We start from the raw sequence: 110,675 nt of genomic DNA, 5'->3' as shown, positions 1-110,675 counted from the left end.
CCCACCCCCGAAGCTTAGATATATTTTTCCCCTGAAAGTTCAGAAATGTGATAAAAATAACTGACATAATAATTTCAATTCAGAAAGCTGTGAAGGGCCAAGGAAAGTCTTTTATTCTTTCACTGAAACACAGAGTTCATCCTTCTACCCTGCTAGGTTAGCAGTATACAACAGCACAGCTGGGCACTACATACAGACAACTTTTGGTTCAATAATTTATTTTTAGCCACACAAGAGTAAACCAGAAATACACATTGTATACAATTACAAAACACTGAAAGAGGGTGGAAGGAAGACAACCCCACAGCATAAATGTATCTCCATGGCACAACCTTTAAGGTGCTGGGAGCTGAAATGACATCAGTCCCAACACACCAGTAATGGGCAGAAGGGGAAAATATTAAAAAACATAAAGTAGCACACGTTTCAGGTCCAGAGTAGCAAACTGAGTAGCACTGTACCCTGAACCATAGCTAGAGTTTCCAGGTAGGCAATACTGGCCCTCGAAGTTGCTGAACTGTAACTCCCAGCATTCCTCATAAATGCTTATATAGGGCTGGAGTTATTGGGAATTATAGTTCAGACAGCTGGAGTGTGACAGCTTCCCCATGCTGCTAGGACAGCTACTAGAGAAAGCAAGATCTCTTAACCAAGCCAACAATAAATGAATAATGATCATTTAATTTATCCAGTTCCATGTCTGCATTCCTCACTTTGCTAAATGAAGTATCTCCAAGAATTCCCATTCTGGTGAATGAGAAAGGATATTGTTTTTAATGCATCTGCTAATTTATAGCAGTTTCCTCCTTCACTTAAGCGGTATTTTAATGAACCACTGAGATAGGCCATTTTCCCAAAATACATTGGTTTGCCAATTTGATATATGTAAAATAAACATATAGAGCCATTATGCACAGGCAGACAGATGCTGCTTCTCATAGCATCCTGAAGTTGGGCATAATACTCTCCCTACCCTATAACACTAAACAAAATAAATGAGGCTTGGTCTGATTCCCACTTCAACACGGAAGTGTTTATGATTGGATAGGGAGCCAGGGCTCTCTATGGGTTTGCTAAACTCTCAACAGTCCCTGCTCCTCTTGGTCATGGTAGTGATGCTGTTGCCAGTTCACCAACATCTGAGGCTTGCTTTAATTTTAATGTTAAAGCTTTACAACTTTCATCCTTAGCATTTCTCAGTAGCTTTCAAATTTAATATTATATGGTGGTAAATCACAGGTAGTCTAGGCATGCCTTATAGACCCTTTTGTAGGTTTCGCCTATTCAATCTGGGTTGTGTGCCCAACAGACACCCCTGTATAAATTACCCCAAAGATTAGAGTTACCCTGAAGATTAGAGTTATTGTGTCCTTCTCCCAATCTCCCTCTGACAAGTGATACTCAAAAAAGCTCTGCAGTATGTAGAACCGGATTTCAGACAATAGTACTATTTACTCAGGAGTTTACTCCAAATTCATTTAGCAGGTACAAAGAGCCTCCCAAACCCTGCTTCAGCTCTTATTCTTAACTAGAAAACAGAAGGAAAAAGGATGCATGAGAGCAATGAGCCTGAAATAATTGTTCTCATTAATAGCAACCTGTGGGGCACAAAGTTCAAAGAACCTGCAATTTTACATGGAGAAGAGCTTAAGGGGTACTGGATTCAGTGCTGGGCTCTTTTCTTTAGCATGAGAGATTTCCATTATTGACAACAGGAGTAGAAGCAGAGCAAAACTATTCACAAGGATGGAGCACAGTGCAGTCTTCTGTTAAATATTTGTGTACACAGGGATGGTAGAAAAGGTATGCAACTGGCGCATGGCTTTGAAACAGGCAGTACAATGGGATATCATAGGATACAAGATTTGATTGTGTAAATGGGGAAGATTCTCTTCAACCCCCTTCTTCCAAGGCACAACTAACTTCGTATTGCATATTATTCTATTTCAACATTATCCTGCTCTAAATGACGGAACACTGGTACTATTTAACGGAAAGGAAGAAATCAGTGTTTAGATAAAAACCAGCCACTCCTCTTCCTCCTGCATGGAAGGAGAAGCAGCTCTCCGAAGCATTCGGAACCAGTTTCTTTGGTACTCTGGATCATTTCGCACCTCAGCAGAAGATCAGAGTTAAGGCACTTGGTTCGGCAGCCGTCCCTCAGTTGCAAGACTGGGAGTCATCTGAAGTCAGCCCATTTCCCCTGCTGACCCCAGAACAGCAGGATGAAAACTATCCTACTTACGGAGAATCAGGGAGCAGGGTGAGTGACAACTACAAAGGTGCTGAAAAGGTTTTGATTTGGGTCAACGACGTACTGAAAAAACTGCTAAGCAAATATATTGGTGACAAAGTCCAGAAAGCGCTTGGCATATTGTTCTGGATGCACTGTAGAGATCTCTGCACCAGCCTGTAGGGGAAGACAAAGTGTCAACAACTACCACAAAGCAGCCCCCTTAATTCTTAATCACTATAGTGAAAGCAATATGGCATGAGCTGGGAATATTGGAAACACTGGGGATATAGCACCTGAGTCCTAACTTCCATAGAGCCAATCAGGAGTAGTGGTTAAGGTGCTGGTCTAGAATCTTGGAGGTCATGCTCTGTAACTCTTCCTTAGGTATGAAAACCAGCTGGATAACTGGGCTAGACACTTTCTCTCAAACATAGAGTTCTTATTGTGGGGAAAATAGGAGGAAGGAGCATTAGGTATGAACACTGCCTTGAGTTGTACAAAATAAAGGTCAGAGATATCTCTAAAACTAAACTGTACTGCTCAGATGCAATTAACATGCACATTCTCCACTGCAAATATTTCTGACCCAGTGGAACATCCCTCTTGCTGCTTCTCTTGAATACATTATATCTGCTCCTTGCCATCTTCTCCTCAAGGAAATGTCCTTGTACTTAAAAAACATAAAAGCCATTGCCCCAATGGTACAATAAAAATAACTCTTCTATGAATCGCCCACAGCGAATAGCATTTTTTAAAAAATCTATTGGGGATGGTGCATTTCTTCCTGCCACTGACATAGTTTCTCCACCTCACTTCCTTGCTTCTAGTCTGTAGCTACAAAACTCACATCGGTTGTATTTTTCAGGACACAACCACTCTTTTTTTAAAAGAAGTTAGATAAAAAGTATCATCTCAGATAACTAACCTAAAACAACAAATCCTCAATTTCAGGCTGTCTCCACTCCATGGGGTAGTCATCATGCACTGCCAATGACTGTGCTGTTTGGAATCATAGTTTCTTCTCTGCTACTATCTCATAATTAGAAAATATTCTAAATTCCTGCTGCTCCCAAGCATAGAGTAAGACACTGGAATAGTTCCTATCTATAGGAAAGGTCATAATTATGCCTTCTATATCACATAGTGATGATACAATATAACCAGCTTGAGAGAGACAGCCTTTGGCCATTCAGTTACTCAGAAGGAGAAAGAGTAACTATTTGGGGCAGAAATAATGGTCATAGGAAGGGAAGATAGAGGCTAGGTGCTGGCCGGTTCCACCACAAAACCGCGGACGACAAAATCGCGCTCGACGAAAGCGCGTACGTGACGTCATCACAGCGCGACGAAAACATCGCGCTGTGATCGATAAATGTAAAAATAAAGCGAAAACCTTACCCTAACCCCCCCAAACCTAACCCTAAACCTAACCCTTAACCTAACCCTAAATCTAACCCTAAACCTAACCCTTAACCTAACGCTAAACGTAACCCTAACGCTCTAAACCTAACCCTAACCCTTAACCTAACCCTAACCCTAACCCTTACCTTTATGTGAATCGGCTTGCTTTAATTTTATTTTTATTTCAATTTTTAATTTTTTCCGTCGCGCTGTGATGACGTCAAATGCGCGCTTTTGTCGAGCGCGCTTTTGTGGACTGCGGTTTTGACGGGTCACGGGTGCTGGCCAGCTAATCAAAATCATGGCTCCCTTCTTAGCATTGTTTGATTACCATAACAGACAAGGTGGCAAGCCAAACTCACCCCATGCTTGACTGTCTTAGCTGCATGGGCAGCCTTCTTCTTGGCATCATACTGGGTGAGGATGTCTATGAGGCCCATGAAGTAAATCTCTTTTTGGGGACTATCTGGAAAAGTAAGAGAAAACAGTGAGGGATATATATGATGCCATATTTTACCTGTAGTCCCCTTCCATACAAATATCCATAGGCAAACAAAAAGATGAACAACAATGACAAAAAAAACCCCACAGAAAATACATAAGCAAAATACCATATTTTTTGGCGTATAAGACACAGCAGAGTATAAGACGCACCAAGGTTTTCAAGAGGCAATTTTTTTAAAAAAGTAGGTAGGTAGAGGGAGAGAGAGGGAGAGAGAGAAATACAGTAGGTAGGTAGAGAGAGAGAGTGTGTGTACATAGGTAGGTAGAGGGATATATATAGAGAGAAATAGAAAGAGATAGAGAGAAATACAGTAGGTAGGTAGGGAGAGAGAGAGTGTGTGTAGGTAGGTAGGAAGGTAGAGGGGTATATAGAGAGAAAAATGATCAATGTAATTCTCATCAATCAGTTAAAGAGTTTCCAAAAGGAAAAAAAAAAGTTTTTGCACTCTGCAAACCTCCCCAAAAGGCATGAATAGCCTTGGAGGGGGAGGGGGGCTTGCAAAGTGCTGGGGGGGGGGGCAAAAATGAGCAAAAAAGTGGCCCTTTTTTTGCAAAAAGGGGCCCGTTTTTGGTCAAAAAAATTGGATGCATAGCCTTATGGAGGCTTATAGATTGCTGCTGGGGGCTGGGGGGGGGCAAAAATGGCCCGATTTTTGCTCATTTCTGCCCTCCCCAGCCCCCAGGAGCTCTCTGAAAGCCTCCATAAGGGTATGCATGGCCATTTTGGTGAAAGAGGCGGGGTTTCAGGAGGCAAAAAACGCTGCATTTGGTGTATAAGACGCACCCAGATTTTCAGGTTCTCTTTTGAGGAAAAAAAAGTGTGTTTTATACTCTGAAAAATACGGTACAGAATACAAAAGAGTGGTCAAACAGGGTTAAAGCAGGAAGAAGAGATTCCTTTCCTGAATCAAAATATAGCAAACCAATCCTAAGTAATTCATTTGAGCAATCACATTCTTTAGGTTCATAGGCTGGTCTAAAACCTTAATAAAGTTTATGTATACTTCTCTTTATCTTCACTTCCGTGTAATCTGCACTGCAAATTCAAGCCCATAGCCAGATGCAAAAAAATCTGGCTATTAAACTTAATCTCTTTCTCTGAAGCTGATATCCAGATCTGATAAACATGGACTCAGCACCACTCTCTCCCTTCCATAAATAAAGAGGTTACCAAAGTTGATGCACTGAAGAAAGACCATCCTGATACAAACAGTTAAATACAGGTAGCAATTGACTTATGATTACAGTTGAATCCGAAATGTATGTTGTTAAGCAAGACAGTTGTTAAGTGAGTTTTGCCCTATGTTACAACTTTTCTTGTCAGTTGCTATGTGAATCACTACAGTTGTTAAGTTAGTAACTTAGTTGTTAAATGAATCTGGCTTCCCCATTAACTTTGCTTGTCAGGAGGTCACAAAAGTGCAACCATCATAAATACGAGCCACTTGTCAAGCGGGTGAATTTTGATCACGTGACCAGAGGGATGCTACAACAGTCATGTGAAAAACTGTCAAAAGTCACTTTTTTCAATGAATGGTTGTAAGTTGAGGACATGTAAGACTAGCCACAGGCACAGAAAAAAATGAGAAGACCTGAAGTTGCAGCTGGAATCTACCACAAGGCGCACATACATCTTTGATATCATAGTTAACAGAATCCTTTTATGAGTTTGGTGAAGCCTTTCCCAAACTAGTACAGCCTGGAAACTCTGGAGTACAACTCCCCAAAATGCCCATTCAGCAACATCTTTGACTGAGCAGCTGAAAACTACAGGACAGAAAAAAACTTACTTGGAAGGTGCCAGCTTGAGAAAGTGTAGTCTAGTATTTTGGAATAACAAAGGGAACTCCTTCACAAAACCATGCTTAAACTAGACTGGGATTTCAGTTTTAATCAGATGTTACTCAGTTATCTTTTGTGTACCCCGTTTCCCTGGAAATAAGACCTCCCTAGATAATAAACCCAATTGGGTTTTTGAGTGCATGTATTCAAATAAGCAATCCTCTGAAAATAAGCCCTCCCCAAAAATATTGCAACACAGCAGCAGCCATGAGGTGACCACACTCTCCACCTCCTGCACCTCAAAAATAATAAGACTTCCCCCAAAATAAGGCAAAGTGCTTATTTTGGGAGTCAAAAGAAAATAAGACCCTGTCTTATTTTTGGGGAAACACAGTACACCTTTCAAGATTGTAAGCTAGAAGGAGATTGTGTTGCTTGATATTTATTGTATGTATTGATTATATTAGATATTTAAGTAAGGCTTAAATTTTTTTTAGCTAACCCCAGACCTTGGAATCCTTGCTAGTTAATCACTCCTAGGGAGGATGGATTAATTATTTGACTCAACAAAAGGCTGTTTCTGATATTTCTGGGCTGACTGCAATCACCTATCACAGATAAAAAATAAAGTAAAAGAACTGACCTCTGTACTCTGGAGTGTTCTCTGGAATCAACTAACGGAAAAAAATTCTTGATAAACTAAGAAAGTCGCAAATGATAGTAAACATCATGATACAGATTCTGGTGTACAAAATGCTGCAATAAACAAAATAAAAGGCCCGAAGGCATTTTCTATCCATTTAAACACCTATTTAATAAAATGTTCGTCCTATTCCAACTTACTTTCAGCACTCTTAGTGGCATAGACATCAATATAAGGGTCAAAGTCCCCAGGCTCCAGCGGTTTGTGGGAGTTCAGATAACTGCCAATGCCCTCAGGGTATGTTCCATATGAGCCCACAGGTGCCCCAGGTTCACCCTCTCCATCTTCCTCTTCCTCTTTTACGTCTTCCTCCTCTTCTTGTTCAGCTCGCTGTACATCATGGATACCCAACAGAAGACTGTAGTCCATAATCTTTAGCTGCACTAGGAACTGAAAAAAACAAACACAATAGTGAAATGGCCAGGAGATGTACGTATTTATCTCATTATTCATTCCAAGTGAAAATCTCACAACACAAACTCATGAAACAATTTATTCCATATATTATAAAATTGCAAAGATTTGCTCTTTTGCATTTGCGCAAGCTTCTGCCTGTGTCCTTTCCATTATATTTTACTTGAAGACAGTCACAATGTTTAAGATCCGATGATCCCTTAATGGGGAGAATGGAGAGGTCATTTCAATAAACTCTTGACTGCTGCTCTTCTGTAGTATCACAACAGTTCCCTCAGTGACTAAAAAGCAGTTTCCCTCACCAAAACATATATAGCCAACCTAGCAGGAAATATTGCTTTACATATAGCAAGCTGCAGTTTCAGAAGGAAACATATTTAATTCAATAAGGTACTGTTTACCCTGGAGGGGACTGTATTCTAAAGAATTAGCTATGTAGCCTATGGGGAATTGTAGAGCTGAATGTCCTCACTGAGACTCCCTTTTATTAGCTTAGACTGAGATACTGTCTCTGGTTTTTCTTCTTTGACTTAACAGCCTTGCTAACAGTCATTCAATAGTTATTCATAATTTTCTATTCAAGGACTAAAGTCATTATCAGATATGCTTTCCTCGACTTTTCAGGACAATAGGCAAAAGGACAGAAAAGATATACATTTTTTAAAATAAACAAATCCTCTGTTTAAATGCAACAGCTGATTTTAGTGAGAGCTTATAGGTTTTTATAACATAATTGTTATTACTGTTGTTCTTAATATGTATATACAAGCACTTAGGGGGCTTTACTGATGGTAGATTCAAAAGAACACATATATTATACTTTAATAATTCTTTCTTAATTGCATGACCCTTCTGGATCTATATGATCAAAAAAGAGTGATTAAAATACCACAGAGAATTCCCCAGGTTCAAAAAGGTATCTATAACCTTCAGCTGTATAATAAATTGTGTACTTTCCAACAAGCCCACATTAAAACCATGCTTCTGTTGAGAGGCATCAGTCACAACAGTCATTCCATTACTGTTTTAAAGATACATTGCAGCTAGTTTAGTTCAAAAGAAGTCTGAAATAGCATGGTTTCAACATAGCTTTAAAATAAACATGAACTTTAAAGGTAGGCTTTCTCCAAACTAAGGTCATCCAAATAAAGCTGGTTACTCACGCTGGCTGGGAGTAACAAGATTTCATTCATTCTGAGAAGATGTTTTGGGAGCTCTATGAAAATCACCATTCAATTGCTCATTTACCAAATGGCTAGAGGGGGGAGGCAATGTATGGTCACAAATCCCCAATTTGCAAATTTGGTGACCCTCTTCTGTATTCACTATCAACCTGTAGTTGTTGTTTTTTTTCCTACACAGGTGGGCAAATTTACAAATAGGTACTTGTGCTACACAAGCATCCCATATTTATTCTCCAACAATACCGGAGGAATCTATGAGGAACCCAAGATTATTTGGGGGAAATAAAAAATATGTTCAGCATTGGTTGTTTGCACATTAGTTTCCTTTAAAAATGCTTAGACTTAAAATAAGGTTTTTTTTTAAATAGCATGATCTACAAGGGAGATACCCATGGGCACACTAACATCAAGGACACGCAGTGGTTAGAGTGCAATACTGCAGCCACTTCAGCTGACTGCTAAGCTGCAGTTCGGCGGTTCAAATCTCACCAGCTCAAGGCTGACTCAGCCTTCCATCCTTCCGAGGTGGGTAAAATGAGGACCCAGACTGGGGGGGGGGGCGATATGCTGACTCTGTAAACCGCTTAGAGAGGGCTGAAAGCCCTATGAAGCGGTATATAAGTCTAACTGCTATTGCTATCATACAAAATTAAGAATCTAAGATGGATCCACTATATCTGGGCAGATGGTATTGGCTTGCCTGAGACTTCCCTGTAAACTTTGTAGGCAAGTAGGGAACTGAATTTCATCCAAACCCAGCTTGCTATTTCAGCATCTCAAAGATTAGACCTAAGATCTTAACTCTCAAGTGTTGTGAAACCCCATTCTTTAATCAAAGGTAACTCAAATTAGTTTCCTATTCTGGATTGTGATGATCCTCAGCAACACTAGGCCATAATGTGGATGGGTGCATTGTACCTTTGCATACCTAACACTCTTATAATTTGTATACCAAGATTTATGACTCAACATGTAATTCATATAGTGAACTTGCACTTAAAACATAGACTCTTTTGCGAACAGAAAACAGTTCAAGAATATATCATGGTTATTTTCCTTGTTCTGGCCTTAGTTTGCTTAGAGTCAAAAACTCCAAAATCTGGAGGTAAACTGATTATTAACCTGGTATCTTAACTGATAAATACACTGTAAACCACTATGTTGCATCATGTTAAAAGTTAAAACATTCAAGCTATCATGCAGGTATAGATTCATCCAGCAGCTGTGACAGCAAAATCAGAATTTGCCCTGCATTCACCCTGAATTCAAACAAGCATTAAAATCAGTTTTTCTTGCCTTTAAATGGAGTCCAGGTTTAATCCGGATGGCATGTGCTGGGGTAGGGGGGGAGGCTCCTCTTTGGCAACCTGTCCCCATGATTAATTGCTTTGGCTGTTCAAACCAGTGGGCCTACTTTCCAAATGGAATGGATCCAGCTTTAATTCTCAGACTTGAGCCCTTTTCTATAACTGGAATGATTAATCTTTTTAAACAAGCCTTTTCTTTCCCATCCTGTGGAATCAGAAGGAAAAAAAAACCGAGCCCAACCCATCTCAAGAGTATTGGCACAATGGCAGTTACAAGGGTCATGCGAAGGCAACACAATTGCAATGAAAAGAAGTTAAAGAACTATCTAAAACTCAGAAATTGGATATATATTAGGTCAGCCTGGCTTCAGGAACCAGAAGCTGGTGGTTTTTTTTTTTTTGGGGGGGGGGGGGGTAACATTTGCTTCCATTGCTCAAAAGACATCAAACAGTCTTCTACGACCGTGGCCCGCAACCTTTTGGGCACCAGGGACCAGTTCATGAAGAGAAGTTTTTCCATGGACCAGAGGGGGTGGGTTTTTGTGTGCGGCTTGTATTCCGCAGATGGGGCTTTGCTTGTTTGCACGGCCCAGTTTCTGGCATGCCATGAACTGGTGCCGGTCCACAGACCAAGGCTTGGGGACCCCTGTTCTAAGAGAAATGAAAGAACAGAATATTCCTCCACAAGCAAACATTTGACATTTATCGAGTGTTTTCACTTGGTCAAAGCATCTGTGTGATTCCATATAATTACTATTGAATTATAATTCAATAACGCTAGAATGAATTAATTTACTCCAGTGGTGGGTTACGACCGGTATGCCCTGGTACGAGCATACTGGTGCCTGCCGGGAGCACCAGGTATCGTTCCAGTACGGTGCTCCGGAGGGCCCACCCACCTGCCCGCGCTCCTTACTGGTACCGTATATACTCGAGTATAGGCCGACCCGAATATAAGCCGAGGCACCTAATTTTAACACAAAAAACTGGAAAAGTTATTGACTCGAGTATAAGCCTAGGGTGGGAAATGCAGCAGCTACCGGTAAATTTCAAAAATAAAAATAGATACCAATAATGTTTTTGAATATTTATTTCAAAGAAAAACAGTAAACTAGCGGTGTATTCAATGAAATACTTCACTCACCTCATGATGCTGATGTCCCACTGTGATGATGATGTCCCGTGCAGCCGCGGGAGCAATGTCCCGCCTCCTATGACACACGGCACAGTGATTCCTATCATTGGATCACTGTACCAGAGGAGGTGGGACATCGCTATGTGGCTGCTTGCCATAACAAGGAGGAGGTGGGACATCGTTGCAGAGCGGCAGGAGGGGGAGGAAGGGGAATCGTAAGACAGCCCTGCATTACATTAGAACGTGAGGAGGGGGGATGGTGCGGTGCGCGCTGCGCGGCAAACTGACACAGAGGGAGGGGAAACTCACAGGGGCACTGGGCCATTCACGAGTGTCACCCAGCGGCATGGCCCCGCCCCTTTTTCTCCTCCATTTCGGGCAAATTTTTCACTGACTCAAGTATAAGCCGAGGCGGCTTTTTTCAGCCCAAAAAGTGGGCTGAAAAACTAGGCTTATACTCGAGTATATACAGTATTTGAGCTCTTCGGGGCTTCTGTACACGGAGCGTACAGCGCCTTGGTACACTCTACCAAGCAGTTGGAATGTCGCAGGCGGTAAGTATGCATGCGCGCGCTGCATGCGTTCATGTGGTGGATGTCAGGCCCCATTGCACCATACTGGTTGTACCGGGATCTGGAACCCACCACTGGTTTACTCTTATAGCATATGACAGATCTAAGACTAAGACTAAAAGGTCTAGAATAATCTCAGGAAAGGTGCCACTTCAAAACCTGGGATTTTTTTAAAGTAGACACTTCTCAGATCACAGTTCATGTTTTTAACCAGGATATTAAGCCGTGGAAAAGAATGATAGAGTGGGGAGGGCTTTTAAACCCACTGAATCCAAACTTGTGCTAAGGGCAAGAATTTAAATTAAAGCAACCCCAACAAATGAGAGCCAGTATGGTCTAGTGGTTAAGGTTGCAGGCTAGAAAGCAAGAGATCGTGAGCTCAAGTCCTGCCTTAGCCATGAAAGCCAGCTTGGGAGACCTTGGGCCAGTTACTCTCGCTCTCTCTCTCAGCCCAACTCACCTTACATGGTTTTTGTCGTGGGAAAAACAGGAGAAGGAAGGTGTATTGGACATATTGGCTGCCTTGAGTTATTTTAAAAAATAATAAAGGTGGGAGATGGATGGATAGACTAGATTGAGTGACAGACAAATGCTGTCTTGTGTCTATTTGACCAAGTCCATTAAAATGGGGGCTAAACCGCTCCTTGGGTAATTCTCATGTACTATGGAACTGTATCTTAAGCTTTATTGTTATTTGCCAGTGAAATCCATCACTTTGTGTCCTGCACTCTTGAACAATGGAGATCAATCTTGGCCTCCTCCTGTGTGGCATCCATTCAGGTATTTGAAGATTACTGTCATATCTCCCCCTCAATTCTTTCAATCTATCTTCATGGGACTTAAATTCCCTCCCTCCTGTAGGTCATTAAACTCATTTAGATCAATCACATCACATCTCAGTCTAACTATCTCATAGAACTGTAAGCATAAGTTATAGCCTTTTCCTACTGCAGGATAAAAACATTAGGCAACCTAATTAATGAACAGAACAGAGATTTTACTCCATTCCGCCTCTTCTTTCTTTACAGTCATCAGGGGAGGAAAAAAAAGCTTATCGCTAAAAGCATATTTTCAACTCTCCCAAGAATTCCATGTTACATCAGTCATTTTTATAACAAGGCTGCCACATTGAAAGCAAGTGTGGAGTTGTGCTTAAGAGTATGGAACTAAGACCAGAAGAGACACAGGTTCAAATCCCCACGTAGCCATAAAGCTCACTAGGGTTTGTGAACCAGTCACTAATATCTCAGAGAAGCATTTGAGTAGGCAGCAAAGGGAGAGAAAAGTCCCAAATGTATTACTGGAGGTTTCAGGGAGTGAAAGCCAAGCTATTAAATAAACAAGACACAGTACAATAAAATTGCTCCTAATATGATATGGTAGAGGGGAAAGCAAGAGATCATTATGTACAGCTTTCTCAATCTGGTTTTCTCCTGGTGTGTTGTGACTAGAACACCCACAGGATCCAGCTAATGGCCACGCTAGCTGAGCTTCCTGAGTGCCATAGTCTTGATCTATCTGGAGCTGGAACCATCAAGTTCAGGAGATTGATGAGTATTGGTGGTTAAAGTACAATGTAGTGGTTAGGGTACTGGTCTGGAAACCAGGAGATGGTGAATTCTAGTCCCATTTTAGCCGTGAAAGTCAACTGGGTGACTTTGGGCTAGTCAATCTCTCTCAGCCGAATCCACCTCACAGGGTGGTTGTCATGGGGGAAATAGGATGAGGGAGTTTTATGTATGTTTGCCACCTTGAGTTATTTGTAAAGTAATAAAGGTGGAATAAAAAAATATAATAAATAAATAAATCTGAAACTACCTATCAAGAAAGCAGTGAAAAATCCTAAATCTAACCTCAATTTTTGTGAAGAACCAGTCTGCAAGCATTAACAGAAACATAATACAGAAACAAGACCTGTCCTTGTTTGGCCAACTCCTACCAAGCGCACGGGAATCAGGAGTCCAGGTAGTTCAAATGAATATTTATTCATCATTAGTAGGTCATTATTAGGTCAGATTCTTGTACAGAGCTTTAGCATACAATAAACATTGTACGCTAAAGCTCTGTACAAGAATCTGACTTACTAATGGTGAAAGCTAGGAATGATGATACGTTTGAACCTTCCCTCCAGCTCCAGCCTGGTCATCTCCTACAATTCCACTGGAAACATGCAAAATATTGTTCATGAGTCTGAGACTTTCATTTAGAAGATCAGCAGAAGATTTCAGCCTGCTTGTTCCTAGGGGCTGACACCAAGTGATCTCCATTGTCATATCCCAAGCATCAGGTTTTTTAAAACTCCAAGAAGCCCATTGCCTACCAGTCCCCTGATTTGGGTCAGCAGTAAAACTGAACTTGGAGCAAGAAGAATTGGAACATTTGAGAGAAACGGAGCTGATGCAGGAGAAAGGCTGCATGGTATATGAGGTTAATTGTTAGACATTGAGCATCTGCAGCCCCTTCCCCCCCACCCATCACATGCTATTAACAGTCATTAAGGCCAATAGGGAAAATCTCACACTGCAGAAGTAGTTTAAATTCTGCAGATTCAATCCCTAAGGAAATATAATAGCTGATGAAATGCTAGCTGTGAGCAAATTTTTCCAGAGCTGGAAGTTAACCTCAATTCTCACCTCATTATGGCAAATGGGGTGCAAATGTTGACCAGCAATTCAGAAAATCAGGGTCTGAGACCTCCACCAGAGAGCTGAACCACAATTCTTTCAAAACAGAATTTGTCCCTCCAATTTATAAATACAGTAAAATATTTGCAATTGCCATAACAGAAGTCCAAAAAGAATAAAAAGCAAAACAAGGAATTAGAAATAAGAAAACAATGACTAAATACCTCAGTACATAACAGATGCTATGAACTTTAATTCTCATGGGAAACTTTCTTTTTTCATGGCAGAAGGATTTCTTTTCCTTCTACCATGGAAACAACCCTTCCTGCCATTAATCTAGGGTCAGTTAAATGCTTGGAACTGCCTTTCTCCGTTTCGGTATTACATTTTGTTTAAAGTGCTTTCTATACATTTCTGACATTGCAAGTTCACGTTAAGTTGAAAAATGTTTTCAGTGAAAAGAGTGTGCCTTTATGATGACACAAATGCCAGCCAATAAACATTATGCACACTGACTTCCCTGATTCTCAATACGATTATATCCCATCATTCAAATCAACAAATCAAGCACCCTTCTCTAACATGTCCTCTTTGACAGGGCTGATGTAATCTCCATCCGACCTTAGATGACTAGGAAATTCAGAAGCTAGGAGGCAGCTTCAAAAATTCCCCAATTAGCTTATGAAAAAATGGAGGGAAAGCGATTTGCTGCTATGTAATCTTCCTGAGATAAGAACACTGTACAACTCTAGAAATACCCTGGGAACCAAGGCCTTTTGCCATATACAAATAATATAGGGGAAAATGCCCAGAGGAAGAAAGATCTGTCATATATACTAGTCAAGGCAAACCTTTTAGATGCTGGGTGCCCAAACTGTGTGGGTGCGCATGCCCAAAAAGAACATGCGCATGCACAGACATGTATGTGCATGCGCAGACATGCACGCATGTGCAGCAGAGACCCAAAGACCAGCTGGCTGGCGGGAGATCTCAACACTGGCAGCGTGGCAAGATCTTTTTCTTTTGTGAGTTTCTATTTTGTCATTTGAAGGGAAACAGAAGCTCATGAAAGAAACGCCATGGAAATCTGACTTGGGTCAATGGCGAGCATGGCAGCACAGAGGGCTCTGCGTGCCACCACTGGCACGCGGGCCATAGGTTCGCCATCACGGGTATATACTTTATCAGTGACTTTCAGGGTTGCCTGGAGCAAACTGAATATAGTTACTGAAAGCCCTTCGCTCTTTGTGTCAAAAAGTCCTACCCCATTGCCTTCCAAAGCCAACCTGGAACCTTAGGACACAAAGCTGTTCAAATGATTGAAGTTTAGGGATAATCAAGCCTGCTTGGGAACAGTTTTTGGTTTTTCAGAAGCAAGAGCTGATTACTCTCAAACTATACAATTTTTCATGACATCCTCAGATTGAGCATGGCCTTACCGCCCTTGTAATTTTCCCAAGCCTAAAACGATGACTTGTCAGAAAAGGATCTGCTTACAAATAATTGTACTGAGAATATTTTCCCCTTTTAAGGATATTTCCTGTTTATATTGTTGGGCGGCCTGTTAGTTTAAAGAACCAATTATCAGTTATGAGGAACTGTACAAAAAATTTCAGTCAAATCCCTCCAAGGACACTTGCAGTAGTAAGATGGCAATGTCAGTGGCTCAAGCGTGGGAAACAGGGAAGGAAGCAGTAATCAGAAATATAGGGTAGAATGGTGTAAATAGCAAAGGTCATATTCAGTCTGTGATGTAGGAACCATTGTGGCATCATTCCTTGTGCCCTACAGATGGCATGCCAGCACTATGGCTTTTTCAGTCTGAAATCCAGAGGAGGGACGGAGGCCAGGGAAGAAACCCTGGTGCTTCTGGTCCTGAATGCTGCAGATGCTCCCGTACAACCAGCACAACATTAGATGTTATTTAGATATAGGGAGTAAGGTGGAAGGAGTTGACTTGCTGGCAGATACTAAAGAGTAAGTGGTAACTTTTTATCTTAAAAAGTATTAAGATGGGAATCAGAACAGTAGGCTGGATTGCCATTAGTAACACCTTCTCAGACTCAACTGAACCATGAAAATTTGCCTATTTTAACCTTTAAAAATCTCTCTTTAGCATCCACAGCTTGCCTGGTTAGATTACTGACCCAGAACCACCCCTCTTGTTATACTATATTAGGCTGAGAAAGCTACAATACCTCTACATCTCGCTTCAGCTTTTCCATGAAGTCTTTTTTGGCCTCTTCACTGATGTACACTTTCTGGTTCATGTTTAGGAAATCAATGTCTTTCAGAGTTGGTAGTTCCTTGCCCTGGAAAAAAGGACAGTGCATGAAAAAGAGGCAGAGGAAGCAAGTCAAACTTCAACTTTGCTGAACCCAAATTTGGATGATGGAACTAGAAGCAATAAATGTGGCAATTAAAAAAAAACAACAAAGGTTTTTTTGTGTACATGTACTATAGAATAAAAGATTTTCATTTTGTGGATTGCGTCTTCCCCACGTATAGGCCATGGTTTTCTATTGTGGTTTCAATGTAATTTTTAAACTGATGATCTGATTTTAGGTCATTCCTTGGTGAAAAGATGGGACAAAAAAATGGCAATTACAAATCATAATATAGTTTTAAATTAGGTAGTTTCAATCCTCCTCTCTCACGTACATCTTGCATTATTTTCATCTTTACCCTCGGTTTCTTTCCTGCCCATACAAATTTGTTGATACCCTTCTGCCATTCTAAAAGGTTCGCATCTTTTTTAAGTATAGGTAACATTTGGAAAAGAAATAAAAATTTTGGTAAAATGTTCATTTTCACTGCCGCTATCCTACCCAGCAAAGATGGCAATTACAAATCAATGCAAGTAACCCCAACCATGTAATTGTAAGGTAAGATAAAGATATTTTAAACACCCCTCAGAAAAGAGAAGAAAATATCTGCTCTGTTCTCACCAATAGCAGAGTTAAATTAGTTAGGGAGTATATACCTTTCAATTGTCAGTTTAAGAAACATAAATAGTCATTCTCAACCAATTTTGAAAATGCTCTTAAAATAATTCCCAGTAAGTAGCACTTCTGCCCAATATCACGTTTTTCTATGTGTTCATTAATATAAGGGTTTTGCATTTAAGTTCTTCATCTTGTGTTTATATTTAAAAAGAGAAAGCTCATTTTAAGCTTAGAGTGATATCTCAAGAGCTACAAAAGAGGAAACGAAAATACCAGGGGTCAGGGTAGCAATGCAGACAGTTTTATTATTTTTTTCTTTTATTATAAAGGGGCTAAATCTATTTTAGATTTTGTAGGTCTCTGACTTTAAAATTGTAGGAAATTACATCAACTTCAATTACATTAACTTCAAGTGAAGCATAACATAAGACGCATAATAGGGTACTCCAGCAGTTCCAGAAAAAGTTTGGGGATGTAGGTTATCCATCTTTGCTTTAAGAAAAAGCAAAGGCTTCCTTGATTAAGTTCAACTTTTGATGATTTTATAGGTTAAACATTATCCTGTAGTGAGGTATACACATTATTCTGTACTTTGTCCAACTGGTAGTGTACTAGATTGTGCAAATCCTATAAATTTAGGTGAATCCTTTTGGATTAGGTACCTACTACTCAGTTTCTTGACCTGGAACGTCTAGTAGCCTTCTAGTGATGATACCATTTAGAAGCAACAAGGGCAGAAAAGTCCATTTACTCAAATGTAGGAGATTGAGGATGGATATGACAACTTTTTGATTTGTTTTCAGTCTTCTGCACACCATTACTATTTTTAAATCAACCCTCACCGCTCCAAAACTGAAAATTAAGGAAAAACCATGCCAGTGAAATGGATAATTTTTCTGCTTAGTGTTGATTCCATGTTTTCAGCAGCTTTCCAGGAGTCAAGCAAAAGAGAGTGAGAGACCACCTACTCCTGGCTTAGCTTTGGGTATGAATTCAGCTAATTGTGGTTTATGAAATAAAAAAACAGTAATGTTTAGACATAATCTGCATTACCTTTGTACAGACAAAGCTATAATACCATGTTGAGTTGTGTCAACAAACTGTAAACAACCCATATCAGGTTAACATGAAAATGCACCTATAATCACCAATTACCTTCTCTTTGTCACTGGCTTCACGGGATATGAGTGAACCCTAAAAAAAGGCAAGAACATAAAGATTACAGTCTAGAAAACATGAGATAAGGTGTGCATTCTTGGAGCATCTTTCAAATTAAAGTTAACATAACTCAAAATTATTTAAAAATGGAAGGGAAATGGGTTCATAACATCAGAAACCTTAAAATCTCAATGGACAGTGAAAAGCAGTGGTGGGATGCAAAAATTTTTACTACTGGTTCTCTGGGTATGGCTTGGTGAGCGTGGCAAGGGAAGGATACTGTAAAATTTCCATTCCCTCCCCACTCCAAGGGAAGCTTACTGCAAAATCCCCATTTCCTCCTGATCAGCTGGGACTCGGGAGGCAGAGAATATATGGGAGCGGTGCCAGTCAGAGGTGGTATTTAGCAGTTCTCCGAACTAGTCAAAATCTGCTGAATACCACCTCTGGTGAAGAGTACGTTAAACCTTCCAAAGGACTGCCATAGCAGATCATATATTTATTAAATAAAATCATCATAACCACAGTCAATTTAAAAAATAAAGATAAACGTTTCCCCTATCCAGTGATTGACTCTAGGGGTCGGTACTTATTTAGGTTTCCTGGCAGAGGGCGAAAGCATTGTCCAAAAACATTTTCATGGTCATATGGCTAGCATGACTATAGGCCAAGGTGCACAAATTAAAAAATATAAATTACAAATCGTTTCATGATTAATGCTATCATTTTAGGTGGCAAGGAAATTAGTAAGGAAATTTCTCATTTTTCTATAACCTCTTTTACCTGTATCTTCCATTTATTTCATCCGAATGCTTCAATGCTATTGGCTGTTATTTCCTGACTGGATGGTTTGAAGGAGGAGGGGAAGAACCTTTATGGTGCTTTGCATAGTGGTTTTATATTCTGCCTGCAGGGTATATGTGTGTGTGTGTGTGTGTGTGTGTTCTCCCTTCCCCCTCCAATATTTGAAGCAAGTATGTCCTAGTATTTAATGAGATGGTTACAGAGGCTCCACGGTTGACCAGTCATTTCTTGGCACCCAGAAAAATATGCGCACATATAGAGACTTTAATGCCATTTTTGACAATAGGCCTACCACGAATTCATAGCAAAACTGTCTTTAGCAGGACAAACAATGTAAGAGTAATACTGAATGGGCAAAAGTTTTCAACCATTTCCTGAACACATTGGTTTACATTTATTTTTGGCATATCAGCAGATCTGAAATGGAAGGTTTGCAGCCTAAAAAACAACGGTACACTGTGTAACACTTTCACGATACAGATTAATCACATCCTTTATTCAATCGGAACATATGTGGCAGGCATTTTTTTTTACTTAATAGAAGGAAGAGAAGAAACTGGGAAAACATGACTTAATTAAAGCTACCCAGAGGCTCTTAATGAAGCCAGCATATAAACCTACACCTCACCCCACTGAGTTCTAAAACCTTGGTGGATGGATTGGTTTTGTTTTTAACTATTTTTTTTTAAAAAAAGACTTCAGCAGTCAAAAAGGAAGCTTGCCTTGTCAGAAATTCAACATGCTATTGTTGTACCACCATGAAACTGGATCTACACCAAACTTGATGCCTTCTCTCTAAAAAAAAAAAAAACACCGTCTCGATAGAACATACTTGAGATGTCTCAGAACGTGGAATAATCTTATCAACACCAACTGAGAATCCCCCAGACCATCTGCTCTTGCTTGCTTTTCCCCCCTCCCTAACCTTCTGTCAAGATACACCCCCTTGGTGTCCTTGTCACTAATGCCTTTGTTAATTTCTACACCTTCGGGCCTTTGCTATACCCACCCACAGTCTCTCCTTTTTACAATGCTAATTTGCCTTGCCTTTCTATTTTCCTTATTACTTTTTTATGTAACCTTCTGAGCAGGGACTAGACTATATTGCTTCTATACTCTGCAAAGTAATTGCAATACCCCTTGGCATCAGATAGAGAAACGACCCAACAAATTAAATCTAGCTCCCTGCTCCAAAGCTTCCCGGAGAGATAGGCTAACCTTCTGAAGAGTTATAAACAAATTGGCAGCATGAGCATCCAAAGCGAGGAAAGGTATCACTTGAGATAGCTAGGCTTTTATTAGAGACCCAAATTTCATTCAAAAGAAAAAGAAAAAAACACTCTATCCCTTGTAGACTCCAGAGATAATTTTGATGAAGGAATAGGTCAAGCATTAAAAAAACGCATACATGGAAAGCAGCCCAAATCTCTCACATTCAATTCACTCACACTGCCATATCATTTCTGCCCATTCATCCTTCTCAGACTGATTCGACTTTTGGGACTTGCATTAATTTCAGGATAAGTAGCGTGTTAAGCATAATCGCGGCAATATTTTGCCATCAAATATATTAAGAGCCTCTGCCAATTACTTAATCTGCATCTCTGTATAATATGTGTACTAACAAGCAATTCTCGGCTGCATTTTGAGCTATAGCCCTCTGTGGCAATGCAGTTTCTAGCCCGTCCCCTCCAGAGAGAGAGAGAGAGAGAGAAAGTGGCCCCCTAAAACACTTGTGAATGCAAACACTGGTTGTAAATTATCCACATAACCTTGGTATGAGAGAACTTCCTTTAGGTCAGCATTTAATGATGTGTAGCCGGGCGTGGACACGACCCGTCTCATTTTCCCAGCTTAGTTTTTCAGCACAAAGTAGCGACCTTGCATTTGAAACCATTCCTCTCACGAGTGAATTCCCCAAGGAAAGAAGGGGGCCCTTGCGTGGCAGTCCTGAGGCAGGAGATGGGGAGGGAGAACTTGGCAGCCAGAGCCATCTAGGCTGCCTTAGCAGAGGCTTTGGGACAAGGAACCGGAAATGAAGCACAGGCTTCTGAGAGAATGTCCTTATCGCTTTGGTTACTCACCAGCCAAAATCCCACTCCAGCTGGGGCTCTGCAGGACTAGCCCCACAGGAAAGCTGATGCAGATAGATGGGAAATGGGAATATAAGTAGTCCTCGACTTATGACAATTCATTTACTGGCACTTCAAAGTTACAATGACCCTGAAAAATGTGACTTACGACAGTTTTTTACAGTTATGACCTTGGCAGCATCCCCATGATCACGAGATCAGAATTCAGATGTGTGACAACCGGTTCATATTTATGACCGTTGCTGTGTCCCAAGGTCATGTAAACCACCTTTTGCGACCTTCTGACCAGCAAAGTCAATGGGGAAGCCAGATTCATTTAACAACCGAAATGTTGGGTTCCACTGCGGTTGTAAGTCGACTACCTGTATACTACTTGTATAGCAACAACCGATGTTTAACAGACTATCAGGAAAACAAAATGGATCTTCTCCAATGGGCAACTATCAGATCAGAACTAGACCCCTCCTCGGATAGAACCTAACTCAGCTCTGACAGAAAGGACTAGAGGAAGCTCAGGGAGAATGCTTTGCTTGCTTTAAGACTGAGGACTCATTTCTGACCTTAACAATAGCTAATTGGGTACAGTAGTGGGGCGGTGTGTGTGTGTGACTCCCAAAGGATTTTGTCTTTGAAACAGATCTACCTATTGTGATCTCCTCTTTGAACAGGCCACTGGAGTCCATGATGCATGAAGAGAGCTACATAAGCAAAAGGCAGTCCTGGCCCTAAAGAGCTTATTATCTAAATTTAGACACTGTGGCTTGATGATGAGGGAGTCAGGCAGGCAGTGGCAGAAGATTCATGGAATGAATTAAGCGCATCCCAGTCTGCAATCCCACATCACTCACTCAGGAATAAAACCTCACTGAACTTGGGAATGGTGCTTCCTCCCAAGTAGACACACTATCCTTTCTGTTATGGATAAGGTGGTTAGAAAGGTGGTGTCAGCTGCTAGCTCTGTGAAGCCTTTGACTAAAACCAGCTGTTTGGGGCTGAGCAGATTTAAGTGGGCAGAAGCTTGATCAGATCCATGTACCCAAGCATATATAGCATGAGTCTTTACTGTTAAATAACGACCCCATGAGCGCCCTTGTCTCACACCAGATAGAAATCATGCTTGCTTGTCAATTTGTGGCACAAAACCATTTTAAGACACTGCCAGTTGAGGCAGCATTTTTAATAAATGCTATTTGCATGACCTTTTATCTTAATTACTCCTGTATGATGATTATACTTTTTATAAAATAATCAAAAGAGAATGCCTTATTGAGAAATTTGATTATTACAAGGTAAGGAGATTAGATCCCAAAACTCTACTTAGGGCTGTGCAGTTTCCCAAATCAATTATGCGCTGCTCCCTTGTCTCAACACTTTCTGTTCCCAAGGGAGAGAAGGGGATGTTACGGAGACAATGGCATCCACACACCAAACCCACTAATGCTAAAGCAACATAAGGACAAGGATGTCACTATGCAAATACCACGACATATTTATATTAGTCTATTACAGGTACATAAGTTTCTGTAATTGCCCGATGATGTCAACACACATGTATCATCTTCCCCCCTCCCCTTCCCCAGGAGAGAAAGATCTGGAAATCAACATCTCTCTAAAGCTACATGTGGCATTGTGCTAAACAGCTATGACTGGGAATTTTGGAACATAGCAGTGAATATGGGCTGAGTCAGAGAAATGAGCCAAAACTCCTGACAGCCCACCTCCTCCTTGTAACAAGTCAATCCATTTGTCTGAATGTTTTGTTTCAAAACAGTGTATCAGGGGGTAATTGAGCTAAACCACCAGTAACACAACGAGAGCCAATTTGGTCTAATAGTTAAGGTGCTGGCCTAGGAACTAGGAGACCTAGTTCTTGTCCCACTTTAGGCATGAAAGCCAGCTTGGTGATTTTGGGCCAGTCACTCTCTGTCAGCCCAAACCATTTCACAGGGTTTCTTGTTATAAAGGAAACAAGAGGAGGAAGGAGCATTAGATATATTTGCTGCCTTTGAGTTACTTGTAAATAATAATAAAGGCAGGATAAAAATCAAATAACAGATAAATAATACTATTTCCACATATACCAGCATGTATACAGTCATGTGGAAAAAAAACAACAACTTTGAGTTCTATGGTTTTACATATCAGGACATAGTAAAAATCACCTGGTCCTTAGCCCATTATACCATGTTCATTAAGATGAACATGGTATAATATGTCATGTGTTGTTGTTCATCTGAGGTTGTATTTGCCTTCTTTTAAGAACGGCTAAGGACTGGATGGTTTTTACTATGTCTTTATATGTAAAACCTTAAGGGAATGTACTTTCATTTTCACATGACTTAGGTAAGCACCATGCAAGAGATGAATAAACAGAGACAGAGACTTCATTCACCCAGTGCTTTTTCTCCTTCGTCCATTACCTTCAGATCATACTTTCGGTGTATAGTGAGTCTGTGACTAAACATGTTCCTCATGACTAGCATGTAGCTCTCCTCGTTGTCAACACTGAGCCGGTACATGCCCAAGAATTGGGGCAAGAGGGTACTCCCATGACAATTCACAATGTACTGAAAGAAAACAGTGACAAAAACATTGTAAAATGTTGTACCAACTCTCAAGGAGCCTAATACTGGTGGAGGCAGTCAAAGGTTCAGGCATATTCTGTGTGGTATCAGATCCTGTCAGAAAGCAAATGGTTGCTGATCTCAGAATAAAGCCCATGCCTGACAGAAATCCAGTTTCCAAACACTCGTGCCCCTTGGTACATACAATAAGTGCTAAAAAGGCAATAATACACATTATTATTAATAAAGAATGAACTAATGGAGATTCCCGGCAAATTTCAGATTCTAATTTTGAACACAAGTTATGAAAGATGGAAATGCATAATTCGCATCTTTGAGGATAATCAGACATTACTGAACGAAGCAGCTCTCTGGCTACAATCTCCAAAGAACAAATGCACCACCTAGTGGGGGATCGTACATTTTTAATCACTGTTTCTCCGGAGAGTAGACTAAATATCATTAATCTTTTTGTTTTTCTAAATGTCAAGCTTCAGAGCTTTCTGTTGAAAAATACATTTCTTGCTCCCAAGGCGTGAAGCAAAGCTAGAACACAAGTGTCTGTTCCTAATCAAATCTCAGGAATAAACAAGGAATTCTTTAGACTGTGACTGGGCTTCAGTCTTTGCTGTTCCATGAACAGCAGAAAAAATGTATGCACAGATCTGCAGTTGCCTACATTTACATTTGAGTCTGATGAGCTCAAAAACTAAGCTTCTTTTTAAAACACGTTTTTGCTGTTCTAGGGCGCATCCATAAAGAAATTCAGACAAAAAAGTGCCCCTTTTCTCTTCTACTCCTGAAACTAGGAGGGTTTTATATTTAGTTAATACCAGAGACCACCTGGAAATCTCAATCTCAGACTAAGAAGTCAGGAATAAAAACCCTGGAATAACAAATAATATTATAATCATCCAGGGTTTTTATTCTTGATGTTTGCCCTGTAAAGCCAGACTGGACTTAAAAGAGAGGTTTTACCCTTTTTACCAAGACCCCATTGCCCCTACAGCTACCTCACCCTTGTTAGCAAAAAATTTTTTGGAGGGTGAGGCTTTTTTTTTTTAACCAATGTATATTGCGGGAAAAGAGGAGATCAGAAGGGAAATTTCCCTTCTGTAACCATCTTCCAGTTAGCCAATCTTTGGATTCAAATCAAATAAACTTTCATCTAGCTATAATCCACCCTGAAGCCATTATGTCTGCAATTTGTCTTACCTGATGATAATGTGATAGAAGGCTATGCACATCAGCTACGTCTTCACTGGTTATCTCTTTTATGACCACCGTCCTGTCATAGGACAAGAGAAAGCGACCCCCACCCTCAGTCTCATAGGTTGGTGGGCTACGCGTTAGGGAGACCTGTAAAAAAGAATAAACAAAGCAAAGAAATTTTCAAGAGAATTATGAAAACTGCTGAAGGAATCTTCCACATGCAGATCAGGTAGAAGAGGGTTCACCTAAGCAAGGTCTCAGAATCCTCCTAAAGTGTTCCATTCCTTCTGACAATGCTCCTTCAATCAGCCACCTTCAAGTGGTTTCCTGCCTAGGCAAGGGGTTGGACTAGAAGACCTCCAAGGTCCCTTCCAACTCTGTTATTCTGTTCTATTTTAGATCCCAGTGGAGCACCATATGAGGGATCTTTCACCACTCTCATCCAGCTTGATTCACTGTATGATGTGAGAAGCTTGACTAAGAACTATGGAACAAGGTAGGCACACTGAAAACAACACATCAGTTTCCATGTTAGAATTCCAATTACTCAGGTGTTCAGGCAGCTTCCAAAACAAAAGATCACAAAGGGGGAAGGGGGGAAGAAACAGAAAGAGAAACAGAAACAGAAAGAACTACAAGTCACACTTATAAAATTACAGTATGAGGAGTGGCTTATTGTGCTTTTCTACCAGAAGGCACAAAGAGACATAGCTGTGCCTGCTCCAGCTTCAAAGAATACCTCCAAAATACTCCTGACAGCTCTCTCTCTCCTCCCTCTCTCCCCCTCCCTCTCTCCCCCTCCCCCCCCCGGTGTGTGTGTGTGTGTAAGAACATAGTTATAAGCAAGCCTGGCCTCGGGCTTCCTTTTCCACATTTCTCTTTAGCCCATTATCTGATCTGTAGCTGTTATATAAGTACTAGACACATACAACCTCTCGTGTGGCAACATACCATTTCTAAGCTACTGCACTTCTGGCCTTTTTTCAACATCAATATTTTGATACTTTGTAAGGAGTTCAAGGAGTTTCAGATATAATCATTTTCCCTACCTTTCCCTTAACCTTATATGATGGGTCACCATCACTGTTTTTACAGAGCAGGTGGGGGAATAAGACTAAGCGTATGTCATGAGTAAAGCGGGTCTTGCCAGTAATTCAGGACAAAGGCAACATTTCATCTGGAGCTCCTAGCCCCTCTGCTACCCTGAACCCACTTCTACTAAATGGAAGAAACATCTGCAAGAGTAATATGGATTATGTATGTAGACAAGCATATCTAGAAACACAGACACTAATACAGTTACTGAATAAAAAAATCCACTGGTTTAACATTAAAGTAATCCGACTTTAATATTAGTTTTGCTCAGGAGAACAGATTTGAACTAGTCTCTTCTGGGTTCCCAAACTGAAGCAAAAGTAACCTTATAAAAGAATTGTAACTGTATGTTCTAGTAACATAGCCTATAATTTCTCAATGTAATTATTAGAGGAATATGTAGTACAGTTAGTTCTCGACTTAGGATCACAATTGAGCCCAAAATTTCTGTTGTTAAGTTAGACATTTATTGAGTTTTGTACCATTTTACGACCTCTCTTGCAACAGATGTTAAGTGAATCATTGCAGGTGTTAAATTAGTAACACAACTCTTAAGTGAATCTAGCTTCCCCATTGACTTTGCTTGACAGAAGATTGCAAAATGTGATCACATGACCCTGGAACACTGCAGATGTCATAAATATGAGTCAGCTGCCAAGCATCTGAATTTTGATTCCATGACCGTGGGGATGCTGTAACAGTCATAAGTGTGAAAAATGGTCATAAGTCACTTTTTTCAGTGATGTTGTAACTTTGAATGGTCACTACATGAACTGTTGTAAATTGAGGACTATCTGTAATAGACTACACAATTTGTTTAATTTCAAACATGATTTATTAACACTGGGCTTGTTTCTGTAAAGTCAGTAAATGCATTAAAGAGCTAAATCAACCAATCTACATAAAATCAAACTAGTTCTACTAGATTAACAAAACATCTGGCTATAGCTGGAAAAACTCGGCACCCTCAGGTCTTTTAGGTATTCGAACTTGTTTGTTTTGTTTGTTTTGTTTTATTAACATTTGTAGGCCGCCCTTTTCCCTGAGGGGACTCAGGGCGGCTCACATAAAATCAGGGAGGGGAAGTACAAACAGTGACATAGACACATATAATAAAAGTAATAAGCAACATACATTCATCATTCGGGAGGGGCAACTATCCTTGTCCCCAGGCCTGACGGGCTAGCCAGTTCTTAAGGGCTGTGCGGAAGGCCTGGACGGTGGTGAGGGTACGAATCTCCACGGGGAGTTCGTTCCAAAGGGTCGGGGCTACTACTGAGAAGGCCCTCCTCCTTGTAGTTGCCAGCCGGCACTGACTGGCCGATGGAATACGGAGGAGGCCCAATCTGTGAGATCTAATTGGTCGCAGGGAGGTAATTGGCAGGAGGCGGTCTCTCAAGTATCCAGATCCACTACCATGCAGGGCTTTATGAGTGACTAATAGCACCTTGAAGCGCATCCGGAGATCGACAGGTAGCCAGCGCAGCTCGCGGAGGATAGGTGTTATGTGGGTGAACCGAGGTGCACCCACAATCACTCGCGCGGCCGCGTTCTGTACTAGCTGAAGTCGCCGGATGCTCTTCAAGGGCAGCCCCATGTAGAGCACATTGCAGTATTCCAGCCTAGAGGTCACAAGGGCCCGAGTGACTGTTGTGAGTGCCTCCCGATTCAGGTAGGGTCGCAACTGGCGCACCAGGCGAACCTGGGCGAATGCCCCCCTGGTCACAGCCGTCAGGTGGTGGTCAAACGATAGCTGTGGATCCAGGAGGACTCCCAAGTTGCGAACCCTCTCTGAGGGGTATAAAATTTGACCCCCCAGCCTGAGTGATGGAATATTGGTCGAATCTTTGGGAGGGAAACACAACAGCCACACGGTCTTTTCTGGGTTGAGCACAAGCTTGTTAACCCTCATCCAGTCCATAACGGCCTCAAGGCCTCGGTTCATCACGTCTGCCGCTTCATTGAGTTGGCACGGGGCGGACAGATACAGCTGGGTATCGTCCGCATATTGATGGTATCTGATCCCGTGCCTGCGGATGATCTCTCCCAGCGGTTTCATGTAGATGTTGAATAGTAGGGGGGATAAGACCGAGCCCTGAGGCACCCCATATGTTAGGGGCCTAGGGGACGATCTCTGCCCCCCCACTAACACCGACTGCGACCTGTCCGAGAGGTAGGAGGAGAACCACCGCAACACGGTGCCTCCCACTCCCACCTCCCGCAGTCGTCGCAGAAGGATACCATGGTCGATGGTATCGAAAGCCGCTGAGAGGTCAAGGAGGACCAGGATGGAGGAATATCCTCCATCTCTGGCTCTCCAGAGATCATCGGTCAATGCGACCAAAGCGGTTTCTGTGCTGTAACCGGGTCTGAAGCCTGACTGGAAGGGGTCGAGATAGTTTGCTTCCTCCAAGGACCGTTGGAGCTGAAAGGCCACCACCTTCTCAACAACCTTCCCAAGGAAGGGAAGGTTGGAGACCGGGCGATAGTTATTAAGAACAGCTGGATCCAAAGATGGCTTCTTTAGGAGGGGTCTCACCACCGCCGCTTTCAGTGCGGCGGGGAAGTTCCCCTCCCGAAGAGAGGCGGTCACAACCGCCTGGATCCAGCCTCGTGTCACCTCACTGCTGTTAGTAACCAGCCATGAGGGACACGGGTCCAGTACGCAGGTGGAGGCACTTACAGCCCTCATGGCCTTGTCCACATCCCCGGGGGTAACATCCTGAAACTCAACCCAGAGATGTTCTACCCAATCCTCTTGTGCCTCGGCTGGAGCTGCGGGGATGGAGTCCAAGTCCGACCGAAACCGAGCAATTTCTTTGGGATAAGGTGGTATTTACTTACTTGATAATCCTGATCATCAATGTTGAAGCGTTCACGGAGGTTGCGGAAAACCTGTGGACAGTACTCCTTAAATTTGAAGTGACCAGGCAAGTTTTCCCTGCAGGAATATAAGTAAGTAACATGGTTAGCTGCCAAGCCAAAGTTTAGTCTGCAAATAGAGCATAACAAGGCAGACAAGAGGCCTGATATACTTTAGAGGAGCAGAAAAAGAATGGAATGTTTTTATTTCACTCCTTAAATAAAAACACAGCTCATCTGGCCCAACCTGCTCTCCATTGTAGTGATTCATATATGGAGAAAAAAAATATGTTTGTTTTCCCCATCCTGCATCCTGAAATGCTACAGGCCATTTCATCACCTCCACGTCTGGCATTCAGGCGTACCCATTTCTGCTACGGAACGAACAAGCTCACTTTTGGAAGAACACTGCATTATATCTCATTTGTGTGAATACAAAGGCCCTACTGTTTCTTTTATCAGAAGAGGAGCCTTTTTGACAAGTGAACAAGGCTTTAACAGGAATAGCTGCCAATTACAGTTTAGAAATCTCAGTAATCTATGGCTTGTGCTCCATAATCCTCTCACCAACAGCCTCTTCTAGCACACAGTGTAATCCTCCATTATGAGGGTTGGTTACACTACTGTTCAGGCAGAAGAATCTTCTTTTAATGTAAAGCATTAGGTATCTGACAGAAAAAGGCAAGCTCTCAGCTTGTACTACCAAATAATAACATACTTTTACATAAAGACAGATTCAAGCAATGTAATATTAGGATTTTCTAAAATGGTATTTTAAAAGATAAACTAAATCATATGTATATATGTGTGTATACACACACACATACACACACAGAGTAAAAACTATGTCCCAATCAAATTATGTGAGAGCCAGTTTGACGTAAAACAGGAGGCTAAAAACTGGGAGACAATGAGTTCTTGTCTCGCCTTAAGCATGAAGCCAGTTGGGTAACTTTAGGTAGGTAATTCTCTCTCAGGTCTAGGAAAGAGGCAAACCGTTTCCAAAAATCTTGTCAAGAAAATTGAAAAGAATTGTCAAGGCAGTCACTAGGAATCACTCAAAGGGGAAGAACAAGAAAAAAGTAATTATGCAAATAGTTCACAATTCAAACATTTTGCAGTTAAGTTACTTAAAAACAAATCATGCAAAGATATAGTAAGTTAAACTTATGTATTATTATGCAATAATAATAGTATTATTATTATTATGTAATATTATGCATTATTGGAATGCATAGCCCAACCTTTCTAGCAAATTTTAATAAAGTATACCCATCCATCCATCTGGATGACCTTGGCCCAGTCACTCTCTCTCAACCCAATTCATCTCAGAGGATTGTTGTAGGGAAAATAGGAGGAGGAGGAGAGGTATATTCCCTACCTTGAGTTAAAAAACTAATAAAGGAGGGATATAAATAAATAAAGTACAATATTCAAACACTATCTCATAATCCCAAGCAGCAAAATATTTTACTTTGTTTTATTTTTTTTAAAACAGAAACTGGCCCCTAAAGAGGAGAAAATAATGGACTATTAACATTTCCTGGAATTCAGTCATTTTAATTCCCTTTTCTCTCAGCAAATCCCTTTTCAGTCGAGTCACAAGTAAAACTATATTAAAGGGCAGTAGAGGTTTGAGAAAATATAAAGGAAAGAAGCTCCATTGCAGCACAAAGAAATGGAAATGAGCAGAAGGAGATTTCAGTGAAGAAGGATCATAATCACTGTAGAAAAGCTAATATCATAATCTGGCTGGGAAAAAGAAAACGCTTAAGATTAGAAGCAGGAGTTATCTGAGCGAGGCTTTCTGCTAGACTGTAGGTGGTTTATATATTTAGTTATTGTAAATAAGGTAATCTATATAAATAGATTTATAAGGCTTAATCAATTTTAATCAATTGTAAGCCACCTGAAGTCACCTATGAGTTATATAAAGCTATATAAAGTTGTTTAATAATAATGTAATTTCTTTATAAAGGATAAAGAGATATACACACTCAGACCAATCAGAAAAGCATATCATATCTGCCAACTTTGTCAGATTACAACTTCCAGGCTCTTCAACTAGCACAGCACTGGTCAGCACTAGAGAAAAATGGCTGCATTAGGAGAATCTTTCATCTTTTGAGGGAAGTTTGTACCTGAAGGTATATTATTTGGGAGTAATTGGGGATATTAATCCTTCCCATCACGGTGATGTAGATGGACAATATTAGGCCGCATGACTTAGAACATTCCATGTAGGAAGCATGTGCATGTACTGTGCAAAACTCGCAATGCCAAGCTTAATCCCCTGGTTCTAATTATTAGACCTCATTTGAAAGAACTGGAATGAGCTTTGCCCAAAAAAACTGCAGTGGACCTGCATTAGGCTGAAATTTGGATTAGGAAGGTCATGCATCTGTATCTCCAGCACTTTCCTCACCTGTTGAAGAGATGATTGTTCACCTTTACTTTAGAATTGGCTTTGAAGTCATCAGGGAGCAGCATCACTGGCTGGGGAACTTGATTGAGTTCATTGATCTAACATAAGAAAATGAAGGTAAAACCAGACAAGGTCACACCCAACATCCCACTACCAGATTCAGTTTCACTGAGACAATTCTGCAGTGCTAGCTGTAGTTTGGTCAAGGGCTTGAGAGAAAAGTCCCTGTGTTTTCAGCTCAGTATTTCTGCCTGCCAAGAAACTGCAGAACCTCCAAGGCTCGATTGTTTTCATTCTAGACTTCAAATAGGCATCTGAAGCAGCCCGTGACCAAGATCATCAATGATCTTTTGACCTGCAGCTGAAAGCAGCCTGTCACATCATTTTCACCCAGACACAAGTTTTGAAACTTATGTAACAGCCATGTGTTAATCCCTATTGAAACATGACTGTGTGAAAAAAGGAGCGGGACCAATGAGGAATTTTTCTATGGCAGAGAAAATGTATTGCTCTTAGAGATTATGCCAGGAAAATATGGAAAATGCACCAAAAGTGTAATTGCTATCAGAGATGGGCATATAAACCTCAAATCAGCATGACCACATTGAGAGGCACAAAACATGCTTGGCTACCTTTCTCTATAATTTCTGGTAGGGAAAATATGAATCAGAGAAGAATGGGACACAGAGAATTATAGCGATGAGGCTCCACTCTTCATATGTTCCATTTCTATTGCCTCAAGCAGCAGAGCCAGAGCCAGTTTAAACCAGACTTACAATGATATTATAACAGCTATGGTGAGCTCATATTGAACTATCCAGCATTTCTGTTTGGGAGGGGGGGTGGAACCTGCTTAGAATCACATTTCTCTCATAAAATGTACAAGTAGGATCACTGGGCTGTAGTTGGCAAAGGGATATGTATATGTATATAGAGATGTGTCTGTGTGTGTGTATGTGTATGCATATATGTGTATGTGTATGCATATACATACATACATACATACATACATACATACATACATACATACATACATACATACACAGTTTTTTCTCATATAGTCCAGTACCCCAAATTTTGCATCCTACTCTCAGTTGATGTATATTTTAGAAAGTTTTATATTGTCTTCATCTGTTATTCTGCCTAATTGAAGGGTCTGCCATTAAAACAAAAGTTTTGCACAAAGACAATCCAAAGTGCAAAAACCAGATTATTCTTTTATTCTGCATACATTTAAGCAGCAAAATAGCAACACAATGGAATATTCTGATGGGCTGAAGGATATCTCTGAACAATCATATGTACTAGAAGAATAGCTTTAAAAAGTTGTTTAGGAAGTTGAACAAACAATGATATACATTTTGAGGATTTTCTCTCTGGCCCTGCAGAACTACAAGATGATGCAACTCTGCCTTTAAGCACAACTATAATGTAAACATTCATTAATAATTTCTCCACTGATGAAAAGCTTTCAAAATAGCATGCACTTATGAAAGATAATATTGCCATCACAAAAAAGACAAACTCGGAAATATTAAATAACACCCGAATTGTACTTATGTGAGATCCTGTTATGGCCACAGAAGTTGACTTATTTATGACTTTATAGTTCAAAATCATAGCAGGAATTGAACATTCAAAAACAAATTAGAAGCAATTAATTCAAGCTTGATATGTGCATCAGATCCATTTATGACTGCGTTATGTATTATTTTAATCAAACTACTTATTGCGCAATGTCTTGCAAATAGGACATTATTATGTATTAAATTACTGAACCTCTGCCTCCAAAAACATCACAGCAGCATATAGGTGGATGCTACCTAATGTTCTCGTACTAGACATTTACTGTAATAAAAGCTTTGTTTTCTTTTGTACTTCAGTCTTCCAAAACGAATGATATAAAGAGATGTCCCCATTTGACTTTAAATGAACCAGCTGTCCTCTTTGCAAATGTTTTGGAAAGATCAATATTGATGTCTATGTTGCAGGGATGGAGCATCTGCAGAAATTCCTTTTGGATAAAAATCTGCAAAATGTAATGTGCCTGAGATTCTGGTAAAATCTGGTAAATTTGAGTGAAGTAGTATTTTAATTTAGTTCACTGGTACTCCAAATGAAGCCTTTTGTATTAGGACAGTTACCAGCAAGCAACTCTTAATCTCTAACTTAGTTATCTGTCTGTGAGTTAAAGCTATCACCTCAAACCAAGCAGAAAACCTATTTGCTCTTATGTTTTATTTGTTTATTTAATTTATATCCCACCTTTATTATTTTTATAAACAACAAGGTGGCAAGCATATTCTTCCTCATATTTTCCCCACAACAACCACCCACTGAGATAAGAGCCGAGGTGGCACAGTGGTTAGGGTGCAGTACTGCAGGCCACTTTAGCTGACTGTGATCTGCAGTTCAGCGGTTCAAATCTCACCGGCTCAAGGTCGACTCAGCCTTCCATCCTTCCAAGGTAGGTGAAATGAGGACCCGGACTGTGGGGGCAAGTTGCTGACTCAATTTGCTAAAAAAATTGTAAACCGCTTAGAGAGGCCTGAAAGCCCTATGAAGTGGTATATAAGTCTAATAAATAAATAAATAAAAATAAATAAATAAGTTGGGCTGAGAGAGTGACTGGCCCAAGATCACCTAACTCATTTTAATGGCTAATGCTGGACTTGAACTCCTGATCTCCCAGTTTCTAGCCTGGTGCCTCAACAATTACACCAAACTGGCTCACCAAGAAGTTGTACTTCTCAAAATAATATTTCCAACAATTTCTATAGACCAAGCATGTCTGGTAAGATGTTGCTGTCATTACGGTAAGATATGATAATTTGGGGTTTTAAAAATATAAGGGACTGGGCCATTTTTAAAACTGCAAAATAATATATATTTTCGAGGCTTCCCACAGCTATTTTGCACTTTCAGCCAATATCTTTCCCAAGAACAAGACCGAACATTGCCTCACTGAGCATTATTTTTACTTTATTTCTATTCCACCTTTATTAGCATCTTCTCTCAAATTAGAACAGTGAAATGTGGGGGTGCTGTGAGGGCTTATACATACACAGGTTACTTCCCATTCCACAAATAAAATAAACAGGAGCAAAGGTCAAAAGTGTGTGTGGGGGGGGAAATGGTCACAAATCACTTTTTCAGTGGCATTGTAACTTTGAATGGCCACTAAATGAACTGTTGTTAAGTTGAGGACTGCAAAGGTTGTTAGTGAGAGGAACCATGATAAGTCACTTTTTTCAAGGCCATTGTAACTTTGAATGGTCACCAAACTTATAGTTGTAAGTCAAAGACTGCATGTAATTAGAAGCTAATATGGCCTATTTCTAGTTCTACCAGAGGCCTAGAAGGGCAAAGTACTATAGACTCATAGATTCCTGGTCTATAGGAATGAGACATTGCTGAAGGAATAAACTGTTTGGCAAAGCTGAAGTGCAAAGCTAATAAGAGCCAGGAATCTCTTACCTGTCAGCTCTTGGCTTCTACATCAAGTGAACTTTAATCTGTTTAATGCTATCTAATCTTGGTACTTGCCCGGTTATTCTAACAGACTTGATTGGTATCTGTAATGAAATGTTATTTGATGAGCTAAAGCTAGTTTTTATATGCTAATAATCAGTAACATTGGTATTACTCTCAACAGAATTCATGGTTTTAAGACAATTTCACATTTTCAAGTTGCATTTCTTAGATGGTTATGACATATACGCTGCTATTTTGCTCTTGTTAAAAAAGCATCCCCTAAAGAGAAAATGCCACACACTAGAGTCATGTATATTACAACTGCTTGCAAATAACTCATATGGAATCTGGATATATTGTTCGGTTTCCACCATATGACATTCAAGAATCTAAGCGAGCCAGCTAAGGAAGAAAGCAGAGAAGAACCTTTTGTGGACCAAAGCATCCCTATATTTCCCATCACAGCTTTCTTAATTAGGGGAAATATTTTCAGCTCTGAATGCTGCAAGAACCTCTCCCTTCTTAGAACTTTGAACTCACCTGTTGCAAAATATAGCTGTTGCATAGGGGCAGACATGAAGTCAAAAAGTAGTACTTTGCCACAGCTGGCAAACTCAGGTGATATGAGGATAAAGTCTGTCCTAGTTTCCTTTCCTTAATGGGAAAAAAATACCACCTCCTTTGTATAACTGCTATGAGTCAGAGAATGGATAAGGATTCTGTACCACTCTACATTTTGAAACATACACTGTTTATAGTGTTCTCAATGCAAAACAAGGTTCAGTTTTCTTATCTAAATGAGCCACCATTACTTCTGTTAAAGAAGCCGATCCCAAATGGAAACTATTTGGGCAGGGGTGTCAAACTCACATTGGCATGGCGGTGCTACGTGACATATCAGGACTCCCCCCCCCTTACCTAAACTGGGTGTGGGTGTGGTCAGCACATAACCGGAGTTTTGACAGCCCGGGTCTAAGGAAAAACAGCTGCCATTGAGTATAGAGGAAAACAGAGCACACAGGGTTAAAAAGTTATTCATACTGATCTAGAAACGTTCTAGCTAAGATGTACCAGAATATTTTCAGTCAGTGTAGGAAAAGATGCCAGGACAAAATCAGACTTTTTCAAATTCATTTTATTCAGCTTCTTTGGTAGTAAAATAAACCATGCATATTTTTAGGTAAAACTCAAACGCAGCAGTCAAACTCTGAAAGCACCAAAGAGCAAAATGGAAGGAAGCAAATGGCTTTTTGCCCATCAAGAAATTTAGCCTATAGCACCAAAAACAGCTTGCAACCCAGAAAAGCATGCAGTAAGGCTCACGTACCAGCTACCTCCTTAATTCTGGAATCTGAATTATGCTAGTGTTGCGTCATGAAGCTCATATGCTTTGGGTCATAAAACTGCTGGAATCAGAGGGGAAGGGATTAATGAAGCTTAGAAAGGGCAGACAATGGAATACAGCTTTGCCTCTCTGAGGCCTGCACAAACAAAAAGTGCAATCATTGGTAGGCAGAAATATATGTTCTGTTATCAGATGCCACAAGTTCCCTTCCCATTTCCAACCCATCACATGAAAAGCTGCCTTTTTTCAGAGTCTGAAGGTTATTAATACAACCTTGGAATTTCAATGTTAACATTTTCTGCTGCCTACTCAAACAACTCTAGGTATTCTAGAATATATTAAAACATTGATAAAATCCATAAATATTACTATTGATGTCTTTAAAAAATCTGGGGCAATGGTCTCATGGGGAAATTCCCTGGTGTCAAGATTCTGTCAGAGATGGAAGAAGTATTGAAAAACTGGCACAGCAATTCTGCATTCAGCAGCCCTATCTAAATATCCTGGGTGAACCAGAACATCACATGAGCCAGTAATTTTTGCTTGCTCAGAGCATAGTTATATGAACACACAATTGTGTATCCAAGTCTAGGGGTTAAAATATCATATGAATCCAGACATGTATGAAGAAATGAGAAGAGCCCATACTCAGAACCATTCAATGGTTCCTTTCAATAGATAGGAACAATCTCCTCCCATATGAGTCAGGACTATGATTAAGCACTATGGCATTAGTCAACTTACTAACAGGTAGAGAATTTTCCCCCCTCACCAGATTCTGAACCAAAGTAAATTAAAACATCTGTGCAAAATCTATTACATTTTTCAAACAATTTTATTATACAAATAGTTATACTTTTCCCACCATGCATATAAAAGTTTGCAGCAAGAACAGAGAAAATTATGCAAATATGTTGATGAGCATAAGACAGAACATAACCCTACTGAAGCCTTCACCAAGGCGATGCCAACAGGGATAACAACCCCATGTAATTTTTTAGTCCTGTCATAAAAACAATACAGTAAGAGGGCATCACAGTAGAATAAGCTATTCAAAGATCCTCATCATAGTAACAAGAGCTAACACCAGGTGTGGGGAGCAGAAGCAGAAGAAAGAAAAATAAGAAATCCCAAAGGTGCTTTTTCACCTTAGGATGACTCGACCATCTCCATATAAACACAAAAGAGAAAAGACAGTACACAAAATTACAAGTCAGGCAACACATGATGAAATTCATGGCATCCCATTTACTGAAGCAGTTTTGTGCCTTCTTCTGGGTGTTTTTAGACCCCCTCAGTCTAACTTTCAGCCCTGGAATTTCCTGGTGGTCTCCTCTCCCTATCTTGATTGAGATCTAGTCAAAAAATCTCTGGTGACCCACCCCAATTGATCTCACATCACTATCCCAAGGCATGTCTGTTTGCCTTCATCCTCCCTCTTATCTGCTCTTTCTGAAGCTTTCCAAAACCAACCACTGTCCCAATACATTAGGACAGAGGTCCCCAACTTGGCAACTTTAAGACGTGTGGACTTCAACTCCCAGAATTCTCCAGCCAGCATAGCAGCAGAGTTGAAGTCCACACGACTTAAAGTTGCCAGGTTTAGGGACCTCTGCATTAGGAATTCAAAGAATTAGGGGACGGGAGGATGACCCCAAAAAAACAAAACACCCCCCTCCCCAATACGTCCCGATGGGTACAGATCCGCCACTGGAAAGAGAAAGAGAAACCCAGCCGGTTGAAGAAGGTGCCAGGGAGAGGCTGGGTTTCTTTCACACGTGGGGGGGAACCAGCCTTCCTTCCATCGCAGCCACGGGATGCTGTGGAGGGAGGCGACCCAGCAAAAGAGGTGGGCTGCCCTATATTCTCCCACCACCACCACCGCCCAGCCCAGCCCAACAACAATCATCGGGCGAAGCCGATTTACCTGATGGTTGATCCCCCAAGCCAGCACGCCCAGAAGCGGGTCAGCCGAGCGGAGCACTTTCACCCGCTGCGGGACGAAGTGCTTCTTCTTGGTCTTCGTGCGCGTCCACGGACCCACCGAGGCGGCCATCCTCGCTGCTGCGAATCCCGCGCCGAGTGGCCGCCTGCCTGCTTGCCTACCCACGCGCCGGCCGCTCGGACTCAACGGCAGCCCGGAACGCCGGTAACGGAAGTAAAACGGTCAGCTGATTTCCCGCTGCACGTGACCACGAAGGGAGGCGGCAGTTAAGCTGCGTCACAAAGGAGCGGGGATGGAAATAGCTCCTTTGGATGTCCGTCTCGGGGCGTCCGTCTGTGGTGGCGGCGGCGGCGGCAAGCGTTAGGCCTTGCTAGTAAACGGTGTTTGCCTAGTGTGTGATGCTCGGTATGGCGTAAACGCTCCCTGTAGAGGATTGCGCCCCCCCCCCTTTTGGTACTTTAACTCTATGCGGGGTGGGAAGCTAACATGGCGCTTGCAGGTACATGGTGAATGGAACTATCTATAGAGCGGAGGTGGTGGGGAACTGTGGCTCTTTTGTGACCTGTGGACTTCAACTCCCAGAATTCCTGCGCCAGCATGGGATTTCTGCCTCAGGAATTCTGGGAGTTGAAGTCCACAGGTCACAAAAGGGCCATAGATTCCCCCCCCCCCCCCTCGAACTAGAGCACTGGTTCCCAACCTTTTTTTGGCCATTCTCCATCTAAGCATCTCCATCCCCCCCCTAACATATAATTCTTACTTTACTTAAAGAGCGAACCCTATTCACGCGGAGGAAGCCTAAAAGGCCATTAACCTGGTTTAAACAAGGTTCAAATTTCCCTCATTAAAAATCAGATTGCCCCCCTGTGGGAACGTTGGGAACCACTGATCTAGAGGAATGGGAAGGGTTGGAAAGGAAAAAAGGGTCGAGGGCAGCGTTTAAAAATTCAGCAGAACAGAGGAGGTGGTCATTACACTAGGCAGGAGTGTTACTTCATCAAGCCCTTAGTTAAGGAAATGTTTTTGGAGGGGAGGGGGAGAGACAGAGCCACAACACCATAAATTATAAGTAATAGAATATATATAAACATAGCCTTCGAGACAAGTTGACTTGACTAATCCTGCTGTTTTCTTGGCAAGTGTTTTTCGAAGTGGTTTGCCTTGCCAGTTTAGGTCTGAGAGAGAGGGACTGGGCCAAGGTGGCTTTGTTCCTCAAATGGGACTGGAACTCAATGGCCTTCCAGTTTCCACCGTGATGTCTTCACCATTACACCAAACTGGCCTATCCATAATCAGAATAATTATAGTTCATTAAATATACAGACATATAACTGGACTAATCACTAAATTTGTTCATGTGGCAAATAGTAGGTAGAACTAAATTGTCATCTCTTTACGTATTGATGTGTATCTGTTAGGGAATGTTCCAGCTGTAGCATCTGTCTGGGAAAGGTGATTGAGACACACCTGTCACAAACTAATTATCTGAACCCATTTCATTGGCATTTCGTTGACTTTATAAATAACCTAAGTATAGACCCATACAAACAAAAAGTTTTGGGGGGGGGCTCCTCAATTTTTAGAAGTGGAGTCCTGAGAGAAACAAGTTTTTAAAAAATTAAACGCTGGGTTACAAAGCAGCCCTGCTTGTTCTTCTCCCCACCTCAATAATTTTATTAATGATTATATTATACAAGTTAAATTTTACACAACAACTGAAAAAATACATTCAAGATTTGAAAATTAAAAAATGAAGAAAACGAAAAACAGAAACCTACCTCTTCATCCTTAGCATTATAGTCAACATTGAGAACTTAAATAAAATGAAACCTAGAGTCCCTAGGGAGTGGGCGGCATACAAATGTCAATAAACCTTAAACCAATTTTTTTCATTCCATATCTCACCCGAGTTTCTGTAAACCCATGTCTAAAACTTCAACTCTCCATATTAGAAGTCCAGTAAGGGTTATCAGAAAAAGTATTATAAATTGTATTTATTACATCCAATCTAAATCCTTTCTTTTTTCAAATAATCATCCTTGAGTCCCACTCAAGAAACAAACATGATCAGAAATAACTATTATCCTCCACTTCTAATCAAGAAACCATTAAACATCCTCCCTCCAATAAAACCCATTACTTTAACATTGGTCAAATCTTGTATTCTTTTTGCAAACAATATTTAAACACTTCAAAGAAAGTTCTAACTTCTGTCTTCTCATGCTGTATTCTTCAGTAAAAAAAATCTTTCCTTCGTGTTTATCAAGCCTTTTGATTTTCTTGAACTCTTCAAAGGTTTCAAAAAAATTCAAAACATTTTCAATTATTCTCATCTTTTTTGTTGAGCTGCAAGTGGAAGATAGGGCTAGAGCAGTGGTGGGTTTCAAAATTTTTTAGAACCTCTTCTGTAAGTGTGGCCTGCTTTGTGGGAGTGGCTTGCTGGCCATGTGACCAGGTGGGAGTGGTTTGCTGGCCATGTGACTGGGTGGGCATGGCCAACTTGTAAAATATGGTAAAACTCACTTAACAACGCTTTTGCTTAGCAACCAAAATGTTGGTTCCGAAACTCTGGCATTTGAAGCATGCAAGTCTTAAAGCTGTCAAGTTACAAGACCCTTGCACCCAACCCTTTAGAAAAAAAAACCCAGGGGTGTTCAAACTTGACAGCTTTAAGACTTGTGGACTTCAACTCCCAGAATTCCTCCTCTCATTCTTCATCTTGAAGATGTGCGGACAGGCGGGGGGAGGGAGTTGGAACCGGTTCTAAACGGCACTGTAGATTTGTGGAACCTCTTCTATAGAATAGGTTAGAACTGGCAGGAACCCACCCCTGGGCTAGAGGCACCAACACTTGGTAAATCCAGGGTTTTTTCAAAGACAGTAAATGTTGGCTCAATATGTGTGATAAAAAAATGATAGTATACTTTTCTGCATTGTGTAGGAAGTTAGCATCCACCCCTCTCCTAGAAAAATGAAATATCCTAGGAAATATTGAAAAGGCAGAATATTATATTTCCCTGGATAAGAAATGGAGAAACATGTTTTTAGGCAGGAAACAGACTCACTCTTAATAGCCCCCACTTTCCTTAATGGCCCAGTAAAATTCCCAAGCCAGTCTATTCTAATAATAAAGAGTTCTCCCCTTCAGCTCCAGGATGACGGGATTAACGTATGATAGTATTAGCCTTCCACAGAAACTCACCATATGGCATCTGGAAACTCAAACTTGGCCCAATGAGAGTCCTGACAACCAATCAGAATACATTTCTTACACAGGAACAGGAAACAGAGGTGGGGCTGAACAGAGGGTATAAAGCCAGGAACTTTCAGCCCTTCTTTCTCTTCTCTTCTTCACCCAACATTGAAGCATGTGATCACCTTTTCTGTTCAGGACTCAAGCCATGTGGTCCTGTCCACCATTAAACCATCTTTCCAAGCAGCCTCTATGTCTCCAGTGTCTTTTTCCCCACTTGGAGCTGAACCCAGAAGGACATTTCTTCCAACAGTTCTTTGTTTAACCAACATCTTTTATCTAGTAATGGGGTTTAATTGAAGCTCTGATTAACTAGCAGGTCACAATACTGCAGGATTATAGAGTGTTCTAAATATTTCATTGACATTCCCCACTGTAGTTTTCAGAGGCGTGTCCATCTGGCATACAGGAGAGACACTTCAGTGTTGCTCCTGGACACAATAATCAGCTTCTGATATTATGAGGCTAAACTGATGGCGACTCTGTTCTGATGTTGTGACACAAGATTATCTCTGTAGTGCCAATATGTGGGGGAGGGTTGTCATGACACCGGTACATATTGGATGATGTCATAATGCACATTTTATTATTTACCCACCAGCAGATGTCCATGCTCCCAGAAATTCTCCAGGTATTACATTTGGACTTTAACATATGAATTGTTTTTCATTTATGTTTTTGAATGTTTATTTTTGTACCCTTTTATGTCATTGATGGTTGGCAGCTTTCCATCCTTACATTGACTAGAAAGGTAGAATATAAATCTACTTCAACATGGCAAGAAAGCACAGCATTATTTTTTAGATATTTTGATCACAACAGGGTTCAGTAATGTTTAGATCTTTAACTTTAGACCCTTTGTTGCTGCCTTAATCAATAGTTTACAAATTATAGAGTCTGGGTTCCCATAAAACGTGTGAGTTCAATGAATGCTACCATTGTTCATTCTTAGAAAAGCTAGAAGTTTCCCTCCCCCCCACTCTCTCCCCAATTATATTAGATCTTGAGCTATGGGTCACTTTAAACCAGATTTTGTGATTCCTCTTATTTTCTGTAATAGTTTATAGTACTTATAAACATCATATGTTTCTGTGATAGTCTTTCTATATGATATTCAGATCTGCACTTTCCAGATTTCATTGCCAGCCTAACCAACAGAGAACTTAGTTATAGAAATCCCAGAATTGTTTCAATATATCTGGAGGGACTGGGTTGAAAGTTGTTGTAATAAGATGTTGGAAATGTACATTCCTCCATCTATTCATTACTTAAATATGTAAACAACCTACAACTAACAATGTTTTTTTCAAATTCTGGATGGCACAGGATTATTAATACTGATGCTTACCATGCCATTATCAAAGTACCCTTATTCTGAGCCCGAATAACTAAAGTTTTGTCCTTTAGTTACAAGAACATAAAAGTTGTGTGGAATCTATCCAATGATCTAACCCAGCTTTCTGTTCCTATGTAGGACAATCAGATACTTAACGAGAAGCCAAGCAGGACAGGAACATACAGTAGCAAATATTTCTGCCTATGTCCACTAACAACTGGTATGTTACCTTCAGAACTAGAGTCTATATGATTATTATGATTAGCAATCTTTGATGCTACCTAATTTGGATAATGAAAAATCTATAAGAAAACAACCAAGCCCAGAGAGCACCAAGGATCCCTCATTCAATAACCTTATTCCCCCATGAGACTTCTTTTAAAACCACCTGACTTAGAGATCAGAGATATTTCCTTTTATCTACCTCACATCTCTCAGAATTCAACTTAATTTAATGATTCTGAGTAGTAGTATTATGTAATAGTAGTATTATGTAATATTATAATGCTATATTAATAATATGAGAGAGAAAACAACCTATTTCACAGCATTATTTTTATGGATATAAAGTGAAAAGTGAGCTCCATGTAAGCCACTATGAGCTTTTACAAAAAGGATATATCTAAAATATATCGTATATTTTATGGTATATATATATAATATATATATATGTAATAAATATTTTTGTTCTGTTTAAAAAGTGCCAAATATCATAATGGTCAATTAATGGAAAGCCTTAAGGATTTGGATTGCCCCTCTAATGTACTTTTATTATGGTATATATTATATGAGCTGTATAATGTTGTATTTTGGGGTGGTAAGCAGAAATGCACAGCTTGAAAGCATTATTATGGTGATAAAGCATCCTGAGAATTAACTCATAATATTTCAGTTATTCACCTACTGGTCTTTTCCCTTACCACGCATTCTGGGTTTTTTCCCCCTGATATCGACTGCAGATACTTTCCCCCTCTCCCATTTTTTCCCAGTCTTAATGGATAGCTGACGACTTGAAAGCTAACCACATTCAGACCAGATTAGACTTGGATGTGAAATCATCAGGAAATTCCATAGACTAGACTGGATTTTTTAAAAAAAAAAAATTACATGTTAAAAAGCTCTTTTATATAATTGCCAAGAAATTGCATGGATATATCCATGTAGTCACACGAGGATTTGAGTTTCACCTAAAGGAATTTTTATTAAAGAGACAGTAACAGAGCACACAAACCTGTTTTTTTAACTCTTCATTTATTTTTTTTAAATAAACTTTTGAATAGCTTGACATGCAACATTTGATGTGATCTGAGTAGACAGAGATAAAATGACAGGATGTCAACAACCATCAAGAAGACAGTTAAACAGGGTTATTGCTGTTTTAAGAGTTTGACAGGAAAGAGGCTTGCAATACTTTGTAAAAGCCACTTTTCCCTGTCTCCCAACCCTGTTCGCCCTATTGACTCAGAAGTGGTGACATTAAGTTAAAGATGTGCAGTGGACTCACTGTTCCCTCAAAATATACACATGGGAGCACAAATGAAAGGCCCCTGAGCCAGCTATCAAGAGATAAAAGGGAACAACTGAAAAAATGTTGATAGCAGCCTAATTTTTTTTTTGTTTCACTTTACAGAATCATTAGGCCCCGGCCTGTGCCCCAGATATGCAGTGGTTATGGTTGGTTAGGACTTGCTAGAGAATTTACCCGTCAAATCCAACAGGTCTGTTCTACAAACTGTAACCCTGCCCCTGCAAAAGCAAAACTACTATCTAGTTTCTCCTTTACAGAATGAAATGGGGCCACTTATATTCCTGAGGCCATGTTGCTGGCTCAACATTAGTTGAGTTAGGGTCCCCACTGATAAAGTCCTCACCCATTGGAACCTTCTGTTCCCACTGAGGAAACAAAACTGCTCAGGATAGGCAGCGTTCCTAACATTGTATCAACTGAAGGAAATGACTAGCAGGATCTCCTTTCTGTAGAAGACTTTCCAAGGCCATTTCTGAAGTGCCATAGCGACCTATGAAAAATGGGAAATTTAAGTCCATAAGGGCTGAGGCTCAAGCATCATGGGAAACTCCTAAAGGTAAAGCTAGCTGCCAATATTTATATTATTTGGGGATTACCCCAAAGGATAAAAACTAGATTTTAAAGCTCTAGGCCTTATCTGAAAGTCAGCTAATACATACACTACAACAGTTCTAGCCTACCTACTTGGAGGTATTCAACTTCTATTCTTACAGTAAGACCTAAAGATATTGGGGTGGGTGGTGTTGTACTGCAGGTCAAGGCTCATTACGACATGTGGGAAACTCTTTATGCCCTTTCTCTTCGGCAAGAATTGTTTGCACATTAGGGGTGCTTCTACATCTAGGTTCTTTCCTGGCAGCCCATCCCTTAAGGCAACTGAGGCAGGAAAGGAGAGGCACAAGTCCTCCTGGAGTAAGGAGCAGGGATCCAAAGAGATAAGGGAATACATTATTCTCTAGTTAAGTAAGTAAGACAGAGAAACAGTGAGAGTGAAGCAGCAGCTGATAAATATACAGGACACGGAGAGAGCAGGACACAAGGACAGGGCCAATTGTAGCAGAAGTCAAGGAAAGCCGGCTGCAGCATGCAGGTGTGAGGCTTCCATCCCATTTAGAAACTACAAGATGAGGAAAAAAGGGAAGAGGGAAAAGTCAATAGAAATGAACTTAATATACAAGCTTCTCTCCAGCTAAATATTAAGGAGGAAGCTTTCTGCATTTAGTTCTGCAATTTGCCAGTAGTTCTTACAGAGATAAAATTGGTGGTGTTGAATCATTAAGTCCATGGATTTGGTGACAGCCAGCCAGAATACTTACTCCTGGAAGCTCGCAAACAGGATTTATGTCGTGAAGGATCAAGCGGGGGGGGGGGGGGAGGACCTACCCTATGCCCCTTGTGCAGGACAGAGCTTATTCTGTTTTAATTAAAAGGCGTCTAGCAAATCTTGTGAGAAAAATATTTACCCAGTTGGAAGAAGCTGAAGGGCAAATCTGATGGAGTCGTGGGAAGAGGAAATATTATGAAATGCAATAAAAAAAATGGTGAGATAGAGAGCATATGATGAACTTAACCTGATGGTGAGTTTAGATGCTCTGGGCAGGTGGTGATACTGGGTATTAGCTGGCTGCAGTCTCCTGATGAAAGGGAAAGAGCTTGGCTTGCTCATCAGCTTCAACACCACAGGGCAGGTCACTTCTACAGCAGAGGAAAAAAGAACACATAGTATCTCAAACCTTCCCTCCCTGCTAAATGCTTTCCCCATACTTTTGTATACAAATAAATAAATAATTTGTCCCTGGAACTAACCACTCTGAAGAAATAAGAAAACTGATTTGATCCAATGGCTAGGCAATCTTCCTCCATACAGTTTCTCACCTGTTATCATTGATGTCTGTGGCATTTCCTGTGTACCCGTCCAGTGGAAGAACAGGGAAAGAAAAAAAACAGCATTATAATTCAGAAAAGGGCACATGCTGAAGGGGCAACCAGTGCCGTGTGTGTGTGTGTGTGTGTGTGTGTGTGTGTGTGTGTATTTTTAGTTCTGCCAGGAAAGTGCTGCCTCACTGAAACTTAAACATGAACCTACCAGCACCTCATGCACAAGATAATGACAAAGGAGATCTAGTCTGAAGTATTTCCTATTGAAAATACATCTCTGAGTTTATTTTCTTTGCTTTCCAGCTTTCCTGTCCCATTTGTTTTCTGAGACAGAGGACCCATGCACGGCATCCCTGTCTGTAAACCAAGGAAGAGTGGGATGTGAGAATAAACTTTCATTATAAACACACTGCCTCCTCACCAAGTGGGTCCACAATGATCTCAAGCTACTGATAGACCCAGTCTAGGCAAACAGAAAGGCAACAGGCACCACCCTCCCTTCGCCTGAAGGGTGTACTTATTTTTTCTTCCCAATATCCTACCATTATCCATATTGAGCTTCTGATAGGAGGTCAGAGGGGCAGTGGAGGAGTTGTTTCCACTGCTGGAAGGTGCACTTGTAAAGCTGCATGAATGGAAAAAGAAAAGGGATATATAAGCAGTGAATGGATATTAATAGATTATGTATGGTAAAAGGACCGTAGATGCCTAGCTGTCTCAGTTCTATTCCACTTGTCTCAGTGCTGAAGCTTACAGCTGAGGGGAACGTCTAGGGATCGTTGTGCTGTAATAGAACAGAGAACCCTGAAGCCAAATGTGACGCTAAAAGCTGGGGAGAGAAGTTCTGTGTGTCAAAATGATTTTAAAAAGCCTTTGCAAGTAAGAATGTGTAGGAAATAGATGACTATTAAGATCTTGTATTCAAATTACTAAATGTACTAAATTCCAGGAAAGAGTATTTAATCTGAAGAGGGCAAGTTTGGGAAACAGTCATCCCACTAAATCCCCAATGTGGATGAACTTGTTCCTGATTCTCCAACTTAAATCTTGGACCTTTGAATGACAGCCAAACATAGCAGTCTTTTTTTTTTTTTGAAAAAAAGTTTTGTTATTAATTCCAGTTATTCCCCCCCCCCCCCCCCGTGTATTTGTGAAGATTGTAATGATCTGGTGAGTAATTTATATCTCCAGCTCAGACTTAGTGCATCTTAGATTATATTTTTAAAAGTAGGTTAGACCAGTCAGCACATAAGCAAATACAAATTCATTCTTCTGGCATGACTTCTTCTCCGCATGATAATATATAGTGGATCTTGCACTATATATTGGGTTTGGTCTTGAATTGGGTTTCAGGAATGGAGCTGGGATTTTAGAATTCCAGAGTCCAGGTCCAAAAAAAAATTGCAGTTGGCCTAGGCCTACTCTTTGCAACCAACCAATAACTAAGACTTAGATTTAGATCAGATTTTATGTAAGTCAAATGAAATTATGACATATTCAACTTTGATTTATGGAGCAAAATGTTCTTCAGATTGCTACCTGAAAAACTGATAGATTCATCTAGAAAGCTGTCTTAAGCCAACCACACCATAAGCCAATCATAGTTTGCACAATTTAACAGAAATAGAAGTCAAATATACTCACTAGCTGTCAGGCACAGTGCCACCAGAATTCAGGTAGGCATTTTGATAATTCTGGAAGAGGCTATTGGTGTAGCTGATGCAATCAGAATTACGGACACCATAAGGATTGGTCGGGGATGAAGCTGGATAGTGCCCTGGTCGCACTGGTTTTGCTGCAAGAGGAAACAAATGTTAGATTTGATTGGATAAACCATACAGTATTTCCTTGGAAGAGTAAAGGACAATCTGAACAAGGGAAAAATCTGAAAAATACTCATAAGGATTATAAAATTGTTTGTTTATGACATTTCTTCACAAAGGAAAGCTCAAGAGCAAAACCAATAAAATAAATAATTCAATAAATCTAAAGAAAAGCTTTCTGAAATAAAGGACTATCCGTTATATATAAGGATGTACAGTCACCGTGTGTGTGTGCGGGCATGCACACACACCATTAATTCATTAATTCATGGAGCTAGGATTTTCAGGGTCTGAGTTTTATTTCTCCATCCCACTGGAAGAGTTTAACTCCCTTCCATGCACAGAAGGGTACTACTGAATTGGGTTTCAGGAATGGAGCTGGGATTTTGGGGAATCTGAGCTCCATTTCTGCTGGAGAAGTTCCCCTCCCCTTGACAGGTAGGCCTTTTGCTCTCAAAGGTCTACCTGAAAGTTCAGTATATGGGGGGGGGGGGGAGGTGGAATCTCAGCTGTGTGCAGAGTTGAGATTCCCAACTGGATGGCAGTCCTTTTGCTCTCAAAGAGCTTTCTGCATGGAAGAAATCTCAACTCTATGGTAGGTGATAGCAGCCTCCAATCTTCCCTGCCAGCTTCCCCACTGATTCTCTGGGAAAGCTGGCAGAGGAGATTGCAAATTGTGATCACATGATCATGGGGCGCTTGGCAACTAGTTGTAAGTGAAAACAAGTTCCCAAGCACCCAGATTATGGTCACCTGTGGGGTGTGTATGTGTGTTGTTTCACAACATCCAGTTTATGAACTGTAAAGCATTCTTCCCAAGGTCATGGTATCTTCAAATGGTCATTAAATGGACGAGGACCACTTGTAAAAGTCGAGGACTATTTGTAAAATTTTAAGGATCATGTGACTATAGCAGAAACTTCTGCGGAAAATGATAGGTTGCTTTAACAAATTTCGGATGAAGCAGTGACACTCCCATCTTCCAAACTTATTGATTCCAAATTGAATCAAAAATACCATATTTTTCAGAGTATAAGACATACCTTTTTCCTTCAAAAAAGAGGGTGAAAATCTGGGTGCGTCTTACACATTGAATACAGAATTTTTGAAACCCCGCCCCGTTTGCAAAAATGGACATGCAGAGGGTTTGGGAGGCTTGCAAATTACTCCTGAGGGCCGGGAGGGCCCCTTTTTGCTCGTTTTTGACCACCCCATCCCCCATGAGCACTCTAAGAGCCTCTTAAAGCTCTGCATGCCCCCCCCTTTTTTGCGAAAAACGAGGTATGCAAAGGGTTTGGGAGGCCTGCAGAGTGCAAAAACTTTTTTAAAAAATCTGGTATGTCTTATAGTCTGAAAAATAAGGTGCTGCATAGCATTACATACATATTCAGTCAAGTAGAAAAGATATTTGCTCCTTCCTAAAACACATATCAATAATATACCTGCTACCACTGAGAATTGTCTCCATGCTCACCAGAATCAGACCCCACCCCCAAGCTAAAGAATTTGTTTGCTTACCAATCTGTGCAGTGTGATTGCGCTTCATGCTATTTTTGTAGCGCACTGCTTCCTTGATGCGGTCTACCTCCTGCTGGTAGCGGCGCTTGTCTTTCATTGCCCCTTCCTTGGCTTCCTTCAGTGCACCCTCCAGGGCCTTAACTCTCTCAGCCGTAGCCCGAAGACGTTTCTCCAGTTTAGGAAGCTCACAACGCAGATCTGCATTGTCACGAACCAGCTGGGCCCCAAGTTAACAAGAAAGGGAAAGAAGAGTAATGGAGGTGAAATGGACAAGGTAGCCACAACTCCATTCCCCAAGACCTGAAACATTTGCCTCCAATCCCAAGATAGTTTTGCTCTGCTTTCTCACATTCTGCCCTTTCCAGAAAAACACACAGTATGTGCTAATTCTACCCAATCTGATCTACCTGGAAATCTCACACCTCAGAAGCGTGATTCCCCCCCCCCCCCCCGCAGAAGGGAACTACTACATTGCTTCTTATTCCCTTGTATCATAGATTTTGTAGGAATGTCTGAAAATGCCCCTCAGGGCAAAATATGAAGGGCATATTCAAGGCCAACTTCTCAATTTGCAAGAACAAGCTTTACTTTCACTCTTGCCCTACTTCTGAATGCCATGATGAAAAAATCCCGTGGAGCTGGCCTTGAGGAATGCCTGAGTAAAAATTAGCAGAGTTTTTTTTTGGGGGGGGGGGCGCTTTCAAAAATTACACACACACACAAAAAAACATTTTAAACATAAATTGGCCACTGTTCCAGGTTATAATGAAATGGAGAAAAATAACCCAAATACCACGCCAACCAAAGTTGTCTCTGTTGCACATCTATTAAAAGCAACCTATAGTTGACACAGATGTTGGTGACAAGTCACTGCCCTTTATAGGTGACACCCATCCCTTGTTCCCATTAAGCAGGCCCCAAGTGCTACAGACCCAAGCCATGCACCATGCTGGGGTGGGAACATTTTATGAAATGCAAGGTCGGGAGATAAAGGCCGAGGACTCACAATGATCCATTTAACTCTCACCATATGTAAGCTTGAATTAAACACCAGGTGGGTAAGCAACATGAGGTGACAGCTTAATGGCGTGAGATGAACAATTACTCAAGGGGCAGCCAGCAGCACAATAGTAATTGACAGGAAAACTACTGGGCAGCCCAGCCTCCAAGGGAGGGAGAGAAAATGTTTGAGATAATAACATTTAGTTCCCATATCCAGAAATCGATATCAAGCCAGAATGAGGGTAAAGCATATAGTGAGAATTTATGAACCATGTTTTTTCCAGATAACTGTAGGGCAATCTTCTGTAATCTGATGTCTGCTAGATGTGTTGGACTACAATTTCCATCAATTTTTGTTGTTACTAAGGAGGCTATACAATCTCAAACTGGGAAATTATCTGGAATTTGTGTTAAGTATTTTGATGTTTATTTCTATCTACTTAATGTTGTAGTGGAAGAAAGTACATTGCTGTTGAGATTTTAGCATGGAACAGCTAAGCTTTTCCTTTTTTTTCCTTTTTGTGACAGATGCTGTGTAGGACAATTTGGTCAGGATTGCCATGGCAAGAGAATGGATAGTAGAAACCATATACATGAAGCTGCTGTAGAATGAGGCCTTTGTACAGACATGAAGGCCACAATGGTAGTGGTTGCCATGGCAGCAAATTATGACCTAATGCAAAATGGTCATTAGGGAGATGAAGTTGCCATGGCAGTGGAATGGTTAGTAGTACTTGACCTTCTACCCAATCAATGTCCTCCCCCACACCCCCCAAATAAATTTCTGTACTCCCAATTTGGTCACCAAGTGCAAACATTTCCTGCCCAGCCCAACAGGCAGAGGAAAATGTGAGAGTGGCTGTACGGTACCTTGGAGACCCAGCGATCCAGCTAGGGTACAGCAGCAATGGGAAAAGGGGGATACAGACATGACTCAGCACATCAGCAGAGTCCCCAATTAAATCCTGCTCTGGAAACCCAGAGAAAGAAGGTTCACCCCAACAATCTCTATTGCTTCTGGCTGCTGGTATCAGAGTAGTAGCTTCCTTTCCTGATCTGAAAATAGGGAAAATTCTCTCTCTTGAGCATGAGATATGGCAGAAGCATCTTTCTACCATCTTACTCAACTAAAGTAAGCAGAGACAATTGGAGGAGGAAGGAGAACAGAACAAGGTTAATGGAAATCATATGTGATGGGTATGAGAAGCAATGCAGGGAATGGAATAAGCAAATGCCTACCAACAGTCTAAGTATACATCGTCCCCTGCTGCTTTGCCATCTTTGTATAATTTACTCACTTCAATAAATATATGATTTTACGAGGGAATAAAAGGCCTTAGCCTGAAATGCAAATCCATCTCACTTCTTTCTACTTCCTGCTATTTTCATTCCATTCATTATTTGAAACTTTCCAAAACCTGCTGCAAAATCCCATCAAATTGCACTTGGAAACAAGTGTGAGGTTTTCAATTAAAGCTGCCACAGTTTCATAGCAAGTAATGTTGGGAAGGAAAAAGGAACCAGAAGGGAGAGGTACTGAAGTACAATATGACTGGAAGCAGAATTCGAAAGCCAGGATAAGAGAGCTGGGTAATTTCCTGCTGAGACAGATGGTAAGGAGTGTTTTCTGTATTGTACCAGAAGGCACAATTCCCGCGGGATAAAAATTTATCATGAATAAAGCTAAGCAAGGAAGAGTCGTTCTTTAATCTACTACTGGGGTGTACATATTATTTGTGGATGCACCTTTTACTTTGCATGCAAAAAATCCAAACGGAGTCCCTGTCATCTCAGTAAACAAGGTGGCAGATGATGATGAGAGCTCCAAGTGTGAAGCAGACAAAGAGGAAACAGTTATTAGGAGGCTATAGAATCTCCCTAGAGACTTGAGCTCTGCTAGGGCAGAATCTGAACTGGATTCCATTTCTCCAACTTCTTCAAATTCTAAAGAAGATTCATTGACTCCCTCAATACGTCCATGCTGCACTCTGTATGAAAGAACAGAGAACTAAGCCCAGCAAGTGTGTAAGGTCTTGAGGCCAGGCTTCATGCATTGATGAATCCAGTAGATCTAGAAAGATCCACTGAAACATCTTGAAATACCTGCCTAATGTTGCCTTATGCCACAAAATTCTCAGTGCTTTGATTACATGGGCCATGTATTACAACTGTCTCACTCTGATATGATCTGTATCTCTTGCTTTTGATTTATGATTGAATTTGAAATACTCTATTACCTGCTGCCAACTCCTTTTGTATGACAGCTGTATTTACCTTTGACCTCAGCTATCTCAATGGATCAATGATTGGACTTACTAAAAAGGCAAACTTCATGAGCTCATCCTCCAGCTGCATATTCCTCAGGTTTTCTGCCTCCATCTAAATAAATATTTCTCAAGTATTTCATCACTCACAAATCTTCATTAAAAAAAAGAACACATATTATTTGAGAATGGTTCTTCACTCTGTTTGGAATCATCTTGTTGCTACAACAAATTTCTGGGTAGCTTTTTAAGATCCTTTTTACTTTATTAATTTGAAACACTCATAGGATGCTAATTGAGCCACAAAAAACCCCACAATATTTTTCAAGGATTTATTTCTTAATAAATGTAGTTAAACTTACAAAACAGCTTCAAAATGTTCACTATTTGGAAAGGCAGTTAAGAAGGGGAGATAAATACTAATAGTTTTCGGAAGGGAAATAGTGGAGTGCCCTATGGATCTTACAGTTTTTGGCTGGATTCACACAATGCACTGATTCAAAACCACAAATCGATCAAACATTTTAGTCTACTGTCTTGTGTGAAATTGGCCTGGGTGATTTATTTAGAGTCTAATGTGTTAACACAACCCAGAAAAGTGGATTAAATAATCTGAAGAAATTTGGTGCAGAACTACTTGTAGCAAATCTATGTTGTCTTGATGGTAAAGACAATCTTGACCTCATTCTGTAAAATATCTGTTTCCTATCTTCCAATGGCATGTTTCAAGTATCAATTTTGTATTCACTCCTTTTCTCTATGTATGCAAGATCCCATCTGTATCACCCTAAATCTATGGAGGGAAAGATGGAATGACACAGGCCTAATTATTTGGACTTCAACTCTTGTTACTCTCTGCTAGTTTGGCTAATCATAAAGGATTGTTTAAGTAACATTTTTAATGTTTATGTTGATATCAGTCAGTTTCAAGGTAGACCAAGTTAGAAAACAGACTTCATAAGAATTAATGGAACTCTACCAGAGGTGGGTTGCTCCCGGTTCGGCCTGGATCAGGCAAACCAGTAGTAGTGGCAACAGAAGGCTCTGCCCACCTGCCCGGATGCTTCTGCACACGCACATGCAAACTGGTAGTAAAAAAAAAAATGGAAATCTACCACTGAACTCTGTCCTTGTTATAGGATATAATAATAGAATCTTGAAAGCCTGACAAAGTTTCTCTCTCCCTCTTATAGCCAGGGCAATCTTGAGCTGCTTCCTCGCTTCACCCCACTCCATCTTCCCAAGCTAAGCTAATATTTTTGTAATGGCTGTTGCATACCTTCTTCAAGATCATCTCCATACTACTCTATGCTATATTTGGTCTCTCTATATTTAAACTTCTAACTAATTTACAGATGGTGCTATGTTTACCTCCAGAGACATTAGTGACTGAAGAGTTAATCTAGGCCAAGCAAGCAAGTAAATAGTTCAGTTATATGGTAAAACGTCCAGAGGGCACTAATTTGCCTATCTATCACTGAAATAAAATGTATAAAGCTATAAGCAAAGAGCCAATGAATGTACACAACCACATATGTGCATTTCACCAAGTTATATAATTAGGTTTTTCTCCCTCTTTTCCTCTCCTACCAAATAATATTTCCTTCTAATGCTTGCATGAAAACACAGCAATAATCAGACAACACACCATGCAGTAATTTGTGGAAACCCCTGCTGAATTCCCTACATGTCCTTTTCTCAGAAGATCTTATTCTGACACATTGATTTCTATTTTTTTTACAATATTATATTTCTTGTTTCTGTACATAAGCATAATTTATCTAAACATAAACATATTTTCTTGATTCCCTAAATTCCATGAAACTACATGCTATATAATCCCTGTGAATTGCTACACACTCAGAAATACACCCTCATGCAGTGGGTAATAAAAAAAACAAGCACAAAACGAGCACACAACTCTCCTCTCTTAAACTCCCAAACCATTCTCCGTCTGAGCCACAGGATTGGCTTGCCAAATAATCAAAGATACTGATACAGTATGAAGGGCAAATTATTATGGATTAGCAGAAAATAGGAGAGAGACAGCTCAGCACAAGCCAAGACTTTGTGATGACTTTTGGGATCAATAGGCTCTAAATCTGGTGTTAGAAAAAGTGATTCTATTTTGATGGGAAAGTTGGAAGAAGAAACCTGTTGCCTTCTAAATTTGGTGAACCATATTTTCTAGCCAACTTTGCAGCCTGATCAAAGCTGACCACGTTTTTACCTAGTTTGATGCAGTCGTTAAGGCACCAGACTAGAAACCAGGAGACTGTGAGTTCTAATCCTGCCTTAGATATGAAAGCTGCCTGGGTGACTTTGGGGTAATCACTCTTTTCTCAGTCCAACCCAGTGGTGGGTTACGGCCGGTACACCGCGGTACGGGTGTACTGGTGCCTGCTGGGAGCAGCAGGCACCGTTCCGGTACAGTGCTTTGGAGGGCCCACCCGCCTGCCCGCGTTCCTTACCTGTATTTGACCCAACTGGGCCATTTGTGTACGCACATGCAGCGTACAGCACCTGCGTGGCGCTCCGTTGAGCAACTGGAGCGTCACAGGGCAGTAGTATGCATGTGCATGCAGCGCGCATGCACGTGGTGGACTGTTGCAGCGTACCAGTTGCAACGGGATCTGAAACCCACCACTGGTCCAATCCATTTCATAGGGTTATCGTGGGGGATACAGGGAGGAGGAAAGAGTATTAGGTATCTTCACTGTCTTGAATTTTTTATAAAAATGATAAAGGCGAGAAATAAATAAATTCCAGGAGTTATCATTCAGCAATATCTATTAGGCTCATCAATTACCCTAATTTAAGCAAAAATAATATTAAATACGAACAGATATGTGTAGGAGTTTTATTATAGAAAGAGTCAGAGAGTAGGCCTGGGCAATATATTGATCTTGCATTATGTGAACTCCAAAGCAAGCGGAGAACATGTCCCTGCACGGATTTGTGCCAAATGAGTCCTAGCTGAATGAAAAAAAATTGAGAGAGCATCCAGATGGCCTTGTGAACATTCAGTGTTGCTACAATACATGGTGACTGCAAAATGGAGACAGAGAAAAAGATTCCCATCCAATTGACTAACTACCATATAAGGAACGAAAATACCCCTGAATTCACTAGCTGTCCTCCTTCTCTCTATCTGCTCCATCCCTCTTTGTGGTTGCTTGCCTCTCATTCAGCCACTCACCTGTTTGTGAACTTTTGTAAGCTGTTCCAGGTTGTTCTCAAGAAAGGAAATCTTCTGTTTCTGGGAATGAGCCCCCCCACTGTCCTCGGGTTCCAACTCCGCACTCTGGAAAGAAGGAGCAAGAAGACATTTATCTCTGCAGCAGTGAAGGAGATGGGAACAGCAGTGAAGATCCTGTGAGAAAGTACAGCAATGACACTAGCAGTGCAAAACCCAAATAAAACTACACTAGAATCTCTGGTCATGAAGGCTTCTGACCATGACCAATTTGGATTCTGACCAAAAAATTCACAATTCTTTTTTCATGGCTGATTTCCCCTTCCGTGCTATTTTTTGGGGGGTAAGCGCCAAACTTCCAAAATTACATTTGGGTCACAACCAAATGTGACCAAAGTGATGGAACGAGTTATGGTCATGAACAGAGGTTCTACTGTATATGGATCGGTCCATAGCAAAATTTATTCTTCAGTTGCCTCCTTACAAAGTACTGTAATTCCAAGTGTGAAATGTGCATCATACAAGATAAGCAATGGCAAGAATGGGTTCCAGAATTGGGAATGAGTGTGGATTTAATGTAACCTAACTGAGAATCATCCAACAGAATCATTTTCTGCCTTAATTTGAGCAAAAATTCAAAACTGCTATGTGGGGAAATTAGAAGAAAGTGAATCTCCTTTACAATGGAAAGAACACACCTGACTTGCACAAAGGGCTTCCAAATATTGGGTTGAGGCTCCAAATTATTACACTACTACCTAATTTTGTAGTTATTAGTGGCTCAGAGGATTTTCAAGGAGTGTAGCTAGGACAGAATAACAGCTAAGAGACATGGTACATCAACATAGATTTGCTTTCACATCAAATCCCATCCTTGCAATGACTTCAGGCGGTGGCTTTAGGCAAATGCAATATCTTACACCTTACCTTCTCACTCCAACCTGCAATTTGGGGACAGAACTGCTAATCTCCATTTTAAGAGGTTTTTATAAAGATTCAAAGTGTTTCAAAGATTCACAAGTTTTCAATGTGTTTCAAGAGCTACCTACTTTCTTAACTCGAGTCGTGACGTCTTGAACGAACAGCTTGCGAAGGTTGTGGAGGGTCTGGAGTTCACGGGCCTAGAAACGGCACACACAGAGAAAAGAAAGCTGAGATATGATATTTTAGACTCCCCATTCTCTTCCTCTGGTTCTATTCACAAAACTCATTTAACTGGGTCACAGAAGGGGACCATATTATGTAAACCCTTTAAGCTACATTAGTCGCTTGCTTAACCAAATCTAGTCAGATTTAGCCCCAAACAGATAAACTGCTGTTTTTTGTGAATAAAGTCAGCTAATGTGCAAACTACTTATGAGGTAATTACCGTAGTTGTTTTACAAGGATACACTCTAGGTAATTCTAGAGACACTCTGAAAAGGTCTGTCTATGTGCCTTAGCAATTTTAACTCAAACGTATCCCAACAAGGAGGGCAAAAAATGGCAGAAACAGATAATTGGGAGTAAGCTCTGACTCCAAATCTTTCTGCAGTAGTGCCAATCACAATCACACCACTTCAGATTTTTTAAAAAAATATTTCACAAGGAAGGGGAATGAATAAAGAGGGGTGGAAAGGGACAATCTTTCAGGTTTATTTACAACAGCTGGGAGCCCCAAAAAGTGGCCATCAATCAGGGGTGGGCTGCTGAGCATTCGCAGGGGTTTGGGAGAACCTCTAGCAAAGATTCTATGCAGTTTGGAGAAGCGCCAAATTCCACTCCTGGCTGGCCCTGCCCACCCTGCCCTCCCCTCCCAGAAGTCCCCACATAGCCTGTTTTGGATGTAGGTAAGTGCAGAGTGCACATGGAGGCTCAGGGAGGGCAAAAAATGGGCCTACCGGAAGTTCAGGAAGGCCGGAAACGGGCCTGCCAGAGGGTCTCTGGAGCCTGGGGAGGCCATTTTTGCTCTCCTGGAAGCTCAAGTAAAGACAGGGAGGGCAAAAGCACCCACCCACCCATGGTACAGGAGGCCGACTAGGCCACACCCACCATAGCCACACCCACCCAGACACTGGGCAGAGAACCCCTTGCTAGAATTTTTGAAGCCCACCCCTAGCCATCATATAACAGAGTCTTCCTTGTACTCCCAATGCTGCTGCCACAGATGTGAGTCTATATTCACTAGAAATGAGAGAATACTGCCTTTCAAGATGCTTACAACGGTCTCCTCCAGCCCCTTGAGGTCTTGCTTGGACTGCTCATGGCGCTCGTAGAGAAATCTGTGAAGCAGAAAGAGCATGTGGGGTAAAGACGCCATGGGAAAAGTGTTCTCAGAAGAATTTAATCCTCACTGAAGCATTACTCTGGTAGCACAGGCTGGTGCTGTCTATTGCCTTAAGTTTTAGAATTCTGCATATGGTCAAGATTAGAGGCAGTCATAGATATGCAGGGTGGGCAGGCTTCAAAGGAATGTCATTTGGTGGGCCCAGAAAGCGAGCCTTTTCTGAAGTATAGCGTCTGCCTGATGGAGAGCAGGATGTTCTCAATCTTTCAGGTCCTTTGTAGAGACCTGGCTTTGTGCCCAGACTGGGGGCCCTGGAGAAGTCAAGGGACCTATCTCCTAGCTGTGTTAATACTTCCTGGGCTGCTATGTATTTTCATTCTTGTTCGCCGCCCAGTCACCTATTGAGATGGCCGGCTATACAAACTGATTTTAAAAAAATAATGGCTAATTAATTTTCACCTTCTGAGCTTTTACAATCTTTTACAACTTTTACCAGGGTTAGGGTTCTTTTCCCCATTGCTTCTTTGAGTGCCATGCTTACATATTCCAAAATGTAGGTGTGTACAGAACTAAAGATGATTGAACTAGGACAAAAACTTGACTTGATACAATCACTCCCCAAATGCTTAATCATCCTGTCTTCTGCCCTTTGAAAAATTGTCACAATTAGTGGCAATTTTTGGAGGGCTCTATGGGTTCCATTGCAGACTTACCAGAAGGCCATGGGCCTTAGATTGTACATGCCTGTTTTATAAAATCTTAGGACACAGGTTTTTTTTTTTTTTTGTTGAAGGAAGGAAACTTGGGTAGTGAGTAGCCGAATTCAGTTGCATTTATGTGAGAGTAGGCAGATATGGTGGCAGAGAAAAACCAAGCCCTGTAACTGAGGAGGAATGGTGCACCAATCCCTTCCAGATAACTCCATTGCAGATGAATATAAATAATCTCTTACAGTTGGGGATTGAGCACCTTTTATTTTGACCCAAGCTGTAAAATGTTCTAGAGCTATTCTACGTAGGAAAAGGAGAAACCCCATATGGGTCATCATGGAAGCAGTGAAGAAGGAAATGAGAAACAGCAGGCTTGAACAAATTCTTATTGGGCGAGGAAGGAAACAGGAAATGTACAAAGCTTTAGAACAAGGGTGTCAAACTCAAGGCCCATGGGCTGAATCCGGTCCATGGGGTCCATGAAGTCCTTCGATCTGGCCTGTGGGGCCACCCTGGAAACAGCGAAGGACCGGCCCACAGTGCCTCTGCCCTGAGCTCCGTTTTTGTTGGCAGAGGGTGGCAGGAGGCTGTCACAGCCAAAAATGGATGTGAGCCCGTTTTCTCAGGTACCACAGAGACCCCTGACACAAGTGATGTCAAGCTGGCCATGCCCATCCTGCCTCCCCACCCCCTCAAAGTCAAACACAACCCTAATGCGGCCTTGAATGAAATTGAGTTTGACACCCCTGCTTTAGAAATAGGAAACAGGACCCGGTCATGACATTTCCTTGTAAAGAATGATCTTCAATTTAGGATAATCTTTTGCGGTGAAGCAGGTATATGTTCTTTTTTTAACCAAATATATTTAAATTATTAAATGTGCTCTCCTCCTGATTGAGTTATAGTTCCTTCCCCCATTCACTACATGGGTTTAATGTACTTCAGCTTTTCCCAACTGATGCCTGCTGGCATCAAATCCCAGAATTCATCAGGACCAAATACATTTTGTTTTAGAGAGAGGGACTTATTTGTTAAACACAGGGGTGAAGAAAGACAGTTGAAAATGTCTGGGGAAAAGAAGAGTCCTCACGTCAGCTCCTGAAGCTTTTGTGTTTTCTCTTGCTCCTCATTCTTGAGTTTCTCATAGTCAGCACGAAGTTTTTCCAGTTCAAGCTCTAACTTCTGGTTTAAGCTGGACAGGAAAGAATGTATGGAGAAATATGCTATTGTTGGGATGGTAAGCTAATTATCATAGTTATTCGGCAGCCTTTCAATTTAGCATAAGATCAGCAAAAGGACTCAATGTTAAAGGCTCAAAACTTGGAGACTAAAAAGCCAAAGCCTCCGATGCTTAAAGGTAAGGTAAAGATTCCCCTCGCACATATGTACTAGTTGTTCCTGACTCTAGGGGGCGGGGCTCCTCTCCGTTTCAAAGCCAAAGAGACAGCGCTGTCCAAAAACGTCTCTGTGGTCATGTGGCCAGCATGGCTAAATGCTGAAGGCTCATGGAACTCTGTTACCTTCCCACCAAACATGGTTCCTATTTTTCTACTTGCATTTTTACATGCTTTCGAACTGCTAGGTTGGCAGAAGCTGGGACAAGTAACGGGAGCTCACTCTGTTACGTGGCACTGGTGATTCGAACAGCCGAACTGCCGACCTTTCTGATGGACAAGCTCAGCGTCTTAGCCAATGAACACCTGTGTCCCTCTCTAATGCTCTCTGATGCTTAAAGGACTGCATTTCAGGATAATGTACTGTGTAAAAGAGGACATATTTTAAGAGCCACGATGGCGCAGTGGTTAGAGTGCAGTACTGCAGGCTATTTCTGCTGATCATTGGCTTCCAACAGATTTGGCAGCCAGTTTGGCAGATCAAATCTCACCAGGCTCAAGGTTGACTCAGCCTTCCATCCTTCCAAGGTGGGTAGAATGAGGACCCAGATTGTTGGGAGCAATATGCTGACTCTGTAAACCGCTTAGAGAAGGTTGTAAAGCATTGTGAAGCGGTATATAAGTCTAAGTGCTATAAGTGCTATATCTGAGTCAACCATCTTTCAAGCCTTTCTATCACAACTAGCTGCTGGTTTTAGGTTTAGCATTGGTATAAATGGATTCTTAACTGCAGCAATCCAGCCTAAGGAATTTTTATTAGGGCAAGTTCTATTGAATGAACGTTAGCTCTCAGGAAGGAATTACTGGCCTTAAATTAGTTACAGTTCACAGTGTCTCAGGGGTCTTAATTAGCAGTCTATAAATCCTATTGATTGTACACAAATTAAAGAATACCTGACAGCTGAATTTATGTCACACAAGAGATATGGGTATACAGTAGTGCAACAACTCTAGCTACACTACATTGCCATTACTTCTAGAATTAATTAACATGAGATTTCTCCTATTTGGTTCCTCCATACTTATTAAGAAACACTATAAATCTCAAATTGTTAGTAAGCATGCTTCTTAAGAATTCTGGGAGTTGTAGTCCTAACACAGCTGGAGTGTGCGAGGTAGGTGATGGACAGGGCTGGGTTTCAACCGGTTCGCACCGGTCCCCGCGATCCGGTTGGTCGCCGAACCCGGAAGTAAGTAACTTCCGGGAACGGCGAAGCCCCCCCCCCCCGCACTCGCGCGCGCCCGCACACCCACACCCGCTCCTTACCCGTTTTTTTTGAATTTCGCGCTTTCCACGCATGCGCAGAACGCCTGCGCGATCCTCCAGGAGCAGCTGGAGCATCGCGCAGACGCTAATATGCATGCGCGCGCCGCGTCCTCGCGCAAGGACGCCGCGTGCGTGCGCAAGGACGCCGCCGGCCTCGTTCCAACCGATCCGGTTGGAACGGGGCGAGAAACCCACCCCTGGTGATGGATGATTTACCCCCTACTTCCATCTTTGCTTCTAATTTCTATTTTACGCATGTTCATAAATGGTTGCTGCTTATTTTATTCCTTTCACATTAGTCCTGCCTTGTAAACCTTGTCCAATTTTCTGCTGATACTGTGCCATCAGTCTCTTGAAACTGATTAAGTCAGACCCTGCCAAAAACAAAAACAAAAAAATCCCAGCTTCTCATATCCAACATAGCCTATTTTATAATGAGATTCTCTCTCCTTCCCATCAGAACAACTTGCCCCAGCCTAACAATGACTCACTCTTTAAGCTCATCAATGATTTTCTGCTTCTGGTTGATCTCATCACGTAGGCGTGCCAACTGCTTGTGGTGGGCTTCGCGGTGACTCTCTAGCTGCACTTCCAAGGCCTTCTGTAGGAAAAGAAAGCAGTTCAAAAGTGTAGATAGCAGTGCTAGGGCCCCTCATAAAGCAGGAAATCTTGGACACTCTTCAAAAATATATTATTTTCCAGCAAAGCCATGCTCTCTTCAACAACCCATCTTATTCTTGTCCTCTTTTTTTTCTTGCGCCATCCTGGCTCACAGAAGTCACAGATGCACGATGAAGTCTTATATCTTTACTAAAAAGGCAGTCTAGCAGAACTCTAGTGACAAAAAGGTTGGACAAACAATTGTAGCCCCTCATGATTTACTCAGACCACAAAACTCAACCAGCTTAAAGACGAGAGAGTGTTCAAATCATAAATAAGGTACCAGGGGATCAGTCAGTTGTGGTATCAAGAGTCCAGACTTATACTACTTGAGAAAGCAAGCTAAAGAGTTGGGGAATAAGGTGGTGAGGTAAACGGAGGGCTGTTGCCAATTGATGAATGAGGCACTCCTTATTCAGGGGCAGTGTGATTTGAATTTGTTGTGGGGGGGCGTAGCATGTGTGCATCTGTGTTTGTGTCTATATTTTTTCTGGCCAATTCTTGGTGAGCTTCTTTTTGCTCAGTCCCCTTTCTTGCACTGGGGAAGCCCTTGCACTGGGGAGTGGGTGTTAGTCTTGCCTCTCCATCTTTTAAGGCCTTTGATAGCTGCCTCTCCAGGTTGCTAGGCAACACTGCTTTCCCTGCCTGCAACTCTTCCAGTGAATCCCCTCAGGCTGATGACTCTCCTTTAATTGCTCTGCATCTTCTGAATCTGAGCTAGCCATGCATGACAGTTCTCCTTTTGGAGCCTGAAATAGGCCTGTTTGGTCCTCTGTTACTCTATGTTACTTTTATTTCCTCTGTCTCTACCCCTCTTCTTAATTAATGCCGCCAGGGGCCAAAGGGATTGTGTAAGTGGGATAAAACACCCTTGATGAAGAAAGACAAGCCTTATCTCTTCTACTAACTTTTACTTCATCTGTATCTTGTATCAGGTCCTGCTCCTTGCCAACGTCATGCACCGTCTCTGTGGGAGAGAAGAAAGGTCCTTAATGAGAGGATGTTAGACAGAGTTAGAGCATGGGTTGATGACCAGTGTTGGATTAGTAATTTGGTTTCTTGATCTAGGAGACTAGGCTAAAACATCAATTGCTCCTTTAATTTTATATGATTTCTTAAGCAGGTTATTCTCTCAATTTTATCTCTCAATCTCAAGATTTAAGTGCAGAGTAAAAAGTTTCTTTTAAAATCATTTATCATTTTTATCATTTTATTGACATTTATAGGCCGCCCTTTTCCCTAAAGGGACTCAGGGCGGCTTACATTTCATAGGAGGGGAGTGTAAGACAGGACACAAAAGAAATGTGAATAAAGGAAAATAACCAATAAAACACAACATTCATTCGACATTCGGGCGGGGCGAGATTAGGATCTTATCCCCAGGCCTGACGGGATAGCCAGATCTTGAGGGCTGTGCGGAAGATCTGGACGGTGGTGAGGGTGCGAATCTCCACGGGGAGATCGTTCCAAAGCGTCGGAGCTGCAACCGAGAAGGCTCTCCTCCGCGTAGTCGCCAGTCGGCACTGACTGGCGGATGGAATTCGAAGGAGGCCTACTCTATGCGATCTGATGGGACGAAGGGAGGTAATTGGCAGAAGGCGGTCTCTCAAATAGTCAGATCCACTACCATGAAGGGCTTTATGAATGGTGAGTAGCACCTTGAAGCGCACCCGGAGATTAACAGGTAGCCAGCGCAGCTCACGGAGGATCGGTGTTATGTGGGCGAACCGCAGTGCGCCCACAATCACTCGCGCGGCTGCGTTCTGGACTAGCTGAAGTCGCCGGATGCTCTTCAAGGGCAGCCTCATGTAGAGCACATTGCAGTATTCCAGCCTAGAGATCACAAGGGCTCGAGTGACTGTTGTGAGAGCCTCCCGGTTCAGGTAGGGCCGCAACTGGCGTACCAGGCGAACCTGGGCAAATGCCCCCCTGGTCACAGCTGACAAATGGTGGTCAAAAGTCAGCTGTGGGTCCAGGAGGACTCCCAAGTTGCGGACCCTGTCTGAGGGGTATAAATTTTGACCCCCCAGCCTGATTGATGGAACGTTGGCCAAATTGTTGGGAGGGAAACACAACAGCCACTCGGTCTTGTCTGGGTTGAGTACCAGTTTGTTAGCTCTCATCCAGTCCTTAACGGCCTCAAGACCCCGGTTCATCACGTCCACCGCTTCATTGAGTTGGCACGGGGCGGACAGATACAGCTGTGTATCGTCCGCATATTGATGGTATTTTATCCCGTGCCTCCGAATGATCTCCCCCAGCGGTTTCATGTATATGTTGAATAGTAGGGGGGATAAGACCGAACCCTGCAGCACCCCATAAGTTAGGGGCCTCGGGGACGATCTCTGCCCCCCCACCAACACCGACTGCGACCTGTCCGAGAGGTAGGAGGAGAACCACCGCAGAACAGTGCCTCCCACTCCCACCTCTCGCAGTCGTCGCAGAAGGATACCATGGTCGATGGTATCGAAAGCCGCTGAGAGGTCAAGGAGAACCAGGATGGACGCATGGCCTCCAGCTCTGGCTCTCCAGAGATCATCGGTCAATGCGACCAAAGCGGTTTCTGTGCTGTAACCGGGCCTGAAGCCGGACTGGAAGGGGTCAAGATAGTTAGCTTCCTCCAAGGTACGCTGAAGCTGGAAGGCCACCACCTTCTCAACAACCTTCCCAACAAAGGGAAGGTTGGAGACTGGACGATAGTTATTAAGAACGGCTGGATCCAAGGATGGTTTCTTCAGGAGGGGTCTCACCACCGCCGCTTTAAGTGCGGCGGGGAAGTGCCCCTCCCGAAGGGAAGCGGTAACAACCGCGTGGATCCAGCCTTGTGTCACCTCACTGCTGTTGGCAACCAGCCAGGAAGGACACGGGTCCAGTATACAGGTGGAGGCGCTCACAGCTCGCATAGCCTTGTCCACATCCCCGGAGGCAACATCCTGAAACTCAACCCAGAGATGGTCTGCCAAGCTATTCCCCTGTGTCTCGGCTGGATCTGCGGGAGTGGAGTCCAGGTCCGACCGAAACCGAGCAACTTTGTCCGCCAAGAACTGGACATACTCCTCAGCCTTACCCTGTAAGTGTAAGGGGTCCCCCGCCTCCCACCTATTTAGGAGGGAGCGGGTTATCCTAAACAGGGCGGCTGGGCGGGACTCGGCGGACGCAACCAAGGTGGCAATGTGTGTTTTTTTAGTTGTCCTTAATGCCCTGATGTATTCCTTGGTGCATGCTGTCAGAAGTGCTTGGTTCGATTCGGACCTATCGGACCTCCACAAGTGCTCTAGGCGTCTCCTCCGGCGCTTCATCTCCCGGAGCTCCTCGGTAAACCAAGGGGGTCTCCGGGATCTGCCGACTCGGAGGATCGGCAGATCCCGGAGACCCCCTTGGTTTATTCTGAAAAAGATTCATTCTGTATCCCCTCCTTCACCTATAAAATGGAAACAGTAATCTGCCTCGTACCATTATACATATAGGAGGAAAGGCTTTATGTAAAAAAAAAATGAACAGGCTACATACAAAGAATAAATAATAACAGGAAGGAGCTAGTGTGGAGATTCACCCATGGTCAAGAATTCAAATTGTAAGCGAACAACACTATATGCAAGGACCCAAATATTCTGCATTAAAAGCTGTATTCTGCAACCACTCTGACCTACTCATTTCCTGAATTATTCACATATTTCTGTACCAATCAGAGGTGGGTTCCTACTGGTTCGGACCACTTTGGACCGATTCGGCTGAGTAGGAGGTAACTTGGCTTGCCACACCCTCTGAACTGGTTCTCTCCACGGCGCTTTAGGCACCGCCATCTTGTTTTTTGCTTCTGCGCATGCACAGAAGCATTGTTTCTAGTACTACGCATGCGTGCATAGCATGCATCAAGTGCACATTGACGCAAAGTGCACACCTGCAGCATGTCCCTGAGCAAACCAGCAGTAGCAGCAGCTGGAACCCAACCCTGGTACCAATCATAAACTATGCCATAAGTCCAGTACTCTACACATTACCTTGGGCCTGCAGTTTAGCTAACTCTTCACTCAGAGCATCATAGGATTCTTCCAGGTTCCGTTTCTTCAGCTCCACACTCTGCATGTACTCAGTAAGCGAACGGATCTTGACTTCATGCTGAGAAGATTAAGAAATGTAAGCAAATAAGAGATCCCTTTCTCTTTACCATATTTTTATTTCATTTTCATTTTCATTTTATACAATCACTTATATACTGTGCGTAACAAAAAAAACAAAAAAAAGGAAAAAAAATCCACCATAAAAAAAACCAACATAACACTTCAATCCCCCATACACCCTTTCTTCTCCCCCTCCAACTTTCATTTCTCCCCTCCAACATTCCCCAATAAGAGATCCCTTTCATAAACATAGTCCCGATTCCAGACTTCCCAATCTCATTTTCTATGAGGAAGAATCCAACTTTCTCCTTGTCCAAGGTTGGAAACTGTCATCTCTCCTCAAATACATCTTCAGAGTTCCAAAATAAAGAGGGGGCCAAGCAATCAAGGAGTACAGCTATCATACTTTACATTACAATTCTATGCTAGTATATGCAGAAACTACAATCAATAGGACACTTCTAAGAAATAATACACTTAATTAATTAGATTAGACTAGGATTAATATTAATTAGATAGATCATTAATCCCTATTTGAATCAGGACATGTTTTTGGAGCAAAAAATAATCAATGTGTGTGCTTGTGGGTGTAGATGTGTTGTGTGCTTTCCCAATTTCACATTACACCCTCATAAAGTTCTTCATGGAGCTGTGAATTCATGAACATTTACTAGCAGAATATTTTAATTAAAAGAAAGGAAGGTTTGTGTGATCCAGAACCAGAAAATAAAAAATGGGGAAAGAATTTAACTTATCCTCAATCTGCTACTTCTCGGATCCCATCTTAAAGATTGGCATATATAGAATTATGCCATGCAATAGCATGAAGTCTGGCCCCAGGGATACGTCTCAAAATATTAAATATTAAAACAGAGAAATGTGTGGTCTATATTTAGATTTCTCATTGTTTTCATATGCATTTAGAAGCAATTGCGAGAAGATTGGAAAATGGATTAGAATAGTGTCATTAGAGAAAGAAGGGCAATATAGGAATTAGTATTTGAAAAAAATAGAAATAGAAGAAGGGTTAAGCCCTCTCCTCTGTGATTTAAAAACAACAAACAAAGATCCCATTTTCAAGTAGGGCTTCCAATGACACCAGCTCCACAGTTTATGCTGATATTACCATGTCCAAAAAAACATTAAAATGCCTGTCAGGAAACAGCAGAGTATGTGATTCTAGTCACTCTGCTTGAGCTTGCTCTTCCAGTTTCATTATGATAAATATTTAAAGACACATACCATTTGACTTCTAAAGGCCTGCTATAAGGAACATTCATGCATTGATAGCAATGGAGTCTTCCCCATCACTATTGAAACAATGGTAGAAGCAATAAACTAGATCAGTGTTGGAGAACCTTTTCAGCACTGAGTGCCAAAATGGGAGTGCACGCACACATATGGGACAGTGCCAGAAACTGGAAGAGCAGCTCCCCAGCACGCATGCACGGGAGTGCCAAAAACCAGAAGAGCAGTTCCCTGGCACACGTGAGCACACTGGTAAGCTGAGCTTCCAGTTTCCAGTGTGCTCATGTGTGCTGGTCACCTGGTCTTCTGGTTTCTGGCGTGCATGCGTGCGTGAAGACCAGCTGGCCGGAACCCAGAAGACCAACGGGCGATGGCTGGCATGCCAGGAGAGATGGCTCTATGTGCCACTTCCAGCACATGTGCTATATAGAGTCATCATCATGGAACTAGATCAACAAGGCCAGTGGTGCAAGCTACAAAGCTCCTGAACCTAGACACCGAACCAAAGCTGGAACCAGTCATCTAAGGTCTCCTCAATTAGGAACCCTCACTGATCTCCCAAAAAAGATTTCCCACCGTATCTATCCTCCTTTATGCTGGAGCTTCAAGTTTCTTGTTGCCTGTTTATAGGGCCTGACCGAGAAATAACAGAAGGCCAGGTTGCACAAGGAACAGATTCTTTAAGACTTTTTTTCAAGCTTTCTCCAACATAGTCCTTTCCTACCAGCATGGGAGATCATCCCTTTTTTCTACTCCAGATTGGCAGAAAAGAAATCTAATTAAATCCAGTGAAATTCCCAATCTGATCCGATTTCCTTTTATATTCCAGTTCTCAAACATACTTATATGGAAAACTCTAAAACCGAGATGGGGAGCCTGCAATTCCCAAATACCGCTGAACTATCATTTCCAACAATTTCACCTAGCATGGTCAATGATGAAAGATGGAGGGGGAGTTAATCAGATCTGGAGTACCAGAGATTCCTTACCCAGATTGTGTGAAAATTTAAGGGCTTTTCTATGAGGAGTATTCTGGTCCCTTTTTATTTCTTCTACCCTTTATCAGTTTTAAATGCCACAGCTAGTGTCCTTTCATCCTCACTTCCATGGAATCTGACCTGAGAAATGAGAAGCTGGCAGGAAGACAGTTCCCGTCCTGTCACCTCCATCTTGCGGTGGCATTCAACTTGAAGACCTTCCAGCTGGCGGCAACGTTTCACCACAGACTTCACTTCTGATTTGATCTTGCTGATGTAGAGTCGGGCAACAGTAAATTCTTCCTCAATGGCACCACTAATCTCTACTGGCTAAAAAATAATGATTTTAAAAGGGAGCATATTATTTGAGGAATATACAGGTAGTCCTTGACTTACAACTGTTCATTTAGTGACCATTCAAAATGACAACTGTGCTAAAAAATGTGACTGCTGACCGTTTTTCACAGTTATGATCAGGGGTGGGATTCTACCAGTTCGGACAGGTTTGGGAGAACCGGTTTGCTCTGATGATCAGGTGGGTCCACCCACCCGCCCCTGCGCTTTACTGACCTATATCTTCTCAGCTAATTTGCACAACAGAGCGGATTGCTGTGCCCCAGCTGTGTTATTCCCCAGAAGTAACGCGGCAGGTAAGTTTTCTTAAAACTGTGCACGTGCATGCACTATGCGTCAGGTGCGAAGCACATGATCATCAAACCGGTTGTTAAACTGACAGGATCCTACCCCTGGTTATGATCTTTGAAGCATCCACATGCTCACATGATTACAATTCAGATGCAACTGGTTCATACTTATGACGGTTGCAGTGTCCCAGGGTCATATGATCCCCTTTTGCAACCTTCTGACAAGCAAAGTCAATAGGGAAGCCAGATTCATTTAAGAACTGGATTACTAACTTATCAACTGCAGTGATTCACTTAACAATTGTGGCCAAAAAAAAAGTCATAGAATGGGGAAAAATCAATTAACAAATGTCTCAGTTAACCACAGAAATTTTGGACTCAATTGTGGTCATAGGTCAAGAATTGTCTGTAGTTCAATGTATGATTCTAAGAAGCAGAACTGTTTATACATCCTTCCTTCTTTCCTTTGCTCATCAGATGGCACTGTTCCCACTATTTCACTGTTCACTAGATTCCACTATTTGCTAAGTAGTTTTTCTCATTTTCTTCAATTTTGTATGTAGTAAGGTCAGCACTAAATGAACCTTTCTATTCCCATTTTTTAAAAAATGGACGCAACATTTAAAAGGGCTTGGTTAACTAGAACAAAGAAAACAATTAGGAATTTCCCCAGATCCACCTTATATATTTCTAAACTGAGAAAGAATGACTACTTTTCTTCTTTCCAAACATTGACTCCCCTAGCAACTGCTTACCAGTTTGATCTCACCATTGCCCACAATGACGCTGAATTCACTCAGATCCTTCATAAGGCCGTTGAGGACCTCAGCAATGCGTTTGCGCTGGTGCCCACTGAACTCCTGTAGGCGTTGCAACTCTGATTCCAAAGACAACATGGTGGCCTGAAAAGATAAAGACACCTATGGCTTATCCAGCTCAAAGAGAATTCCTCTGGTTTAAAAATGAGGGGCTCTCCATTTTTAATTAAGGGGAAAAGACCTTAATTTCTTGAAATAAATTAAATTAATTCTTAAATTAACGATTTAATTTCTTGTTTCTTAATTTAAATGTGAGCCCTCTGGTTAGGAATTAGATTATACCAAACAAAATTAAGACGTAAAAGATGGTTTAAACTTGAACATATGCAAGGGTGCTGAGTAAATATCTAACTGGAGACCATAGCACATCTGTTCCCTTTGTTATAGGAATGGAATTTTCACTAGTTAAACAAAAAAGGCTATGATGAATTTATTAGACCAATCTATGAACACCTGGTATTGCAGCCTTTCTCTAAGGAATCTCTCTATACCACCATTGTTTTCTTTTTGGCATCCTAAGAAAACTTCTTTAGTCACTCAATGGCTTTTTAAGAACTTCACGAACTCCTTTTGAAGTTCTGATGAATGTATTGATTCCAGAAGGGTAACATTTGAACCTGTTAAATTTTAACTTGTGTTTTACAGTTCCACAAGGAGATCTCGGCACTTACCACTTTCTGAGACAACTCATCCACCAACAGCTGATTCTGCTGACTCTTCTCTTCTACCTCCTGGGATTTCTGATCGTAGTTGACAGCCAGTTCCTCCAGAGCTTGCAATACCTCCTTCACCTCCTCCTTAGCAGAATCATTCTCAGACTGCAGATGGCTTAGTTCCTGCTGCACTTTTTCATTGTCCCCACGAGTGGATATTAGCAGCTATCAGAGGGAAAGGGAGGTGTGAGTTAGTAATTAGAGAAATGTCAGGGAAGATATAAAAAAGGCGGCCAAATGTGGATGATGTAAAAAGAGGAAGAAATATAGAGAGATATACAGAGTGCTATGAAATAGAAGGCCGTTACAGTTACCATATATTAGTCTTTCTCTACCCAATTGCCTTCTGATTATATAGCCATCAACTCCAGTCAGATGTAGTGTGCTTAAAATCATCACAGCTGCAATCTAATACAGCCTGAGGATACTTAACTGGGCAAGACTGGAATACAATTATAGTATTTAATTATAGTGCAGGGAAGACCAGGACAAAATCCATAGCGGGCTACTAAGCTCATTAGCCACACATCATCATCTCTCATAGGACTGTTGGGAGGACAGTGTGATGAGAAAGAATGATCTATGATATCATCTGTTCCTTTGAGGAAAGGCTGGCTTAAACTAAGTAACAAAGATAAAATGTCAGGATGCACTTTTTATCCATGCTTGTGCATAAAAGTACTCTTGAGAAATTGCTCACCTCCTCCTGGTCCAGCATCTGCTCTTTTAATTTCTCCATCAGTTGGCTCTGCTGATTGATTTCATCATCCTGATTGGACAAAAATATATCATTGCTAACTACCTTATGCTGTGTCCATGGAGATGGGGGTTAAAAGCAACCCAGGAGAAGTTTACTTAGGATGGAGGAGAGATGTCTACCTTATCATCAAGCTGCTTGTAGAGTTTGCGGATCTCCTCCTCATACTTATGCCTCTCCTCGTCTGAGATCCGGATGACGATGGAGGAGTTGTTATCATTAATGGGTGTCTCATCACAAGTGTCAGGTACCACCTTCTCCTCATCACTCAACTGTTCTGTTTCTGGGACATTCTCACCTAAAAATGTTTAAATAGAAAAGGGACATTTTCACACACTTATTTTACTGCTATGATTATTATTAATCACAAGGTACCATAGTGCCTTTCAGGGACAGATCTGTGCAATGATTACATGAGAAATCACACTTTACCCACCATCCTAGAAATGTGAAGCCCATTCAGAGGAATCAGAATTAAGGAAACTAGGTGCCCTTTGCCAGTGCTAGACAAACACTGCAATTCAAGGCCATTTTGGTCCAAATCTCTGAATGGAGAGTGGATTATGCCACTAATTTTTCACAATAAGCATCTAATGTATTAAAAGAATATTACATCTGTTTCATCATAGGAATAAAATAGGAATCAAAAATTCAAGGAAGAGAAATTACATTGCCCAAGTTCCCAAGTTCACTCCTTAGCATATCCATCACCTGCCAGTTGAATAGTCTGACTTGATACATGACAGATATCTAGTTTTTTATGACTGTCTCTTGCATTTCATCCCTCTAAGACACCTTGTTATATCTGCACTTATTATTTAGTTCCTAGGCAACCTGAGGCATCATTATTACATCATACATACATGCAGCATATGGCTGGGATCATCTGTCCTTAAACTTAGATGAAGCAATGTGACAGTTCAGGACACTGATAACTATTTCCAAAGTCTTTCTATTAGGCAAATGCAGTCTAGCCATAGTCCTTGTTTGCATCCTTGCATTTTTTTAAAAAATCCATTCCAAATATTTATCGGTATTATAGAAAAATGAGGAAATGTGCAATTTTCATTGTTTAGTTTCAGGTACAAATAGATTTTACTCAAAACCCAGCCTTTTGTTCATATGTTAACTTGTCAATATATGGTTGATATATAGAGGAAATACATCTACTACTAATCTCACTTAATTCTGAAAGACGAAACAGGAATGCAGTCAACAGCAAAGCAAAGAGGACCTTTGTTTTCTTTGCACCCAACCTACCATTGCGCCAACGTCCTAGCTCAGCCTCCAACTTGGCAATTGTCTCCTTGAGGTTCTTGTTCTTCTCCTTCTCCTTCTCAAATTTCTTCTTCCATTGTTCTGCTGTCAGTTCCAGATTCACTGATGCTGTATTCTTGATTGTCTTGGCCCTGAAATGGAAGAGAGTATCTTTATGGAGAAGACTTTGCTTTGTTTAGTGGACATTCTGCTTTGATTGATTGATTGGTTGGTTGATCCAACTTGTTTTTGATTCCTAGCAACCACATAGATACATTTTCTTCATGATGATGTATCCATAATCAGATCTTTCAGGTTTTCCAACAGTGTCCTCATTGCTACCAAAATTGAGTTCATTCACCTTGCTGCTTCTCTTTCCTTCCAAGGCATTCTACTACACTCTATTTGTTATATTTATCATCTTCCTAGTACTGACGCAGATGACTGAAGCTCTAAAAATACAGGAAGGTCTTACTATACTACATTGCTCATTAACTAGCAGGAATGATATTCATCCATCGTGTTTGAAGAGGACCTTGACATCTAGCAGGTTGTAGGCTGTCCACGATGTGTCTGCAGGTGGCTGGTAAGGCCTATACGGGCATGAAATGTTCTACTACATGTCGGCAAGACATGGATGAGCACCATTGTTGCAGCATTTGCAGCTCTGGCTTTACGGAGAGATATTATACTGCATTGCTCATTGACTAGCAGGAATAGGTTTTAAGGCTAGAGTTTACCTCAGCAGAAGATGCTTATGATCAAACCATGGCTCTTTCTACGCAAGGCTTGTGTTCCACAGCTGAAGTCAGTCCTTTCCCTAGGGGCCTCATCTCCAAAATAGCAGCAGAATCATTTTACCTGCTATTCCAATACCTGGCCTTTTCAAAATACTATTCAAAACAGCATCCATTCAAAAAGGAATTCTGTCAGTACACTTACCGCTGCCCAAACATGAGAGTAGATTTGGTCTCAGCATCATTATAGCTGGAAGGAGAGCAGCAGATAAACATTGTTGTGCGGCAGTTCCCACCGAGGGAGTCCTGCAGGATACGGGTCATCTTGCTATCTCGGTAGGGCACATAGCTTTTCTGCATGAGATAATGGGAGTGAACATATTTGGCCTTTTTCACACATACAAAATTGACCACAGGAATGTCAATCTATTCACAGTTCTTATCAATTTTTTTTTTAAAAAACCCTATACATCCAACGGTCAGGGACAAGCAAACCCATCTAGAAATTTCATCTTCCAGATAGGAAAGGAAAAACCTAAATCATCAGAAGCAAATAATTAAGAGCAGTGTATTTTCCTAGAGTGGAAAACATATTCCCAGCAGTTCTGACTGTATCAGATGTTTTCGCTACATCTTTCCCCAAACTGATGTTCTTCAAGCCACCATTCCCAGAAGTCCTAAAGTCATGTCAGCTATAAATTTGGGGAGTTATTCTTGGGCTATAACTTCAGATATTAGGCCAATTCCCATACTCCCAAAAGAGCTGGTAGAGGCCTTTTTTCCCTTTGGTTGTGTTAATTGGAAGGATAGTTAGTTCTGTCTGTTGGATGCTGCTTATGTTATTTATCATCTTGTTTATTGTTTTCATTCCACCCAGTGATGTACTTGAGATGGGTGGCCACATAAATTTAATAAATAAATACATCTTTAGATATCAGTATAGCACCAGGATGGGGAAAGCTGGCAAGCAATCTTTTTGTTAAGGGGTGCACTACTCACTGTGCCCTCAGCCAGAGCTGAGATAACATTCCCAAGTGCCGACAGAGATTTATTGATGTTCTTGGCCTCATCCAACACAGCTCCCTCAGCTCCAGTCTTGCTGACCTGCCAGGAGAAGGCATTTGTTTATTATAAAGCAGATACATCCTTATGTTATATGAAATCCTAAATGAGGCTTTCTTCTCTGAATAAACAAGCTTCCTAGGTATTGGGAGAAAACCAACGGAACCAACTAGAAGGCCCAGAAGAATTGGGATAGACGGGGAGACCAATGAAAAGCAATTGTCCCAAACATCTGAAATGTATTTCAGTCCAAAAACAGTTCAAGCAAGCTCCCTGTTGTTTCCTTTGGGTGACAGACAGTTATGGCTGGCAAATCAGGACCTAATCTCCCATTCAGTGATTTCCCAATACACTATTAGCTTACTAACCTAACTGCATTTAAAGCACATAGCTCTTTGGGGATCCCTTAGATATGGATTTGGAGACCTGTCATTCAAATAATGGGTTTCCTGAAGCTCAGGAGAGGAGAATACAACATTTTAATGAGTCTTAGCTTCAAGGTATATATTTTATGAAAGCATTGCTGAGATACAGTACACCAGGGTGAAATGCTACTGGTTCGGACAGGTTTGCCCGAACCGGTAGCAAAGATGCCAACTGTTTGTCCGAACAGTAGTAAAGAAAATGTTACCGATTTTTCCGACAATCAGCTGTCCTGCGTGATTTATATTTAGATTATAGTATAATCTAAATCACGTGGCACAGCGGATTCCCCTCCTCCTCGCTGTTCACGTACTCACTTGCCAGGTGCACTCGGTAGCAGCCTCTGCCCACCTGCCCAGATATCATTTTTACACTCTGCGCATGCATGGAAGGTCCTGTGTATGCATGGAGGTGGCGCGCGTGCATGTGCTCACATTACTACCAAACCGATAACAAAGATAAGTGGATTTCACCCCTGAAGTACATGTATGATGTTTACATTGCACTCATGTCAGAAGCACCAAGGTGCTTCCAGACTGAAAGGATTAGCTGGTGACATTACTGTTTCCTGGGAGACACCCAGTTTGTGGTTTCTTTCCCGTTCCTGGCGGGAGCTGGAGCAAAGACTGGGTGCTCACCCTACCCCATGGCGGTCTCAAACACAAGCTTACTAACCTCCAACCCAGTGTCCTAACCATAAAAGTCACCATGCTCACGTATGACGCTGATCTTAGTTTAAGAAATAAATCAAACTCTGCTTGGTTCCCCGTTCAGATCTCTTTTAAACCCTGAGCACCTTTTCACTGCCAGCCAAATCCACCAGGTAAAGCTTCCCACTCAGTTTTTGCTCAGTCTCCATGTTCTCCTGCTTAATGTTGATAAGGAAGATGCTGTGACTCCGAGAACTGTGCTCATTCATGTCTGCAAGGTTGAGAGAGAAAAAGAGACAAGTCTGTTTTATTTCTCAAAAAGAAATCCTAGGCAGATATTTCCTGCACTGAAATTGTACAATATTCAGCCCATTGAAGGCTCTTTGAGGCATGGAGATTGGCAGTATTATTGAAAAAAGCTTAGCAGATGACTTTGTTGTCTGTTTTCTACTATAATCTTCATATGTGCAGGTCTAAAAATAAGCATCACAGAAACTTGTAAACTGTTAGATTTGAGATAAAGGCAGAATCAAAATGCTACTCGTTGAATATACTAAGAATTATATTACTTTCAACTCTCTACAGGAAATTCCCCACATTCCCCACAACCACGTCCTATGTAATACTTTGGGTTGCAGAAAAAACACAACAAAACAGAATAAGTGATAAAAATAGTTGTGACTGCTTCCTAATTATAAACTGAGAACAAAAAAAAAAGAATCCTTATGTATGGAAAATTAATGATAAGCTGGTCTTCGATGCAGGATTTTTTATGTACAGTAACTGGATGATTTGTATACTCCCCTGCCCCTTCTTTCCTTCAATCATGTCCAATTCTTAGAGATTGCCTGGACAAGCTCCTGCAATCTTCTTGGTATGGTTTTTCAGAATTGGTTTGCCATTGCCTCCCTCCTAGGGCTAAGAGAAAGTGACTGGCCCAAGGTCACCCAACTGACTTCATGTCCAAAGCAGTCCTATCCTGATGCCTAAATTGCTACACCAAACTGGTTGTCGTTTGTATACTAGGCCATACTAAAAGAATATTATCTCCTTCAGTTTTTATTAGACCTAGCCTGTCATCAACTTACAAATTTCCACTTTAAGCATGAGAGTAAGAGACAGCAAAGTTATTAGTTTATCTCTTAGTGTCAGTTAAAAATCTTGCGGGATGATTATTGCTTTCTCTCAGCGTTAAATGGAGAGGCTGAGATTTACTAGTAATCTCTATCTAAGAACTAACCATCTCTCGTCCTGCTCACCTTTATTAAAATTGGCTGCTGTAACCTTTAAGGGATCGTTGTATTTTTTTATTAGTGTATAAATATGTTAACAGGAGCTCATTTAGCCTCACAAAGCCCTCATATAGATCTGGGTGAAACATGGAGGTATCTTTGCCCCAGAGGTAGTATTCAGAAGGTTCTGACCAGTTCTGGAGAACAGGTAGCAAAAGTTTTGAGTAGTTCGGAGAACCAGTAAATACCACCTCTGACTGGCCCCATCTGTTCTCTGCCTCCAGAGTCCCAGCTGATCGGGAGGGAATGGGGATTTTATAATATCCTTCCCCTGCCACGCCCACCACGCCCGCCAAGCCATGCCACACCCACCAAGCCACCCCACAGAACAGGTAGTAAAAATTTTTTGAATCTCACCACTGCTTTGCCCTCAACACTGTAAGAGCCTGCCCCTTCCTGAAAGTTACATCTCCACTGCCGAGTGTGACATACGTAATTTGTGCTCTGTCCTTTCAGAGCATGGTCCTTACACTCTTAAGTGATATCACTCTGATTTTCCTTGAGCACAAGACCTTTTCTTTTCATCCATTTTCTTCAGTACAGATCTGTCTGTACAGTCTGTGACCCACTGAACCAATGAAGGAGTTGGTCCAAAGCTAAAACCAGGGTTTTTGGGGGGTGATTTTCCATTCTCTGGGCTAACCAAAATTGGCAGCTTAAGGATTTCCAGAGTCTTGCCACCAGTTCCCACCCCATCCTGGCATCTTGTGCCTGAAATCACTGCCTCAATCTGACATAAACAACCCTCTCATTTTTGCTGCTTTTCTGGATTTGTAAAAGCAAAGGAGGTACGAAGTTCTCAGAAAATAAAAAAATACTTGAAAAGATCCTAGTGAAGCAGACATTCTTCCTGCCTTGTATGTGGGCTCCCCAACTGCCTGTCCCATATGCCATCATCCTTTCCCAATTGCCTGTCTTCAAAACTCACTGGTGACAGCCACGTGGCGGTTGGATTTTCCTTCATCAATAACATCCAGGATTTCTTCAGGACTGGAGACAAACCGTTCAGTGCAACCCTTAAGCAAAAAAAGAGACATTATTTTGCTCCTGATCCCATCACTCCCTTCAGCTAATTGCCATGCTTTGTTCCTAGTTATCTCCCTCAGCCTTGCACCTGCATAGCTTTTCCTGAGTTATCTCAAAGGTGCTTTTTCAAAAGGCAACTGGGCTTTGTTTTTTCCTTGAGGAAGACATTTTGCTTCTCATCCAAGAAGCTTCTTTCAGTTCTGACTGACTTTCTTGAATGAGAAGCAAAATCAGTGGTGGTATTTAGCCGGTTCGGAACGATTCAGGGAAACAATTTTTCCCGTAGTTCAGCAAACAGGTTGATCCCACCACTGATTGGCTCTGCTACGCTCACCGGGGTTGCCATTCAGAGTGGAGAGGTTGCAAGGGCGTGACTGGGAGTTGCGCTGATCAGATGGGAGGCGGAGAATGGACTGGCCGGTCAATCAGCTGGGAGGCTGCCCCACCCACACCCCCACACCTCTGCGGCCCATTTTTGGCCTAGATGGCCTCCTGCAAAATCCTTCAGCAACCACCATTCCTCACTAGCTTGCTTTCCAGCTTCATTCTCTGGCATGCAGGGCAACAAAAGAAGAACATATGACTACCAGTTTAAAAAAAAAGTTCAGTCAGAACTTTCAACTTCGTGAGATCTTCCCCCCCCCCCGAGAAGTAGGAGGGTCTGACTGAATTTTTTTTTAAACTGGTAGTCATGTGGTCTTCTTTTGTTGCCCTGCACACAGGAGAACGGAGCTGGAAAGCAGGTTAGTGAAGAAATGGTGGTTGTTCTGGGATGGGGTGGAATTGAGGATTTTGCATTATGATTGCTCATAAGTAAGTAAGAACCAGTAAAAGAGGAATGGAAAAATCCCTATCTGTAGATCAGCATTTTTCAGTCTTGGCAAGTTTAAATGGGCGAACTTCATGCTGCCTTGGGAATTCTGGGAATTGAAGTCCATCCACCTTAAAATTGCCAAAGTTGAGAAGCATGGGTCTACAGTAAAGCTTAGCATTTTCCATTCCTGTTTATTTAGAGTTTGGTTCAATTAAATAAATCAGTTGTGGTTTCCTTAACAAATAGTGATTAAAGTGATATGAGTTTCCAAGTATTCTTCTAGGAACATCCAACATGCAAACTCCGGTTACGCATCCTTTACCTGGAGCTTCATAATTTGCTGTTTGCTGGGAAGATGTGTACTAAAAGTCAATCTACATTTAGTGTACATCTGACTTTGGGGGATGTTTCTTCATAACCAAACAAAAGTGTATTTTATGTGCAGTTTGCATCCCTTGCTCGCTGGAACTGGATGTCACAAAGCAAAGTCTGCATTTTGTAATTAACCCCCATGCCCCATTTTGACTGGCAGAGCGCTGCAGTAGGCTGAGTGCTGTCACACACCCCTGGCCATGCCTCCTGGCCATGCCTCCTGGCCACACTCAGTCAGCCATGCCCAGCCAGCTACACCCAGCCAGCCGGTCATTAGGGCAGAGGCCCAGCTGTTAAACTATTTGAATCCCACCACTGAGTGAAATGTCTTCCTCAAGGAAAAAACAAAGTCCAGTTGCCTTTTGAAAAAGTGCCTCTGAGTAACCATGATCTGGATGATTGAGAATTTCCATAGACTTTACTTGACTTCATGCCCCTAGGTAAATGCTCTATAACAGAAGAGGGTGATTTAATGCCCTCTGGTTGTAATGGACTACAAACTCCCACAATTCCTTACCATTGGCTTTGCTGCTTGAAATTGATGTAACAATGTATAAATTTGTACAATATAATTACTTAAATCATCTGGAGATTGTCTATCTGTTCTAAAAAAAAAGTATATATTTAGGAAGAGCGGAAATTTTAGGGAGAATCTTTCCATCACACACAATACTGTAGATTGTGCAAGTTTTACATAAGTCTCTCTATTATGCATCTTTAAAAAAAATAGCAGAACTTCTTTTAATATGCAATGCTTTCATTGATTTTAGTACTACAGTACCTAAAGACAGACTTTTCAATCTTGCTCCTTTAGCTATAAAATTTGGTATTGAAATTGACCCTTGCCCAGTATTGATTTTTTAGGACATATCTTAGTTCAATTTCCCAACAACTCACCTTCACAAATGGCACACGGTTCTTATCCTCATGAACGGAGAGACTGGTCTTCGTCACTGTGGATGAAGAAGAAATGGGTCCAAGAGAGCTCAATGAATCCAAGGAAATATGTTTTATTTAAATTACCCGCTATCCTCACAATTGCCAAAATTCTTCCCAGGCCATTGATTTGTTCTATCTCTTGGCTTGCTCTCCACCCCACATGATATTTCATACCCCTTGAAGATTGCTCACCATCTAGCAGGTCACGGATTTTGTCCAGGTAAATTTCAAAGTAAGAAACCTGAGTGGTAAAGGAATAAAGAAATGAAAGATGGGGAAGATGGGAATTATCTATGCTCTTGTCCTCAGTGATACATGTCTTTCAATCAGCAAATAACTATGCACTTTCACACATTCCAAACAGGTAACTTGAATCTTCCAGATGGGAACTGTTAAGCTTTTAGCCTTTTTATAACAAATACTATGGAGCAACAGGACAAAAAAGAACCCAGGTTTCTATTAATCTAGTGGGTTCCAAATATGGTGGAGTACAGTTCCCCTCAGTCCTAACTTGTAGATCTAGCATATCCTTAATAGGACTGGCATAAGAGAATCTGCCAGTCAAAGACACAGGACCGCTGCCACCATCTGGTTGTTTTCTATGAAGAGCATGAACTGCACTAGTTGGTGCAAGAAAGCAAGTGGTGGGGCACCTGCCCAATGTTCTAAGAACCTTCTGGAGTTAAGGAATAGGACAGAATGCTTCTGGCAAATAAGTAACAAGCACTACCTATATCACTGGTCCCTCCTTGTATTGTTGTATGTCTCTGACCTTAATATGGAACTCCAGATTCTCATCCATGGAATAGATATGGTTGAAGATGTCTTGGGCAATGCGTGGGATGATGCCCATGAGCTGGGGATCATGCAGCTTGCCCTAGTGGAACAGAAGAATTGAAAGTAAGTTCAACAAGCGCTCCCAAATTCTTCAAATAACCTTGATTCTTGAAACCTAGGATCTATTTGCAGATGCTACTATCAGGCCAATGTTTTGTAATTACAGACCAGTTTTTAAAATGTATATGTGAGAAACCTCCTCACCTCCATGGTGTGAGTCTTTCCAGAAGATGTCTGCCCATAGGCAAAGATGGTTCCATTGTACCCAGCCAGCACATCTACAAAAAAAGGGGGCAGGGGAAGATGAAGGACAAAAATAAACTTAACCATTTTTATAGGATCTTGTTTATTCTCTTTCTGCTGCCACCTCAGGCAATCGTATTAAGCACCTGCTATTCTACCAATGCCCATACTGACCTTTGACAATCTGCATGGCACAGGCATGATACACTTGTTCCTGTGTGGTGTTGGGTGGGAAGACCCGGTCAAAGACATAAGGCTTGCCCTGCAGAGGGACACAGAAAGATAACATAGAAGATTAGAATATCCAAGTGTTTACATGAAGTATTCAGTGTATTATTCTTGAAAAACAGCTTAGAGGGTGTCAAGGTCTAATTGGTACAATATATCAGTAAGCTTTTAGACACTGGATCCAGTATTGTTTCATCCAAAGTCTGATACCTAGCTGGAGGATAGGGAGAGGGTGAACTCACAGCTGTTACTTAAATAGGAGGTAGAGGCTATGGTGGGTGGCATTTGCTCCACTTCAGATGATGATACAATTATGATTCCATCTGGACCAAAGATGATGGTGTCATGTCTTGACAACTAGTCATCTGGATTACTGTAATGACAGCTCTAATGATGCAGACTTTGGAAATGACCCAGAAGCAGGGACGTGCAGTCACTAGAGGCAGGGGAGGCGTAGCCTCACCAGTCATGAGGAAAAGGAAAGAATTTTAAAGAATTTTTTAAAAATAATTAAAGCCAAGGTAGTTGCTGCCAGATTCCAAGTCACAGGGACTTGGTGTCTGCTTAGTGTTAACTATAGGAGGAGGTGAGAGAACTATAGGCCTCCTGTGCATAAGCATTTTTTCACCTTTTAAGAGTTAAGCAAGGGTTAAAAAGCAAAAAAAATCGTATTCAAAGGAGGCACATGTTCTCTCGCCTCTTGTAGAGGGCATTTTTAAAGGCTTTTTAGAGTTCTCTGGGAGCAAGTAGCTCAGTCTGACTCAGAGCTCTGGCCTTTCATGAGGGCAGGCAAAATCAGAGTTGAAATCCTCTCTGAAACAGCTGGAAAAGGTGCATGTGTGGGGAGGGGGAAGGAATTCAAAAAGTTTGATTGCATGCAGAACCACATTGCCTTTTCAAACACACACACACACACACACACACACACACAGCTGGATAAAAGTATATAAGCCCAGCTTCACTGATTACAAGTTTGAAAAGGCAATGTGATTCACCTGCAATCAAAGGCTCCAATCGGAAGGCAGCAGGGGAAGTGGGGGTATGGCAGAGGAGCTGCTTTCAAGCCTTTGGAAAATAGATCCAATCCAACTTCTGTGTTTGTGTTTGAAAGTGAGTGGGTGAGGGATCCAACTTCTCTGTGTGCGTGTGTTTGAGAGAGGGGGGAGGGAGGGAGAGAGGGAGGAAGGAGGGGGAGGGAGAAGAAAAAGAATGGGAAAACTTATTTTGCAAGGGGGAAAAATGCTGTCGCTTTAAATCGGAACTGAGCATGCCTGGCTGTAGAATTCTGGGAGTTGAAGTCCACAAGTCTAAAAAAATTGCTGCCTCACCAGCCATAAAGCTCACCACACGTCACTGCCCAGAAGCTACAACTGATCACCCCTGTCATAGCCAATACTGGTAGTCCTCAACTTACAACCACAATTAAGCTCAAAATGTACGTTGCGAAGTGAGAATTTGTTGTAAGTTTTGCCCCATTTTTGCCATAGTTGATAAGTGAAGCACTGCAGTTGTTAAGTTAGTAACATGGTTGTTAAGTGAACCTGGCTTCTCCATTGATTTTGCTTGACAGACAGTTACAAAAGATGACCACATGATCCCAGGACATTGCAACCGTCATAAATATGAGTCAGTTGCCAAGCAGCTAAATTTTGATCACGTGACCATGGGGATGCTGTAATGGTCATATCTGAAAAATGGTCATACGTCACTTTTTTCAGTGCCACTGTAAGTTGAGAACTGCCTGTATTATTTCTCTTGAGGTTATATAGCACTGGTACCTATAGGTTTCTTTTGAATTATAGACCTAATTCCAAGTGCCAGTAACAACTCACAAAGCCCTATATGGCCCAGCATCAGATTACGTTTCTCACAAGAGGAAAGCACAGAAAATGGCTTATTACCAGCCTGGATAAAAGAATTCTTCAAATCCTTGGAGAACTATATTTCTATCACCAGCCTAATGCTATTGTCACAACTTACTTTATGATTCTTACAAGATCTTAGAATGGTTTAAGTGCTGCTAGGATAGTTCACACATTCTGGGAAGCCCATCCAAAGAATACTTGTTTCGGGAAATGTCCACTGGAAGATGATGTAGCAATTAGAACAGAGAGAAAATAAGGTTTTACTTTTCCCATGAAGCTGAATACCTTACTGACCATAAGTGCTTTTCATGTCTGGAGTTTTTATTTATTTATGTATTTGTTTGCCCAACTCAGTCAATGACTCTTGGTGGCTTACAATTCGAACATTACATCACAGTTTCTTTCCCAATCTATAGAAAGACTCTGTTTACATAATCCATTTAATCCAGTCAACTTGATCAAAAGTAGTTTACTGGCTATTCTAGCAACACACAAATCATACTCAGTCCAAAGTTGCTATGTTATGTAACAGAAAATTCCTAGTCATTTTCTCCTGGAAGTGCCTGGTGTTCCATGAATTATTGTACTACAATGTACAAGGCAAAGCTTAATGCCTTAATGGTGGCTAGGCAGGCAGTAATACACTTTGTTTAGGAGCTGCAGCCAATCAAGTCATGCAAGGAATTCTGAAAACAGAGACACTTAAAAACAACAACTCTATGTCTCCAACTCTATTTCTTGAAACACAGCTGGGAGGGCTTTATAAACTGCCCCAAATCTTTATTCATGTATGGTGTCCCCAAAGCATAGCTGATTAGGTGTTTGTAATTTTTTTAAAAGCCTGTGTTAAAATTAAACCACTCTTGCCCCATTATTAACCAAGTTATGGTATTCTCACAGTACCACTATTAGGGTTCTGTTTTTGGCAAAAGGAAAGACTTGGGCCACATGACATGATACATATCTGTGATGGAGAACCTATGGCATGCATGCCCCAGGCGGCATGCATACCCCTCTGCAGGCATGCAAGCCATTTCCCCAGCTCAATTATACCACGCATGCTGCATGCCTCCTGCCAGCCAGCTGGTTTTCGGGTCTCTGACGTGCATGGGCAGGATCAGGGTACATGCAGATGTGCGTGCATGTGCAGTGGGGAGGGTCACATGGGGGCACATGTGCATGTACGGGGCATGTGGAAGGGTGGGGGAGTGTTGGAGTCATGCGCATAAATGCGGGGGGCGTGTGTGTGTGTTTCATGTGCGCATTGCATTATGGGTTGCATGCACATCTGCCTGCTGTTGCACACACATGACAACAAAAAGGTTAGCCATCACTGATATATAGTAACAGTAACAGTATACAGGAGATAATGAGTTTCAAGGTAGACTGAGAATAAGGAGCTGTCCAAATGCTGATTCATTTAAATGTAGATTAGGTGGCTTTTTAAAGCCACTTTGCTGCATCACTACCAATTACCACTATACTATCAAAAAGCAACAATTAAGACAACAGGCATAAGATTGCTCCTGAAGTTAGGCACACTGCAGTATAATCTCTGCCTTGTGTAAATTTAAGCACAGCAATCACACGAGGAATCTTACAGGTAAGGAAGAAGTCACGTAGCACACTTAACTTGTAACTGAATCACACAATACAGTGAAGAATGAAATAGCCAAACAGGCTGGCTTTACACAACATTTTAACCACAGATACAAAAGCTAAACAAGATTAAACCCAGCCAATTTAGCATGCTGCGCCAATGCCTCTGCTTCTCTTTTTCTGACTTGTTAAAGCGTGTGTTATGTGAATGCCACGGAGGGTTATTCAGACACATTCAATCTACCAACCTGACACAATATAATATATGCCTCGGGAATATTCATGCATAGTTTCTCAAAAATATGAGTGCCTGACCTGAAAGTCAATTAGACAGTTAGAAAATGATGAGGAAGCTGAACAGCACTGAAAAATATATTCAGTGGTTCGGTTTCAGCTTATTGGACTGGTTTATAGGTCCCATGGGCACACAATCAGCTACTTATTTTATGTCCAGGCAGGTGTTTTTCCATCTGCAAATGTTATAGTGCCCACGTTTATCATCTGAAAGACATGCCCAGGACACAAAGCATGTTTTAGCCTGTCATTACTCAACTCATTGTAAGCCAGTGGCCTCTACATATTTCACATAGTAGCTTATGCAGTTAATCTGGACCTGCTTCCTAATTTTATCACATTTATCACATTAACATATAGTGAATTACTTCCAGCTGCTCTGTTTCTGAGGGAGGCACTCCTTAAATAAAATCTGATAAGTAAGGTTGGGGAAGGGGATATTAGATGAATGGAACATGTCACTGCTGTGATATTTCCTCTTAAAATAACATTCTATCGTCCTGCAATAGTCCAAGACTTCAGCCTGAAAAATCAAGGCAATTGCTAACATAAAGCAGGGATGCCCAATCTTTTAGGAAGTGGGCATATTTTTAATATTGGGAATTCGTCACAGACATATTCACAAGGTGACTGCCATGATGGGCATGGCCAATCACAATTCATTTACCAGAATTATGAGCTTCTCCTAACTCTGTGATAGCGAACCTATGGCATGCGTGCCCAAAGTGGCACACAGAGCAATGTTAACTGGCACACACGGCATCACCCGTTCCTCCTCCAGGTTTCTGGCGTGCATGCATACATGATGATCAGCTTCTTTTTCATGCATGCAGCAGTCCTGGAAACTAGAAGAGCTGGTCTTCAGGATTCCGTTGTGCACATGCACGCCAGCCAACTGATCATTGTGCACATCAGTTACCAGAAGACAAGGTGGCCAGTGTGCAGGCGCTCGCTGGAAACCAGAAGTTCATTTCCCAGCGCATGTATGCCCACTTGGCAGCTTCTCTTCCGAGATGAAAAGGTTCACCATCACTGTCCTAACCTTTCCCTCTAATCTCTCAGGATATTCCATGCTAACTAAGCTCAATCTTTTAAACAATCTGATGCACCAGGAACCCTGGAAGTTCTAATGGAAGTTTGCTGAGGAGACACTAGTATTCCAGGTACCATGCTGAAGAGCTACATGGACAGAAAAGTCACCCTACATCTCACTACCATAATTTTTAAAAAAATCTGCATTAACACTACTTATAGAGAGTACATATTTTATTTCAATTTCATTATAAGTATCCCTATTTACAAAATATGTAGCTATAATTCTTCAGATACGAAAGATTCTCAACCTAATGCAATTAATTGTGCACAACATTCATTTGAATGGGGTCCAGAATACCTTATCCCTCACAGGAATGTGACCTGTGCTTTGTGCCATTAAATGCTAATGATGACTGCTCTTGAAAGCGGCTGTAGGTTGCTCTACTGTTTTTAAGAGATGCTAGCTTAATAGGTTCCTTCAATTACCAGATATTTAGAATAACCAAATTATAGTTTGTTATTTATTGCAACAAAATTACAATAACCTTTTGCAAAAAAATATCTAAAAATATTGATGCTTGGTACAATTTACAGCACCAGTCAGCACTGTTTTAGACCCTTATAATGTAGGTAACTTTAAGATATATTGGCCCTCCTGACTGAAAATTATGGTAATTTCCCCAAATTGGAAAATACCAATTTGGGGAATGATTGCATTAGGTTTTCTTTTTTATACATTCTTCAGTGACACATTTTACCATGGAAAATTTGTGTCATCATTTGGTTAACTCCCTTATCAAAATGCTGCTTTTAATACTCAAGCTGCATACAAAATTGTTTGAAGAAAGGTGATGAATAAATTAATTCTTGCACGGTCAGGAATGTACAGCCTCAGTCCATTCCAGACTGTTACCAAAACAAAGAACAGATGGAAATGCTATTTTCTGTCCAAAACGATCATATTTAGCCCTTTCCAAAGAGAGGTTGGGGGAAAAAAAGGATGTTTATTATCATAAATAGAAATAACAAATGATACACAGCAGTTGCTGAAATCATTCAGTATGTATTCTTAGCTGTTCTATTATAAATTACTCATTAGAGATTCATGGATTCTTATATGCATGTTTAATTAGCTTCAGCCCAGCTTGCCAAAAAAAGACAGACTGATAGTTTCCAATTATGGCTTCCCAATATCAACTTTTCTGTTCGGTGAGGCTTGATTATATTTGCTCATTGTACAATAAAGTCATCATTCCCAAAGTAGAGCAATGTCCCACTCATCTCAAAGGTGAGACGACATAAAGGTAGTCCTCAACCTATGACCAAATCTGAGCCCTACATTTCTGTTGTTAAGTGAGACATTTGTGAAGTGATTTTTGCCCCATTTTATGATCTTTCTTGCCTCAGAATCACTGCAGATTCACCCAGTTGCTAAGTGAATTTGGCTTCCCCATTGTCTTTGCTTCTCAGGTGGGTGCAAAAGGTGATCACATGACCCCAGGATATTGCAACTGTCATAAATATGTACCAGTTGCCAAGCATCTGAATTTTGATCGTATGGCCATGGGGATGCTACAACAGTCGTTAAGTGTGAAAAATGGTTATGTCACTTTTTTCAATATCATTGTAATCATCACTAAGTCGAGAACTACTTGTGATGGTATATGGAAATGACCTGGGTGGGGGGGGAGAGAGATGCTGAAGATCAGATAAGAAAGGGCACAGCCCAGCGCTGGCAGAAAGGCAGACTCAGAAAGGACCCTTCCTAATTTCTCAGGCTGTAAAAGAAACAGCAGAAGATTAGTACTATCAAACTTGCAAGATTCTATTAATATAATCTTAGAATAAAGTAGAGTTAGCTTTAGAGGTGGGTTCCTACCAGTTTGGACTGGTTTAGCCAAGTAGGTAGTAACCCTGAACTGGTTCTCTCGGCAGTGCCTATAGTGGCGCCATCTTGTTTTTTGCTTCTGCGCATGCACAGAAACAATTTTTACCTACTGTGCACGCATGCATAGCACGCATCAAGTGCCCCCCCCCCCCCCCCAAGCACATCCCTGAGCGAACCGGCAGTAGAAGAAGCCGGAACCCACCCATGGAGAGGTTATCTAATCATGTTTCCTGTCTTGTCTATCTGGAAAAGCTGACAGATAATGAGGAGACTCAGAAAAGGTCTCAATTGAGGAATAACCTCACCTGTTCCTCAATGATTCTGGCACTTTGTTCATATTTTTAGTGGCAGGGTGGTGATGGACACAAAACAATAATCTAATTAATAATGGAGCTGTGAAAAAGCACTTAGGTAATTGAGACCGACCAATTTCAAACCTACCCCAGTTTTCATTCAGCAGATTGAGTCTTGTGTCAATTTAAATGCAAACACACACATACACAGAGAGAGAGAGACAGAGAGAGAGACAGAGAGAGAGACAGAGAGAGAGAGACAGAGAGAGAGACAGAGAGAGAGACAGAGAGAGACAGACAGACACACACATAGAAGCACACAATATCATTTTTATGGACTAGACTCCATTCGATCAGAGGCAGCTGCTGAGGTGAGTTTGCCTTTAAGAAAGCAGAAGTCATCATATTCCCGCTAGCTCCCTAAGGGCCTTGAGGATGTTATTTTTGCCACAACAGACGTAACTTAACTAGTCCTCTGGAAATTGACTTTTAGCTAATCATAGCTTTGTCAGAGCCAATTATATTGAGACACCTAGAATCTGCCATATTGCTTGTCTTCATAGCCTCTCCTGGTACTGCTGGATGGGATGACCAGGTTCTGTAATGAAAAGACCAAGGCCGCTGAGACTGCAGCTATATTATGTAAAAGCAGATGTGATGCCTTTTTTTGGACTTACCTAGGGGAAGGAGGCAGATGGCTCTCCTATTAGCTTTTGCTCTATTGACTCTTCAGTGTGACAGTTTGGGGGTCCAGCAGAAAAGTTAAGAAGGTCAGACCATGAAAGACCATAATCTTATCTGTTGGGCAGAAATAATTAAAGAAGGTTGTGCCAAAATATCAAAGCTGCTATGCCATTATAGGCCCTTAGTGTGTGATTTTCTAATTTTAAGCATTATGTTTTTAATATTAGCTGGAGAGAGAGAGAGAGAGAGAGAGAGAGAGAGAGAGAGAGAGAGAGAGGGAGAGGGAGGGAGAGAGATCACTTCAGTGTGTGTCTGTGTGTGTGTTTAAGCATAAATCTTTTTTTAAAAACTAAGGGATTTTTATCTCAGTGTTAAAATATTTCATCACAGTAGCTTTATAAACACAAACACATCAGAGATGGTATTCAGCAGGTTCTGACCAGTCTTGGAGAAATTTTGAGTAGTTTGGAGAACCGATAAATACCACCTCTGACTGGCTCCGCCCCCATCTATTCTCTGCCTCCTGAGTCCCAGCTGATTGGGAGGGAATGGGGATTTTGCAGTAACCTTCCCCTGGAATGGGGAGAGAATGGAGATTTTACAGTATCCTTCCCCTGCCATGCCTATCAAGCCACGCCCACCAAGCCATGCCATATCCACCAAGCCATGCCCATAGAACCAGTAATAAAAATTTTTGAATCCCACCACTGAAACATGTGCGTGTGTTTGTCTGTGCGCGCACGCACACACACACACACACACATACACACAAACACTTTTAGAATCCATAAATAAAGAAAGAGAGCTGACATCATGACGGCATGACATGCAATCTTGATGCTCCGAGATCACAGTAGATATTTCTGCTGCTGGATGGTCCATTCGGACCTAAACCTTCCTGTAGAGACGGTGATTGAGAAGGGCACCTCCTGATCTCAGGGATACCACAAAGTCCCTGAAAGATCCAGGAATAGCCTTTTTTTTTCCAGTGACAGAAACACAGCTAATGAAGCTGCTGAAGTTGGGACAGCTCTGGAATGGGAAGAAAGCAGAAAGAGAAAGTGTGTCGAATTGGTGAGGAAATTTTATTATTAGAAAAAGAGACTACCCCCAAAAAAATTAAGTTAAATTAAAATTGAAGATGGAAGACTGTAAGCAATGAAATTAATCTAAACTTAAATGTGTTAACCTGTTTCTAATTTTTTTTTCATGGATGGAATTTTTGCAAAGGCTCCCTATTTTTTAAACTGAATGGATTGTTTTTTCTTCTTTTTTCCCTTTTGCTTACACCTATGGATTAAAATTTCCCTTCTTTTTTTTATAATGCTTGATTGGATTGTTTTTGATCTCCATTTAAGGGGTTTTTTCCCTTTCTTAAGCTTGGAATATAAAGAAAATAATAAGGATTATAAAGAGGGTTGTAACAACAGGAGGAAAAGCAGTTACACTGCCCCTTAGAAGCTGGAGGCTGGATACATTGTTTTTTCTTCTTTCTCTTTGATCACTTCAGATTCAAGGTTCTTTCAGTTTGTTTACTGACAGTGATAGTAGGAACACAAGTTGTTTATATAGCTGCTTTTTGGGAGTTCTATCACTAGCTATTGGAGGGAAGACAACATTTGGATTTGAAAGATAATAAATGAACCTGTTTGAAGTTTATTAAAATAGCCTTGAATCCTATAGTGGCAGTGCTTGCAAAATTGGAAGAATGGCGCAGCAGGAAAAGGAAACTGTAACATTGCAAATGATTATGTTTGAAATTCAAAATCTATTAGTTGTGACAGAGAGAATTGAAAAGAGATTGGAGAATATGGAATACAAAACAGAAAAAAATGATGGAAAAACTGAGGATGTTTATCAAATGAAGAATGTGGAGGACAGAGTTCAAAAAATGGAAGAAAGAAAATGAGCAAAGAGATAAGAAAACTGTGAATGCTGACAACAAAGTGAGCATGGTTGGTAATGGCAAGAGCGGAATATGGAAAGAGGAGATAGATGGATTGGAACTCTACCACAGACTTCAAAGCACAGAAGAAGAAAAGAGAAAAATTGACGGAGATAAGGAGAGAAATCTTGACAGAAGCACCAGTGATAACCAAAGATAAGCTGATGGAAAGAGCAGATGTTGGGTTTCGAGCTTCTATGAGATATGAAAGGAACAACATGTTATGAAGAGTTCATACAAGATTTATTAAGAAATAACTGGAATATTAATGCTACAAATGGCAAGAGATATAAAACTGCTCTATTTCTGGAAAGATATGGGTTGATGCAATGAAAATGTATAATAAAAACTAAGCTAAATTTAGTTTACTAGTAGTATGTATAAAATGAAGTGACAATAGCTATAGTTAAATAATGATTAATAATGATAACAATACATACACATATATTAGTTTGATAATATGAAACTTTATATAAACATATGGAGAATATGAGAGGAGGTTTAAAAGGAGGTTTATCTAGAATATGTTATAAAGATGTATTGAGATTGGACAATTTTAGGATGATTTAATAGAATGTTATCATATAATCCTATTCTAGATTTTGAATATTATATATAAAAGAATGTAAAACAATTATAGTTAAATTAAGGTTGAGATATAATAATCATGATATACATGAATATATGTGAATTTAAAATATGCGATTTGATATGAAAAGCAGGTGATGACTATGGAAGAGATGCATGGAAATACTGTAACCAACTGACATGCTTTCTACAATTTGTAATGGAAGATGGTTTTTTTATTTTTATGTTTGTTTGTCTTTGTTCAAAAATAATTAATTTTTTTTAAAAAAAGATTGCTTTAAAGAATCTGGGCCCCAATGACAGCTTTAGACTCATAACTCTTACCTATACCCCTTGCTGAACCATACAGATGGATTCCTACAAACTGAGGTGGTGGTAGAAGAGGAAAAGTCATTGTGCTTAAAAAAAAGCCATTTGCATTGACAAAATGAACTGGGAATACAGTAGCCTTACTCACCATGCAGTAAAATGGGAGAATAACCACATCAACCTGAACTGCCTGTTTGTTAACAAGGAGCTTTGTTAGCCCTGTGCAAAGTTCCCTTGTCCCAAGGTAGAAATGAGGCATTCTCTGGGGGAATGGGGAAGTGAGAGATGCAGGCAGTCATAGCTTCTTTGCTTTGGGCACCTTCAGATCACCTGTTACCTGTTGCCTACTTCTTCCTGGTTGAAGGCCCTCACACTCTTCTGGATGCATAAACCGGCCTGCTAACCCGATTTCAAAAACGTTAGTAATATAACAACTAAATAAAAACAGCTGGCTGAAAGTCTACCATAAAGCTAATTCTAACAAGATTATGACTGAATGAAAATACCTGAGGGAACAGAAAGCGTTTAGCATGGCGTCAGAAGCATTAACAACTATGGTACGTCTTGAATTTCCCCAGGGAGAAAACACCACAGCCTAACTATAATAAGTAGAAGATCAATGCTGTGTCTTCTCAGCCAACAAAAGTAATGATCTTACTAGCTGGACTGACTGGTGTAGATGCAAGCAAAACTTTAGCTATACCAATTCTAAACTGGATGGGATTTTAAAATCAAATACAGGCACATAAAATTGATATATGTCTAGAAACCCTCTGGAAATCACAGCAACTATGTGAAGCACAAATGAAGTAAATGTCAGTTCCAATCCCTTGGTCTTTTAGTAGCTATAGCTTGGATTTATTGCCATGCTGTTCAAAAGAAGCCCAGATCGAACATTTTATGATGATCTATCACAGTTGACATGGGTGGTTTAGAGGAAACATGTTACCTGCCAAGAGTCTATCTAAGAACTTTATTGTTTCATTTACAAGAGAACATAAATTTATGAGTCCACCCATGTACAGCATATCTTCATCCTTCATCAGGGCCATCTAGTGGCTAAAGCAAATAATGATACTATCCGCATAGCGTTCACCAAAGGTTTTGCCTGAATGGTAGATTATAGCAAAGAAATTAAACATAGACAACATAATACACAATACTCCAAAAACAAATTACTACAAATGTTTAGTTATAAAGTTCTTTTATCAATTTGGGTACAGAATGGTGATTTTATATTCATTTCCTTACATAACAGTCCGTAGTATTAAGTATTGAACTGGTTTTACATTTTATAAAAATGCTTCTAATCTATGCATATTTTACAAGCTATGCTTCTGTACATACATCTGTACAAGCTATATGAAGCAATAATTTGGTATTTAATTGGCACCAGCATAAATAGTAATTGCCATATATTAAAAAAACTAACTTGGCTGCTTTCATTTTGGGGCTTGTAAATTTATGGAATATTGCTAACTTCAATTTGGCATATTATATTAGACATAATAGACTAATCTTTTGAGGCATATGGTTAGATTAAGATGCTGAAAGCAAGACATTTAACTTTTCTGCAAAACTATAATTTAATTGTAATTGAATTTAAACAAATTGTTCATTTAAATATAGTGTACACATTAGGAAAAATAGAAGAAAATCTACTCTGCTTAAGAAAAAATAAGAGCTTTCTCCCCAATTTGCCTTTAAATAGTATGGCTCGGTTCCTTGAGAATTATGATCATCCAGATATATATTTTTTCTTAAATCCTTTTTAAGGTAATGGGGTCCTCTTAAGCTTATAAGGTCCTTCCTTTATTTATGAAATTGGTGAGGAAAAATAGACACTTTCACACCCAAGAATTCTAGGAAAGTATAAGAAGCAGAAAACTGAAAATGTTGCAACTTATGAACTCAAAGATAATAACTACTTGGTTCAGGGGTGGGTTCCAGCAGGCACTACTGCTGGTTCGCTCGTGTGCCTGCGCCGTGTACCTGCGCACGCGTGATGCATGCTATCCACACATGCACAGTGCAATTAAAATTGTTCTGCGCATGCATAGAACTGAAAAATAAGATGGCAGCGCCTACAGTGCCACCTGGAGAACCGGTTCAGAGGTGTGGCATGCCTGAGTCATTGTTGGTTCCAGCGACCCAGGCTGGCAAACCACTACCGGTTCGGCCGAATCAGGCTGAACTGGTAGGAACCCACCACTGACTTGGTTCTTCTACCCTGTTTCCCTGAAAATAAGACCTCCCCGGATAATAAGTCCAATCAGGCTTTTGAGCGCATGCACTAAACTAAGCCTTCCCTCCAAAATAAGCCCTCCCTGAAAATATTGCAACACAGCAGCAGCCATGAGGTGACCATGCGCACCCGCCTCCTCCACCTCAAAAATAATAAGACCTCCTCAAAAATAAGGCCAAGTGCTTATTTGGGGGGTAAAAAGAAAATAAGATGGGAAAACAGAGTATGGTTGAACTGAATCCTGGTCCATTTTCATTTACAGCCACAATCCTTTGCTTAATCTGCTAAGATTATAATCAATTTCCTCTGTATTTATTTCTTCTGTCCGTGATGAAGCAGCCACCAAAATCACAAAATCTGCACCCTGAGCACTCAGTCATCTCAGGGTGCTGGATGTAGAAAAAGAGAAACAACAAGGGCATATGGATAATTTCCTCAGGATATTAAAGGAAAAACTGGGATAGAATGATAAAAGACACAAAACATAATAAACCAGAAAAGATATCAAACAGGCAAGAATTTTCCATTCGTAATCCGCAAGTGGAATGGCAATCACAGATTCAGCAGCAACCTCTTATTTTTAAAATGAAAAATACCAGGTGTCATGGCTACAGATACTACAGATGCATTTAAAATCAAGGAAGGGTATTTACAGGCAAATCTCGATTTACAAGCATTTGTTTAATAACCAAAGTTACAATAGCACTGAAAAAGAGTGGCTTATGACCAGTTCTCACACTTATGACTGTTGCAGTATCTCCATACTCACATTATCAAACTCTGGGTGCTTGGCAACCAGCATGTATTTACGATGGCTGTGGCATCCCACCATCCCAGGGTCTTGAGATTATCATTTGTAATCTTCCTAAGGAGCTTCTGACAAGCAAAAACAATGGGGGAAACCACATTTATTTAATTACCTCATGATTCACTTAACAACTATTGGGATCTGCTTAACAAACATGGCAAAAAGGTTGTAAAATGAGACCCAACCCATTTAACAACTGCCTTGTTTAGCAACAGAAATTTTGGCCTTGGTTGTGGTTGGATGTCAACAATATATGTACCTGTACTCTGAACATGCTACGAGAAACTACCGAAACCTTGCAGTTCTGGAATATTCTGTTTAAAAAGTGACCAAATGGATGCTTCTGAGTGCATAAACTTGGTTCTCATATTTCTAAGTGGAAAATTTAGAAATATTTGTTTGCTTTTTCTTTGCAATCTAATGCTACAGTATCTGATATCCCAAAACACCCAATTTGAAAACTATATTTAGCTATTATGGTTGAATACTCATTTTAAGGCCATTTAAACAACAAAGGTCATCACATCTCCCTATTCTAAATTCTTTAAAGAGTTATCTGCTGGATAAAGAAATAGTACAGCATAAGTCAATAGGCTCATTCCTCATGAGTCAATTTAAGTTGCACACTCCGTTCTGAGTCTATAGCAATAGCAATAGCAGTTAGACTTATATACCGCTTCATAGGGCTTTCAGCCCTCTCTAAGCGGTTTACAGAGTCAGCATATCGCCCCCAACAACAATCCGGGTCCTCATTTTACCCACCTCGGAAGGATGGAAGGCTGAGTCAACCTTGAGCCGGTGAGATTTGAACAGCCGAACTGCAGATAACAGTCAGCTGAAGTGGCTGCAGTACAGCACTCTAACCACTGCGCCACCTTGAGTCTAATATATGAGTAATGACAGAATCTAATTTACTGTTAATAGATATGATGATGACAAAAACAGAGCAAGAAACAATTACAAACATGAACTGGAAATCCTATACTGTACTGTATGAGATTCTGATGCATGTGACAGCTATGGACACCCTTTGTGGTACTGCGCAAAATACTGCTTACAATTTTCTCATTTTGCACAATGAGGGCTAGAAACCTGGATGAGACAGTTAGAAACTGAAGAAACAAAGAGTACCAGCTGTCCAAATCCAAAGTTAAGTCTTCTAAACTGGAAAAGATTTAAGTTACTGTTTAAGATATAGGTAGGTAGGTAGGTAGGTAGGTAGGTAGGTAGGTAGATATAGAGATCCATTTGTATTCCTAGTTTAAGGTTGATTCACTCAAACATTATTTTCTCTATTAAACACATACAGAAAGAAATGGCAAATTACTTATATTGTGTTGAAATAATTCAAGAGTTATGGTTACATTAGGCATATTGGGCAGAAATTAAGGCAACTTGGATAAAGCTTTGAGAACATTTGACTAAATATAAAGAAGGAAACAAAAGGGAAAGGAGACAACTAAAATATATAAAAGAAAAGAAAAAATGCAAGAGACACACTTGTGGCACAAGTTACAGCTATATTATCTGTTCATACAATCTTCCTGTTAGATAAAGTTTTAACTCTTTGCTAGTCAACCTGTGCCTTGTTGGTATCATTTCAAAGATATTTCATTATCAGATTTCTTAACGTCTTCAACAAAGACAGATCTTCTAATCTACTGCCTTCACTGGAAAACTTGGGATACATTCAGATTTGTATTTGCCTTTAAAATAGTTCACGTTGAACAATTTAGAAAAACCAAACATCATCACAAGAAATGTTTTGTGACATTTTATATTATTAGCTATGCTGAGCTGTATAGCATAGTCAGCACAGGAAACGTTTCATGACATTTTGTATTAGGTTATAAACTGCTTTGAAATAATGTTTATACCACAGAAATATTTTATAAAATTTGTTAAATTTCAATTCCATGAGAGTTATGGGCCCCGGATTGTAAATTAACTAAGGCACCGGAATTCAAAAAGTTTTGTCTCACTATGCACTTTCCCCCCCATTTCAAGATTCAAGGAATCGAAGTTTTAGTAGCATATAGATAAAAAAACTGATTCTCTGTATTAATGAGGGACAAAATACAGCACAATAATACATCCTCATAATACATCCCAATAATACATTAAATAGTACATTTAAAATACTACACTGTCAGGAAAAGAGCTGATCTGAAAATAACATCAATGTGAAAAAAACATGTGGCTAGATATCATTTTGAGGTTCTGGCAGTGGTGGTGCAAACTACAATTATGCACAGTTCTGCTGAACTGTGCCCCCCTCACTTGTATTTTGCTACAGAATCACCCCAGTAGAGAGGCAGATGCTTTTGTCTCAATCATGGACCAATTAAAACAACTGGAGGAGAGCATCTATGTTAAAGCAGTACTAGATTAAGAGCTGCCTAATTTAAGTCAGAAGCCACTACACTGAGTAGATGAAGACCAATGTAGCTCTCCATCTTCCTGGTCTGTTCTTCACCCTATCTCTGAGATTTTCTGCAGCATGAACAGTTCTCCTCATGGTTGCCAAGCTACGGATATTCCTCCTCTTCCCTCACCCCCATCCCCTGTGGGCTGTGGCTACTTCTCTCCTGCCTTAAAAGCAATCATCATATTTGACTGCAGGAATATTGAAGAAACCCACTGCAGGGAAAGTAGCAGTCACATTTCACATCCTGCGGCAGTAGGAAACAGCAAGAGACAGCCAGGCCACAGTACGGAGAGCATTCGGTGCAGGGATGGAGAATCTGTGGTACTCCAGGTCTTGCTGAACTCACATCATTAGCTGTGTTGGCTGGAATTATTGGGAGAATGAATTTAGCTATTCTGGGAGGTCCAACAGTTCCCTGTAGATAATTGTTCTGGGTTCAATATAGTAATCCTCTTTGTGTATTAGTGTTTCAGTTAAGCTGTTAATTATTGGCCACACACTTTGAGTCTTTGCAATTTCCTGTCAAATTTCCTGGAGGATTTACGTCTTCCAGGCCTCTTGAATGCACAGTGTAGGTAGTCCTCGACTTACGACCCCAATGGAGCCCAAAATGTCTGACATTTGGTCAGTGAGTTTTGCCCCATTTTACGACCTTTCTTGCCACAGTTGTTAAGTGAATCACTGCAGTTGGTAAGTTAGTAACACAGTGGTTAAGTGAATCTGGCTTCCCCATTGATTTTGCTTGTCAAGAGGTTGCAAAAGGTGATCACATGACCTTGGGACATGGCAACGGTCATAAGTATGAACTTGTTGCCAAGCGCCTCAATTTTGATCACAGGGATGCTACAAAGGTCGTAAGTAAGTGTGGAAAATGGCCATAAGTCACTTTTTTCAGTGCTGTCGTAACTTTGAACGGTCACCAAATGAACTGTTGTAAATTGAGGGCTACTTGTAGTCAAATATTTTCTGAGGTTTTACTACAAATAGCTAGTATATAAATTGAAACAAATAATACTATCAAAGGACAGCAAAGCTAAATTAGGATGGTATGTCATTTACATCATGAAATCACACATTTCTACAACAAGGCAATTGTTGAACAAGTTTATCAGAACAATTTAGAAATAAGAAGGAACTGAACTGTCAACTTTAGACATCTGAAGTGACTTCAGCAAGACTTCTCCTTCATTCCTTTCTAATCTAGTGTTTACTTGGTGGTTCAGATTAACAGCCAATAACCTAATTGTAAACTAAATTTTAAATTGCATAAAATCTCTTGTAAAGAAATGTATGTCTATAAAATCACACTCCCATATTATGGGATATGTGCTAAATACATAAATAGCAACAGAAGGATAGGGAAGTAGCATTCACAGTGACTGTCATCAGTCTAGTTTAATTACTGGGAGGGAGGGGAACTTAGAATATAGAATCTTGGAAAGTAAATCAGCAAAACTCCAACCCTTATTAAAGGAATTCATTAACACAGGATCCCTATGAATCGTTTAATTTATCTCTCCCAGATTATTAAATCGAATGGCTCTTCTGCCAGGGTAAGACAGAAACATCACTCTGTTCTTTGTATGTTTTCTTGTGTGTGCTTTTTCTTCATTGGCACCAATAGTTCTATTATCTATTCAGAGACTTAATTTACAACTTGTTAGAAGCCTGCCTGTTTAAGAATGTCAAAAACAATTAATGCCTATAACAACCTTCATATTATGATCCTTCCTGACTCGACATTCCACAACCACTGTGTTAAAGTCAGGAATGAAAGCCTTCTCCAGAAACCTATTCCCTTAATTTAGGCCCAAATCCTTCCTAAATCTTCTGTATTTTGTTTATTTACCATATTTTTCGGAGTGTAAGACACACCAAAGACACACCGGAGTATAAGACGCACCAAGATTTTGAAGAGACAATTTTTTTAAAAAAAGTAGGTAGGTAGGTAGATAGAGGGATAGAGAGGGAGAGAAAGAGAGAAAAATACAGTAAGTAGGTAGGGAGAGAGAGAATAGTTAGGTAGGTAATTAGGGAGGGAGGGAGAGAGAGAGAGAGAGAGAAATACAGTGGGTAGGTATGGGAGAGAGAGAGTGTAGGTAGGTAGGTAGGTAGAGGGATAGAGAGAGAGAAATAGAGAAATATAGTAGATAGGTAGGTAGGGAGAGAGAGAGTAGGTAGGTATGTAGGTAGATAGAGGGGGGGAGAGAGAAATACAGTAGATAGGTAGGGGGAAAAAGAGTAGGTAGGTAGGTAGAGAGGGAGAGAGAGAGAAATACAGTAGGTAGATAGGGGGGAGAGAGTAGATAGGTAGGGAGATGTTTCCAGGTGTATTTATCCATGTGCTGGAGAAGGAAATCGCTGACAATCTGCAGCACCTAAGACTTTGTTTCTGCTGGCACAGCACTTGATCAATGTAATTCTCATCAATCAGTTAAAGAACTTTCCAAAAGAGGGGGAAAAGTTTTTGCACTTTGCAAACCTCCCAAAAACAATACATTTTTCGCAAAAACAGGCCTGTTTTTTTTAAAAAAGGCATGAATACTCTTGGAGGGGGGCTTGCAGAGTGCTCCTGGGAGGTGGGCAAACGAGCAAGAAGTGTCCCATTTTTTGTGAAAACGGTCTCTTTTGTCAAACAAATTGTATGCATAGCCTTATGGAGGGCTGCTGGGGGCTGGGGGGGGGCAAAGTGCCCATTTTGTGCTCATTTCTGCCCTGCCCGGCCCCCAGGAGCTCTCTAAAAGCTTCCTAGAGGCTATGCACGGCCATTTTGGTGAAGGGGTGGGGCTTCGGGAGGCAGAAAATGCTGTATTCAGTGAATAAAACACACCCAGATTTTCAGCCTCTTTTTTGAGGAAAAAAAGTTCGTCTTATACTCTGAAAAATACAGGCATATTGTATTACACTTCTGCTTTACTTAAGGGGCATATGGGGTGTTCAAGGAAGGAGTAGCACCTGTGGTGGACGGGTAGCCTTTTTACAGTTGTTGATTTACCTTTGGACCTCACCTGGCACTGTCATCTGTGGTTCTAAGTAGCTGTAACAGGTACAGGGAGCATTTAGGCAGATGGGTCAAGCCAAATGAGGGAGCTAATGGGCCTTTGAGCTTTGACTCTTTGTGAGATACAAGATTGGTCTATTACAGCATGGGAAGTCTGACTCTGGCAAATTGACAGGCCCACCAGGCATTATGGAGCACTAACAGCACAACGATACACTTAGGCAATCTGATCTTCCACTGCAACAAAAGAGGTCTCCAGCTGTATGTTCTCCATGTCATGCTGGATTAAAGTCCCTTCTACCGAGAGAGTGGGACTGCCTCTGTACAACAGCTATGAAACTTAAGACTCCATCACCCACAGGATTCTGTTGTGCAATTCATCTTCCTCTACAACTCATCTGAAAATCATCTTAACCCAAACCTTATTCATTGGGGCCTTTCAGCAATGGGGAGTAGCAAAACGACAGGTGGAGATGACCACTGGCAGTTGTGGTCACAAACCTGCATATGATTGGCCCTTGGACTAGTGGTCATTCATCTCAGGACCAGGGCCACAGAGATGTCTGGCAGGATTCAGAATAATTGGGCAGGACTTCTAGGATAGCACTGCCCACCCACACATGAGGAGAGGGTTGAAAAAAAGGACACTACACATTGCCTGCCTCACAACATCTGGCCAGTTAACCATGGCTACCAAATCATCTATTTAGTGGGCGAGAATCAAGAAAAATGAATAAAAGAAAACTCATTTTTGAAACTTGGAATATCCATTCCTTGCTGGATACAGACAAATTATCATAGCCCAAAAGATGAACATTACTCATAGCAGCCAAATTTTGTCTTTAATAAAGAAAAAGAGAGTTGGAAGGAACGTTGGAGGTCTTCTAATCCAACCCCTACTGAAGCAGGAGAACCTAGATCATTTCAGACAAATGGTTGTCCAATCTTTTTTTAAAAACCTCCAGTTTTGGAACATCCACAACTTCCAAAGACAAGCCTTTCCACTGATTAATTGTTCTAACTGTCCAGGAAATTTCTGCTTAGTTCTAGGTTGCTTCTCTCTTGATTAGTTTTCATATGTTGCTTCTTTACCTGCTTCAGGTGCTTTAGAGAATAGTTTCAACCACCTCGCCACCCCACTTCTTTGTGGCAGCCCCTCCGATATTGGAACACTGCTATCATGTCACCCCTAATCCTTCTTTCCATTAAACTAGACATACCCAATTCCTGCAACCATTCTTCACATGTTTTAGCCTCCTGTCCCCTTATCATCTTTGTTGCTCTTCTCTATATTTTTTTAGAGCCTCAACATCTTTTTATATAACACTCTATAACACTGACATTGCTGCACTCAGTGAGACAGGCTGGCAGAGGAAAGTACAGTACATTACGGGAAGAAGCAAGAATGGTCAATACATTATTTTGGAATTGGAAACCACAGACTGACAACAAGACTCAGGGAGTAGGTTTTGCAATAAAAACTGCTGTGCTGAAACACATCTCTACTCTACCCAGTGGAATAAATGAACACATTATGAAGTTCTGATTTTGTCTTATCAAGTCACGCTATATCACCATTGTTAGCACTTACACACCAATTCTCACAAGGCAAGGAAAATTTCTATGAGGACCTGGAGCAGACTGTTCAGATAACTCTGGCAAGTGATAGATGTGTCCTTCTGGATGATGGAGTCCTCTGGAAACATGAAATGGAAAAACTAAGCAGTAATGACCTGTAAATCAACAACACAATATTCACACTTGCAATGTTCAATACAAAATGAAAACCCTATACTTGCACCTATTTGACTGTGTCATAGTTTGTCAGCATAATTTTAAGAACATCACAATCACTCATGCCATGTAAGGTGCTACGTGCTGGACAGATTATAGGCTGGTCCATGCAGTCCTCAGTTTGAACTTTTATTTTATTATTTTATTTATATCCCACCTTTATTATTGTTTATAAATAACACCTGACAAACATATCTAATACTCCTTCCTTCTCCTATTTTCCCCACTACAACAACCCTGTGAAGTGAGTTTGGTTAAGAGAGACAGTGATTGCCAAGTCACCCAGCCATTTTTAATGCCTAAAGCGGGACTAGAACTCATAATCTCTTGATTCCAAGGCCAGTACATTGAACATTAGACCAAATTGCCCCCTTTACATCATAAACAACCAAAGACTGCCAGAAAGTCATTCAACATTGGCAGACTACAAAACCCAGATTTAATCCAATGACTTCCATGATGCCTTTATTGTGGTTTTCTATATAAATAAGGGAAGCAAATCAGACTATGGAAACCATGGAGATATCTCACTGCTGTCCATTACAGGCAAGATGTTTGACTCAATTCTCCTTTCACTTTCTTGAAAAGGAACCTCCCATACCAGCAGACATGGTATTTGTTGCAAGGCAAGTCCGGAAGAAGTGCATTGAGCAGAACAAGCCTCTTTACTTGGTCTTCACTGACTTTGAAAAGGCATCTGAAATTGTAAATAAGGAGGCTCTCTGGATCATCCTGAAATACTATGGTATGAAAGCTCAGATAAATTGTGAAGTTGATTCAGCTACTCCACAACAGAAGCCCTGTGCTATGAAGCTTCCACCAACTTTGAAGATAGGCGCTGCCAAAAACAGATTGGAAACTGTGAATGGAGTAACAGAATAACACTCAGAGATACTACAATAATAGATTTTCAGTGTTCCCATTGTGTAGACTGTGCTTCCAGACTGGGACTGAGGAGTCATTTCTGCTTCCACAGATGAACTACATAACAGCATATCTTCTTCAAACTTGGACTACCATATTAAACTATGCAGAAGGTTACTTCCTCTGTTAGATTTCCATTCTAATTCAATAACAAAGCTATCTCTCTTCCACAATACAGACTATGGTCAATTAGAGAACAGGTCTGTCTTGTAAGTTTCAAAACTAGTAGCTCTAAGTATATTTATATACAATTTTTATAGTAAAAAAAATAGTATCAGGAGTGTACATACAGCTTCACGGTTAGCTTCACTCAGAAATAAGAATGCTACATTATGCAGGATGTTCTCACTAGGAAAATTAATCTTAGTTCTCTTTTGGTAAGATGGGAATGTTCATCTATTTTAGAAGATTACTTTGACACTGAGCAAAATATGCAACCTAAGCAGAGGTGGGTTCATATCGGTTCGGTCCGGTTTGGCTGAACCGGTAGTGGCATCCCAGCCTGGGTCACAGAGCTGGCAGCGACCCAGGCTGGACACGCCTCCAAACTGGTTCCCTGTTGCCATCGTCACCATCTTTTTTTTTAGTTCTCCGCATGCATAGAACAATGTCTATTAAACTGTGCATGCACACACAGCGTGCATTCAGCACATGCACACGAAGCACACACACAAGCAAACCGGTAGTAACGCCGGCCAAAATCCACCCCTGAACCTAAGATAATAGGTAGCCTGTCCCTTAGTAAAAGTATTTCATAGTGCAGCTTAATAACAAGTTATTGTAGTTGTTAGCTATTAGCAACATAAAATCCCACACAAAATGCAGTGAGTAGCCTGGCTTTCTCCTTGGACAACATGGAAACCTGGCAGGCTGTTTCAGAAGGGACAAAGTTAATAGAATGAGCATGTATTATACAATATTTGGTTAAGAATTGGAGGGCCCAACATTGGTGAACACCCGTACAACAGGGTTTTTTAGGGACACAATATCTTGTAGCAGTTTATACTATGGTGAAGAAATAGTATATGGGTTCTATTTAAAATCCAGTAATTATTATTAATTATGAATTTCAATACACAAATTAGAATAGGGAAATTTAGGAAAGTTGTCTCCCCTTTCATTTTCAGAGTGAACCAATTCCTTCCTTTCTGCACAAATGGTCATCTATGTTACAACTCAGTTGGTTTTTACAAGGTAGATTTTTATATTTGCTAAGCATGTGTTTCCATACCAGAAACCACTTAGCAGGTTAGTAAATCATTCTGAAGGTTATAATGATGATGATTTAGAAAATAGATTACCTGCTTAGCATCATCACAGAACAATAAACTCTTGCAGAAAATAGCTCATTGGAAATGCAAGTCCTTACCAGCAGAGAGCAAAGCCCAGGCAGCTGGCAAGAAACTATACCCCTAAGCGGTATGCAAAAATTGAGAGTAACAGGCCAGCAGGCATCCTGCTTCTGGTTGAGGTGCAGAGATGGAAAAACTTGATTTTCTGTGAGAATGGATAAAGCAGCATTTTTACCATGTAGGATAACTCTCATCTATAGAGATGCAGAATGTAATGAAATCAATAAGATCATTTATTATCACAACAGGTTTCCAATCTACATTCTATCCAAATATTTACAAATTCAGATTTTCTCTTATGGAGAGGCTGCCCTTTGTTTTATAACTAAGCATTATATATAAAATGAACAAAAAATCCCATTACCTGGTGTTTTTTTTAATGCAAAGTGAAGTTCATTTTATTGGATTTAAATGGTACCTTTCTATTTACTTCTCCAACCTTGCTGTTTCCTACAACAGTAAAGTTCAAACGTAAGAAGTCGCAGCAATAGCCATTTTGGCTGGGGAATTCTGGGAGTTGAAGTCGTGTATCCTGAGGATGCCCAAGTTGGAGGAAAAGTGAATCTAAAGGCTGTTCTGTATCTTCATTGCCACAAAGAAGGTAAATTTAATAAAAAATAATATTATGATATTAATTGGAAATGATTGGAAATTAATTGGAAATGTATATTTGCTTTTCTTGCATTCTGAAATTTACATGAGTGAGGAGGGTGATTTTTATAAAAGTGGTTTTACAGTGGTATCATCCTACTCACAGAATGATTTCTCCAGAGGGATTTGCACATTGTACTTTCTGACTTTCGTTTTTGTTCTATCAGTATTTTTATCTTTCAAATAACTTCAGTCTAAAAGTTAGTTTGTTCCTTAGTCCTGTTTATGCTATTTTTTATCCCTGATGCTAGTTTTATGTTGTATTCTGTTGCTGGTTTTTTTTAATTCTGCTTTGAATATTTTACCATTTTAGGGGTTTCTAAAAACTACAACAGAATTTTCTATTTCTTTTTTTTTATTGAAAATTTTTGGAAAAAAAGAGGCTTTTACAAATATTTACCTCCCCTCCCACACCCTCCCCACCCGAACCCAACCCGCCCCAACCTCCCATCCCACCCCGACTTCCCAGAACAAATACAGGGTATAAATCTTTAACAAAGATGTTCTAAAATAAACTTTTAAAAAAAGTTAGTATCATCTTTCATTTGAGCTTTAACTCCTCTTTTGTTAGGTAGAATTTTCTATTTCCATGTGGTACAGTAGAGAAATATCGTGACTAAACCAAATAAGCAAGTTAAACATATTTTTTTTTTAAAAGAGAGTTGTTCTACAAATGCCTATGCTGCTTCTGTCTATTTATTTATATATCAAACTCAGAAAATTGCCCATATCCCCACAGAGGGATTCTGGGCAGTGCACAAGTAAAATCTAAAAACATAAAAACTAAATATTATATCAGAAGACAAAAGTAGTTAAAATTCAAAAGGCGGGGAGAGGGCCTTCTTACCAGCTACCATGAAGTTCCTTCTCCCCTTTTTAAGATAAGGCGAAAGTGAATTATGACCCATGTCAGGAGAAAGAAGAGAAGAATGAATGATGGGACTTGGTAAAAAGTAAATAGGGAAGAAGTATTGGGGCAGTTCTTCCTTTTGCTGATTCTGCTAGTACACGGGAATGTCCATTTTCTAAGTTGCACCACACATCCTTTTAAATTCCCTCCCCCCCCTCCCGGGAATATTTGTACCAGAATGGTCCACAAACTTGAATAGTTCCAAAGACTAAAATATTCCAAACATCGGTGAATCATAGTGCTTGTTGAGTGGCTGATTTAGCTGTGGCAGGCCTCCCAGAAATAAGAGGTTCCTACTAAATCCAAGAGCAGACCTGGATTCTCCAGATCAGCCTTCCCTCAGGAAATAGTCTCCAGTTGTTTTCAATATCACCCCAACCAACTCTTCCATTATTTATGATGGTGAAGAAGATGATAGGTTTAGAATCTGCCTCAACTGGATATTAACCAGGATAGAGAAACTTATGTACATGTTGCAGCCTAGTCTTTTACAACGGTATCAAGACATTTTTCAATGATGCAAGTGTTCTGACCTAGGCTTCCACAAAAAGCACCAGGCAGAGCTCTGGTCCTGACAAAACTCCTTTTATTAACCAAATGTTAATTCCTCTCATTCACATTCAGCAAGGCCTGGCAAACAGTCTTTCAAAGGAATATGTATGACTACAGACCTTATCTATCTTGGAAAGTGGCCATACAAATATTTTCCAAATGAGGTGCTGTGCAAGGGAAGACTGGGCGCAGAGTCTCTGAGATTCACAGACAGATCTTCACACTCCTGAAATGAATCTAACGACCAAACAAATGTATTGTTTCCTGCAAAAGCCCACTCCCCTTTCACTCCTCTTCTATTTCCTGTGGGAGGGGCCAATCACCTTCCACCTGTGACGTTACTCCCAAGATTACCCTGATTCTGAATTGTTATTTTCTTCTGGCAGCTCTGTACATTGGAACGCTGGGAACAGGCTCCAGCTGTTCCTCTGCCTCACTGTTATCTAGCTCCATAGGCACCTGATCACTGCCAGATGGCCTCAGCCCTGTTTCTGCCTCCAATGCACAGCCCTCGTCCGAGCCTTCCCCAGCCTCCAGGTTTGGCCCATGCTCCTCCCCAACCTTCTCACTGTCTGACTCTGCTGCCAGCTCTGCTGGCTGCTGGCAGGCCACAACAGCAAAGCTATCCTTAATTTTTCCTTTTTTTCTGTGGGACTGAACTGATGAAATGGTTCATATGGTAAAGTGATGTTGTCAAGGGGAGGGGTTGGTGTGGTTAGCTATCTTTAGATTTGTTTGTTTTTTTAGATCTAGGTTGTATTGGTACACAGCAAAGCATGACATGGGGTTTGTTTTACATCTATTGAATAATAGAGAATAATACTTTCACCATTTTGTGGTGATCAGTTGCTTGTATTTTACAATACGATTTCTGGAAAATATTTGTGTTTCAGAAAGAAGGTTCATGCATTGCACACCGTTTATTTCTATTTTATAGCGAGATATAATAATAGCAAAAAAAAGGTATATAGCCAGGAAGGCTCCTTAGAACATGTTCAAAAGCAGCAGAGTTTTAACTATTTTTACCAGGACTAGAGGATTATAAAAGATATGAGAATAATTTTCCCAGAGTATTTCAGGAGAAAAAAAGCTACAGATAAACAGACTTGATTTCCTTGATGTGTAACAAAATCAATTATTAACATAAGCTCTTTCTAGCTGGAAATTGGTTCAGCATCAATGGGGAAAAAAACAGCAAATCAAATAATAAATACATCATCACTATTGCTCATTCCAAATGTCCTGGAGTGGATAGATACTGATTGCAAAATCAGTGGCTTTACCTGTTGCCCAGGCAAAGGAGAACCCCCCCCCCCCACAAAAAACCCCTTTGGATGCCATGTGCAATCACAACTGGAAAGAGCAGTAAAGGGCAGAAGAGCAAGATGATGGCAGCATCAAAATGAGGATGTAACCTAGAATTGGATCCAGGAGTGGCCTAGAGCTGAACACAAAGGAAGGGAGTGGTACCTAGGAAGGAAGGCTCCTAGTCATTGCTTTGAGTGATGACCAAGCAACTGAGTCCAGGCATCCTGCTGCCTGCTCTCTCTGCAGTGAAATTCATGTGGTTTTCTTCCAAGGAAGAAGAATGGTATTGTCTTTTAGGAAAGGGCGGGAAAAAACCCTACCCAACTTCAACTGCCCAAATGAATCCATCTTTTAATAAGCCAGTCTTAACTGATCTGGTGATAACTGGGTTAGAGCTTAAGCAATTTCGAATAGTTTGACTGTAGTTCAAAATGAACAGACAACTGTAGTACAGGCTTTATAAAGAATGAAACAACACGAATTGTGAACACAGGTCCATCGTGTTCAGGAGCTCCACTGAAAATCTCTGCTGAACCCACCAACTGGAATGACTTTGCAGTGCAGCAGGACCAAATCAAAAAGGCTTTTTTTTACATGCCAGCCTTTTCCAAGCCAAGACAAGAGAAAACAATTTGACATCCAAGTGGAATATAAATTGGCGATCACAGGCCTTAATTTGCCAGTGCAATAGGAAAGCAGTCAGGCCATGCTGATTGATAACTTTCTCTGCTGCAAGGGAATAGGAGAGACCCTGGAAGCATAAATTCATGTGCAGTAAGTATACTATTTGGGAGTTTGAATCCTCCCATACACCACGAGAAGCTGGGTCACCTTGGGTGGAACCAGATTAATTTAAATTTAATATCTATCAGTTGTGGCCAGTGGGTGAACTAAGTTATAGTTTAAAGATTGTTGACATAGATTATTCATCTGCTGGCTGGCTGCAAAGTGACAACTAACTACTTCTTGAATATACACACTTTTTAGTCCCACAATTCTAATCAGCTACGTATAAAATAATGGCTTGCGGCATTGTGGTTATGAGAGTGGGGCTTTAAACATAATTGTTCAGCATGGTAACAGCATATCTGTTTCTACTCCAAGCAAAATCAATCATGATTCCTCCCCTTAGAGAGTATATTTAGCTCCCGAAATAGCCAAACAATAAGGAACAAAAACCCAGAATTATAATAAAAAGAAACAAACACAGAGACCCCAAGGACAAGCTTCAGGGGCGTTGTCAAGACATGTGTAAACAATCTGCAGACTATTTAGGAAGCACCTGCATAATTTGTATTCTTATACTTATGAATGGAACTGAACATGGAGTATTATGGAGGTGGATAGGATGCAGTGGCAATTGCCAGAAAAATCACAAATTGCTAATGTTGGCAAATCAAATTAGATATCAACTTTTCATCTTTGAGCGAATACTCTGTAGATAGGGATGTGGAGGAGAAAGAGCAGTATAATTTAAAGTTGAACTGACATAATAATTTTAAGGTTTGGAAAGAGAAGAAAATACAGGACTTGCAAAGAAATTTGACGGAGAGAAACCACCATTGCATTTGCTATGAATTTTGGTTTTGTTTTCCATCTAATTCTAAGAGGTTCCTTTATTTTTTCCCCCAGGAGTCAAACCAATAGCTAGTAGCCACACCCAGTGGCTTCAAGGATGCAAACACAAATAAAAACCTCAAAGCATCTTCCTACCATTATCAATTTTCCCTTGGACAGATGAAGACGCACCTTTGTTTAATGCTGATATCTTTTAAGCTAGCAGGAAGATATAAAATATTCCACCTGGATGGCTCTCTAGCACACAAAAGAGCTGAATTTAAGTGTGTAAATTCAGCTGGTTTTAAGAGCAACTGGCTCTTGTACCCAAGGGCAATCTGCCATCCAGAACAGGCCTTGCTAAGAGGATCAAGAAATGAGAGAGCCTTTCATTTCTAAAGCATTTCCAGACAGATGTACGTATTTCTCTCACCTCCAGCATTTGCTTACCCCAATGATGACTGTGTCATCGCCCTGGAAAACCGGGATGAATTTATCTCCCCGTATGATCTCCGACTGATTCAAGGGCCGGAACCTACAGAGCACCTTGATGCTGCATTCATTGAGTTCGGTAGTCATGCTGGCTGGGCAATGGGGCTTTGTCCTGGTGTGCAGCTTTTGTAGCTAGAAGGAGCGAAGAGCAGCAGGAGATACAATTCCCAAGCAAAATGAGAGACAGGCAAAAGCAGGTTGCACGCAGGCACTCTCGAAGGAAGGATCACAAAGAGGAAGTCTTTCCTAGATTGTCACCTCACAGCAGCAGAGCAGTTGGCTCTCTCAGCTGGGCTGGTAAGTCTTCCGTGCCTGTAGTACCCTGGGATGCTACTTGCAGTGCCTGTATCCCCCTCCTCCTGCTGCAGGAATCGGCAGCATCAGCATCAGGCAAAGGGTTGGGCTGTAGCTCAGGGTTAATACTTTTAAGGTGGAACAGTCCCAGTACTTTAAGGTGGACTTGAATTTTTTTTAAAAAAAAGAACTGCACCTTCCAACTAGTCTCTTTATCCTTTCCAGATGCAAAACAGCACAGGGAGCCTACAGACAATAGATGTATAGAAGAGAAAATACTGAAAGTGAGAGTTTGTCATGCAAAGTTTATAAAAGTTACTTTCCCCCTTAGTATGTAGCTGGTAAAATTTTAAAAGCTTCTCCTTTATTTCAGAAATATCCACAGAAAGAAAAAAAATCACAATTGAATGGGACTTGAATGGTGTGGGACTAATTCAAATAATTTTTCAGCCATCACTGAAAACTTCACCTAATGCTTATTGTTTCTAGAAGACTGGAAATAGCAATGTGTTATTTTTCCTCAATTAATTTGGTTATTTCGGATTGGTTTTAAGAGAGCTCCAAACAAATGGGAATAAGAATTGAGCATGTCTTTTATAAATTGAAGGAAATGTTATTACGGTAGTAAGGACAGACATTTAAATATAATTGTAACTGGCAATGCCTGTGGATTGACTTGCTGAAAAGTGCTTCCAACTCATTATGTAGGAATGAAGCTTAACGTGGTAGTATCCTTAATGTATTCAACCAATAATAAGATTGATTAATCCATGAAGTCATCACAATAAGCAATATAATTCTTGCATATGTTTATATGATGAG

At 40.9% G+C, this 110,675-nt stretch overlaps 2 protein-coding genes and 1 long non-coding RNA gene across 4 annotated transcripts; 1 reads left to right on the top strand and 2 right to left on the bottom strand.

Annotated features, from left to right (window-relative positions):
• Positions 1 to 229: 229 nt before the first annotated feature.
• Positions 230 to 38,007, bottom strand: PIP4K2C (phosphatidylinositol-5-phosphate 4-kinase type 2 gamma). The gene is made up of 10 exons (XM_032210709.1): positions 37,767 to 38,007; positions 31,021 to 31,118; positions 28,578 to 28,674; positions 24,642 to 24,785; positions 23,283 to 23,429; positions 17,963 to 18,001; positions 16,061 to 16,174; positions 6,767 to 7,016; positions 4,000 to 4,103; positions 230 to 2,410 (listed from the first exon to the last, which is right to left on the bottom strand). Exons 1-10 carry the CDS (start codon positions 37,893 to 37,895, stop codon positions 2,330 to 2,332), a joined length of 1,203 nt encoding a protein of 400 aa, XP_032066600.1. The 5' UTR covers positions 37,896 to 38,007; the 3' UTR covers positions 230 to 2,329.
• Positions 38,008 to 38,065: 58 nt separating this feature from the next.
• Positions 38,066 to 44,088, top strand: LOC116503957. 2 transcript variants are annotated; one of them, XR_004254757.1, is made up of 3 exons: positions 38,066 to 38,189; positions 42,512 to 42,593; positions 44,004 to 44,088. It is a non-coding gene; the product is annotated as an uncharacterized LOC116503957 (long non-coding RNA). The 2 variants fall into 2 exon arrangements; XR_004254756.1 differs by lacking the exon at positions 38,066 to 38,189 and adding an exon at positions 41,636 to 41,668.
• A 1,429-nt stretch (positions 44,089 to 45,517) lies between these two features.
• KIF5A (kinesin family member 5A) lies at positions 45,518 to 109,646 on the bottom strand. The gene is made up of 29 exons (XM_032210708.1): positions 109,518 to 109,646; positions 80,984 to 81,071; positions 80,771 to 80,844; positions 80,502 to 80,606; positions 79,922 to 79,970; positions 79,688 to 79,743; positions 77,507 to 77,594; positions 75,433 to 75,557; positions 74,151 to 74,255; positions 73,357 to 73,505; positions 72,418 to 72,566; positions 71,280 to 71,455; positions 71,101 to 71,169; positions 70,359 to 70,565; positions 69,625 to 69,771; positions 68,367 to 68,555; positions 65,881 to 65,998; positions 62,788 to 62,846; positions 61,711 to 61,820; positions 59,649 to 59,750; positions 57,783 to 57,843; positions 56,632 to 56,703; positions 55,586 to 55,690; positions 50,993 to 51,013; positions 49,121 to 49,337; positions 47,424 to 47,574; positions 46,322 to 46,404; positions 45,777 to 45,804; positions 45,518 to 45,596 (listed from the first exon to the last, which is right to left on the bottom strand). Exons 1-29 carry the CDS (start codon positions 109,644 to 109,646, stop codon positions 45,518 to 45,520), a joined length of 3,111 nt encoding a protein of 1,036 aa, XP_032066599.1.
• Positions 109,647 to 110,675: the final 1,029 nt, after the last annotated feature.

Source organism: Thamnophis elegans, chromosome 2 (assembly GCF_009769535.1).
Source record: "Thamnophis elegans isolate rThaEle1 chromosome 2, rThaEle1.pri, whole genome shotgun sequence".
In the NCBI taxonomy this organism is placed as follows: domain Eukaryota; kingdom Metazoa; phylum Chordata; class Lepidosauria; order Squamata; family Colubridae; genus Thamnophis; species Thamnophis elegans.
Note: the sequence above shows the minus strand (reverse complement) of the source record. Positions and strands in the feature narration are given on the sequence as shown.

Bases quoted from the DNA above. Each gene is read 5' to 3' on its own strand.
- PIP4K2C (XM_032210709.1), bottom strand. From the start codon at position 37,895: ATGGCCGCCTCGGTGGGTCCGTGGACGCGCACGAAGACCAAGAAGAAG. The intron at 28,675-31,020 runs GTGAGGAAAGTG...ATATTCCTGCAG, and splicing joins AACAATCATCTCTTCAACAG to GGAAAACTTGCCTGGTCACT. The intron at 7,017-16,060 runs GTATTGTAGCTT...TGTTTTTTTCAG, and splicing joins AGCTGAAGCGAGATGTAGAG to TTCCTAGTGCAGCTAAAGAT.
- KIF5A (XM_032210708.1), bottom strand. From the start codon at position 109,646: ATGACTACCGAACTCAATGAATGCAGCATCAAGGTGCTCTGTAGGTTC. The intron at 73,506-74,150 runs GTGAGTAGTGCA...TATCTCATGCAG, and splicing joins CAGCTCTGGCTGAGGGCACA to AAAAGCTATGTGCCCTACCG. The intron at 61,821-62,787 runs GTTAGTAGAAGA...CTTTTCCTACAG, and splicing joins AAGATACAGATGAAGTAAAA to AAGGCCTTGGAAGTGCAGCT.